This window comes from Centroberyx affinis, unplaced genomic scaffold, assembly GCF_046629955.1.
Source record: "Centroberyx affinis isolate AG114_WGS23_722 - 3 ecotype Tasmania unplaced genomic scaffold, CSIRO-AGI_Caff_v1 ptg006247l_1, whole genome shotgun sequence".
Taxonomy (NCBI): Eukaryota; Metazoa; Chordata; class Actinopteri; order Beryciformes; family Berycidae; genus Centroberyx; species Centroberyx affinis.
In genome coordinates this window covers 21875-148121 of record NW_027283179.1, presented here as the reverse complement: position 1 = coordinate 148121, position 126247 = coordinate 21875, and the positions used below count along the sequence as shown (strand labels likewise).

At 41.1% G+C, this 126247-nt stretch overlaps 4 protein-coding genes and 2 pseudogenes across 4 annotated transcripts; 2 read left to right on the top strand and 4 right to left on the bottom strand.

Moving 5' to 3' along the window:
- Positions 1-17920: 17920 nt before the first annotated feature.
- LOC139638293 (uncharacterized) lies at positions 17921-19111 on the bottom strand (the record flags this gene model as incomplete). The annotated part of the gene is made up of 3 exons (XM_071512394.1): positions 18966-19111; positions 18709-18815; positions 17921-18609 (listed from the first exon to the last, which is right to left on the bottom strand). Coding segments are annotated over exons 1-3 (942 nt in total), but the record flags the coding sequence as incomplete, so codon positions are not given.
- Positions 19112-29311: 10200 nt separating this feature from the next.
- On the bottom strand, positions 29312-31080 carry LOC139638292 (sodium channel and clathrin linker 1 pseudogene; annotated as a pseudogene).
- Positions 31081-42483: 11403 nt separating this feature from the next.
- On the top strand, positions 42484-52354 carry LOC139638291 (golgin subfamily A member 6-like protein 22). Its single transcript, XM_071512393.1, has 10 exons — positions 42484-42713; positions 43556-43933; positions 44774-45170; positions 48434-49178; positions 49263-49483; positions 50051-50104; positions 50693-50851; positions 50987-51421; positions 51677-51764; positions 52194-52354. Exons 1-10 carry the CDS (start codon positions 42484-42486, stop codon positions 52352-52354), a joined length of 2868 nt encoding a protein of 955 aa, XP_071368494.1.
- A 2083-nt stretch (positions 52355-54437) lies between these two features.
- On the top strand, positions 54438-61789 carry LOC139638290 (uncharacterized; annotated as a pseudogene).
- Positions 61790-87964: 26175 nt separating this feature from the next.
- On the bottom strand, positions 87965-89782 carry LOC139638294 (protein LBH-like). The gene is made up of 3 exons (XM_071512396.1): positions 89693-89782; positions 88722-88895; positions 87965-88101 (listed from the first exon to the last, which is right to left on the bottom strand). The coding sequence occupies exons 1-3, from the start codon at positions 89780-89782 to the stop codon at positions 87994-87996; spliced, it is 372 nt and encodes a 123-aa protein (XP_071368497.1). The 3' UTR covers positions 87965-87993.
- A 7106-nt stretch (positions 89783-96888) lies between these two features.
- Positions 96889-120082, bottom strand: LOC139638277 (neuroblast differentiation-associated protein AHNAK). The gene is made up of 12 exons (XM_071512351.1): positions 120028-120082; positions 111708-111754; positions 110714-110824; positions 109592-109705; positions 109322-109475; positions 108912-109072; positions 107140-108825; positions 103995-106116; positions 100354-103631; positions 99244-99957; positions 97840-99060; positions 96889-97704 (listed from the first exon to the last, which is right to left on the bottom strand). Exons 1-12 carry the CDS (start codon positions 120080-120082, stop codon positions 96889-96891), a joined length of 10479 nt encoding a protein of 3492 aa, XP_071368452.1.
- Between the last annotated feature and the right edge of the window lie 6165 nt (positions 120083-126247).

The window sequence follows — 126247 nt, the reverse complement described above, 5'->3', positions numbered from 1 at the left end:
TCACAAGGTTTGTGTTTAGGTGGGGAACACTTCAAAATAGAGTCAGTTTACGGGTAATTTACCTGTTGGCTGGTGGCATTGAAGCCTGGAATGATGCTGCCTTCAAGTGCTGCTCGTAAAATACTACAACTACTACTACTATAAGCAACTTTCCACACTCATTAGCACTAACACAGTCACAGTTCACAAAGCCAATGCCCATGTCTTTGAAGAGCCTAAGGTAGAATGGAAGTGATTTTGTTGGACCATGGGATTTGATCCTTGCCGAAACGAACGAAAATTTACGTCTAACACAGTATAAATTAATGACAAGAATATACTATAGTAGAGACAAAATTCATAAGTTTGACACCAGCTCCTCTGATAGATGTTTAAAATGTGGTACCCAGAGTGACTCCCTTATACATGACTTTTGGTATTGTGAGAAAATTAGAAAGACTTGGGAGAACATTGAAAGATGGATTTCAAGAACTTGTAATTGTAAAGTAGCATTTTCACCAATGATTTGTCTCTTTCAAAATGTTGGGAAAATAAGATACCCAACTGGATGGAAAATTATTTTTTCGTCATTAGTTTATAAGAAGCTAATATTGCAAAACTGGAAAAATTAAGAAGCACCTACACTTCAAAAATGGAAAACATTAATGAAATATTACTTGAGTATTGAAAGGACAATGTCGGAGGACAGCAACAAAGAGAAACAATTTCACAAAATCGCAAAATCACAATCACCCAGCATCCATAAATTATAAGGAACTCTGTTTTCGTTTTTATTTTGTTCTGTTTTGGTGTGTGTGTGTGTGTGTGTGTGTGTGTGATAAGTGTGTATATGTTTGTATGGGTGGGGATGCTATATTACCTGTGAGGACAACCGTAGGTGACTGTATGATACTTGGGAATGAGCAACTCAAACAGGGTCAAATCATGAAATTTGATTTCTTTAAGAAATGACGATTATGTTACATGTTGAAATATTGATATTGTATTCAGACCCTTACTCACTCAATAAAAAAATAAAAAATAAAAAATAAAAAAAGGGATTTGATCCTTGCCTCCAAAAGCAGTTGACTCACTCACTGACATTATCACTTTACGTGTTGAACTTAAGAAATTATGATTAGTTGACCATACTATTAATGGTATTATTGCAAGCTTGCAGAGAATAGTGGCATCATGTGACTAAGTGTCTCGAGACTTGGCAGTAAGGCTGACTTGGACACAGTAACGTTCATTTTATGGGAATATAGGCACCTTTTCATGCTCATTAGCATTACAGTGACATAGAACTCATTTGGATGTAAAATTGCAGATATTGCAAGTTCACAATGTGACACTTCGACTATTGGTCATTTGAGCACCTCAAGTACAATGGAAGTGAATAATATCAGTGTTTTTGTTGCCTCCACCTGGAGTTTAAACTCATGACCCTTGCCTCCGGAGGCAGTTGACATACACACTGAGCCACTGAAGCACTTTAAAGCTGATGAAACTTTGATGGTCTTAATGTCCAAGATTATCTTTTGCCACTGTTATCATGGAATGTGCTTGAACAAAGGAAAAGTGGAAAAACTTTACAATTAAATTGAACTAATTTTGTCAAAATGGTAGCCTGCAATGTAATTTACTACTAACTCATTTACACCTGCAAACATAAGGAAAATATGCAGGTTCTACATAGAAAGAGCTGGGGCAGAGATTCCAAAGATAACGTTGTGATGAAGTCTTTCAGTGACGCCCAGGACTAGGCCAGATCACAGCCGATATGGGGATGATTTAGACGTCATCACCAGGACGTCATCTCGACGACTTTTTAGTGACCTAAAACAGCCTGTTCTACGGCCGGTTAGGGTCCTTAAAAAGTCGTCGAGATGACGTCCTGGTGACAACGTCCTGGAAATGACGTCTAAATCATCCCCAAATCGGCTGTGATCTGGCCTAGTCCTGGACATCACTGAAAGACTTCATCACAACGTCATCATGACGTAATCTGCTTGGTGCCTTGCTCCCTTTTACTAATTTGCCTTGCTAGATTAATTTATACATTACTTTGAATCCAGAGCGAGACTGAGGTGGAAAAAGTGCACTATTAACTTTGGCATTTTGCAAAAACTGGCACTGTCTAAAAATACAAGGGCAATAAATATGTGATCACAAATATAGACAACTTCTCTTCTAAAATGCTCATCTACATACTAATGTTTAACTCAGTCATTTTGCAGTACAACAGTAGATTGTGAAAATATATATTTATTAAAATTTGAACAATTAACATGAATTTAACTTGAACACTTAACACATGGGGTCATGGTGATGGGGTATCTTAAGGTGTATTGTTGGCTGCACTCTTACTATACCCCCCACCACCAGACCTCCCAGGGGCATGTTTCAGATAGTCGCCAACTATGAGGGTGACACTGTGGTCAGTCGCCGACCTGTCCCACTGTTTCACCGCTTCTGTAATTGAAAATAATTAACATAGTCAGAACCTCAAAACCTAACTTTTAGCTCAAAATAAAACACATATCAATAACATTGTTGTAATTACCTAAAATAGCAGAGAATAGGGCTGTAGGCCCAAAGGCCATCTTGATCCCTGTCCCCCTCATGTTCATCCCTGCCATCAGACTGTTTGTGAACAACCTGAAATAGCAGAAAGATAACCAATATGAAACACAGCACAGGAGGAAAGCAACAGGATGACCACCGCGAGATCTGGGAAACTGATGGGAAACTGATAGTTTTCATGTTGCATTGTTTTTATTGAGTTTGCATAATGAACTTCATCGTGTACTCATTTGTACATACCGATCCAATATGTTTGTCAGGGAGTCCCTCAGGGATTTCCCTCCCACTCGCGCCAGATGGGCAATCTGTGGATATCAATGTTGAATGTCAGTTGACTGTATCCATTTCGGAGACACCTCATACATCGTTGACAATATAGACAATTCTTGTGGCTTCGCAAATATATTGAAAGAACAAGAAAGTCAAGACACAAATGGCAATACCAGCTTGTCCTTGTGTCCTGGGTCGTCTTCTAATCTATGCTCCATCTCCAGGAACTCTCGGATGGAGTCCATCCTCTGGAGTGAGAAGGGCACTGCTTTCTGTCCCCTCAGCTCCTTGAGTTGGTCCTCAAGGTCCAGCAGCTTGCTGAGGACTTTACGCTGAAATTCTGACATGAAAATATAAATCGCCATTACAACAATACTCAGTTGCTTCTACATTTGTTCACATCAGTTTGAATTGAGTTGTTAGAGCTGGAGATACAATATAAGCATATAAAGGACAACATAACATATGTGAAGAGATCTTGTTATTGAAGCATAGTTTAAAAATGTTCAATTACAATACAATCATTCACCTCATCGTCTATGCACGGTTATACTTACTTTCTTCGGACATTGGGAAGGCTCGTCCTTCATGTCATTTGAAAGGAGAGGGAAAAAAATGTAGAACAATAAACAAACAAATTTTGCAACTTTTCACAATATAGACAATGTGGTTAAAAATGAAAGTGCACTGCTGCATATATTAAGGCTTACCTGCCGTCTTTGGCGACTTCTTCTTGGCAGGGGTCTCTAGAGGCATATTGGCAGCCGGCTGCTGGCTCGCCTTCTTCCTAGGGGATCTCCTCACTATAGTTGTAGCAGAATGTATAGTGTAATAAAATAGAACATATTTTCAACAAGGAAAAATTGACACTATGGCGCATGAGCCATAGTTCCACAGTGACCCTTACACTCTCACATGGCGGCCATGAACGTCTACAAACAAGTACATTTACTTCCTGTCCACATAGTTTGCTAACATGAGCTAACTCTGTCGAAATGAATGTGGACAGGAAGTAAATGTACTCCAGTAGTATTTTAGCATGTAGACCATCATGGCCACCGTGCGAGAAAGGTCCATTGAAAAAAATGTACCCTTCTATTGAAAGCTGCCAGCCAACACTTTGACCAATGACATTCCTCAAACATTTCCTGTATTTAGGCAAAAGACAAATGAAACTAGCACAACAATGAATACGCTTATTCACAGATTGTACACTATGCAAAGGACACATTCAAATTTAATGAGGCCATAATCTGACACTTACATGGGATCCTCTCGGGCACTGAACCAGCAGGCTCTAACTCCAAGTCACTGCTCTCGGTCGACATGCCATCCCTCACTTCTGTAAAAAGAAGAAAAAAAGTTTCTTCCTTCAATCCTCTATTTGAAATGACTCACTTGCTCACAACCTTTAAATGTAAATAATACTGTTATGACACTGTAATCAGACACTACCAAACTGTCAAAGAGCTTACCTGGGGTCTTGTTTGGCGCTGGCCCCTTGGGCCCCTTCCTCATTGCAGAAGTCCCAGCTTTTGAGGTATCTGGAAGGACAGAAGTTGTGTCTCATCAAACAGGAATTTTTTGGCAGTAACCAGTGCCTTCCGTGACACTCAACTCCCCCTGCAATAGGAATAACTTCAACACTACAGTGCAGGAGCCATTATTCCAAATTGATCTATATACTGGCGAAAGGTTACCTTTCTGTTGAGCCAATGGTGGGTCCTCTCCTGGCTCTTCATCGCTGGACGTCTCCACCACTTCAATATATAGACAAAGTGTCCATTTTCATTGCTGGATTTTAAATAACTCAACTCACAATTTTCACAACCTTTAAATGTAAATAATACTGTTATGACGCTGTAATCAGACACTACCAAACTGTCAAAGAGCTTACCTGGGGTCTTCTTTGGCGCTGGCCCCTTGGGCCCCTTCCTCATTGCAGAAGCCCCAGCTTTTGAGGTATCTGGAAGGACAGAAGTTTTGTCTCATCAAACAGGAATAACTTTTTGGCAGTAACCAACGCCTTCCGTGACACTCAACTCCCCCTGCAATAGGAATAACTTCAACACTACAATGCAGGGGCAATTGTTCCAAGTGATACATAGCCTGAAATAGAAAGGTTACCTTCATCGTCGCGGGATGAGCTCAGATCCTGTAGTTTACTGTTTTGGCCTAAAAAAGAAACTGAAATTGTTTGTGAGTATTCACAGATTTCACTCTGTGTTCAATGCAAGTGCTGTGCAATAACATGCAATGCAATAGGCCCCAGAGATACAGCATTTGTAATCAACTTTGTCTTTGTCCCTTGGCCTGCTCCCGCTGCATTTGACTGCAGATCTGGGATAAACATAATCATAGATCACAGATACTCATGTCATGGCGTGAGGACAACTGTATGCCAAAAACAACTAGATAACATGGCGAGTTAGACTTCTTACTTGCGCAAAATCTTCAGTCCTGGTTATCCTAGAACTAGATTTAAATGCTTACGTTTGGCTTCAGGCTCAACCTGGGGTGCTGCTTGATGCTTTTTTGGGGGGTTTGGGAAAGCTGTCAGTTTTCCTTAAAAAAAAGTACAATAGTGCTCCAGTCATTACAAGTGTTGTGCAATAAAATGAAATGCAGCCCCAGATACAGTATGTATTCAACTTACTTCTTTTTCCCCCTTTTCTGGGGGGTTGTGTCTGGGACAGACACAACCATTGAATTGATCACACTCATCAATAATGCTATCGAATGTGAAAAACTGCCTGCCTAAAGAAACAATAAATAAAATTGACTCACTGTACTCATAGTTGGGGTCCTTTTTCACAATTTTCTTTCTCTTTCCCCCTGTGAAATAATGCATGGTTGTAGTTATACTGCAAGTATACAATTTGAATTGCAGTACCATGTGTATTTCAGAACATAAATACCTGAGGCTTGTTCTTTCTGCATCGTCTGTAGAGAATTACAGTGGAGTGAGATTAAGTACCAGAGTGCACCCAATTGAATCTTTCACATTACAGTAAAAGTACACAAAGTTATGGTTACACATGCACATTAATATTTTGTTAAGTTTGTCTTTAACTCAGATGTCAGAGCATTAGTGACTGCCTCTTGAAAACTCACAAACATTTGTTCCGGACTGTCAATCATCATTGTCATCGCCCTCCAAGAGGTTAGTAGGTTAAAGGGTAGTAGGAAAACCATAAGTTAGTGTAGTTCAGTTAGTTCTTTTCTGTTAGTAATAGTTATGATCATCATTGCATTCCTCTGTTCGAGTTGAGCAGTCGCATATGGCATTACCTTAAAATGTTTGTGTTCGGTTTGACCCTTGAGTGAAGTATCAGGCTGATACGTTCTATAGCTCCATGGTATGGAGAAGGGGGAAGACAGCATAGCCTTCCGAATGAGGCAGACAGACACACTTTCTGTACAGTTCATGTTTCTGTAGCACCCGTCTTGTGGCTCCATTCATGAGGCTGTGTTCAACATAAACAACATTGATAAGCTTGGAGTTGCAGGGTTTCTCAAACAGGTCCACCGCATTGTGCTGTGAGATTATGTCTACAACAACGGTGCCTTCTTGTCTGCTCTCTCGGACAAAGGCAAAGTCGTTGTTCCTCAGCAGAAAGCAGAAATTCGGTGGTTTGGCTGACACAAAGTGACGTTTGTGTTTTGGGGACCGTATGTCACTCAGCACAAGCTGCCTTTCAGCCACTCGCTTGGTGATTTGCGCAATCGGGTTGCAGCTATTCCTGACCATTTTCTTCAGGGACTGGAGGTGGTTCTCAAAGGGGAAGCAGGAGATGTCATTTAATGAACAGCCAAAAAATTCAACATCATCTGCCACATGCCTTAACGAATGTACATTGTACACAGGGAATTCGTCACTGTATAGCTCTGCACTGTTGGTCACAAACAGCTGCATGAGCTCCTTGGCATAGGGAAGATAGGCCTGTCTCTTTGCATCATCTGACTCCAGGAGAATGGAGGTGGCAACTGAGAGAGTCAAAAAATGCTCGTAGTAATCCTCTTCAACTACACCCAAGAGAACAATTGACCCAGTGTACAGAAGGAATTGCCGTAACTCTGTCGCCTTCCACCGGTCCAGCTCTTTAAGAGAGCGTGGCTGTCTGGCAAACTCAGCTGGCATTGCACCCCGCAGCATGACCAGTCTTTCAGAAATCTGCTCTCTTGCTCTCGGTCTAAGTTTGCAGACATCAGGGCCACACAACAAAAAATGCAGCAATCGCTTTGTCACTCCAAGGCATATGAGGTGCATGTAATCCAATGCAAACTGCTGTACACAGAGTATGCCAGCATCAATTAGAGGAGATGGCCCATGTTGGTGCTCTGGATACTGGAGCTGGCTGAACTTGAGATCAGTCCTGGATTCATGACTGGCTATGGACAGGAATGTTTGTTTGTTACTTGATCTTACTGCGTTTTCCACACAGCGCTCACAGCCCTGGATGGCATTGTGGCCCTTGATGTTTTTCAGAAAGGCCCTGGCAGGTGCATCACACAGAAATGCCCTCAACCTGAATGTGTGCATTGTGCCGCCATGCGTAATGCCATTCGTGTGCAGGTGTTTCAGCTCTGCAACCAAGTCCAGAAGATAATCTTCAACAGGCTTTGGCTTTCCTGTACCACAATACAGTGCTACCAGAAACGGTTGAGAGTCATCGAAATTTGCAAGTATTGGCCACAACTCTGTTTTGCTGGACTTGAATAGTGGAGTTCCATCAATATTTATACAGAGTTCTATGTCTCCTGTGAATTCAGGGCATACTGACATATAGCGTTTAACTCCTTGTTCCACACCGTAATATATGTACTGGCCATTGCATTTTTCCTTCACTGCCACTTCCCGTGGGGTAGCAAGAAGTGTGCGCTTGTCTTTGGGAAGGTTGTGCCCATGCCTTCTAAGAATGGCAAGGAGTGCATTTAAAGCATTATCCGTTTGCCTTGTTTCTGTGGCCCACTTTGCCAGCTCTCGGTCTATCATTTGCGTCTCCACTTCTGGAGCAACGCTTGCACCAAGAAGTTCTGGTTCAGAGTCACTTGACTCAACGTGCTCGTTGTAGCCATAGTCAAAGCTGATGTCATCAGACTCCTCAGCTGGATTTGTGGTATTACCCTCATCTGTGGTATCGCCCTCGCGTGCAGCCCCATGTGAGGTGTCACTTATTGGTATATCGCTCTCAGTTGGGGTAACGCCCTCTGGTATTATATCATCCTCTAGTGAGGTGTCACTGTGTAATGTGTCAATTTCATCATCTGCTTCAACAAAGGCACTAAGCCTCCTGTTAGACCGTTTCCAGTCACGGCCATAGTTGCGATCCATTGAGAACTTCTTTGCCACTTACCAGTCAGTTGTTTTTGAAACCTGAGAGAAAAAGAAAGCAGATGTTATAGCAGATCATTTATTGTGTTGAGTAGTAGATACAAACACTTGCTGTAACATCTCCACACTTTGGTTTTATTATATAACGTTAGTTTAACCAAGACAAAATAAGCCAAAGTTTAAACAATTGAGTTTCTGGGCGGTCTCATGCATTAACGCAAAAAACAAGGAATGTGGCACCAGCGAGGCCAATAGCATTGCATTTTATACTAATATGGTAACTACATATTTTATTGATGTATATATCTAACTCTGGCTAAGTCAATCAAGAGACCCGTGTCTGAAATTCACAAACACTTTATTTAAATCGTAATGCGCACACACTACTGTGTCCGCTATTGGGAGCTAATATGTTGCCATGCTACACGTGTTGTACACGTGGCTACTAGCCACGTGTACAACATTAGCTAGCGTCAAAGCAGCATGACTGTAGCTAGCAAAAAGTACACGCTATTCTTCCACCTCGGTCTTAGTGGGCCCAGCTGAAAGTTAACACTATAATTTAGCTCGAGCGAGCTCAGTCCCACACAGCGGGAGGCAAGGTGGATACTTTCAATGATGTGTAGCTGGCAGCAGCAGGGCTATGAGCCAGCTAACGCTAGCTACGTAGCCGACGAGCTAAAGGCAGCTTGCTTGCTAACGTTGTTAGACACGCGATCGATTTCAGTACAACACAGCTAGCTTGCTAGTCACTAGCCTTGCTAACGCGTTAGCTAGCAAGCTACTTTGATTAAGTACATTACATATACACTTCCTTGCCATAGAGTTTTCGCATGATTCAACCGTTAATTTAATTAAAGTAAGGTAACGTTGCTTACTGAAAAGTACTCGCTCGTTTGCTGCAGGCTGGAGAAACTGGTGTTCGTTGTCCAGTGTTGCCAGATAGTTTGGCAAAAACCCGCCCAATGTTTTCCAAAAATCAAAGCAAAAAGCATAAAACCGCCCAAAACGTTACATTTCAATGCTTAAACTACTTCAAGACCTAAACTACCATTTTCCATTTACCATTTTCCAGTGCATTTTTAGCCCAAAAATGCAACCAAAAGCAGTTCAATTGACCCAATCTGGCAACACTCATAGCTTCTTCGCAGAAGGTGTGCAAGACGGAGCTACAACTTCAGGATTCCCCCCAAAAATGACATTGTATGATGCTTGCAACAGTGACTGAACAGTGCTTTGTGAATTGGTCACCTACGCAGATATTCTGCTGCAGTGTTATCCTCGCAATTTAAGAATAGGCTTTATGAATTTTTACGCCTCCGCGAAATCAGCTTGTAAATCAGCGCAAATGATGTTTCTGATGTTACAAAAGGAACATGACAGTGCTGGTCAGATAGTCAGATTTTGGATAAGAACGCATCAGACTGAAAAATACGTGATTTGACCTCGATTACAACCATTTAGTTGAGTTGAGTCGTGGAGATTTCAGTGGCAAAGTCTTTTTTCTCGAGGATTTATGTGAGTTGAAATAGGGTGATATTCTGGGCCAGATCTGACTAGTCATGATATGACTTGATCTGGCCCCTATTGGGCTCTCACTGATTCGTCCGGGTCCGTCCGTGTTTGCTGGGAGTGGTGAGAAACAAGGTTGCATTGGAAATACAAGCCTAAAGAGGGAATTCCCATTTAGTTTGACAGGAAGGAACTGTTTGGATGCTCTTCCTGATATTTAAATTGTGTCACTTCTGCCACTAGTCATACCAGACCATTTGACGACACACAAGTCAAACCAGGAAGTGTAATGAATCACTGATGGGTGGAATTTATCTTGTACAGAACATCAGATGTAGATGGAAAAAACTGATATTTAAATCTAAAATATAATACAGAGTGGAGCTTAAAACAAGGTGGAAAATATGTCAGAAGCACTTACAACTGTTTGCGAAGTCTTCAACAGTGCAAATGTACAATGTTATTCTTTGGTAGGCCTTTCCAATTGCCTCCTTGTATTTCTGCACTGTGAAAGGGGTGTCTGTTCCTGGGATGTTTTTAACTTCCTTAGCATCAGGGTACAGCAAAACATAGGCACCATCTTCCATATCCTGGTTAAAATCTTTCTGCTTCTTTACAGCAGCAGCCAACACTTGTTCAGATGACCATTGAAGTTGAATATCAAGAGGAAGTGACTTCCCTCTCACAGGTTTAAAGGAGTCACCTGTCCTCATAACTCCTCAGTGTATGAGTCTGCATTGGTCACTAGATGTGAGCAACATATTTATTTATAATACAATGTTAAAAAGAACATACCTTCACTATTTTTTGTTTCTGTTCCTTCTTAGAGTTCTGACATGTCTTTGAAAAGAATGTCTTTCTCTCCCTCTCTTTTATTGCCCTGAATTTCATAAAGGACTCTACACCTGAGCTTCCTGCTACAAAAAATACAGGAATGAGACATTAATTACTCTTTTATTATTAAGCTCACTAGGAGTCTCATCATTAATCTTTCCTGCAGGGCATTTTAGAACACATTTTATGCTCGTTATTGAACTAGGCAAGCCACATAGTGCAGAGATGTATTTGAATACAAGAACACAATTTGAACTTTTAAACCAAGTCTTCTAACTACTTATTTTTCTGTAATACAACTACAAATCTATTTACCTGCACTAGTGCTAGGCTGTGCACTGGTGGTGGGCATCTCCTCACGGACTTTGTTAGCCACATCTTTTAGAAATTTGATGTTTCTGCCACACACACAACAAAAGCCAGGGGAAGCTGTCACGGCGGATCCACAGAATGGACAATACATCTGTGAAAAAAAAAGTGGAGAGTTTGCAAGGTCGGCGAGGTTACGTCAGAGAGAGTGGATATTTTGTTTTCCTAAATATTTAAATAAGAAGTGTTCTACTTTTCAGTAACTTATATGGGTGTTTAACTAGTGTTTTATGTGTTCTGCTCTCCTTTTCACCTCTCTCCACCTTCCTCTTATGCAATGTCCCCTCGCTGATCAATAAAGTATCCTATCATATGTGGAGACGATGTAGAGGAGAGAAAACTAAATGCAATCAAAAGACTCAGACACTCGGGTCTCCAGGAAAGTAGTTCGCTAACCACTACGGATAACGTCAGCTAGAGTTAAATGCAAGATCTGGCACACAACGTTGTCGCTAGCAAGCTCTTGTAGACGTCAAAGTCTCTAGCACGCTAACGCTAGCTACGTAAATCTGTTGCTCTTTTATAATACTGTAAAAGACCAAGGCCAAATGTAAAAAAGAATACGTACCTTTTTATGTCACCTCTTTACTCCACTTTTCTTCCCGCTTCAAAAACAAACACTAGGGGTGGGCGGATCGATCCCAAAATATCGATACTACAGATACTACGTCTCGTTTTTGAAGATCGATTCTAGCGTCAATAGGATCGATACCAGTTTCAGTTTCTCTCTTCTACGTTGTACCCATTTCATCAAAGAGTAGAACTGTCTGTGCAAACAACGTTCTGTTGTGGTGAACACATCTTAATGCATGCATGCACTCTTTGCTTCTCCACTGCTGTTGTCGTGTTGTGTGCACTCAAACAGACATATGCGTCGCGCACGCGCTGCATGCATGTGATTAAGTAATTAACAGTGGAAAGCAAAAAAAAAAAAATCTAACCCTACCACTCAACTTACAATGATTGCTAACCTTTGGCAAATCATTTAGTGGTCATGAAAATGTATTCAGATTTAGCCTATTGATGATGCATTCACCTCATAAATCATGACACACTGCTCTCTCCTACATGAAAGTTCTTAAGCCGCTTTTAATAATAAAAAGTATCAGTATCGGTATCGATATCAGCGATTCTGGCCCTGTATTTCTTGGTATCGGATCGAAACCGAATTTTGCGGTATCGCCCACCCCTAACAAACACTCTCTCGTCTGGTCTCTCTCTCTCTCTCTCTGTCGGGTCGAAAATCAAGCTGTTCCACTTAACGCTCCCCCTAGAGGCCTGGAGCACTTCCGTTGTGTTGACTGGATATGCAGCGTTTTTCTGTTGCATTTGTTTTCGTGGTTTGTGTGTTTTTGACTTTGCATCGTTTCTGTAGTTGCAGCGTGTTTCCTGCTCATGTATGTGTTTTGGATTTCTGCAGCACGTTTCCGTTGTTGTATTTGTTTGGGATTTTCGTATGTGTTGTTGAATTTGCATCGTTTCTGAAGCTGCAGCGCGTTTCTCCGACTGGAGATGTTTTGGGCCGTTGTAGCGCGTTTGCCCTTGTTGGCCACCGTACTTTTTACTCCCAAGGCTTTGATGTTTTTCTAGTATGTGTATATATTTGTCTGTTCTGGTGCCGCTGCTCCCCCCCCCCACCCTCTCTCTCTCTTTCTCTCTCTCTCTCTCTCTCTCATCATGTTGGGTCAATGTAGTTTAGATATACAGTATTTGATCCAAACCATTTTGCCTATCAATAGCCTTTATGCAATTTTGAAAGAGGACCGTCCCAAGATTGTACACACCAAGTTTCATGTGAAAGAATCTACGGACTAGGGCCGGGCGATTCATCTTATTGAACCGAATGGTAATGTTAGGTCTGATGTCAAACAAAACAGAAATATTCAAATAATATTCCTACCATACCTCGTTTTATGAGAGTTTTTAAAGAGTAACTAAACCCCACCTAAATCTGTGGTGAAGCCTGACACCTAATGGTGAAAAGTAGGGTACTGAACTGGTCATCTGCTATTGGCTGGTCTCTGTGCCCTGTGATGTCACCCTCTATAGAGTACAACAGGTGGTGACATCACCTGGCACAAAGACCACCCAATAGGAGAAGGCCAGTTCAGTACCCTACTTTTCACCATTAGGTGTCAGGGTTCACCAAAGATTTGGGTTTGGGGTTTAGTTACTCTTTAAGTAAAAATTGCTTGTCATCATCAATTTAGACAGCAGAAATGTGTGTCACGATATTAAAATATCTTCATATCATCACGATATGATTCCACTGAAAGACGATTAACGATAATATCGAATTATCGCCCAGCCATACTACGGACACAAGAATGTTCAGTCTATGACACACACTTTAGAAGGTATTGGTCAAAACATAAAGTTGCTTTTTATAGCGCCACCATCTGGCCAATGTATAATAATAATAATAATAATAATTAATTAAAGCTGCAAGCAGCAATGTGCCGCGGCACCGTCACCGGACACCGACCGGTCGACGTGGCCCACACCATGAAAATTCCATGTAAATCGCATGATGATTGTCACACAAGGCTTACTTCCTGTTGCCAGTAGGTGGCGCAATGACTATGACTCCTAATTGGCACGTAGATGTCCTCAGGCCTGGACTCTTGTCCAGCATGTGAAATCTGGTGCAGATTGGACAATGTACACTCAAGTTAACGCAGCTTCCTGTTGGCGAAACATCGAAATTCGCCGCGCCGCCAGGGCAACGCCGTTCCACGAAAGCTCCCAATCTTCACGACGAAGCGTCATCAAGGTCCACGCCCATGCGCAAGACCCATAAAATATATAATTTTTCGCCACTTCTGACGCGTGTGCAAAGATTGGTGAGTTTTCGAGCACCTTTAGCCCCTCAAAAACGTGATTTTTAATTCCACAAACGAAATACAATAGGGCTTCGCATGAAGTCGTGCTCGGGCCCTAATAACTTCTCCAAGCAAGGTTACAAAGTGTTTCACAGAACAACATACAGGGAAAAAAATAAAACAACCCAAAACCATCAACAGCAACCATCAACACAAACACAAACCACAAAGATATAATAGAGAAATCAGAACAAATCACCAACAGCAGTGATAAAATAGAGATAATAAAATAACAATACAAGAGAAAGACGATAGTGATAAATACAACTGGCGTTGCATTCAAGTGCTTTCACAGCGGCCAAAAAAATGCTTGTGCTGCGCTGGCAACCCCCTCATTCTCTTGTTTATTCGCACTGGATGAACTGTTATATGGACTAACAAACTGGCATGGGGGTGAGTAGATAATGACTGAATTTTCATTTTTGGGTGAATTATATACCTCTAACTAAAGATGAAGCTCACTGGACTGAAGTACAAGTGGAAGCGTACGGTCTCCTGCAGTAGGCCATAGTTGCATGGAGTTTTCTTATTGTTTTACTTAAATGAAATGTTGTTTCTACACAGGGCAAAGTCCTAGAAAAATGTGTGAAAACAAAACAGCCACCACTACGGTGGCCGTTTTAGGACATCCTCAGCCACCTATGTCAGTCCTAGATCTACTTTGTCAAATTCAGGTGGACTTGTTTCAGGTTTAGCTGTCTTTTATCAGATATAGTGGACTTGTTTCAGGTTTAGCTGTCTTTTATCAGATATAGTGGACTTGTTTCAGGTTTAGCTGTCTTTTGTCAGATATACACATTTACAGATGGACGTAGCCTGTATACAGAAATGTTTCCAGATGTGCAAATGTACACTATTAGCTGTTCTCATTAGCAGATCATATTTAAAGATGAAGTGCCATATTCATGTGCAAGAACACAGATAAGAATTGTGCAAACTGTCGGCCTACAGAGTAGGGCAAACGGACAGAAATATGGAAATATTAGACCCACATTCTCCACTTCATGCTTTTATTAATGAATCATAGCAACAGAGTGGCTTATACTGGATATTTGCCAGAGCAAATCCAGTCCTGATGTGGCTGGTGTTGAAGACATCAGGGAAGATGGTTTGTCATCCACAGGTTTCAGATGATATTGTCATCCACAGGTTTCAGATGATATTGTCAGGTGACATCTCAGGAGTGGGTGGAGGTGTACTGTGGCAGAGCAGAATGGTCAAGGGTCGCAAACATCTGAGGGACGGCGCTGTGGCAGGAACCTGCCTTGTGTTTGAAACCTCATACTTAATATACTAAGTGTTTTCAACATACTGCGTAGTATGTTGCTTTTGTGGGCGATGAAGGGCCCAGATGTATTCTACAGTGGCAAGAATGACCAGAACTGTAGAGGTTGCTGTATTTACTGTACAGGGACAGAAGAACAAATGCTTACATTTATCCAACTTAGGGAGGAGTATGAGTCTCTGATCACAGGACACCGACACTCCTCATCCCAGTAGTATATACATCAACAGTATGTCAGATGGATCTGTACTATACTGTTGCTTAACATGTTGAGAAGCATGCGATCTTCCCTCCATGTCAAATGTCACACATTTTCGATGTGAGTGTGACCAGAATCTGAGCGGTCATTCTCAGAGTACACTGAATCGTCACTTCAGTGTCGTATGCAGTATTCGTATCCGGTTCCAAACACAGGGGTTCTGAATAAAGGGATGGGGTTAATTAGTCAGATTCATCCGAATCATCCGATTCATCTTCCTTCAGCGCCTTCTGCCTCAGCTTTTCTCTCCACTCATTCTCCTTTTTACTCCTTTTCTCTTCTTTCAAGAGCAGTTGCCTCCTCTTCTCCTTGGCTTTCTCCTTTTTACGTTTGCACTCTGGGTCTAAAAGAGACAAAAGCAGAACAAGGGTTAAGTCACATGTTTGTCCCCAAGTTAGAATAGAATAGAATAGAACAGAATACATGTTGCAGCACATTCTTAAGGCTTCGTTTGGATCTTAGGAAGACCTCAGCGTCGAAACGTTGCGTTGCTGCATTAAATAAAGCGTTAAGAATGGAGCTCTAATCCAGTGTGCAGATAATCCTTAGTTCAACCCCTTTTCTGACTATTTTCTTTTTTGACTATTTTATCTAGCATCTGGCCCTGGTAGGTTGGAGGAGAACACCTCCACTACCCTTTTTGTAACTAATTAAACATACCTATGAGGCTTTAAATACAAGTTAAAGAAACAAAAACAAACCATGTATCTACAGCAGACACAGTGTCCTTCTATGAAATATATTCTAAAAGTAAGTAAACTGACTTCCTTACCGTCACACTCGTGCATGTAGTCCTCGGCTTCATAGGTCGCTGCAATGGCATCTGCATTAGATCTGCTCTTCCTCTTGAAGTTCCAGCTCTTGAATCTCGCCACGAAACCTTTCTCAAGCTTTTGCAGACGTTGTTCCACCTCCTCCTCTTTCTTCTTTCTCTCCTCTGCCTCTCTCACCTGCCTCTCCCTCTCCTCTCTTTCTCTCCGCTCTCTCTCTCTCGCCTCCCTCACCCTCTCCTCTTTTTCCCTCTCCTTCCTCTCCCTCTCCTCTTTTTCCTTCTGCTGTCTCTCTCTCTCCTTCCTCTCCCTCTCCTCTTTTTCCCTCTGCTCTCTCTCTCTCGCCTCCGTCTCCATCCTCTCCGCCTCCCTCGCCTCCAGCAGGGCCTTTCTCCCCCGCGCCTCTTCCTCGGCGAACATCCTGTTTTGCCGCTCGTGCATCTGCCGCCTCTGCTCCAGGTCTCTCTGCGTCTCCTCCTCCTTCAGCTTCCTCTCGCGCTCCAGCCTCTCCTCTTCTTCCTTCCGCCGCTGCTCCTTCATCCTCTCCTCCACCACCTTCTTTATATGAGGAGGAGGCTCTATCCCCATCTTCCTCTGCCTCTCTAACCTGCCTTTGATGGTTTTTTGCTTTTGCAGCATCAACACCTTCCTCTCTGCCTCGGGGTTCAGGGCCTTCTCCTCTTCCTCAGTCTTCTGCTGTTGACCGGCCTTCTGACTATCTCCCCTGCCCTCTGGCTCTGACTGGCTGCTGCTGATCTTCTTCTCCTCCTCCTCCTCTCTCTTGCAGCTTTCCACCCGTCCGGTGTTGCGTCTCTCCTCTTGTTCTCTCTGCTCCTCCTCCCTCTCTTTTTCTCTCTCCTCCCTTGCCACCCTTTCTCTCTCCTCTCTTTCTCTCTTGTCCGTCTTCCTCTCCTCCCTTTCTCTCTCCTCTCTTTCTCTCTTCTCCGTCTTCCTCTCCTCCCTTTCGCTTTCCTCTCGTTCTCTCTCCTCGCTTTCTCTCTCCTCGCTTTCTCTCTTCTCCATCTTCCTCTCCTCTCTTTCTTGCTCCTCCCCCTTCCGCTCCTCTCTTTCTATCTCCTCTCGTTCTCTCTCCTCCCTTTCTCTCTCCTCTCTTGCTCTCTCCTTTCTTTCTCTCATCTCCCTCTTCCTCTCCTCTTTTTCTCTCTCCTCTCTTTCTTTCTCCTCTCTTTGTCTCTCTGCCATCTTCCTCTCCTCTCTTTCTCTCTCCTTTCTTGCTCTCTCCTTTCTTTCTCTCATCTCCCTCTTCCTCTCCTCTTTTTCTCTCTCCTCTCTTTCATTCTCCTCTCTTTGTCTCTCTGCCATCTTCCTCTCCTCCCTTTCTCTCTCCTCTCTTGCTCTCACCTTCCTTTCTCTCATCTCCCTCTTCCTCTCCTCTTTTTCTCTCTCCTCTCTTTCTTTATCCTCTCTTTGTCTCTCGGCCGTCTTCCTCTCCTCCCTTTCTCTCTCCTCTCTTTCTCTCTTCTCCGTCTTCCTCTCCTCCCTTTCGCTTTCCTCTCGTTCTCTCTCCTCGCTTTCTCTCTCCTCGCTTTCTCTCTTCTCCATCTTCCTCTCCTCTCTTTCTTGCTCCTCCCCCTTCCGCTCCTCTCTTTCTATCTCCTCTCGTTCTCTCTCCTCCCTTTCTCTCTCCTCTCTTGCTCTCTCCTTTCTTTCTCTCATCTCCCTCTTCCTCTCCTCTTTTTCTCTCTCCTCTCTTTCTTTCTCCTCTCTTTGTCTCTCTGCCATCTTCCTCTCCTCTCTTTCTCTCTCCTTTCTTGCTCTCTCCTTTCTTTCTCTCATCTCCCTCTTCCTCTCCTCTTTTTCTCTCTCCTCTCTTTCATTCTCCTCTCTTTGTCTCTCTGCCATCTTCCTCTCCTCCCTTTCTCTCTCCTCTCTTGCTCTCACCTTCCTTTCTCTCATCTCCCTCTTCCTCTCCTCTTTTTCTCTCTCCTCTCTTTCTTTATCCTCTCTTTGTCTCTCGGCCGTCTTCCTCTCCTCTCTTTCTCTCTCCTTTCTTTCTCTCTTCTCCGTCTTCCTCTCCTCTCTTTCTCTCTCCTCTTTTTCTCTCTCCTCCCTTTCTCTCTCCTCTCTTGCTCTCTCCTTTCTTTCTCTCATCTCCCTCTTCCTCTCCTCTTTTTCTCTCTCCTCTCTTTCTTTATCCTCTCTTTGTCTCTCGGCCGTCTTCCTCTCCTCTCTTTCTCTCTCCTTTCTTTCTCTCTTCTCCATCTTCCTCTCCTCTCTTTCTCTCTCCTTTCTTTCTCTCCTCTCCCTCTCCTCCTTTTCTCTCTCCTCTCTTTCTTTCTCCTCCCTCATCCTCTCCCTCTTCCTCTCCTCTCTTCCTCTCTCCTCCTGAATCACGTCCTTCCAACTGTCAGCCATGCTGCTGTCTTCTTCTGTCTGACTGGAGTCATCTGTTGATTCCAGTGTTTCTTCTCTTTCCTTTCTTTCTCTCTCCTTTCTTTCTCTCTCCTCCCTCTTCCTCTCCTCTCGTTCTCTCCCCTCTCTTGCTCTCTCCTCTCTTTCTCTCTCCTCTCTTGCTCTCTCCTCCCTCTTCCTCTCCTCTCTTCCTCTCTCCTCCTGAATCACGTCCTTCCAACTGTCAGCCATGCTGCTGTCTTCTTCTGTCTGACTGGAGTCATCTGTTGATTCCAGTGTTTCTTCTCTTTCCTTTCTTTCTCTCTCCTTTCTTTCTCTCTCCTCCCTCTTCCTCTCCTCTCGTTCTCTCTCCTCTCTTTCTCTCTCCTCTCTTGCTCTCTCCTCCCTCTTCCTCTCCTCTCTTCCTCTCTCCTCCTGAATCACGTCCTTCCAACTGTCAGCCATGCTGCTGTCTTCTTCTGTCTGACTGGAGTCATCTGTTGATTCCAGTGTTTCTTCTCTTTCCTTTCTTTCTCTCTCCTTTCTTTCTCTCTCCTCCCTCTTCCTCTCCTCTCGTTCTCTCTCCTCTCTTTCTCTCTCCTCTCTTGCTCTCTCCTCCCTCTTCCTCTCCTCTCTTCCTCTCTCCTCCTGAATCACGTCCTTCCAACTGTCAGCCATGCTGCTGTCTTCTTCTGTCTGACTGGAGTCATCTGTTGATTCCAGTGTTTCTTCTCTTTCCTCTCTTTCTCTTTCCTCTCGTTCTCTCTTCTCCCTTGCCTCCCTTTCTCTTGCCTCCCTTTCTCTCTCATTCCTTTCTTGCTCCTCTCTCTTCCTCTCCTCCTTTTCTCTCTCCTCTCTTTCTTTCTCCTCCCTCATCCTCTCCTGCCTTTCTCTCTCCTTCCTTTCTCTCTCCTCTCTTTTTCTCTCCTCCCTCATCCTCTCCTTCCTTTCTCTCTCCTCTCTTTCTTTCTCCTCTCTTTCTTTCTCCTCCCTCATCCTCTCCTGCCTTTCTCTCTCCTCTCTTTCTTTCTCCTCCCTCATCCTCTCCTGCCTTTCTCTCTCCTCTCTTTCTTTCTCCTCCCTCATCCTCTCCTGCCTTTCTCTCTCCTCTCTTTCTTTCTCCTCTCTTTTTCTCTCCTCCCTCTTCCTCTCCTCTCTTTCTCTCTCCTGCTGAATCACGTCCTTCCAACTTTTGGCCCTACCGTCTTCTTCAGTGTGACTGTCCTTTGTTGGTTCCAGTCTTTCTTCTCCTGCATCAGTCGCTAACTCTTCCATTTGGTCTTGAAATTTCTTAAGCTGAATTTGAAATGGAGAAACGTTAATATTTGTGTGAAACAGACTATACATACAGGTCTGAGGTGTGGCATCTTAAGCACTGTACGCCACTGTATACTAGTGATGGGAGAAACAAGGCTTTCTGAAGCATTGAACCAATTGCTTCAGAAAATGATTCACTGTGGAAACGCTCGAAACACGGCACACTGGTGACGTCAAATGCATGTAAAGGGAAGACCCAAAAAAAAACCATCTATAATAATTCAACGATTTGGAAGTCGCTTGCATTTCATTTAAGAGTCTAATTTTGCCAATCTGAGTAAGTAAAACATATTGTTTGAAAGTATTTGCAATAAAGTATAAAATCTCACCTTTGTGTGGCTTGTCCTAGTTGTTTTCATATGGATGTCTTAAAAGTGGCTGCCACTCTACTTCTACGCCTCTTGCCTGTGCGCTGTAAATCGTTAGCCCCGTTGGGGGCTTGCCGAACAGGGAAGAGGCGTAGAAGAAGAGTGGCAGCCATTTTTAAGACATCCATATGAAAACAACTAGGACAAGCCACACATTTTTATTTTTATACTTTATTGCAAATTCTTGGCAAATTGGCAAAATTTGGTGCGGAAACATTGCCCACATGAAGTCAAAGTGCAGTAAAGAATATTATCAGAACGGGTTTTAATTCTATAGGAAATTTGTACCTTATGCAGTCACTAATCCTTTTCTTGTGAAAACTGAACTATTTAAGTTCTTGCGTAATATAAAGCTAAAATCCTTCTACAGTTCTAGGATTGAAGCTGAGTCTCCTAGACCTACAGAGTGTTCTATCTTTAGAGCTAAAAGCACATTCACCCCTTATGCAGACTGGCTGAAAATGACATTGATGAAGAATTGATAAAGCAGTCTGAAAATCCATTTGTTCGTAAACACAACATGTCTAGAAGCCAAAAGAGTGCTTTAGAAGATTTGATGAATGATCACTCTATCACCATTCAACGAGCTGACAAAGGTGGCGGTATTGTGGTCCTAAACACCAGTAAATACATTGAAAAAATCAAAGCCATGTTGGGGGATGAAATGTGTTTTAAGAAATTAACTTTTGACCCCACATCCAAATACAAAATTGAAATAAATCGGATTCTCAATGTGGGTTTACAAAAACAGGAATTTAAATATCTCTCTGTAAACCATCCTAGCGTACCTGTACTATATGCATCGCCAAAGATACATAAATCTCTTGAAAATCCCCCCTTGAGACCTATAGTATCGGGCATTGGATCTCTCACTGAGAAAATCTCTCGCTTCATAAAATAAAATGCTAAAGCCATCCTCTGTCAACTAGGCTACGTCATGACCTATGATGACTGCTCTAGAAATATTCAATCTATTGTAAACAAGTACTGGTATATTCTATCTTCTGACACCAAACAGGCTTTTATAAATGGCTGCTTCCCTGCAGGAGTTGCACATCTTGTAGCTTTATGGTAAAAGGAAATAACTTTGCTTGTCCACAAACTTCAAAGACTTACAACATTAAGTCAAAAGCGACACAAAAGGTGTAATTTCCATGCTAAGATGTCCCTGTCCCTGTCCAGGTGTATATAAGCAAAACTATACGCTCTCTAAAAATACGACTTGGGGAACATAAATCTGGGGGCATTACTTCACCTGTTGCAAGACACTTCATAGAAAATAATCATTCTGTTAAAGAGCTTCAGTGTATGGGGATAGAGAAAGTAATGCCAGCCCGCAGAGGAGGTGATTTTGATATGAAACTACTCCAAAGGGAGGCCTTCTGGATATAGACTAGACTTTGTTCCGTGTCACCAGGGGGCCTTAATGTGGACTTAGACCTTACTTCATTCCTATACACCTTTTTATGCCATCGTATTTGGAACCTGTAGACAGCCCTATAGAGTTATGACAGCTCTGCCTGATGTTTTCTATAGTGGCTGCTTGCAGATTTCAAAGTACCGACGTGTCTTATCGTCTCTATGATGTAGATATATACAGTATAAACACATAACCTGAATGTATTTGTGTCTATGAGCGATCTCACAGATTTATGAACGGCCCTACTTGATATCCTCTGTGGTGACCATCCATGTTCATCAATTCTTCATCTGTATTTATTCTGTGTGTTACTGATTTTGACTGCTCTGTGTCTGACAACGTATCTACTCGTGTGATTACCTCTCACAGATTGGCCAGCAGCTCTAATTGAATGCAGCTGGGCCTATCTGTATAAAAGATGATGGGAGGCTACTAAGCTTGAGCCTGCACACTGAAGAAGGCACTAGCCGAAACGTCTGTGCACGATTTCCCTTCTGCATTCATAAAATTTTTTAAAAACGAATAGAAGAGAGAACACAAACGATCTTGGAAAACATATTTCTTCTTTGACTGCGAACCACTTTCTCCACTGAGAACTGGTTTTAGTGGAACAACTCGGGACTGGCACCCACGCAGTGTAGTGCCAGTCCCAACGGGGCTAGTATGAGCTATGAGTTATGACAGCTGATTTGAGATCAGTAGTTGCCATACATTTGACACGGGTTCCCTTTGGGGTCGACCCACGAGCGTTGAACAATCAAGCGTCAAAACAGTACGACGTAACAAAAAATTAATTTGCAGAAATCATGTGACTTAGCCACTTTGATACGAAGCACTGTTTCAACACAGCAGTGTCGCAAAGGTTTCGAAGCGTTTCAACACGGTGTTTCAAGTCTGCCCATCACTACTTCCTACTACTGACACAATACACTACTAAGCTTATAGGTGGGGTGGGCGATATGGTTGAAATCAATATCATGATAATCATAAGGATTTTTCTCAATATCAATATGTATCACGATATGGTTCATGTATGCAAAATCACTTTAAATAATCAAATTAATGGTCATCTCATCGACCCGATGGTGATGTTAGGTGTGATGTCAAACAAAATAGAAATATTCAAATAATATACCGACCATACCTCATTTTATGAGAGTTTTTAAGCAAAATTTGCTTGTCATCATCAATTCAGACAGCAGAAATATGTGTCACGATATCAAAATATCTTTATATCATCACGATATGATTCCACTGAAAGACGATAAACGATAATATTGAATTATTGCCCAGTGTGGTATTTTCTGAATGTTACTGAAAAGTTGTTCGTGCTGGTTGTCTTTGTAGGGCAGTACTTTCTGCAACAACAAAAAAAATCTAAAACAACTTATAGCTCATGCACTCATTGATTTCTGTTGTTTGAATAAAAACTTACCTCCAGCCTCAGGTCCGCCATGGCCTGGTGGTTGTTGTTTTCACTCAAGTATCGCTCAAACAATCCCACCAGCAACTGGTTCAAACACTTGACCAAATTGCTTGTTCGCTCACGGGTCCTCAGCTCCTTCTCCAATTTCTTGGCCTTCTCCTGCCATCTTTCCAGATCCTGGAGGGCTGCCTTCTGATCAACCAGGATCTCCCTGGCCATCTTGCTGTTGACCTTAGCCCTACATTTAAAGCTTCTGAGATGAGCGTTCTCAGTCTGGAGCTCCAAGATCATTTCGCTCTGATCCTCTATGGTGGTCCTGAGCGCCACGATCTGTTGACTGCTGTGCTGTCTCTCAAACATCAGCTTGTCTGTCAGGATCTGAATTTTCCTGTCTCTCTCTGTCAGCCTGGCAAGAGATAAAGTCACAGTATACGGTCATTAGCCACACATTTCAAACCAGAGCAACAGCAGTTTTATCACCTGTGAATACTCTGAGCAGAAAAACAGCCTGTGTTTTCTCTTTAAATGATTGTCATTTTACACTTAACAGTAAGCAAAGTAGACAGCAGAATTTACTGTCAATAAAACGGCCAAAAACCAAAGCTAGCAAGCAATCTATTATATCTTAGTAGACAGCTACACAACACTATACTTCCTTGCATGCAATAAGGGTCTAAGGCTGGTGGTGCTGGGTAGGTTAGGTCAGTGGTTCTCAACCTTTTTCATATGAAGGACCCCTAATTTAGTCCACATTAGGGCCCCAGACCCCCATTTGATGAGGTTTTGTCTCTTGGACCCAAATCAGAGAATATTTGTATTGCTAGATATGATTTTGTCCAGAATCCCATGACTATTTGTATTGTAGGTAGAGAGATAACAGTGAAACTATGATCAAAACAATCATTCTTCTACATTTTCTAATTGTGTTAACTTCCTGTAAATGAAATAATGGTGAAGTTTAACAATTCATCAATTTGCTGGGGACCCCCTGGAACCCTCTCAAGGATCCCTGGTGGTCCTCGGACCCCACATTGAGAACCACTGGGTTACAGTAGGTTATGTAGAATAGCTAGGCTGTTATTTCTTGCTTTTGTGTGTATTGTGCTACTCCTGATCTTTGTCCTATATCATTCTGTTCTCTGGTTGATTGTTGATCAGTTAGATGTAGTTAGGCTCATTCTCTGTCCTATGAGACACGCATGTGATAAAGGGCTAGAGAAATAAACTTGAACTTGAACTTGTACTTACTGATGGTTCGCAACAGGAGCAGGGAACGGTTGGCGTCGAGCTCTGTTGGCCGCTGAAGTGATGGAAGCATTAGCCACCTGACGTCTCAAGCCTTCGTAAAAGTTTGCCAGGAATTCAGGGCTGTAGGTGTCGTGCTGCGGGGCTCCAGACCCCGGGATGAAATTATTTATCGGGATGGTGCCTGGCCCAGCAGGGGGAATCCCAGCAGGAGAAGGAGATGTCCCACTCATCTCGACTGTCTCCTGAGCTGGATTGTACAGGGTCACTGAGGGCGAGGACTTCTCTGAAGAGCCTGTCCTCGCCTCACAATTCACCTTTGTAATGTCTGTTTCTGTTGTTTCTTGTCTGTTGTTAATTTTCCTGTCTCTCTCTGTCAGCCTGGCAAGAGATAAAGTCACAGTATACGGTCATTAGCCACACATTTCAAACCAGAGCAACAGCAGTTTTATCACCTGTGAATACTCTGAGCAGAAAAACAGCCTGTGTTTTCTCTTTAAATGATTGTCATTTTACACTTAACAGTAAGCAAAGTAGACAGCAGAATTTACTGTCAATAAAACGGCCAAAAACCAAAGCTAGCAAGCAATCTATTATATCTTAGTAGACAGCTACACAACACTATACTTCCTTGCATGCAATGAGGGTCTAAGGCTGGTGGTGCTGGGTAGGTTAGGTCAGTGGTTCTCAACCTTTTTCATATCAAGGACCCCTAATTTAGTCCACATTAGGGCCCCAGACCCCCATTTGATGAGGTTTTGTCTCTTGGACCCAAATCAGAGAATATTTGTATTGCTAGATATGATTTTGTCCAGAATCCCATGACTATTTGTATTGTAGGTAGAGAGATAACAGTGAAACTATGATCAAAACAATCATTCTTCTACATTTTCTAATTGTGTTAACTTCCTGTAAATGAAATAATGGTGAAGTTTAACAATTCATCAATTTGCTGGGGACCCCCTGGAACCCTCTCAAGGATCCCTGGTGGTCCCCGGACCCCACATTGAGAACCACTGGGTTACAGTAGGTTATGTAGAATAGCTAGGCTGTTATTTCTTGCTTTTGTGTGTATTGTGCTACTCCTGATCTTTGTCCTATATCATTCTGTTCTCTGGTTGATTGTTGATCAGTTAGATGTAGTTAGGCTCATTCTCTGTCCTATGAGACACGCATGTGATAAAGGGCTATAGAAATAAACTTGAACTTGAACTTACTGATGGTTCGCAACAGGAGCAGGGAACGGTTGGCGTCGAGCTCTGTTGGCCGCCGAAGTGATGGAAGCATTAGCCACCTGACGTCTCAAGCCTTCGTAAAAGTTTGACAGGAATGCAGGGCTGTAGGTGTCGTGCTGCGGGGCTCCAGATCCCGGGATGAAATTATTTGTCGGGATGGTGCCTGGCCCAGCAGGGGGAATCCCAGCTGGAGACGGAGATGTCCCACTCATCTCGACTGTCTCCTGAGCTGGATTGTACGGGGTCACTGAGGGCGAGGACTTCTCTGAAGAGCCTGTCCTCGTCTCACAATTCACCTTTGTAATGTCTGTTTCTGTTGTTTGTTGTCTGTTGTTAATGCCTGTCTCTGCAGTTACAAACACACAGTAAATACATTAATATTTCAACATCATTTATTTATTATTAGCCATTCATAGTACATTGCTATGCTTTGAAATAAGCATAATAGAGCAAATTCTTTCATTTTGGTTAACCAAACTCAACTGAGCTGTATTTCTATAATCAATACACTTGTTAGAACTGTGCATCCTGAACAAGCTACAAATAACACTCTGTTAGTGTATATATCATTTGCATATCGTTTGGCCAAAGGCAGTATGGTGTAGTTATACTTCACACATTACAAGACTCTCAAAAAACAAACAATAATTCCTAACATTCACTATGGGGCTTATAAAATATTTGCAACTGAATTACATAATACTGACTTACGCAGTTACACATCTAATATATTCACTAAAATACTACCACTACTGCTACTGCTACTGCTACTAGCAAATTTAGAGGAGTACTTACCGTTCCAGAGTCCAGAGATACTGTGGCTGTTTTTTGACCTGCGTGTGTATTTATCTGGTCTGGCCCATTATGATGTCATATGATTCCATAAACACCAACTCTGCAGATGGAACTCCATCAGTTGTATTGACTCTTGACCCTTACCAATGCAGTACTGAATTAACCCATTATGATGCCATATGATTCCATAAACACCAACACTGCATGATGAAACTCCATCAGCTGTGTTGACTCTCCTTCCCATATCCTGATTTAAACCAGACAATGTTTGATTATCTTCCCAGCAGAGCTTTAATGGGTTATTCCAAAATCATCTCTCTACTACAGCACAACCAGAGTAATAAAAATATTTGTATTTAGGTTTTTAATAGTATAGTGCGTTTCTTTCATTGGTGTAGATGGAAAATAACTAAATCTCTGTCATCCCACAACCTGTCTTAGATACTAGAGCTGGTTTCTTGACAGACACTGAATATGGATGTGTGCAACTTTGGAGGCACATAGAGCTACAGAGTGAGGAAAGGGTTCAAGTTAATGAGATTAGATCTCAGTGTCAGTGTTTGGGCGCTGCTTATGGGCATTAATTGGTTAGGCATAAAACAATCATGTTTTTTTTGTTTTTTTTTTAAAGATAACATGTTTGTAATCATACATGTGTATAATTTATGAGATAAATGTAAATTTAACAGGTTGGACATGTAATGACAGTCAAAGAAATTGGATTAAAGAGAAAGATTTTAGTTGGCCACCGGCGACCGTCTACTGCGCATGTCAGAAGTCTGGGCGGCGGCTGTTTGAAAGATTACAGGCGCCAAATAGGACGTTGCCTGCTACTCTTTATTTTAAATCATGAAGTAGTTTGATAAAACTTAGTTTCAAATGGCCTCATCACATTATTTTTGCTGCTAGATTGCTTTGGTAGGCCTACACTTGCTGGCAAAAAACGATTCTTAATGAGTATAAACCGAATGAATGAGCTGACAGCTAATGTTACTGTAGCAGTAATTCGGTTGTTTTTAGTTTAAATACTTGAAGGTTAGTTGAAAACTGATTCTCTGAAAACGCCAACGACATTGGTGGCCGGTGGGATTTTCTCCGTCTGTAGTTATTTTCCACATGGCAGACACTGAAGCTAGCTAACGTCAGCTAATTTGAGCAAATGTTAGCTTTAGACAGCCTAGCCCGTTCGGCAGCTAGCTAGTCAAATGTCGGGTTTATGTAACGTTAGTTGCAAGTAACTGAAGGGGGCTACTGCATTGCAGTGACAGAACGAGATGTGAATGAACAAAAATACTTTATTTAACGTCCTTTTAAATAGATAGAATAGATATGTAGGTCTAGTTAATACTTAAATGCTGAGTAGCATTTTGAATGCATTCGAGTTTCAAAGTTTGAGCCTTTTCCTCATCCAGATCACGAGCTAACAAGTTGCTAATGAGCCATCTACACAGACAGCGAGTACAAAATCCTTTAGATATATTTGTAATGTGATTTTTTTCTAAGTTAGAGATTGGTCATTGTGGCAAAGGCTTTATAATTTTGGGCACTGTGCGACACTGTGTCTAACAGTTATTATTTTGGAGGTGGTTCAAGTGGTTTTGATATAATACAGTTCCAAAATCAAGCTGTTTAGGTTGTATTGCAGTTGTCATCAAGGAGTGAGAAATGAAGACTGGTGCTGCAGTGAGCGACCCCACGACAGCCTCAGTGCAGTCTATTTCTGATCCAAAGTGTCATGTGGTCTTGCCTAGTTGTCAGTCACTTGTTGAGGCTACCAAGACTTCTATCAATGCACAGGACGTGATGTCATTGTTCTGATGGTAGCTAGTTATGTCTTTGCAGATAAATGCTGAGTTCATGTGGATTACTACGGTTCCACTGCAGTCGACGTTCTTTGGGGAACTGGACCAGCATTCGGATATGCTGGTGAAGATCTTCTGCAGGCCAGAGGAGTAGTTGGAAGAAAAATCAACAACATCTTTGCTGTCTTATGAGGTATGTTTTGTCTTGAAAATGCATAAATGGTTTTGTCACAATGTATTTTTATCTTTTGCTTGGGGTGGTATTACTTATTGAATGCATTTATCTGATAGTGTAAAGTACTTGATGTGATTGCTAGAGTTGGGCCGGTTTAAGCGGTTTGATACGGTATGTAAGCTTACACCAGTTCAATTTTCTACACATGGGCTGTACCGGCATTTGTCATTATGAAATGGTCTGGGACCTTTAAAAGTAGCCTATGCCTACATCAGCTAACTGCGGGAACCCTAATTATTTTAACTTGTATTGTATTAACAAGATAACATGATAAATACAAATATGTTTGTTATAAACAGAGATAATGATGGCTTGCATCCTTTCACACACAAATCACTAATGCTTTTGTAAGTGACTGCTAAGCAACACAGGACACATACTACATTTGTTTACACGGTTCAGCTGTTAAAGATGGTGGTGACTATAGAAGAAGTTTTGTTTACTTTTTTAACACCTTTGTTTGAGACCGCGCTAAGGCAATGGAAGTTATATTTACCGCTCCATTACAGACCAGTCCTGCAGGCCAGGAAGAGAGATCAAGTAAAAAGGATCTTCTACGTTACAGGCACGGACTAGTCCAAGCCATGGAAGTATAGCGGTAAAGTCAGTAAACATACGTGATAGCGTATCATAGTTTCTATCTTCACGATGTAGCGTAACGTGTCATTAAAATGTAGACTGCGTAATAAGAAAATCTGCTTTTTAAAGTTCTCCTTTCACACAGCACAGAAAGCCGATCTGAACCGGCATCGTGATGGTCAGAATGTGATTTGCTGGTGTCTGGCAAATGCTGCTCTGACCCTTGTAGTGGTTTGACAGTCTTTAGTAGGTGTGCCAGTCTGACAAAATATTATAAATATTATACAGGGTCAACATAGGTCCAAGTTTAGTCGAACCCTACAAAGGGTGCATGAAAAAGAATCTACAACCTCAGCAATTCAATACCCAGACAAATCATTACAATTTGAATACCAATATGGACTGAGATGTGGATAATCTTAATTGATAAACCAACAATTAGTTCAATTCAGTTTTTTAATTCATTCCACCTGTAGCCACCTGGCTACAGGTGGAACTCTGCAGAGTGATGCCCATGTCGTCTTTCATCCTCTCTGCATCTAGACATCTCTGGTGGAGAGCATCTATCTTCCTGAACTCCGGCTCTGCCCTGCCCTCCTTGTATACCTTCTCCAGTTCCTCCTCCACGGATTTCCTCTCTCGCAGGGACCTCTCAATCTGAGACTCTTTATCTGCACGCTCCAGTTGCGAGGCGGACAGCTCCTCGGCCATGCGGAGGATTTGAACGTTGCACTGTTTACGCACATTCTCCGCCTATTTCCCGGTGCGGACAACAGCATCCTGGATCAGCTGCTTGATGGCCTCCTTCGTCTTCTCCAACTCCTCCGTCTTTTGCTTCTCTCTTAACAGGGCCTGGTCTTTCTGCAATGTAGCCTCCTCGGCCAGCTGAACGCTCTCACGGATTGTGGCCAGGGCTTCATACCTCTGCTCCTCGAGGGAGGCGCAGCGCCCCTGGAACTTGCCCACCTGTCTCTCCCGCACCGCCTGCTCCCTGCGCACCGCCTCCGCCTCCTGAGATGCAGCTTTTAGCCTGGCCTCTAGCTGCCTCAAGGCTGACTGAAGCTGCTGGAGCCTCCTGTCTGTGGCTTCCTCTCGGCCCTGAGCCTCTGCCGTGTCTTCCTCCCGTCTCTGTATCTGGTCCTGGACATTCTGTAGCAGTTTGGTCATCTCTTCTACTTTGGCTGTGGCCGTCCTCAGCTCAGTCTTCGCCTGCCTGAGCTGGCTGCGTACCCCGTCCATCTCTGTGCTCTGCTCCGTCACTGTCTTCAGGAACTGTTGGTTAGTTGATTCCATTTTCTGATTGGCCACTTGGAGTTTGTGGGTGTGCTGCTGGAACTGAAGAAGCTGATCGCTGAGCATCATGGATCTGTCCGTCAGACATGGTCCTCTGGTACAGCTGCTGGAGGCGGTCCAGCTCCTGGGCTGTTGTCTGCCACACCTGCCGCACCTGTGGTGCTGTGGCATTACGTATTAAATTCTCAACAGAGCAGTATTAGCTATTATCAGGAACTAGCGGACTTTACTGACAGCAAGTGCAACACGTGTGTTTTACTCTGGACAGAGCACTGCAGGGGGACAGTTTTTAGCTGCAGTTTGGTAGGTGCCAGGGCACAAAATTAGCACCATTTAGGCTACCAGCCAAATGCTGGTAAAATATGCAAGTGGCTGGTAGATTTGCTTCACTCACCAGCCAAAAAAAAAAACAATGGTAATCTATTGAGTGGCTGGTAAAATTTGAACATTCACTAGCTGCAGGTGGACAAAAAAGTAAAATTTGTACCCTGGTCGGTGCAACACGTGTGTTTTACTCTGAACAGAGCACTGCACTGGGTTGACTGCTAAAACTAGCTGGGCTTGACGTTGAATTCGACAGTGGCGTGTAACACAGTCACTCTTACTAGCCACTTTGGCTAGTGAAATATATGCATGCAGCCGCACGCAGAACACACTGTATGTAGATTGATGCACGTAATGCGGAACCAAAGTTCACAAGCGCGAGTTCCGCGTTAGCAGCATGTGCTGAGGTTAGCACAACAAGCTGATTGGCGTGCGAGTCAGTCACACTATGGCGAGCTCAAATGAGCTGGAAGACCCGCCTGCGGGTTCCCGGTCAGCGACAACGTGCCGATCACCGGAACGAGGAACAAACAAACCGGAGCCCAAATCCTGATCCCCGCTGCTTTCAAGCAGCCTTTAGACGCAAAAGCAGAACGGGATAAAACCATTACTGAAGCAATTGGCATTTACATTGGCATATAGCCAAGGTGGAACTAATTGTAACACTCCTCCTAATGCACAAGTTTATTTTTTATTATTCTATTTATTTTGTATTTTCAATTTCATAGCATAACTGATGCTTTTCAGTTTTATAGGCTATTGTGACCTGTTGCCTTTTGGGAAAGTGTTTGTTCAGTGTTCGTACAGTGTGATACAGAAGTGTTTGAAATGTTCCTTATTTTTATAATGAAAATAGTTTACCACAGTGGAGGCATAACATTACTCAGGTATGTGATTTTGATTGTAGTTAGACTTTAAGTCTCATTCATGACACATGATGGGAGAATAATTCTATGTAAACTCTTGTATAAGCAAATGTTTTTTAGTCTTTTACTGTTTTAGTAGCTCTTAGTATTAATTCTGTTTCTGAATCAAATGAATCCTACTTTTCATCTGGTGACATAACTGCATGTATGGCCATCCTTGCAGAGTTTCCAAGCCTTGTTTCTTATATCTTAGGACACAATGTCATATAGTTGTATAGAGCAGACAAACCAGTAATCGGTAAAAGTTCCACCACTGTTACAGGTGGTCCAAAAGCTGATAGAGACCCCTTCAGAGAGGAAAACTGGCTAACCACAGAAAGCCTGTGTTGCGAGGCCATTGCACTGATGAGGCATACAGCTGATGAAGCCAATTGTCAAGGGGAAGATGAAGCAGACCTTCACTTATCGCTAAAAGATGGTTCATGACCCAGTGAAGTCCTCTGAAATATTCACAGCGTTTCCACGATTCCTAGACATAGCAGGAATGGTATGTGGATCTTCGACTGCCTTGCCTTAAAACTATCAGTACATTTTTTTTCTGTTCTACAATAGCCTGGTTAGGGCTGTAATATCTCTCATGACGATAGTGCTACACCATAATCTTTACTGTTCTGTCTTGATTTATTCCATCTTGTCTGCAGATTGAGCAGGATTTTAGTCTGATGTTTGGTGATGCTGCCTCTGCAAAGTTCCTGGAGAAGTGGCCTACTGTCTACAAGCAGAAAGTCCTTGAACAAAGCCGTGGCCTCACACAGACAGGTGACCTTCAAGACCTGGTTCAAAATGCTGAATCCACAACAGAAGTGGAAAATGGTACGCTGGAATAAAAGGGAGAATTGTTTTTGAAAGCAAAACGGAATGACTGTTAGCTTTCAGTGAAAATTTGTTTAGGAATTTTTACTTGTATTTTCAGGATGGGACCGTGACATGTCATCCATTTTGGTCCTTGTCCACCTTCTGCCACCGTCACCTCATGGCCGCAAGAGACCAGGAAAGCTCTCAGCCAGACAAGCCAGTGACCATCTTGTGAAGTTCATCAAGGTGAGGTTACAGTTCAATGAAATTAGAAGAAAGATCACTGTTCTGTCCCCATTCCTAATCCTATTAACCATTTTTAAGATTATGGTCAAATGGTAAGCTCATGTTTATCTGTAATTTAAAGACATTTTCTCAAACTGTTTGCGAACCGTGACTCATTTTAATAGCGGACTAATGAAGTTCTCGTGTCACGGACTGGGACCAGCATCCAGGGGCATCTGGACAGCATCATGGAAAGCCTTCAACCCTATCTGCTTGCTGTGGGGACCCAGAGGAGTGTGATTCACAAGTACTTCATTGTGATTGACAAACAATGCAATACCTTGTAAGTCACCAGACTCTCTCGCCTGTTTTGATGAGCTTTTCAAAGCTCATTTTGTCTTCGGTACCTCGTACAACCAAGATCTGGTAAATGTGTACAACTTCTTGCAAACCACCATTTATGAAATTGATGTCGGTACCACTAAGGTGAATCCTAGGGTTGCAGAGTTGAGGGCTCGGATGTTGCATTGAGTTGATACTGAGATGTTGTGTTTTATTTGCAAAAGCCCCCACGCAAATGCTAATTCCCTGACAAAGCACTTGAAGTTGATCCACGGACTTTGTTTCTTGAAAGACACTTTCAAAAGAATCTGTCTATCTTTTTGATATACAGATGTCATACAGTTGTGATGATTCAAGTTTGTTTATTGTCCCATAACTGTTTCCTGTGATTTAAAAAATTCTTCACAGTAAGCTCTTTAAAACCCAGATGTATTGTATTGCAATATTGGCTTTTTTATTTTTATTTACATGTATTATTAAAGGGTGAACGGAGGCCAAATTTTTATTTTTCATTTTACAGAGGCCACAATTTTATTTTTCTTAAAATGATTTTGTGGAAAAATGGTTAAACATCAGTGTTTTGATGTATTGCACATTTCTTACATTTTAAGAATAAAGTGTGCTTGGTTAAATACTGATTTCTGATTTAGTGACCTTGTTGAGTTTAAAGATAACCTTCCAGAGTAAGTTAGCATGATTTTTAACATGATTTTAACACACATCAGAGATAAATAAAACACTAAACCGAGTAAAACATGAGACAGTTTTATATTTCAACACGGAACTGAGTAAAAATCACTCTGAAAATAAACTCTTAATATGTTGATAAACACTACGCACTGTACAAATGCCACTCTTCACTGATAATATACAATTCTATATTGAGTGAAATGCAACTCTATATTGAGTGAAATACAACTCTATATTTAGTGAAATATAACTATATTGAGTGAAACGCAATTCTATATTGAGTGAAATACAACTGTATTGACTGAAATACAATTCTATATTGAGTGAAATACAACTATATTTAGTGAAATATAACTATATAGAGTGAAATACAATTCTATATTGAGTCAAATGGCAATAGAGTTGTTTTCATTTTATGCTACATAGAGTAAATTATCATCACGTAGAGTTAAATATAAACACTGAATAGAGTAGAAATAACTGAAAAATTAACTCTGCAATAAGAGTAAAATTTACTCTATTTAGACTGGGACCAAATGTTATATTTTTATAGTAAAATTTTATTCAATTTGAGTAAAAATTACTCAGTGAAATTTACTGTGCAGAAGAGCAGCAGAAACTAAACACATACACAAAATGTCCAATTCCTCTGATGTAACCTTTCTCTTTATTTAGTGATGATCACTAATTATATAATTTTTGATTAAATGGATTCACCATATCAATGTCTATCTTTCCAGGCTGCCATGTTTTGTCCTTTCTGTGGCCAAGATCTGGGGACTGATCAAGTCTTCTGTGGCTCATGTGGCAAAAATGTAGTTTTTGGCAGAAGCTGAAGACAACAGTAAGTAGACTTGATTGTATGTATTTGTGTTTGTTTGCAGAGTATAAGGGTTCAACACACCACACTGTTGGGAATACTAATTAGTAGCGAGATACAATAGTTATCAATATGGAGGCCTACTTTTCTGAACTTTTGTTTATGTAAAATAGAGGTCACGATTAGATTGTAGACTAATTTATTACAGACTTTTAACAGCTTCTAATAATTTATATAATAATATATATTATATAATAATTTTATATTAGTTCTCGGTTCATAGAATTAAATAATAAATCAGAATCAGATTTTGAGTCAGTGGGGGGCAGGGAGAGTGTTTGTGAGTCCCACTGCCATGGGGCAGAAACTGCTCTTATGGCGTGAGGTTTTGGTCTTGATAGACCTCAACCTCTTACCAGAGGGAAGGGGTTCAAACAGATGCTGTCCAGGGTGGGAGGGGTCTGCCATAATTTTTCCTGCACGCCTCCTGGTCCTTGAGGCATACAGGTCCTGAAGAGATGGCAGACTGCAGCTGAAGGTCTTCTCTGCAGACCGGATGATGTGCTGCAGCCTGTCCTTGCCGAAAATTTAGTCTCTTTATCTTTTTCTCCCTTTATGTTTGTCAGGGTCAGCATCGGACAGCCCCACAGAAGAGGATCTGATTCGAAAGTACTTCCATGATGGCTACAGCTACGATGAAATTTTGGATTTCCTGGCAACGACTCACAATGTTAAAATGAGCCTTCGCTCTCTAAAGAGTAAATTGAAAAGTTTCTCATTGTCCAGGCAAAAAAATTACTCTCCTCTTGCTACTGTACGTGCTGCCATACAAGAAGGGCTGAAGGGACCAGGCCAGCATTATGGCTACCGTTCGATGTGGCAGACATTGTGCCAGAAGTACTCTCTGACAGTGAGAAGGGATGATGTCATGGCTTTGATGGGAGAGCTTGATCCCTCAGGAGTTCAACTTTGTGCAAGACGAAGATTTGTAAGAAGAGTTTACAGCTCCCATGGACCAAACCATGTCTGGCATGTTGACGGTTATGACAAATTAAAACCATACGGTTTGGCCATTAGTGGCTGTATAGATGGCTACTCCCACAAAGTACTGTGGTTGGTGTGTGGAGCAAGCAGCAATGACCCTGGGGTCATTGCTCAAAACTATCTGCATTGTGTCTCAGAATGTGGAATCATACCAATGCGGCTTCGCACGGACTGTGGCACTGAAAACGGCACAATGGTGGCAATCCAGTGTGCCTTAAGATCATCACACACTGATGGTTTTGCTGGGGCTGCCAATCATATGTATGGCTCCTCAATGGCAAATCAACGAATCGAAAGCTGGTGGTCATACTTCCGAAAACAGAGGTGTGGTCCTCAACATTTTTAATCGTTTTTTACACCCCTAGTAGTGAACACAGTATATCTTAAAACGCTCATGGAATTTGAGTAGTTATGATTACTTCTTAAAAGAATTGCTTGTGACTGGACTCTGCATCAGAGGCACAACAAAAACAAAATGTACAATTCGGTAAATCATTAGAGCATGTTGTTTCCCCAAACACTTCTCACAAGTACATCATAGAAGTACAACTTTCTGATTTTTTTTTTTTTTAGAAATGTATACCTTAGAATGTTAGAATTTTCTGAGAACATCTAGTATCTGTGATATTCATGTAGGCAATATTAATTGCCATATCATTAAAGGATGAAACTTGCTGCCAACTAGATACCGTAAGAATAACCAATTAGAGGAAGCATGAATGAAAAGCATGACGGATGCACTGTATTCTTTAATTTCTTTGAATTTTATAGCCTAAATTCAAGACATCAAGATACGAGTTCTATTAAATGTAGCTTTGATACATTTTACATAACACCTATTACCATATGTGATAATAACATAACATCAAATATTTATTAATTAACCCCAGTTATGAAAAATCACGATGGAAGATGATCTATTAACCTGTTAAGCTCTAGCCCTAGGAAAAAACGCCTAAAATAATAGACCCCAAATGAATCAGGAATAGCTCCACAACCATAAGGCCTATATGCATATTTCTGGTCTCCTTTGATAGGTAAGAAGCTAAGGATCCATTGTAAGTAAACCTATATCTATTACCATTCCAGAGTAAATGGAGACGCAATAAAGGAGATAAATGAGATTTTCATCCTCACCTAGTATATAATTCTACATTTTAAGGCAATATCACCATTATAACCAAGATCCCATGGATAATGATGCAACTGAATGTCTTCTCCTACTCTTTGACTGCAACTGTAACTGTAAATTTGATGAAAATACACTAAAATACAACATTTATGATACAATTTATAAAAATATACTCAGGCGGTCTCCATGTTTTGGCCAGGTTTACTGTGTCCATGTTGACCGTTTACTGGGAGTTTTACTTCAAAACACAATTTATTTCCATATAGCCATGTTACAAATAACATACATCTACCAAAAACATTGAAATAGTAATAAACACAATGATTATTATCAATATTCACATATGACTGAAGAGCTCCATGCTATACAGGCAGATTAATGGAGAATGCAAGGGCCCCCTCAGTGCTGTGTGAGGTATCCCCAGTTTCGTCTGAGTCAGGAAGAGAATGGTATAAGGCTCATTGGTGTCAGTGCTTCGATACAGCCACCAGAGGGCGACAAAGAGCCAGAGCACCCTCCATAGAGCTCCAGTCAGTCTGGACGGAAATGGCCGGGAGTTTCAGCGAACGTCAGAGGGATGGACAATAGAGCATACCAATTATACAGAGGTGGGAATAAATAAACTCCACAGGTGATCTCAATAAATACCATTACAAGTTATCTTATCCTTGGTCACTTGTTCCATTATTGGACGTTGAGATTGTAGCCTTTTCCTCCTCTGAAATGTGCATTTACAGTGGTACATCTAGTGTGGTTGCTGGAGCATTGATTTCCTTTCCACTGAAATGATCAGAATCACCAGTAAAAACACATACTGCAGGTTTACTGTTGTTTGATGATGATCATTATAATGTTAATTTTGAATCCATTACATGGAAATGCATCACCTAAAACAAACTACAGCTCTAATTTGAGTCTGTGTTCAGGTCTCAATTCTGGATGGACCTCATGAATGACCTGAGGGAGAGACATCTCTTCAGTGGCAGTCATGAGCACACATGCCTAGTGCGGTTCGTGTTCATGGGTGTGCTACAGAGGGACCTTGATGAATGCAGGGAAAAGTGGAACACGCATACCATCAGACCTGTTAACCAGTCTCGTTGTCCATCTGGGAAACCAGATGTCATGTACAACCTGCCTCACAGGTTTGTTTCTGTCAATTAAAAATTATTTTTACATTTTTATCAGATTTACTTCTAGTTACTGTCTAAAAATGCAATTAAATTCAGTTGCCTGTTGAGTAGCTTTCAATCAAAATACAGTTTTCCCTAGTAAATGAAGATTCTGTCACCTCATGTCAGCCATTACTCTGTAAGTTTGTACAACCACAAGTAGCTACTGCAGTTCCATTTCAGCCTTCTCCTAACCAATTGGAGAGAATTGGATCAGGGGGTCATTTAATGTAAAGAACTGAACCTCATTACCTTCAATTGTTTGGGAAGAGGCTGAAATAGAACTGCAGTAGCTAACTCACTTGTACAAACTTGGATGGAGTTTCAGCTGACAGCTGAATGACATAACTTTTTTTTTTTTTGATGAACTATTAACTACTGGGAATGGTAACATTGCTTACTAGACAATTAACCAGAAAATTAGTTAATTTACAAACATAAGTTACAAAATTGCAAAACTTATCAACTTCCTGCTTACAGATGAACCACAATATACATTTGCTGCCCAGAATTACAGCGTGCCAGTTGACTGAAAACAAACGTAAATGTAAAAGTTGAACTTTATGAATGATATGCATATTTTACTCCCAGGTTTGGTGGAACTGACTGTGGGTTCCCAGTCTCACAGGAGGAACTGGGCCAGTTTGCGGTCGAGTCAACCCACAGTGTATGTGGAGATGACCATCTCCAGGCATACTTTGAGGACCTACAGAGATGGAGTGGTCTGATGCAGCCATTGACGTGGGAGTCCTGTGTGGAAAACTATATTACACTGAAGAACATGGCTGATATGTAATGACAATCTTTGAAATTAGTGGAGTCCAAAACCAGTCCATGTCGTTTTGAAACTGGTCATAAGTCTTGGACATCGGTATTTCGATTGTGTTTGCACAGGTTCTGCTGACTGGGAAGCGAGACGTCCACTGAAAAACCAGTTTGGGTCGTGGCTGGATTCCAGAGGGAGGCAGTGTGTTCACTCCAGTGGTAAACATCAGGATGTCCTGGAGGAAGAGCCCTGTTCGTTTATCTGAAAAAAAGTAGACGTATTGAGTTTAGTTATAAAATATCACATTTCAATAGAACTGCCATCAATAGAAGATGATATCAAGATGAGAACAACTGTTCTAATTAAAATAAACCTTCTGTCTCAAGAAGATAGTCTCTCCAGAATCCTAGTACTCTGGTTTCTTCCTGTCGTCTTGTGCTGCCTTCTTCACTGAGCTGAACCTCAAAGATTTCCTCCAATGTTGCAGATGTCAGCTGTTCCACACTTGAGCACATAAAGGCCCTGAATACAGATGCATGCTGCTCCAAAGCATGAATGACATCCAGTGTTGAAAGCCCATCCTTGAATCTAGAAAACATTTAGAGCAATCATCGCCTCTAAGATGCTAACAACAATGGCAGCATCTTACTTGGAGCAGTCCCACCAACCACATGAACCTAATTTGTTAATCCACTCAATGTAAAATCTGTCAACATTTACATGCAGTCAAATAACTAAGAATCCAACAATTTAAATGTTTATTATTATTATTATTATCAATCTTATCTTATATCAAATAATCTTGCATATTCACCTCTTTGACAAAGACCAAGATGATACATTAAATGTCAGAGTAACTTGAGTGAAGCAAACTCAACTGAAAATTAAATTCTCTCAAAAGTACAGGATTGTCTAGTGAAGAATCCACCTCTCAGATACAACTGCACTCTTGTAAACCCTCAATCGGCCTGGTATCACAATTGGTCATAGCACGCATGCTTTTAGGCTTTTCAATATTAATTCACATACATACTGCAGGTGGCTTTAAGTTGTAAGCATCTAAGTTTAATGAGGTGGAGGAGAGCTTCAATACACATGTCAAACTGCTTTAAAGGAATACTTTACCCAAAAATGAAAATTCAGTTCCTCAATTCCTTTATTAACCTTTTTTGTAGACCTGCCAAGTATGCTTTCTATGAGGTTGTCCTTATTTTCTGAACCCTTAGAGAAACGCCAGCCCTTCGTTCGTAGTAACATTGCTTTAGCATTTTAATTCTAATGCGTTTGACTTGAAAAGAACTGAATGAACATCTTTAACTTAGGTCAAATTAGGCAGACACATTACCTTTGTATTGAGAAATGGTTGCGGTAAATGATGTACCACTGCATGAAATCCTTTATGATCCTCTTTTTGTCATCCACACCACCAGGGTACTGAAAGCAACCGGCAGTCTGCAACAAGCTGGAATGTCTGTCAACTGACGCATGCAGTTCATCCAGTGTAGCTGCGTTGGATATCTAGGGTAGAGAACAATCACCATAAACATAGAGCAATATGCTGGCAAACTCCCATATGAAGGAGGAAGGAAGTAATTTATCTAAAAAAAAACGAAAACAATATACTTACAGAACAATGACATCACATCCTGTGCATTTATCTGCAAAGACATAACTAGCTACCATCAGAACAATGACATCACGTCCTGTGCATTGATAGAAGTCTTGGTAGCCTCAACAAGTGACTGACAACTAGGCAAGACCACATGATACTTTGGATCAGAAATAGACTGCACTGAGGCTGTCGTGGGGTCGCTCACTGCAGCACCAGTCTTCATTTCTCACTCCTTGATGACAACTGCAATACAACCTAAACAGCTTGATTTTGGAACTGTATTATATCAAAACCACTTGAACCACCTCCAAAATAATAACTGTTAGACACAGTGTCGCACAGTGCCCAAAATGATAAAGCCTTTGCCACAATGACCAATCTCTAACTTAGAAAAAAATCACATTACAAATATATCTAAAGGATTTTGTACTCACTGTCTGTGTAGATGGCTCATTAGCAACTTGTTAGCTCGTGATCTGGATGAGGAAAAGGCTCAAACTTTGAAACTCGAATGCCTTCAAAATGCTACTCAGCATTTAAGTATTAACTAGACCTACATATCTATTCTATCTATTTAGGGATAGGACGTTAAATAAAGTATTTTTGTTCATTCACATCTCGTTCTGTCACTGCAATGCAGTAGCCCCCTTCAGTTACTTGCAACTAACGTTACATAAACCCGACATTTGACTAGCTAGCTGCCGAACGGGCTAGGCTGTCTAAAGCTAACATTTGCTCAAATTAGCTGACGTTAGCTAGCTTCAGTGTCTGCCATGTGGGAAATAACTACAGACGGAGAAAATCCCACCGGCCACCAATGTCGTTGGCGTTTTCAGAGAATCAGTTTTCAACTAACCTTCAAGTATTTAAACTACAAACAACCGAATTACTGCTACAGTAACATTAGCTGTCAGCTCATTCATTCGGTTTATACTCATTAAGAATCGTTTTTTGCCAGCAAGTGTAGGCCTACCAAAGCAATCTAGCAGCAAAAATAATGTGATGAGGCCATTTGAAACTAAGTTTTATCAAACTACTTCATGATTTATAATAAAACATTGAAATCCTCACCGAAATGTAGCAGGCAACGTCCTATTTGGCGCCTGTAATCTTTCAAACAGCCGCCGCCCAGACTTCTGACATGCGCAGTAGACGGTCGCCGGTGGCCAACTAAAATCTTTCTCTTTAATCCAATTTCTTTGACTCTCATTACATGTCCAACCTGTTAAATTTACATTTATCTCATAAATTATACACATGTATGATTACAAACATGTTATATTTAAAAAACAACAACATGATTGTTTTATGCCTAACCAATTAATGCCCATAAGCAGCGCCCAAACACTGACACTGAGATCTAATCTCATTAACTTGAACCCTTTCCTCACTCTTTAGCTCTATGTGCCTCCAAAGTTGCACACATCCATATTCAGTGGCTGTCAAGAAACCAGCTCTAGTATCTAAGACAGGTTGTGGGATGACAGATATTTAGTTATTTTCCATCTACACCAATGAAAGAAACGCACTATACTATTAAAAACCTGAATACAAATATTTTTATTACTCTGGTTGTGCTGTAGTAGAGAGATGATTTTGGAATAACCCATTAAAGCTCTGCTGGGAAGATAATCAAACATTGTCTGGTTTAAATCAGGATATGGGAAGGAGAGTCAACACAGCTGATGGAGTTTCATCATGCAGTGTTGGTGTTTATGGAATCATATGGCATCATAATGGGTTAATTCAGTACTGCATTGGTAAGGGTCAAGAGTCAATACAACTGATGGAGTTCCATCTGCAGAGTTGGTGTTTATGGAATCATATGACATCATAATGGGCCAGACCAGATAAATACACACGCAGGTCAAAAAACAGCCACAGTATCTCTGGACTCTGGAACGGTAAGTACTCCTCTAAATTTGCTAGTAGCAGTAGCAGTAGCAGTAGTGGTAGTATTTTAGTGAATATATTAGATGTGTAACTGCGTAAGTCAGTATTATGTAATTCAGTTCCAAATATTTTATAGGCCCCATAGTGAATGTTAGGAATTATTGTTTGTTTTTTGAGACTCTTGTAATGTGTGAAGTATAACTACACCATACTGCCTTTGGCCAAACAATATGCAAATGATATATACACTAACAGAGTGTTATTTGTAGCTTGTTCAGGATGCACAGTTCTAACAAGTGTATTGATTATAGAAATACAGTTCAGTTGAGTTTGGTTAACCAAAATGAAAGAATTTGCTCTATTATGCTTATTTCAAAGCATAGCAATGTACTAGGAATGGCTAATAATAAATAAATGATGTTGAAATATTAATGTATTTACTGTGTGTTTGTAACTGCAGAGACAGGCATTAACAACAGACAACAAACAACAGAAACAGACATTACAAAGGTGAATTGTGAGACGAGGACAGGCTCTTCAGAGAAGTCCTCGCCCTCAGTGACCCTGTACAATCCAGCTCAGGAGACAGTCGAGATGAGTGGGACATCTCCGTCTCCAGCTGGGATCCCCCCTGCTGGGCCAGGCACCATCCCGACAAATAATTTCATCCCGGGATCTGGAGCCCCGCAGCACGACACCTACAGCCCTGCATTCCTGGAAAACTTTTACGAAGGCTTGAGACGTCAGGTGGCTAACGCTTCCATCACTTCAGCGGCCAACAGAGCTCGACGCCAACCGTTCCCTGCTCCTGTTGCGAACCATCAGTAAGTACAAGTTCAAGTTCAAGTTTATTTCTATAGCCCTTTATCACATGCGTGTCTCATAGGACAGAGAATGAGCCTAACTACATCTAACTGATCAACAATCAACCAGAGAACAGAATGATATAGGACAAAGATCAGGAGTAGCACAATACACACAAAAGCAAGAAATAACAGCCTAGCTATTCTACATAACCTACTGTAACCCAGTGGTTCTCAATGTGGGGTCCGGGGACCACCAGGGATCCTTGAGAGGGTTCCAGGGGGTCCCCAGCAAATTGATGAATTGTTAAACTTCACCATTATTTCATTTACAGGAAGTTAACACAATTAGAAAATGTAGAAGAATGATTGTTTTGATCATAGTTTCACTGTTATCTCTCTACCTACAATACAAATAGTCATGGGATTCTGGACAAAATCATATCTAGCAATACAAATATTCTCTGATTTGGGTCCAAGAGACAAAACCTCATCAAATGGGGGTCTGGGGCCCTAATGTGGACTAAATTAGGGGTCCTTGATATGAAAAAGGTTGAGAACCACTGACCTAACCTACCCAGCACCACCAGCCTTAGACCCTTATTGCATGCAAGGAAGTATAGTGTTGTGTAGCTGTCTACTAAGATATAATAGATTGCTTGCTAGCTTTGGTTTTTGGCCGTTTTATTGACAGTAAATTCTGCTGTCTACTTTGCTTACTGTTAAGTGTAAAATGACAATCATTTGAAGAGAAAACACAGGCTGTTTTTCTGCTCAGAGTATTCACAGGTGATAAAACTGCTGTTGCTCTGGTTTGAAATGTGTGGCTAATGACCGTATACTGTGACTTTATCTCTTGCCAGGCTGACAGAGAGAGACAGGAAAATTAACAACAGACAACAAACAACAGAAACAGACATTACAAAGGTGAACTGTGAGACGAGGACAGGCTCTTCAGAGAAGTCCTCGCCCTCAGTGACCCTGTACAATCCAGCTCAGGAGACAGTCGAGATGAGTGGGACATCTCCTTCTCCAGCTGGGATTCCCCCTGCTGGGCCAGGCACCATCCCGACAAATAATTTCATCCCGGGATCTGGAGCCCCGCAGCACGACACCTACAGCCCTGCATTCCTGGCAAACTTTTACGAAGGCTTGAGACGTCAGGTGGCTAACGCTTCCATCACTTCAGCGGCCAACAGAGCTCGATGCCAACCATTCCCTGCTCCTGTTGCGAACCATCAGTAAGTACAAGTTCAAGTTCAAGTTTATTTCTATAGCCCTTTATCACATGCGTGTCTCATAGGACAGAGAATGAGCCTAACTACATCTAACTGATCAACAATCAACCAGAGAACAGAATGATATAGGACAAAGATCAGGAGTAGCACAATACACACAAAAGCAAGAAATAACAGCCTAGCTATTCTACATAACCTACTGTAACCCAGTGGTTCTCAATGTGGGGTCCGGGGACCACCAGGGATCCTTGAGAGGGTTCCAGGGGGTCCCCAGCAAATTGATGAATTGTTAAACTTCACCATTATTTCATTTACAGGAAGTTAACACAATTAGAAAATGTAGAAGAATGATTGTTTTGATCATAGTTTCACTGTTATCTCTCTACCTACAATACAAATAGTCATGGGATTCTGGACAAAATCATATCTAGCAATACAAATATTCTCTGATTTGGGTCCAAGAGACAAAACCTCATCAAATGGGGGTCTGGGGCCCTAATGTGGACTAAATTAGGGGTCCTTGATATGAAAAAGGTTGAGAACCACTGACCTAACCTCCCCAGCACCACCAGCCTTAGACCCTCAATGCATGCAAGGAAGTATAGTGTTGTGTAGCTGTCTACTAAGATATAATAGATTGCTTGCTAGCTTTGGTTTTTGGCCGTTTTATTGACAGTAAATTCTGCTGTCTACTTTGCTTACTGTTAAGTGTAAAATGACAATCATTTGAAGAAAACACAGGCTGTGTTTCTGCTCAGAGTATTCACAGGTGATAAAACTGCTGTTGCTCTGGTTTGAAATGTGTGGCTAATGACCGTATACTGTGACTTTATCTCTTGCCAGGCTGACAGAGAGAGACAGGAAAATTCAGATCCTGACAGACAAGCTGATGTTTGAGAGACAGCACAGCAGTCAACAGATCGTGGCGCTCAGGACCACCATAGAGGATCAGAGCGAAATGATCTTGGAGCTCCAGACTGAGAACGCTCATCTCAGAAGCTTTAAATGTAGGGCTAAGGTCAACAGCAAGATGGCTAGGGAGATCATGGTTGATCAGAAGGCAGCCCTCCAGGATCTGGAAAGATGGCAGGAGAAGGCCAAGAAATTGGAGAAGGAGCTGAGGACCCGTGAGCGAACAAGCAATTTGGTCAAGTGTTTGAACCAGTTGCTGGTGGGATTGTTTGAGCGATACTTGAGTGAAAACAACAACCACCAGGCCATGGCGGACCTGAGGCTGGAGGTAAGTTTTTATTCAAACAACAGAAATCAATGAGTGCATGAGCTATAAGTTGTTTTAGATTTGTTTTGTTGTTGCAGAAAGTACTGCCCTACAAAGGCAACCAGCACAAACAACTTTTCAGTAACATTCAGAAAATACCACACTGGGCAATAATTCAATATTATCGTTTATCGTCTTTCAGTGGAATCATATCGTGATGATATAAAGATATTTTGATATCGTGACACAAATTTCTGCTGTCTGAATTGATGATGACAAGCAAATTTTGCTTAAAAACTCTCATAAAATGAGGTATGGTCGGTATATTATTTGAATATTTCTATTTTGTTTGACATCACACCTAACATCACCATCGGGTCAATGTGATGAACATTAATTTGATTATTTAAAGTGATTTTGCATACATGAACCATATCGTGATACATATTGATATTGAGAAAAATCCTTATGATTATCATGATATTGATTTCAACCATATCGCCCACCCCACCTATAAGCTTAGTAGTGTATTGTGTCAGTAGTAGGAAGTAGTGATGGGCAGACTTGAAACACCGTGTTGAAACGCTTCGAAACCTTTGCGACACTGCTGTGTTGAAACAGTGCTTCGTATCAAAGTGGCTAAGTCACATGATTTCTGCAAATTAATTTTTTGTTACGTCGTACTGTTTTGACGCTTGATTGTTCAACGCTCGTGGGTCGACCCCAAAGTGAACCCGTGTCAAATGTATGGCAACTACTGATCTCAAATCAGCTGTCATAACTCATAGCTCATACTAGCCCCGTTGGGACTGGCACTACACTGCGTGGGTGCCAGTCCCGAGTCGTTCCACTAAAACCAGTTCTCAGTGGAGAAAGTGGTTGGCAGTCAAAGAAGAAATATGTTTTCCAAGATCGTTTGTGTTCTCATTCTATTCGTTTTAAAAAAAATTTATGAATGCAGAAGGGAAATCGTGCAGACGTTTCGGCTAGTGCCTTCTTCAGTGTGCAGGCTCAAGCTTAGTAGCCTCCCATCATCTTTTATACAGATAGGCCCAGCTGCATTCAATTAGAGCTGCTGGCCAATCTGTGAGAGGTAATCACACGAGTAGATAGGTTGTCAGACACAGAGCAGTCAAAATCAGTAACACACAGAATAAATACAGATGAAGAATTGATGAACATGGATGGTCACCACAGAGGATAACAAGTAGGGCCGTTCATAAATCTGTGAGATCGCTCATAGACACAAATACATTCAGGTTATGTGTTTATACTGTATATATCTACATCATAGAGACGATAAGACACGTCGGTACTTTGGAATCTGCAAGCAGCCACTATAGAAAACATCAGGCAGAGCTGTCATAACTCTATAGGGCTGTCTACAGGTTCCAAATACGATGGCATAGTACATGCAAAAAGGTGTATAGGAATGAAGTAAGGTCTAAGTCCACATTAAGGCCCCCTGGTGACATGGAACAAAGTCTAGTCTATATCCAGAAGGCCTCCCTTTGGAGTAGTTTCATATCAAAATCACCTCCTCTGCGGGCTGGCATTACTTTCTCTATCCCCATACACTGAAGCTCTTTAACAGAATGATTATTTTCTATGAAGTCTTGCAACAGGTGAAGTAATGCCCCCAGATTTATGTTCCCCAAGTCGTATTTTTAGAGAGCGTATAGTTTTGCTTATATACACCTGGACAGGGACAGGGACATCTTAGCATGGAAATTACACCTTTTGTGTCGCTTTTGACTTCATGTTGTAAGTCTTTGAAGTTTGTGGACAAGCAAAGTTATTTCCTTTTGCCATAAAGCTACAAGATGTGCAGCTCCTGCAGGGAAGCAGCCATTTATAAAAGCCTGTTTGGTGTCAGAAGATAGAATATACCAGTACTTGTTTACAATAGATTGAATATTTCTAGAGCACTCATCGTAGCTCATGACGTAGCCTAGTTGACAGAGGATGGCTTCAGCATTTTATTTTATGAAGCGAGAGATTTTCTCAGTGAGAGATCCAATGCCCGATACTATAGGTCTCAAGGGGGGATTTTCAAGAGATTTATGTATCTTTGGCAATGCATATAGTACAGGTACGCTAGGGTGGTTTACAGAGAGATATTTAAATTCCTGGTTTGAAAGCCGTTTGTTTTGTAAACCCACATTGAGAATCCGATTTATTTCAACTTTGTATTTGGATGTGGGGTCAAAAGTTAATTTCTTATAACACATTTCATCCCCCAACATGGCTTTGATTTTTTCAATGTATTTACTGGTGTTTAGGACCACAATACCGCCACCTTTGTCAGCTCGTTGAATGGTGATAGAGTGATCATTCATCAAATCTTCTAAAGCACTCTTTTGGCTTCTAGACATGTTGTGTTTACGAACAAATGGATTTTCAGACTGCTTTATCAATTCTTCATCAATGTCATTTTCAGCCAGTCTGCATAAGGGGTGAATGTGCTTTTAGCTCTAAAGATAGAACACTCTGTAGGTCTAGGAGACTAAGCTTCAATCCTAGAACTGTAGAAGGATTTTAGCTTTATATTACGCAAGAACTTAAATAGTTCAGTTTTCACAAGAAAAGGATTAGTGACTGCATAAGGTACAAATTTCCTCTAGAATTAAAACCCGTTCTGAAAATATTCTTTACTGCACTTTGACTTCATGTGGGCAATGTTTCCGCACCAAATTTTGCCAATTTGCCAAGAATTTGCAATAAAGTATAAAAATAAAAATGTGTGGCTTGTCCTAGTTGTTTTCATATGGATGTCTTAAAAATGGCTGCCACTCTTCTTCTACGCCTCTTCCCTGTTCGGCGAGCCCCCAACGGGGCTAACGATTTACAGCGCACAGGCAAGAGGCGTAGAAGTAGAGTGGCAGCCACTTTTAAGACATCCATATGAAAACAACTAGGACAAGCCACACAAAGGTGAGATTTTATACTTTATTGCAAATACTTTCAAACAATATGTTTTACTTACTCAGATTGGCAAAATTAGACTCTTAAATGAAATGCAAGCGACTTCCAAATCGTTGAATTATTATAGATGGGTTTTTTTTGGGTCTTCCCTTTACACGCATTTGATGTCACCAGTGTGCCGTGTTTCGAGCGTTTCCACAGTGAATCATTTTCTGAAGCAATTGGTTCAATGCTTCAGAAAGCCTTGTTTCTCCCATCACTAGTATACAGTGGCGTACAGTGCTTAAGATGCCACACCTCAGACCTGTATGTATAGTCTGTTTCACACAAATATTAACGTTTCTCCATTTCAAATTCAGCTTAAGAAATTTCAAGACCAAATGGAAGAGTTAGCGACTGATGCAGGAGAAGAAAGACTGGAACCAACAAAGGACAGTCACACTGAAGAAGACGGTAGGGCCAAAAGTTGGAAGGACGTGATTCAGCAGGAGAGAGGAAGAGAGGAGAGAGCAAGAGAGGAGAGAGAAAGAGAGGAGAAAGAAAGAGAGGAGAGAGAAAGGCAGGAGAGGATGAGGGAGGAGAAAGAAAGAGAGGAGAGAGAAAGGCAGGAGAGGATGAGGGAGGAGAAAGAAAGAGAGGAGAGAGAAAGAGAGGAGAGAGAAAGGCAGGAGAGGATGAGGGAGGAGAAAGAAAGAGAGGAGAGAGAAAGGCAGGAGAGGATGAGGGAGGAGAAAGAAAGAGAGGAGAGAGAAAGGAAGGAGAGAGAAAGGCAGGAGAGGATGAGGGAGGAGAAAGAAAGAGAGGAGAGAGAAAGGCAGGAGAGGATGAGGGAGGAGAAAGAAAGAGAGGAGAAAGAAAGAGAGGAGAGAGAAAGGCAGGAGAGGATGAGGGAGGAGAAAGAAAGAGAGGAGAGAGAAAGGCAGGAGAGGATGAGGGAGGAGAAAGAAAGAGAGGAGAGAGAAAATGAGGAGAGGAAGAGAGAGGAGCAAGAAAGGAATGAGAGAGAAAGGGAGGCAAGAGAAAGGGAGGCAAGGGAGAAGAGAGAACGAGAGGAAAGAGAAAGAGAGGAAAGAGAAGAAACACTGGAATCAACAGATGACTCCAGTCAGACAGAAGAAGACAGCAGCATGGCTGACAGTTGGAAGGACGTGATTCAGGAGGAGAGAGGAAGAGAGGAGAGAGCAAGAGAGGAGAGAGAAAGAGAGGAGAGAGCAAGAGAGGGGAGAGAACGAGAGGAGAGGAAGAGGGAGGAGAGAGAAAGAAAGGAGAGAGAAAGAAAGGAAAGAGAAGAAACACTGGAATCAACAGATGACTCCAGTCAGACAGAAGAAGACAGCAGCATGGCTGACAGTTGGAAGGACGTGATTCAGGAGGAGAGAGGAAGAGAGGAGAGGAAGAGGGAGGAGAGAGCAAGAGAGGAGAGAGAAAGAGAGGAGAGAGCAAGAGAGGGGAGAGAACGAGAGGAGAGGAAGAGGGAGGAGAGAGAAAGAAAGGAGAGAGAAAGAAAGGAAAGAGAAGAAACACTGGAATCAACAGATGACTCCAGTCAGACAGAAGAAGACAGCAGCATGGCTGACAGTTGGAAGGACGTGATTCAGGAGGAGAGAGGAAGAGAGGAGAGGAAGAGGGAGGAGAGAGCAAGAGAGGAGAGAGAAAGAGAGGAGAGAGCAAGAGAGGGGAGAGAACGAGAGGAGAGGAAGAGGGAGGAGAGAGAAAGAAAGGAGAGAGAAAGAAAGGAAAGAGAAGAAACACTGGAATCAACAGATGACTCCAGTCAGACAGAAGAAGACAGCAGCATGGCTGACAGTTGGAAGGACGTGATTCAGGAGGAGAGAGGAAGAGAGGAGAGGAAGAGGGAGGAGAGAGCAAGAGAGGAGAGAGAAAGAGAGGAGAGAGAAAGGCAGGAGAGGATGAGGGAGGAGAAAGAAAGAGAGGAGAGAGAAAAGGAGGAGAGGGAGAGGAGAGAAAGAAAGGAGAGAGAAAGAGAGGAGAGGAAGATGGAGAAGAGAGAAAGAAAGGAGAGAGAAAGAGAGGAGAGGAAGACGGCAGAGAGACAAAGAGAGGAGAAAGAAAGAGAGAGAGAAAAAGAGGAGAGGAAGAGGGAGATGAGAGAAAGAAAGGAGAGAGCAAGAGAGGAGAGAGAAAGGGAGGAGAGAGAAAAAGAGGAGAGAGAAAGAGAGGAGAGGAAGACGGAGAAGAGAGAAAGAAAGGAGAGAGAAAGAGAGGAGAGGAAGACGGCCGAGAGACAAAGAGAGGAGAGAGAAAAAGAGGAGAGGAAGAGGGAGATGAGAGAAAGGAAGGTGAGAGCAAGAGAGGAGAGAGAAAGGGAGGAGAGGAAGATGGCAGAGAGACAAAGAGAGGAGAATGAAAGAGAGGAGAGAGAAAAAGAGGAGAGGAAGAGGGAGATGAGAGAAAGAAAGGAGAGAGCAAGAAAGGAGAGAGAAAGAGAGGAGAGGAAGATGGCAGAGAGACAAAGAGAGGAGAAAGAAAGAGAGGAGAGAGAAGAAGAGGAGAGGAAGAGGGAGATGAGAGAAAGAAAGGAGAGAGCAAGAGAGGAGAGAGAAAGGGAGGAGAGAGAACGAGAGGAGATAGAAAGAGAGGAGCGGAAGGGGGAGGAGCAAGAAAGAGAGGAGAGGAAGATGGAGAAGAGAGAAAGCGAGGAGAGAGAACGAGAGGAAAGCGAAAGGGAGGAGAGGAAGACGGAGAAGAGAGAAAGCGAGGAGAGAGAAAGCGAGGAGAGGAAGACGGAGAAGAGAGAAAGAGAGGAGAGAGAAAGGGAGGAGAGGAAGACGGAGAAGAGAGAAAGAGAGGAGAGAGAAAGGGTGGCAAGGGAGGAGAGAGAAAAGGAGAGGGAGGAGGAGCAGAGAGAACAAGAGGAGAGACGCAACACCGGACGGGTGGAAAGCTGCAAGAGAGAGGAGGAGGAGGAGAAGAAGATCAGCAGCAGCCAGTCAGAGCCAGAGGGCAGGGGAGATGGTCAGAAGGCCGGTCAACAGCAGAAGACTGAGGAAGAGGAGAAGGCCCTGAACCCCGAGGCAGAGAGGAAGGTGTTGATGCTGCAAAAGCAAAAAACCATCAAAGGCAGGTTAGAGAGGCAGAGGAAGATGGGGATAGAGCCTCCTCCTCATATAAAGAAGGTGGTGGAGGAGAGGATGAAGGAGCAGCGGCGGAAGGAAGAAGAGGAGAGGCTGGAGCGCGAGAGGAAGCTGAAGGAGGAGGAGACGCAGAGAGACCTGGAGCAGAGGCGGCAGATGCACGAGCGGCAAAACAGGATGTTCGCCGAGGAAGAGGCGCGGGGGAGAAAGGCCCTGCTGGAGGCGAGGGAGGCGGAGAGGATGGAGACGGAGGCGAGAGAGAGAGAGCAGAGGGAAAAAGAGGAGAGGGAGAGGAAGGAGAGAGAGAGACAGCAGAAGGAAAAAGAGGAGAGGGAGAGGAAGGAGAGGGAAAAAGAGGAGAGGGTGAGGGAGGCGAGAGAGAGACAGCGGAGGGAAAGAGAGGAGAGGGAGAGGCAGGTGAGAGAGGCAGAGGAGAGAAAGAAGAAAGAGGAGGAGGTGGAACAACGTCTGCAAAAGCTTGAGAAAGGTTTCGTGGCGAGATTCAAGAGCTGGAACTTCAAGAGGAAGAGCAGATCTAATGCAGACGCCATTGCAGCAACCTATGAAGCCGAGGACTACATGCACGAGTGTGACGGTAAGGAAGTCAGTTTACTTACTTTTAGAATATATTTCATAGAAGGACACTGTGTCTGCTGTAGATACATGGTTTGTTTTTGTTTCTTTAACTTGTATTTAAAGCCTCATAGGTATGTTTTATTAGTTACAAAAAGGGTAGTGGAGGTGTTCTCCTCCAACCTACCAGGGCCAGATGCTAGATAAAATAGTCAAAAAAGAAAATAGTCAGAAAAGGGGTTGAACTAAGGATTATCTGCACACTGGATTAGAGCTCCATTCTTAACGCTTTATTTAATGCAGCAACGCAACGTTTCGACGCTGAGGTCTTCCTAAGATCCAAACGAAGCCTTAAGAATGTGCTGCAACATGTATTCTGTTCTATTCTATTCTATTCTAACTTGGGGACAAACATGTGACTTAACCCTTGTTCTGCTTTTGTCTCTTTTAGACCCAGAGTGCAAACGTAAAAAGGAGAAAGCCAAGGAGAAGAGGAGGCAACTGCTCTTGAAAGAAGAGAAAAGGAGTAAAAAGGAGAATGAGTGGAGAGCAAAGCTGAGGCAGAAGGCGCTGAAGGAAGATGAATCGGATGATTCGGATGAATCTGACTAATTAACCCCATCCCTTTATTCAGAACCCCTGTGTTTGGAACCGGATACGAATACTGCATACGACACTGAAGTGACGATTCAGTGTACTCTGAGAATGACCGCTCAGATTCTGGTCACACTCACATCGAAAATGTGTGACATTTGACATGGAGGGAAGATCGCATGCTTCTCAACATGTTAAGCAACAGTATAGTACAGATCCATCTGACATACTGTTGATGTATATACTACTGGGATGAGGAGTGTCGGTGTCCTGTGATCAGAGACTCATACTCCTCCCTAAGTTGGATAAATGTAAGCATTTGTTCTTCTGTCCCTGTACAGTAAATACAGCAACCTCTACAGTTCTGGTCATTCTTGCCACTGTAGAATACATCTGGGCCCTTCATCGCCCACAAAAGCAACATACTACGCAGTATGTTGAAAACACTTAGTATATTAAGTATGAGGTTTCAAACACAAGGCAGGTTCCTGTCACAGCGCCGTCCCTCAGATGTTTGCGACCCTTGACCATTCTGCTCTGCCACAGTACACCTCCACCCACTCCTGAGATGTCACCTGACAATATCATCTGAAACCTGTGGATGTCAATATCATCTGAAACCTGTGGATGACAAACCATCTTCCCTGATGTCTTCAACACCAGCCACATCAGGACTGGATTTGCTCTGGCAAATATCCAGTATAAGCCACTCTGTTGCTATGATTCATTAATAAAAGCATGAAGTGGAGAATTTGGGTCTAATATTTCCATATTTCTGTCCGTTTGCCCTACTCTGTAGGCCGACAGTTTGCACAATTCTTATCTGTGTTCTTGCACATGAATATGGCACTTCATCTTTAAATATGATCTGGTAATGAGAACAGCTAATAGTGTACATTTGCACATCTGGAAACATTTCTGTATACAGGCTATGTCCATCTGTAAATGTGTATATCTGACAAAAGACAGCTAAACCTGAAACAAGTCCACTATATCTGATAAAAGACAGCTAAACCTGAAACAAGTCCACTATATCTGATAAAAGACAGCTAAACCTGAAACAAGTCGACCTGAATTTGACAAAGTAGATCTAGGACTGACATAGGTGGCTGAGGATGTCCTAAAACGGCCACCGTAGTGGTGGCTGTTTTGTTTTCACACATTTTTCTTGGACTTTGCCCTGTGTAGAAACAACATTTCATTTAAGTAAAACAATAAGAAAACTCCATGCAACTATGGCCTACTGCAGGAGACCGTACGCTTTCACTTGTACTTCAGTCCAGTGAGCTTCATCTTTAGTTAGAGGTATATAGTTCACCCAAAAATGAAAATTCAGTCATTATCTACTCACCCCCATGCCAGTTTGTTAGTCCATATAACAGTTCATCCAGTGCGAATAAACAAGAGAATGAGGGGGTTGCCAGCGCAGCACAAGCATTTTTTTGGCCGCTGTGAAAGCACTTGAACGCAACGCCAGTTGTATTTATCACTATCGTCTTTCTCTTGTATTGTTATTTTATTATCTCTATTTTATCACTGCTGTTGGTGATTTGTTCTGATTTCTCTATTATATCTTTGTGGTTTGTGTTTGTGTTGATGGTTGCTGTTGATGGTTTTGGGTTGTTTTATTTTTTTCCCTGTATGTTGTTCTGTGAAACACTTTGTAACCTTGCTTGGAGAAGTTATTAGGGCCCGAGCACGACTTCGTGCGAAGCCCTATTGTATTTCGTTTGTGGAATTAAAAATCGCGTTTTTGAGGGGCTAAAGGTGCTCGAAAACTCACCAATCTTTGCACACGCGTCAGAAGTGGCGAAAAATTATATATTTTATGGGTCTTGCGCATGGGCGTGGACCTTGATGACGCTTCGTTGTGAAGATTGGGAGCTTTCGTGGAACGGCGTTGCCCTGGCGGCGCGGCGAATTTCGATGTTTCGCCATGCAACAGGAAGCTGCGTTAACTTGAGTGTACATTGTCCAATCTGCACCAGATTTCACATGCTGGACAAGAGTCCAGGCCTGAGGACATCTACGTGCCAATTAGGAGTCATAGTCATTGCGCCACCTACTGGCAACAGGAAGTAAGCCTTGTGTGACAATCATCATGCGATTTACATGGAATTTTCAGGGTGTGGGCCACGTCGACCGGTCGGTGTCCGGTGACGGTGCCGCGGCACATTGCTGCTTGCAGCTTTAATTAATTATTATTATTATTCTAAGGGGTCCAACCACATAGTGCTGAAACCTATCGTTTTTGCTGGAATTATTCTTCTTTCTTTCTTTCTTTTCCTCCGCTAAGAAACCGTAAGCAGCTCAGAAACCGTAAGTCCTACAGCAACCATATTTGGCAGGTGGGCTCCTATGGTGCACCACTACTCAGGCAAGGCAGCCCACGCACATTGGCCAGATGCGTCCCCACTGGCTAATGAGTTTTTGAGTGACAGCTCGGTGCCCGGACATTGTTCAGCGCAGCAAGCGGGAGTTTCTGTTACGGACACAGCAGCACTGGGCATTCGCTACCCATTAGCTTTACTGGAATCCTACAAGATTAATAAAGTGTAAGTAGATCATGTTGTCTGCGCTGTACTAGAGGTTTTGTTGTTTTGTTTTGTTGTGTTAAGTTAGAAATAAAGCTAAGCGTTGCTATGTAAGTTAGCTTTTTACCTAGCCTAATTAACGTTAGCTAATTTGCTATCTATAACGATTGCTAGCTAAGCAGCCTAACGGGCACACACGCAAACGGACGCGTGTGCCTGACTGTACCGGCCTGTTTTCATTTCTGGTTAGATATGTAAGTGCATGCGATGATAGCTTTTGTTAAAAAGCACGCTAGTTTGCCATGGGAATCAGTGGAGGCTGAGTGAGGCGTTACCCAATGGAGCTGTCCATTGGTATCTTAACTCATCTTCTTCTCTCTGTAGAACAATGCAACATTGTGGGACCTGAGCAGGACCCCAACAGACCTACGGTGCAGTCCCAGGTAGGCCGGTATATGGTCTATTATAACAGGTTATGATCCGGCTATCACAATCACAATCTCACTAACGCCATAAGTTTGCGTCTATGATCCGAGTTAAGAACTGAACAAAAGCAAGCAAAATAAATGTATGACTTGCTCTCTGGTGTAGTTTGTGTGGTTGGTTTGTCCAAGCTACCAAACTTTAGTGTTATTTAAAATAGTTTATCTGTGTCAATACCAGTCAGGTACTGGTGCCAATAAATAACAGTTTCTTGATACCTATCCCTAGACTCATTCAGGAATATATTACAGTAAATAATATTAAACAACAAATTGTTGTGGTTGCTATTGATCTGATAATACACAATGCTGTGTAAAGGTATTGGTGAATTTGTACTATTTAGAAGCTGTGAATATAATGTCTACTATCTACAGAGGTTGACACATAAGATGCAATGGTAGCACTGCTAAAGTGGTTCATCTTCACTCTCCAGCAAGGTTCTACTCCTGGTGCTGGGGCTGCCACAGCAGCTGTACAGAACATACTTTCAATTTTGAACCAGTCATTGAGCAAGGCCAGCACAGATAAGAGTCAGGGACAGAGTTCGGGACAGAGTTCGGGGCAGCGCCCGACCATGGATCAAGATATGGCCAGGTCTAACATTTGAAATCATGATTAATAAACACTATGTATTTAACACCAATGACTCCAGAGTATAACATTATTGTAATAGTTCTCAGAAAAATCCCATCTTATTTTTTATAACTGATTTTCATTATTGGAACATACTGTACTGTACTGTTTATTTACTGTAAAACATTTTTTGCAGGTCTTTCCCTGGATTTTTTAGGCGGGGGTCAGAGCGAAGTTCAATAAACTTTAATAAGCCAGCAAAGGTTACCAAACACTGGAACCCATTTAATTTTACAGTTTTTCTTCTTCACAAAAATTGTGACACAACCCCCTCACCAGTTCAGGACCTACAGCACATGCAGGCTGGTTTGGGGAAGAGAACTCTTTCCATGCCCGAAGACATGACTCATTCAGAGGTGATCTATCTATCTTTCTCTGACACACCCTCTCATCAAGCAGCTATCTTTGTCTATCACACAAAATTAAAGAAACTGTTGAAAATTCATAATACAGACTTACATTTTAGGTCTCCAGCTTGTTTGAAAGTGCATATCCAAAGATGAAAACATCCACTGGAGGATGGCTTCTGTACAAAGCAGCTGGTATAAAAAAACAAACAAACAAACTCATATGCATGTTGTACTGGAATTATAGTTTGAACCTGCTGTGAAATATTTCCGATAACTTTTGTAATTTTTCAACAGGTGGAAATGGAAGGCGCCATTTATCTGTAGTACCCCCAGAATCAGAGGGATACACGGGAAGTACGATCAGAACTGCCTCTGGAGGGGGGAAAACTACGCTGTACATTGTTCCTTTACAGGAAGAATTTGATCTGGCACCTCTTCCCTACGATGCCCAGGAGTTTTCACTCATGCCAAAGGCTGAATGCAAGAATTGCTTTAAAGTTATGCCTTTGCAGCTTCTTGCCCTCCATGTAAAACAATGTAATGCCCCGGAATGTGACACACTTTCAGATTCTGAACCAGAGGTAAAAATAAGTCTACTTATTGCTTGTGAATAACTGCTTTCTAGAAACATGGATGACAAGTAACTTATTCAAAATGTAACTTCCTTGTCTATGTTTAGATAACTGAGGTACTCTCTTCTGAGAAGAAAGTAAGTTGCCTCTCACATCTGGGCTCAAAAAACGAACTTATGCTCATTTAGACTGTTTTTAATATTCTGTAATTAATTGTATGTCTTTTTGTTTTAGCCAACAGAAGGAAAGTGCCCTGTATGCCAGAAGGAATATCCAACAGTGGAATTGGAACTACATGCAAGTGTCTGTGGAGACTGGGAGAGTAACTTGGAAAGGTATTGTTATCAGTTTAGCCCTTTAGGTGTGGATGAGGAGACAAATCCTGTTGCCTACATGTTCTCATCAACCAGTTGTGTGATGTATGTATTATGGTGTGTTGGACTGCAGGTGGATTAAGACACAAATGTTGCTTAATACACATCTTAATAGAGCATCTATCTATCTATCTATCTATCTATGATATAGATTTAGATTGATATATAGATATCACTTCTGTTGGTTACTTGATTTCAAATACAGAGGTACATGTGGAAATCTAATCTGTCTGAACTGTCCCCCATGGCTGGAGATCATAGAAGGGACTATGGGATTCCTCTGTCCATCCATCCTGAAAATTCAGTACTAACTCTGCTCCAGAGCAGGGTAAGAAAGCCTTGGCCTAAAGTCGGGGCTAGTCCGCTTCAAATATGGTCGTGTTAAAATTCCCTCAGCCCTGGGCTAAAACGTCTCTCAAGTGCAGTGTGAAAGCACTTATGTAGTGTGTGCGAGGGTTCTTTTGACCCAAAAACCTGGTGTCAAATTATTTATATATGCATTAATTCTCACTTAAAATAATGGGAATTATAATTTAACAGTGAGGAGGATGTCCTACGATGGCTGGCAGCTCAGGTCGACACCAGCAAAGAGTTCTGCATCTGCGTGTCTAGAATGAATCTCCTGGAACGTGGACTGAGTCAAACCCTTGAAGGTGACATTCTTGGGAGAGGCTGGGGTTGACACTGGTGCTTTGCGGAAAGAATTTCTGACAGGTCAGGATCATTACATTTTTCATAACTCTCAGATAAACATGAAAGTAATTCATAAAGTTGCTTCAGTGTCTTCTCTTTTTTGAGTGGTGAAAGTGTTTCTTGTCTTTGAAGATGGTGCAGCAAGGTTGCCTAAAAATGTCTTATTCCATAATTTCCCTTGAGATGATTGCTGGCATAGAGAGTTGGCTGTTTGAGGGAGAGGATGGCAAGGGAAAAATGCCAAAATACTCTTTAAATGACCTTGACAATGGCCTGTTCCGGTGCGTTTGACATTAACAGTATTTTTCAGTTGCATGATTCTGCATACACTCACATACTCGTACTGTAGTCATACTGTAAGTAATAAAGATGCATTGTCTGTTTTTGCTCATTCCTTTATTCACTGTCATTCCAGAGTTGCTGGGGAAATATTTGCTGTAAGCCTTGCGTAGGGTGGCCCAACGCCAAAGTTTGTACAAGAATGGTGCTACAATTTCCTTTTGACTGGAAACCTGGAAAACATTACCAGAGATGATGTACATGACCTGGAGTGTTCATCATTCATCAAGATGGTATGTTGCACAACAAATTATTATATCCTCGAAATGATGGTCTCAGGGATGTTATGGATTCACTGCATTCGGCGCTGCAGATCCTGGCTGTGAAATGCGATCACTTGAATACCATTTATTTGAATATTTTCAAAGTTACGGTGCACATTAATGCTACAAAGAGGAAGAATCCTATTGACTTTGGTGAACTCATGACCTTCCCTCTAGCACCACCAAGGATTCCACGGCATTCTACAGTCATGAAGTGCCTTGAAAGTCTGAAATTTGAAAAGGCTTTCCAGACCTGAAAGTTTTGGAATGCAAAAATATTTGGTACCTCATCGACATCAAAAATTATATAATATTAAATGGCTATATAATGTATTAGAAAATCAGAATTTAATGAATGGAATGCCAAGGAGGAATTGTATAATTACTTTTCTTGTATCTCTCTGTCTCTTATTTATGCCTCACCTCACCTCTGTCCTGCATCCTTTACCCTCCCTCTACTCCCTAAAAATTACAGTCATTGAAAATAATTAAGTTAAAATAATTACATAAAAGTTTTAGAATTGACTTAATAAATGTGGGAACCCTGTACATGACATCTGTTTTTCTGTTGTATCCATATGAAGAGCAATTCTGCTGCACTCGGCTGCAAGACGAACTGTCATGCTAAGGCAACTTCGTGAGGGACTACAACTTTACGGCCTAATGGGTGTCATGGAAAGGAACAGAGCGCTTTGCCGTGGCCTCTTTGCGGCTGGTGATGATGATAAAGTAAGCTCCCATGATCTCCTGAACCAGAGGCATGTTAGCTCCTCTGTGGCTCTAAATATAATAGGCTTGAGCTCTTAATACCGCTGAAATCATTTCATGTTTTTGGAAGAATAAAATGAGGGTGATACATGTGAAATTCTCGATCAAAGTCATATAATCTTGGACTACTATTTTTCCTTTTCCTTGATGTGTTTTTCAGGTGGACTCATACTACATTGTGTCGCACTTGGCCCCAACGATGAGTGAGAGCGGTACACAGAAGCATGCAAGAGAGGCACAAATCCTAAATAACTTCCAGGATTTCCTGCAAGAGCTTGAGGGTAAGTGTTGTTTTAGCAAAGCACTCATACTCTTATTTACTTAATTTATTTATTTATTACTGTGCTTGGTTCACAGTTCATGCTTATACACTCTTATTCTTTGTTCTTCCACCTAAATTTTGCACTGCTATGCTTTTGAACAGTTTCACCTATCAATGCCTACTACTTGTTACAACTACTGCTGCCATTACAGTGTTCGTTCTGCTGCTGCTGCTACTACTATTACTGTTACTAGTACAGCACTACTACTACTACTACTACTACTACTCTGTCAACCACTTCAACAAATTGCTGAAGCTTAAAACAAAGAAATACTGAAAACATTTGAAGCCTTTCTAATAAATTCATCTTTTAACTTTTAATGCTGAAGCATTCACACAAATTACTTAAGAAAATACAACCTTTTCCAGTTGATAATAGTAACTGTGAGCAGGATCTTGTAATTTTGCAGACCCAAAATAGATGCTGCAAAGTAATATCACGTCTTTGTCTGGTTTTGTCCAATTGTATTCAGCTATTTTGACATTGTCTCATTTTGAATTTCCCCAGATGGAACTGCTGAGGATGAGGATGCACTTTCTGTCCCAGAAGTGATGCGATGGTTGACTGGACAGTCACACAGGCACCTACTTCTTTCAGAGAGAGAAAATTTTAAGATCGCTGTCCACTTCGACCACACGTGTGTGGAACGGATGCCAAACCACACGATTTGTTATCCACTTGTTAGCGCATGCACACAGACCATCACATTTCCCACCGCACATTGTGTGAATTTAAGGAAATTTAAGGAAAATATGGCAACAGCAATCAAATATGGTGCAGGCTTTTAAAGGATCTAAACATTTCAGCAGGGGTCCTTGACAGAGTTCCAGGGGGTCCCCAGCAAATTGATGTATTGTTAAACTTCACCATTATTTCATTTACAAGAAGTTAACACAATTAGGGAATGTAGAAGAATGACTGTTTTGATCATAGTTTCTCTGTTATCGCTCTACCTACAATACAGATAGTCATGGAATTCTGGAAAAAATCATATCTAACAATAAAAATATTCTCAGATTTGGATTTGAGAGACAAAATCTCATCAAATGGGGGTCTGCGGCTCCAATGTGGACTAAATTAGGGTCCTTGATATGAAAAAGATTGAGAATCCCTGACCTAAAATGTTTCCCTTGTGGTGTTTGCTAGTGTAATGTTAAACATCTAATATCTTCACTAAAATACTACCACTACTGCTACTAGCAAATTTGTCCCAGGAACATTTAGAGGAGTACTTACCGTTCCAGAGTCCAGAGATACTGTGGCTGTTTTTTGACCTGCTCACACCACACACTCTCACACACACACACACACACACACTTCAAATGCACAAAAACAAAATACAGACACCCAAACAGTGGTGCACTGTAGATCCATTTTAAAACTGACTAGTCTCGTCAAAAACTAGTCACATAACTCCCCACTGTCGGCTCTTCTCCACTTCTCATTAAAAAAAATCGCCTTTTAACTTTTTGTTTGAGTTGTTGTCTCCTCTTGTGTAGGTGTACTTACATCAGCCGCTCTCTTTACATCTACAATGTAACGCCACATTGTTGTTTAAATATCATTAGTCCGTCAGATTTCTTTCTTCTTCTTCTGATGCAATTTGCGGCAGACTAGACGCAGCTTTGAATTTGAATTTCACGTCCTATCAAATTGGTGGTCAGTGGCCCGAACCTAACCGGCCACCGTGGCTGGTAGGTTGATCAAAGTCTCATTTCCAACCCTGGTGTAGATGGAAAATAACTAAATCTCTGTCATCCCGCAACCTGTCTTAGATACTAGAGCTGGTTTCTTGACAGCCACTGAATATGGATGTGTGCAACTTTGGAGGCACATAGAGCTACAGAGTGAGGAAAGGGTTCAAGTTAATGAGGTTAGATCTCAGTGTCAGTGTTTGGGCGCTGCTTATGGGCATTAATTGGTTAGGCATGTGATGAAGTTCCCTCACTTCCCTCACATCATGTTGTGTGTTGTATTAATGTCTGTGCTTGTGTAACTCAGGAGGATTCACTGGTCTGCAGTTCTTGGCAGCCATGGAAGTCAGTCCGACACAAGGCAGGAGACATGGAGAAGCAGTTGGGGCAATACCACAAACAGGCATGCCGGCTGTCTACTGTTTGATGGTAGTCTGAATACTGCTAACATAACTGTTTCTCTGGATGTACTTACCAGTGTGTTGTAGGTCCTGTGTTCGGGCAAAACAGTCCTACAGCAGCTGAAGCTTAATTTATAGTTCTGGGTGCTCCCATTAGTAATTGGGGGGGGGGACATCCTAAAGGTTGGAAGCTATAGTAAGGTTGTATTGGTAGTAGTAGTAGTACTTCCTACATTATTGTTATATGTATATATATAGGAGACTACAAATTGTATAACTACTAAATATAACTCTATATGTGTTAATTATGTGTAAGAATGTCTTTGTGGGAGCTCCCCTGTTGTTGGTTTGATCCACTAATTAAGCACCTGGGTAGGATGGTATATAAGGAGTGACTGTGTGGGGATACAAGGCTTTTTGGGTAATGCTGCTTGGGCTGGTGGTAGCACCTGTAAAGAAGTTTTGTTTGAATAAATGTGCCTCACCATGGGCTTAAAAAGAAGTTGATCTGCCTCCTGCCTCCTCACTGAATCTCCAGTATCGGCCAACTTCACAAGGCATAAAACAATCATGTTGGTTTTATTTAAATATAACATGTTTTGTAATCATACATGTGTATAATTTATGAGATAAATGTAAATTTAACAGGTTGGACATGTAATGAGAGTCAAAGAAATTGGATTAAAGAGAAAGATTTTAGTTGGCCACCGGCGACCATCTACTGCGCATGTCAGAAGTCTGAGCGGCGGCTGTTTGAAAGATTACAGGCGCCAAATAGGACGTTGCCTGCTACATTTCGGTGAGGATTTCAATGTTTTATTTTAAATCATGAAGTAGTTTGATAAAACTTAGTTTTAAATGGCCTCATCGCATTATTTTTGCTGCTAGATTGCCTTGGTAGGCCTACACTTTAATAACTTCTCAAAGCAAGGTTACAAAGTGTTTCACAGAACAACATACAGGGAAAACAATAAAACAACCAAAAACCATCAACAGCAACCATCAACACAAACACAAACCACAATGATAAACTAGAGAAATTAGAACAAATCACCAACAGCAGTGATAAAATAGAGATAATAAAATAACAATACAAGAGAAAGATGATAGTGATAAAGTGTTTGGTTGAAAATAATAAAACGGATCCTGTGACAAAAGTAGTTTTTAATTTAGTTTTACTTAATTATGAAGTAAAATACAACAATACTAATCATTGGTGTAGAATGCAAAAACAACAGCATATTACCCTAAAATGCAACACTCTAACCATCAGTTTTTGTCACTCTCTTTGCTCTCCACGAGGTTGAAATTCCAATGTTTACCACAGCACTTGAAGGCATCATAAGGCCTGCCATGTTATCTATTTTCCACTGGAGGGTGATGTGAGTATGAGATTATTACTGTGTAGTGACGGAGGCTTAAACCCAGTTCACCCTCCTTTTGATTTACAGAAGAGAGTTTGTGTTGAAGAGAATCTGTGTGACATAAATATGCATTACAGGCAGTAGTATCAAACTGATGGAAGTTATATGAAGACAGGGCATTTTAAGCACAAAAAAAGCATAAAGTATTGAAAATATAATTGATTTTTTTGTTATTTTGGTAGTTATTTGCTTTATGAATATACTGACTAGAGCTCACCTTGTTATTTACCTCTACATGGGAGGAGATGGACACACTGCTGAGGAGGAGGATCTCCTACTGAGACCCCAGCATCCTAATCAGGATATATATATATATATATATATATATATAGTGTGTGTGTGTGTCAGGGTAATTAGGCTCATGGGTGAGTCAGTGAACTAAAGCGTTTGCCCTTCCGCTGAATAGAAAATCTGCCATCCTGCCCAAAATAATTTAATTTGCAATGGTTTCAATGGAGAGTTCTAGTGTCACATGGTGTAAAAGCTTTTTGAGGCTTTTCTGCCCTGCTACAACAGGTGTGTGTGTGTGTGTGTGTGTGTGTGTGTGTGTGTGTGATTTTACTCAATTACCAGCAGTAATATTTTCCATTGCATGTCTTTGCAGTCTTTACATTGTGAAATGGGACACGTAAATGTTTTTTAATTCTGTAGACCCTCCAAAATTTAATATTGTGATACTGTCTCACCAAAATATCGCGATATACTATAAACGATATTAGATATCGTGGAAAATATTGCAATATTCACAGAATATCGGCCCATGCCTTGTAGACAGTTGATGAAAGATGATGATGAAGATTGTGAAAGCTGGTGTCATTTTTAGTGAGCATGCAGTTTGAGTTTTGAATCATGTCGCACCAAAAAGGTTTCCCCTATGATTATGAGCTGAAGAACAAAGACAGAAAGAAAGTAAGTTTTGGGTACCTTTTGTTTTTAGTGTGTATTTCGGTTCCAAATGTTAGGGGTTTAAATGATCAATACAATAGAGCCAGAAAGTTTAGACAATCTCAAGAAAGTATCTGAAAGTAATTTGAATCTACTGTCACTGACAACCTGACTCAATCTGAAACTCCACCCATCTGGTCCTCCAAGCAGGTTAAAACAAACGCTAAGATATATTTGCAGCTGCTATTTGACCCTAAGTCTGCTGCATCTAAACTGCTAACAGACAGAAGATCATCCTCCAACGTGTCCGGTCCAGATGAGCAGCATCAGGACCAGCTGCTTTTCTACAGGCAGAAGATCCTTCCTCTGTGTGTGTGTGTGTGTGTGTGTGTGTGTGTGAGAGAGAGAGAGAGAGAGAGAGAGAGACAGCTTAGCAACAGCTTAACAGAACTCATCACATCCTATCTTCTCTATCCAATCTTCTTCTTCTCCTCCTTCTTCTTCTTCTTCTTCTTCCCCGAATGCCAAACCATTGCGTTTATATGAAAGCTGTGTAGGTGGACCTTTCATTGTTTTGATGAAAATATCAAAATCACAATCTGAATCTCTTCATTCACCAAGTAAAATAAACCAACAGGAGTTTAGTCTCAGTGGCAGATGGTGCAGAGACATTCTGTATCAACATTTTTTCAGAAACACACTGACAACATCGTTAGTACACAATTAATGTTTTGTTGTTTTATTGTTGTCCCGTTAAGTTATTCTTCATATGTGTTTGCTCTAATGTTGAAGGGGAGAGAGCCGGGACAGAAGCTTTTGACAATGAATTGAACTTGAACAATGATTCATAGCATACAGTATAATGACACACATCCTACTAGGACACCTGTGTTTCTGTCATTTTGATGTTATGGGCAGTTGCATTTAATCAGTTTTCACAACAGTTTCAATTTTGTTTTTTGTTTTTTTACTCATTTTGAGTATTGCTTTAAATGCACTGCTTTTATTTTGACTGTCAAAAGCACTTTGTAAACTCTGTTTTTAAAGGTGCTATATAAAACAATATTATTATTATTGTTATAACTATAAACACAAAATTCCTTCCTCCTAATTTTGGGCTCAAAATCCCATACAGGATGCAAAATCTAAACAACATTGTCAAATGAGGTATTACATCATGCAAAGTGTCTATTCTTGCATCAAAGCATTGTTCCTTGTTGAAATTTAGCCATTGTTGTCATTGTCAAATCATCATGTCAGTATCAAATTAAAACAACAATAATACTTTTAAAATTACAGTATGCAGTCATCATATCTTAATATTTAGATTATCCAAATAGCGATGAGCAAAAGGTTTTCTTTATCAACAAATGACAAAGTGTCTCAAGTTGTGAGTGAGACAGATGCAACAGCTACTAAGTGCTGCATTATTTTATTTGTTATGAAGTTTATTACCATGTCGTGAAAGTATAAAAATATGACTTTTAGTGTCTTGACATTTCCAGGCAGCAGCACGATGACTGAGAGCTTCAGACACTGAACATTGTCCCCGCTGGCTGAAATTCATCAAATTCACAGCACATTATAAGCAGAGGTGGAAAGTTTACACCAGATAATAGTTTTCCATTAATCTATTATTCCTTTCACTTCTATTGTTCTATTATTCCTTTCAACATCTATTTCCACACACACACACACACACACACAGTGGAGGTGGATGGTGAAAGCGGCTGGTTGAGCCAACAGTCTGGAGATTTCCACCATCCTGCTATCAGTTAACGCTGTAGCAGCTCTGCCACACAATGGCTGCATTTAAGGACAGGCCTCCGATTAGTGTTACATAATGAAAGGAAAGCTGTGTGTGTGTGTGTGTGTGTGTGTGTGGTATATTCATGCATTAACCCGCTGTGTGTGTGTGAGCCCAGATGTCCATGAGATTAGTCCATGTTGCATTACAGGAGAGCAGGTTCAAAGGCTAAGCTTGGGTTTGATATGAGCCGCACTGCAGTGATATAAAACCCTTATTGTCATGCTGGGAAATGTAATTGAGATTATTTGTTAATGCTCATTGTGCGGTCGCACTGTATGGAGCAGAGGAGGCAAATTATCAAAAGTGTTCCTCTACTAATCCTCTACTTCACCCTGATATTTACTCTTCTATCTTCTCATTCTGGTGCTACAGTATGGTTTATAGAGCATCCGTTCACACCAGGGTTGGGGTGAACTCAATTTCTGTCCACTCAATTCAAAGTGTAAATTTAAACCACTGTTCAATAGTAAAACACATGATCTTAGATTTGATATGACAACCTTTGTCATGTATTTTATCATGTGCCTTATGTGCTTTTGTCATGTGTTTATATTATGCTGGTGGTCCCTGTTGTTAATGTTCTGTTATGAGCACACAGACAAATTCCTTACAACTACAGTTATATGACAATATAGTATTGAATCTTGAATCTTTTACTGTAATGGCAAAAGATTTCCAGTTTCTTTTTTAATTTTGAGGAAAGTCCAGGATTGATTTGAGATTCGAGATTCAATACTTTATTGCCATATCAACAGAGTTGATTGGAATTTGTCTTAGTGAGCTCACTTAAACACAGACAAACACCTAGAACCACTCACTTATAAAACACATAATACATTCAAAAAAGAAAGTATAAAACAGATAGATAATGTCCAAGCCATAAAATAATCATAAAAGCATAAAACAAATGGGTAGAATAAAATAAACTCAAACACATAAGAACACCATGGGTAAAACACTAGCACCTGTAGGGGAATTAGCAGCGACATCAAACGACCCGCTAGATAAAGTGCTTCAAGTGTGTAAGTGCATAATAAATAAAAAAAACATCTGCCTTATTACACAGTTATTTAAACCTACCTAAAAGTGAATTGATTCCCTCCCTGGTTGGCATGTTATCACCATATAGAGCCGACTTGGTAGGTAAATAACAATGACTGTAATCAAACGCCAGATATGATGTCAAGTTTTTATTGTACATTGTGTTGTGTTGTATTGTGTTGTGTTGTGTTTTCTCTGCTATGTTAGGTTAGGTTAGATTACGCTATGCTATGCTAAACTGTGTTATGCAATGGTATGCAATGTTAGGTACGGTTAGGTTAGGTTATGCTATCCTATGTTATGTTATGCTATGTTGTGTTTTGTTAGCTTAGGTTAGGTTATGCTTTGCTCTGCTGTTATGTGATATTATGTTATGTTAGGGTAGGCTAGGTTTTAATTTCTAAACTGTAATTCTCTCTGTCAGAGTTGCTTTTGCATAGCCTGTTTTTATCTTTTACCTGTCAAAATGACTGAGTCCCAGTTGCATGTACACTCACACACACACACACACACACACACACACACACACACACAGCGTTGTGTCAACTTGTACCCATGGGCAGCCCCGGAGAGAAGAGGAATCTTGATGCTGGCGTTTCTCATTTAAACACACTGACACTGACGGCCCGATGTTGATACAGCCTGCAGACATCTACCACTGAAATGACATAGATGCATGTAATTTGGACAGAATATTATATTCAACACTCTTAAAATGACACAGTCGACATATGGAAATCAGCCGCTCGCGTGCCGGTGGGTCGTCTGGCTGTCAGGTGACCCGGGCAGCCCAGAGCTTTCCTCCCTGTCACTCACACAGTCACACCAGCCAGGAAAACAGCAGACAGACTGCACACCTACTGCTGGACAGACGCTCGGCTCCTCGCTGCTTCCCTGCAGACTGAGCTCCGGCTGCAGCAGATACGCCATGTCAGGTCTGAACTCTGAGAGACAGCTGAGCCAAGAGAATCAACTGAATAACGCTGCACACCGCTTCCACTGTGCCCATAAAGTAATAATCCATGACATTTCCATATAAATATATTACAAAAATAAATGAATAACACAGTAGTGTATTCAACTTGTAGTGAGTTCATGAAAGCTTTTCCATTTGCTGGTGTCAGCTGGTGGCTGGAAAAACCTGTGAAGAACTGGAAGTGATGCATGAAGGAAGTGATGCATTTTACATTTCTAGCAGCAGCAGCAACGGTTTGGAATAAATAGAAGAAGAACTGGGTAGTTAGCATGAGCAGCGATAGCCACCATGGCTGAACAGGCAGAGAAAAGAGCGCCACCTACAGACACTCAAACTGCAGTGCAAATACATCACAGCAATGAGCACTTTGCACCAAAGATGAGGCCCAAATTTTTAAAAAAGGATCTTGCAGATTACCACTTTAACTTAGTATTGTTTTTCTCAAGGTTTAAATATCCCGCTTCAACCGATCTGTTCCCCTTCATCTACATCTTGCCTTCACGACTGCAGTGAATTTAACATCAGTAAAGGATTTTTTCACTTGGATTCATATTGATCGGCCTACTTCAGTGGTCCCACATTATGCATTTTGTACATTCAGGGTGGTTTGTTTGCCATTTCAGTCGTATAATTTTCCCCGGTTGTCTCTCTGTGACATTTGCCAGGTTTATTTTCTTTTGCCAGATAGCTGTGATAAAAACCGTCAACCTTCCTGTCAACTTGCCCTGGGTGCATTTCAGTTCTGTTCAGGCTGTCATCCTGTCTATCAGCGCTGCTGGTGCAGAGCCTGTTTATCCCCACATTGTCTGTCACAGTGCCTGACTCTATTGTTGTTACCACCATCATGTCAGCCAGGGGTGAGGGTCACTGTCACCAAGGCTGCAAAAGTTTACATTAATTAACTCTAATTTAATTAACTAATTAACCACTTCTACCCTAAGGTCCTTCATGCAGGACCATTGTTACAAACACGTTTCATGGCCAAGCTTTGTTCAAACCCACAGAGGTTTATTTTAAATTCTAGACAAGTTTTCCAAAGATGCCAAATATGTCAGCCTGAATTACAAGGTCATGTTTGTAAAATGATGCACAAACATCTAGATTTTTTTCCATTTGCTGTAAAAAAAAAAAGGCATCTTGGGTTTGAATATTTCACTCAGTGTAAGCAGCTGTAGCTTCAATGAAGTGTTGGAACAAGCAGATGCAGAAAATGGATGTTGTTTTGTAACTTTGAAGCTACTTAAGAGGAAATTTAAGGGGAAACTCAGGGTGCAAGGGGTTAAAGGGACATTAATGCCTACCACACACTAGAAGACTTTGAAAATACTTTTAAAAGACTAAAGTCTGACACCCTCTCACATCCAGCTCACATCTGAAGACAATGTGTCATAAGTCACTGAAGATTTTGCAAAGACTGCCTACCATACACTAGAAGACTTTGAAAAGACTTTGAAACTATGTATGAGAGAAAGGGAGAGAGGGAGCACTGCAGCCAGATTTATATGATTGAAGCTAGCAATCTTCGTGGGTAGGCTAATAGCAAACATTACAGTAGCTAACGTTAGCTTGCAAGTAGCCCCGTTCGGGACAGTGGATTTTATTCCGACATTGGAAATTTGTCTGCAACAGTGAAATCACATGAAAAGTCGTTTGGTGTAAGGTCGCCAGAAGTAATCTATGACCATTATTGACCTCTATTGGTAATCAGTAGGAATTGCAGCAACTTAATAGAACTGATCTCTTTTTTAGCATTTGCAGCTGAAATCTTTCACTTGTAGCTCTGTCCTCCATTGTTGAGAAGTTGAAAATGTGAGTAGGTGAGGATTGGGAGTGTTTTTAAGCTCCAGTGGGCGGGGAGTTTTTGCTCCAAAACAGAGTGAGGAATCCAGAAATCTCAGCACCTGGTGAAGTTATTGCAGAGTCAGTGGTATCGATCAACAATCCTATCAATCCACAACAGATATATTATGCTCATTTTGTGCTGTGGGGCAGTAAAAATCTTCCTTATTGCCCCTTTAACTAAGTTTAATCATAAAAGGACATGGCGTGGAACAGCTGGGGTCCTTGAGGGATTTCCAGGATGTCCAACCAAAATGAAGTACAGTTTAATTTTGTTTTTATTTCACTCTCCTGAAGCCAGTCTAATGACAGAACGTACAAAGATGACTATTTTGTTCATAAGTTTCACTGTCCCCACTGTTACTACCTAACCTGTAGTGTTACGTAATTCTGTATGAAGTCACATCTCAGATCATGTTGCATAGGACAAAATCTTATTAGAGGGACCCTGGTTTAATGTGCATCTGTTTGGGAGGAATTTCTTGGCATGAATCCCATTTGGGAACCACTGTGTCAAGACGGCAGAAAAAAAAAAGAAGAAAAAGAAAGGAAAAGTCAACAGGCAGATGGCAGGAGAGTGTCAGCGAACCCGGCAGACAAGCAGAGTTGAAGCACAGTGATTTTTTTCTTTTGGTCTTTTTTATCCTTCTGCTTGGTTTCTGCTCCGTGACTCATTCTGTTTTCAGTTGTCTCTGCTCAGGGGAGAGGAGAGGAAAAAAAAAAAACAGGTGAGGTGAGGTTTTTATGCTTCTGCTGTCAGAGATGGTTTTATGAAAATGGGTTTTGGGTGAGAGAAAGAGACAGAGAGCTACAGACAGATAGACAGATACATGAAAAAATGGGCTTCAGAGAGAGGGGGACTGACAGAGAGAGAGGGGGGAAAGTGAAAAAGTGAGAGGACGAGATGAAAGGAGAGTGAGAGAGTGAGGGAAAATAGACAAGAAGGAACATGAAGAGAGGATAGACTGAAAAAGAGAGATAGGATTTATGAAAATGGGTCAGAGGGCCAGAGAGAGAGAGAGAGAGAGAGAGAGAGGCAGAGCTGCTTTGGAGGCAGAAATAATCTCATTGGTTGAGTTAAACCTCAATGGGCGGAGCCAAAGAACCCACAGTTTTTCTCATTCACAATTGATAGATATTTCATAGAAGATATTTCATTGTATAAAAAGACAAAATCGAAAATAGCTTGTGAAGCGAGTCAAGAATACAACGTCTGGAGTCAGGATGGACTGGAGACAACGCAAAAGTTGGATTTTTCCAACGTATCCGCCAACGCAACCATTGTCCACAAGGGGAGTGTTGCATCAAAACTGTGTCCCATAGGAATGAATGGACTTCCAAGGTGTAATGTAACATAGAGTAAAAGCAAAAGTCAGGTGTGAAAGAGGCATAAGTAATGTTAGGGAACAGCTACACTGATCCATCAGAATGGTCAAAATTTTTGACAAATAGATTTCTGTCCATTGGGTTATTTTGGAACACTGACAACTAGGGCTGCAACTAACGATTATTTTCATTGTCGATTAATCTGTCGATTATTTTCTCGATTAATCGATTAGTTGTTTGGTCTATAAAATGTCAGAAAATGGTGAAAAATGACGATCAGTGTTTCCCAAAGCCCAAGATGACGTCCTCAAATGTCTTGTTTTGTCCACAACCCAAAGATATTCAGTTTACTGTCATAGAGGAGTAAAGAAACCAGAAAATATTCACATTTAAGAAGCTGGAATCAGAGAATTTTGACTCATTTTTCTTAAAAATTAGTCTAATCGATTATCAAAATAGTTGGCGATTAATTTAATAGTTGACAACTAATCGATTAATCGTTGCAGCTCTAATGACAACCAGAATGACACATAAACACACACTATTAACAACTTCTGACCACTCAGTAGTTGACAACCAATCAGTAAAATAATGAGGCTACATAGCTACTGTAATATTAGCCGGATCCCTGGTTAGCTAATCTGTTAAAAGCCCTGCAGTACAAATTCAACAAAAAGTGAACTGGGAAACCTGCAATCATCCCAAGGCTTTCTCTGTTTTTTTGCTTTTTGTAATCCTTTGATGACGAGTCGTACAACAACAGCACGGTGTACCCCGCATTTATTAGAGCCTCCTCCAAGGGCTCAGTGTTTGCCAGAGCCGGTCCTGACCTCCCTGGGGCCCAAAGCAAAATTCTGCTAAGGGGCCCTCCTACCTGACCCGTGAGCCATGTAAACCATTTGCCACACAGTCACACCTGACACCCCAGTGCTCCCACTTACAATCCTCCCTCCTTTAAAACAGTTTACTCCATCTGTCGGTCTAAGAATAAGTGATGATGGATTGATGGTTGTTATTAACTGGGAAATCTGCATCCATATTGCCAGTATGCCCAGCTAATCAACATTTTAAATTCAATATTTAATCAATAGTCAATGTCAAGTCAATCCATTTCTTTCCATCTTGCATCAGTCCAGAGTTGTAACTAAACCTTGACTGAGAGACTAGATAATCATTATCTTGTTTTAAAATTATGTGTGCCTATGAGGAGTGCCATCACGCCCATATACTGTCTGGACGGGCATATGAACACGTGTTCACGCACGACGCGGTTATCTTTTCCGAGCTGCAGTCTATAATCACCGTCGCCCGTTGGCGTTTATCAAACGTAATAAATAGTTGTATTTCACTCTCACTTTTGTCAGGCACAAAGTCACAGAACAAGCAAGCAAGACACAGACAGACCAAGAGACGCACTGCCCAGCTAGGTTAGCGAGACAGACTAGAGAGAGATGCACTGCAAGCAGCACATCAACTTAACGTTACTGTTATTTGCTGACATCAAACTTGGAGAGGAGAGAACACAAGTTTACCTGATTGCTGTTCCCACAATTCACTCTTATGGTGTTTTTTTTCCTCTTTTCATCACCAGAAGGATAGTTGCGCTTCATTCTCTCATCTAAATTGTAAATATTGACACACGCTTTGACACGAGGGGGAGGCGGGGCCCATGCGTAATTTGCCATTTTTCCCAAAACAAACCCAGGACCAAACCAAACTTTATGTCCATCAAAACAGATGGAAATCTGCGCGTCATCAGGTCTGTCTGGACAACAGCTCTCATAGAAAACGATTTGAAAATGACATAAACAGACGCAACACATCAGTGTGGCTGCCGCCTTAGACTGAAGCCTAGTGAAAAGTTAGTTAGTTAGCCTAGCTGACCTTCCAAGTTCAAACTAGCTATACTAGCCTATAGCTATCTAGGTAAGGTTTTAACTCAACCAATCAGATTATTTCTGCCTCCAGAGCAGCTCTGAAATGTTTGTAGAACTAAAACTCCAGTCCGCAGGGAGCAGAAATGAGATGAGAGAGGAAGGGAAACGGAGAGAAAGTATAGGGTGATAAACACTTCTCGTGCTGTTTCCATGTTGTCAGAGGAGTTTTGGTGGAATTTGTTGAAGGCAGCCGACCCCCCCCCCCCCACACACACACACACACACACACACAAACACACACACACCCCTCTCCATACCCCCCATAGAAATCCAGAGCTGTGGGCTTTTACACCAAGCAAGGTCACAGATGGCGACTGATGCCCCGAACACACAAACATCAACCTCTATCTTCATCTTTGCCTCTAGTCTCCCCTTCCCCTCCTCTCTTCTGCACCACTCCCCCACCCCACCCCACCCCCCACCCCCCCACCACCCGCTGTACTCCAACACCATAATCCACAGAGAGCTCTGCCTTCTTTCAGAGAATAAATTAACCTTAATAGGAGCCTTTTCCCCTGTAATGCGTTGCTCTGTGTTGCGGCATAAAGCTCTGTCAGTACAAACAGATTTATATAGAGGCACAAAGCATAGGGATAGATTATGTAATACATTAGTGAGCTGTCAGTCATGTGTTTAATGTTTGATTTGCAAAACGGTAGTTGAATACGTTGTGAACATGTGACACGGAAAAAAACACGAGGAGCGCTTGAGTTGTTCCACCTCACCTCGTTTCAACTTACCTTGAGCGGGACGTACCCGAGTTTGACGGCGTTTAATCGTACGTCAAGCTGAATCAAGCACATATGGGATATCCGACGCCATATTAATTCACACCAAAATATGAGGGACCACCTTCTTAATAAGGAGTTTCACCCCAATTTGCACCTTCTGTGTCACAGTTTGAGATAAAAGGCTTGAAAATCCATCTTTAACCTGTCTTCCCTCCCCCCTCCCCTTCCTGTTCATCTCCCCTTGATGACTGAGGTGGATTTAATAGGTGAAATCAACAAGGGACAGCAGCTTTTTCACCTGCATTCACCTGGCGAGTCTGTCTTATTGAAAAAAAGCAGGTGGTTTTGTGCGTATACTTTAACCCAGATCTTGCACATCCCTGTCTGTTTGGCAGCAAACAAACACGACATTCTGGTGCAAACATCCTGTCATACATTTGATTTATTCCATGAAAGTAGCGTTTGACTTCACAGGTCTGGTTTCAAAGATCTGCTTCCTGTTTAGAGGTTGAACGCCTCCTTGCTGCGTGCAAACATCAAACGTACATTCAGTCTCAGATGTATTTTTATCCCCCCCCCCCCACACACACACACACCCCCACCCCCACCCCTCCTCCCTTGTGTATGGTGAATAGACCCTTTTAAAGGATTTGTCTGACCACCTCCTTTATTCTCCCCACCGAAGGCTAATTGAGGTTGTGCAAATTAACAGAGGGAACTGTCAGACGGTGGGTGGGGGTGAGAGGGTGGGGGGCAGGGGGGCGGGGGGCTGGGGGGGGGGGGGCGGTGGGGGAAAATAAGCGCTTCCTCCTCAGTGGTTCCCAAAATAACCTGCGCCCCATGGCTTGATCGCCCCACTCCCAAGGACCGGGTATCCCAGCTGTGAGACGGGTTGTCAGACTCTCGCTCACTCACACTCGCACACACACACACACACACACACACACACACACACACACACACTACTCCCTCCTCCTCTATTGTGTGGAGGAGCCAATATCACCCGCCCCCACCCACCTCCACACACTCACACACACACACACCAAACAGATACATACTCCTCTCATTGCTTATTTATTGGTTCCATTTTTGTATTATTACATTTTTAACTTGAGCATGCTGTATCTTATTATGCTGCTGACAACAACCCAGTTTCCCTGTTTCTTTGCACTATCTATCTATCTATTTATCTATCTATCTATCTATCTATCTATCTATCTATCTATCTATCTATCTATTTATCTATCTATCTATCTATCTATCTATCTATCTGCAGATTGGAGTTTTAGTTGTACAACATTTATCGGGGGTAGAAATAATGTCATTGGTTGAGTTAAACCTCAATAGGTGGAGCCAAAAAGTTAGCAAAGACAGAGCTGATTAAAATATAAATAACAATATAAGTAGCATTCATTATTTTTTCATTCATTCACGATGTTGAAGGTCAGCAGCTAGCTAACAAACTTAGCTAGATAGCTATAGGCTAGTATGGCTAGTTTGAACTTGGAAAGTCAGCTAGCTAACTAGCTAACCTAGATAACTAGATTTTTTTTTTTTTCAACTTATTTATTTATTAAAAAACAAATAGAAAAAACCTAAACAGATAAGGCCAGGGGATCAGAACACTGACAGAAATCAGTTAACAAAAATGTTATACAGGGTACATCAATTTATGGTTTCAATAGCTTTCCTATTTTTAGAATATAGGATTGTTGTAATGTATTGTTTGATTTCATTTTCAAAAATTAAAAGAGATGGTTTATGATTGGAAAACTTAGATTTATGAATATGTGATTTTGCAAGTAGAATAGTACAATAGAATCAAATTGATGATATAGTATTGATTTGCTTTGGTAGAAGTGTAAGTAACAATACATTTTCATAGGAAAGGGAAAATTCAGAATCAATATATTTGGAAATGAAAGTACTGTAAAGTTTTTTAGTAGTGATGCATGGAGGAACCAACCCCACCCCTAAAGCCCCCCCACTCCCCCCACTCCCCCTGTCTACCATTGCTGAGATGAAAATGGCAGGCACCATGATTGCATGTGGCATGCAGAATGAGCAGCTAACGGCCCGGAGAAGCTTCATCGCCGCTAAATCCAGTCACAACAAAATGTGTTTGTGCGAGTCGGAGAAGCCAAAGTGACAGAGAGGAGAAACAGGGGGCAGAAAATGAAAGATATAAATGGCCGCAGCGTATATATATCTGGATGGGACTGCGTCTATCTTCAAGTCCACATACAGAGCCTGATATTATGAGGCATCCATGACAAAGTTAAGGGTAAAATTGTCCTGATATATTTACCACTACACAGGATCTGATGCAATTATCCCTTGTGCTATTTATGGTGAGAGCCGATTTTCTAAGCTGGCTTGGATGTTAGAGGAGAGCGGGGCATGTCGCTGGGGTTATCAAGGGGGTAACTCCCATCAGACATGTTTGGACGAATTAGCCTCACGGCACCACAAAATATGAAATATAATCAAAATGGAGTGGAATGAAATATAATCAAAATGGAGTGGAATTGAGTGCAGCGGGAAAAACAACTGTCGCATAAAAGGAAAGAGAAGCAAGATTGTGACAGGAAGGTTGCTGGTTTGAATTCCTGGAGGAGAGAGGGGGGGGGGGGGGGGATCTGAGTGGATAATGCTTTCAGCTACAGCCGAGATGCCCTTGAGCAAAGCGTTTAACCAGCACCCGCCCCTGTGAAGCCAATAACAGGAGGCTATAATTAACACCGAGCAGCTCCCAGGTATGACTGTGTAATTGAATTAGTGTGAAGCAGGGTGATAAAACAGAACATCCTACATGTTCAGTAAAATCTCCCCTGGATAAATAAAGGTTAAAGACATCAGTCAAAAAAAAAAAAAAAAAAAAAAAAACCTCCAATATAAATAGAACAATACTGGAGGTGTTTTCCATTCTAGTGCCAACCGGTGACCTAGAGATGTATGAATGAAGGCGGAGTGAGCGTGGGGTCGTGAGCCGCCTGCTGTGCCTGTCAGCGGTGTGAACTGTGTCGGGCCGGATGCCGAGCGAGCGAACACACCTGGCTCACTCCGCCGGCATATGGCCGCCGCCGGGGCAGGAAATATAAGCCACCCCCGGGGGGGGGGGTTATTAAAGGTTACAATGGAGCGAACGCATGACCCCCAGATCCACAGCTATTCTCTCCATGCTCAACTCTAATCGAATTAATTGACATTCACATTTAAAAGGGGCAATAAGTAAGATTTGCATTAAAGGACAGCAGGTAGGACAGGTAGACAGCTTAGTCGCATTTCCTGAACCGTGCATCGGTGGTTCTCAACGTGGGGCCCGGGGACCACCAGGGGTCCTTGAGGGGGTTCCAGGGGGTGCCCAGAAAATTCATGAGGTGTTAAACTTCACTATTATTTCATTTACAATAAGTTAACACAATTAGAGAATGTAGAAGAAAAGACTATCCTGATCATACTTTCTCTGTTATCTCTCTACCTACAATACAGATAGTCTTGGGATTCTGGACAAAATCATATCTGACAATAAAAATATTCTCAGATTTGGGTCTGAGAAACAAAATCTCATCAAATGAGGGTCTGTGCGCTCTAATGTGGACTAAATTAGGGGTCCTTGATATGAAAAAGGTTGAGAATCACTGTGTTACATGGAGGTCAAAGTGAAGTGTAGTCTGTACTGGGCTAGATTAAGGAGCAATATCTGTCACCCACAACTGCTTGTAGCATGTATAAAGGCTTTCACTTTCAGTTGATTAAGTCCCTATAGCCACCCGAAGGTGGCAGAACAGGTATGTGCGTTCCATCTGCAGCCTATAATTTGAGGGATGTGATTATGTGTGTATTCAACGTAGGTACCTTGATTAAAGGAAAAATCCGCCCTTAAACACTTCAACACAGATTCAAAACAGCTCAAAACAGCTATTGGTGGTGTACCTTGCATTCCTGGGTCCATTTTGTTGTTTGATTGTGTGTTTTTCTTCTTTGTGGATAACTGGCCAATCGTAGATGATGTGATGTCATGTCCAGATGTTTCCAGAAGCTACAATGGAGTTTGATATCAGAAAAATGTTTCAGTGATCTAAAACATCAACAGTAAACGTCAGGTTTTCGGTGTCAGTCCCACCATTTCACCGACATTCATCACTCATACAGGGAGAAATCCATCGCAGAAGAGGCAGAGAGAACAATTTCTCCACCGACAGAATACATTTTTGGGGTTGCCGAACTGGGAAACGCAGGAAACCACTGACTGAGGTAGAAGCAGACGAGGCAGGTTGAGGGAAAGTGGGTACATCAAAAAAAGTAAATTGCAACACTTCATCACAAAACAACTCCTGGAATGCATTGAACATCACAGATTGATGGTATATAATATATATATTGTAGTGTAACTTTTCTTGCACACTATGCTTTTGCAGAATTTGTACACAAACTCCTTTACTGTACTTTTGCGCGCACCAAACTGGTTGGCTATAACTCACTTGCCACTCATCAGGCACACAGGAGGTAGGGCTGGGCGATACGGTTGAAATCAATATCACCATAATCATTTTTTTTTTTTTCCAATATCGATATATATCACGAAATGTCTCAGGATGCAAAATCACATTAAATAATCAACTTAATGTCCATCCCATTTAACCGAATGGTAATGTTAGGTGTCAAACAAAGTTGAAATTTTAAAATATTCCTTTAAAAACGTTTCATACCTCATTCTGTCAGAGTTTTTAAATCAAATTTGCTTGTTATCATCGGTTTAGACAGCCGAACTGTGTGTCATGATATCCCAAAAATCATCAAATCATCAAGATATGATTCCACTGAAAGACGATAATATTGAATTATCGCCCGGCCCTAACAGGAGGCGGACGGTGACATCATGGTGACACGTACATATGGGACACAGCAGGTCACTCTAAAGTTCTCTCTCCACTCTACATCACTGATCTTCCTCAGGACCGCCTGTTCCCACCGATCCACTACATCCTCATCCGAAAACACCAGGTTGCCGGGTTGCCAGGTTGCCGAATGCCGGGTGGTGCAAAAACCGCACGCGTCGTCTCCTCCTTTCTCATCGGGTTTCCCAAAAGTTGCGTGTGAAGCTCTGCATTTTGTAATTGCATTAGAGATAAGCCCAAGGAGATATACACAGCTTCACTGCCCATTCATCAGGAAGACACAAAGTCACACTGTACTTGTTTTGGTCAAATTGGACAGTGGCAGGACAGGAAACAAGTTATTTTTTAGTAAAAGATTTCCGCAATTCTGTAAATAAGTACTTTTTTTTTTTTTTTTTGTAGCCAAATTTTATTCAACAATCTGCACATATGATGAAACAGTATTACAGATTCATACTTTTCTTTTTAGACAGTAATAACCCCCCATTATCTCCCCTTAGCCCCCCCAGCATTCCCCTCCCTGCTGTAAATAAGTACTTAAGTCATGTAAATGAGATTATGGGAAGTTGTCAGTTTATGTATTCATCTTAAACAGACTATTGCCTTGGAAATAGTTGCATTATTGCGTGCATGTACTGTACATATAGCCCATTACTGAATAATGAGGATGGGCGTTTATCAGTTTTGTTATTTTTTACAGATCAAATAATGACAAGAATTTCAGAATTTTAGTTTTAAAACGCTTAACATAGTGTATGAAACATGTACATCATCACATATTCTCTCCATTCTCATCCTTATTGCAAAAATGTTATAATATCTGTTATTTTTAAACAAACTCTGTAGCTTTTTTCTCTTCAGATTTTCAATGAGCAACTTTTTACTTTTACTCCACTAATTCTACTTCTACTTAAGTGAAAGCGAAGTGACAGTGCTTCTATCTGAGTGGGATATTTTGTCTGTGAGCAGCAGCAGGGAGTGTAATGTAAGCCACACCGGGGGGTTATGAGAGGTCGGCGATTAAAATGCTATGACATGGGAGTTGGAGAGACTTTAAATAATGCATGCAGTGTCATCAGCTCTGTGTCGCACACATGGGCCAAAGATGAAGAGATGGAAAGATGGAAAGATGGAAATTGGGTTTGCTGGGGGACACCTGAGAGTGTTGGTACTGTCTGTGACTCCGCTCGGCCCGACGCCCCGAGGCGCTCGCCGACCCGCCGCCCCGGCTCCCCGGGGGCCGGCGGGGGGCTCCGGAGGGATCAGCGGGCAAAATGAGGAGCGGTTCCATTTCAATAAGATTTGATTTACTAGATGGAAGAATGACATATCGCATCAAGAGAATAGCTGTTTGTGTCTCTATCCCCTTCGTTAGGGATGTGCCCAAACAGTCGAGTAGTCGTTCGTGAGGATGTGTCGACGTTTTCATTATTATTACTACTTATATATTACGTATCTTAATTTTTTGCACATTTGCGTTTCAGCCTTATTGTCTCTTAGGTCTATTTGTAGACCTAAGAGATGGATGTATAAATGTTGAAAAATATTTTGGATAGTCTTGCACTAAGCTTTATCCTTCTTTTAAAAATGATATAATGAATATCTTTTCTTAATTATCACCTTCAGGTTTCTGCCGTGTGATGTGACGCGTTCTTTTAAATTGATGTTTCCTATTCCTATGATAAAATACATTTTGATGAGTCAAAACACACACATCATACTTGGTTTTATGGTTAATATTAGTTATTTTGCCCTCATCCCAATAAGCTTATGTTGAATTTTGGCATTTTGTACACTAACTAGTTGATATATCGTTCAGCCCATCCACTGACCAGTGAACCATGAAGAAACAGACTGCTGCTCATCCTTACCCTTCGTCTGCATCTCCTCTTCATGGTTGAAGTCAATTTAAAAGGTGAAATTAGTAAGGGATCACAGCTTTCACCTGGATTCCTCAAGTCAGATTTTCATAGAAAATAAGGTGATCCCACCTTATAATATTTTGTACACTGGGTGAGTTTAGGTACCAGTGCTGTAGCCACAGCCTTAACCAGTATGTTGGCATTTGGAAAGATGTGTAGATGGTTTATTACATATTTTGGTCTTGAATCGGACTCGATTTGCTCTGTTCTTGGTCTTTACTTGGTCTTGACTCCATTTGGACCTGGTCTTGGATTAACTTGGATTCAACTCAGGTTTTTAGGAGTCTTAGAGCTGCAGCACCATCAAACAGAAGAAGAAGAAGAGAGGCTCTGTCTATACGAGTCTGTTTTGTTTTGGTTGGCCGGCTGTGGCTCCCAAAAGGGAAAATAATAAAAGTCTGAACATTGATTGCATCTTGCCCGCTGCCTGTTCTTGTGTTTACTGTACTGCTGAAATTGCTACATAAGGTATTGCTGCTTTATTAGACAGCATGAGAGGAGAGAGGAGGGAGCGAAGAGAGCGGAGGGCGACAAGCGACATCATGAGTCATGAGTCATGAGCCGGGTTCGACTCTACAGCATCACATGGTGAATGTCTTCACCTGCTGAACCGTCAGCCCAAGGCACAACTGATTTTTAGTTTATTGATTCACAGAGTTAAGTATCATGTTCACAGGATAAAATTATTATATTAAAGCAATAATCTACAACTTTTTCATATAAATAAATGTCCCTTTTGCTTCTCTTTATCACCGACTGATAAAACACAACAGTGACGCAACCTATATCGAGTTCATGAAAGAATTTCTGTTGTCTGTTTGTTTGAAATAAACAGAAGAAGAAGAACTGGGTATTTCTTTTCTGGGCTTTCATGAACTTTCATGAACTGGCTCCGGGCTGCATCACTATACTGTTCAGTTCAGGTCTTTATTGTCCCACAGGGGAAATTCATTTTGCAGCAAGGCTGTGTTATATCAATCGGTGATACTGGCAAAACAGACATTTATTTATAGAAAACTGTTGTGGATTTTATCTTTAATTCCATTCAGTCAAAAGGTTTGCAGTCTAACCTCTGGACTCTGACATGTACGGGAATCCGTCCCTCCTCCCAGAGATGGGACCAAGTCATTGTTTTGCAAGTCACAAGTAAGTCTCAAGTCTTTGCACTCAAGTCAAGTCCCAAGTCAAGACAGGCAAGTCCCGAGTCAAGTCCCAAGTCAAGTCCCAAGTCAAGACAGGCAAGTCCCAAGTCAAGACAGGCAAGTCCAAGTCAAGCGGCTCTGCGGTGGAGGCAACAGATAGCTGTAACGTTAGCTAAGCATTGGTTCGCTAATTATGTTAATATATTAGCCTCGACTTACCCTTCTTTGTGCAGCTTCAAATGTCGAATGAAGTTGGAAGTTGTTGCGTCTCCGTCTGTAATTTTCGAGCCGCACGTTTTACATACTGCAATTCATTTTTGGTTGACCACCGCATAGTTTTTGTACGCGAACGAAATTATCTTTGGTATCATTTTTTCCAACTGGCGCTCAGTAACATAACGTTACTTCTTCATGGTTCTCTCCTGCAACTTGACTGGATGCTGTCAGTTGGTTCAAACAAAGTGGATCTGGGAAATGAAGTGTCGACTTGCTGGGAATGAATAGTGTTAACGTTGATTCAGGAAATGAAGGGAAATGAATTGATTCGTGGCACACTTTTTAAATAACATACTTTGGGTTTGGGGGAAGGTATCAAGTCTTTTCAAGTCCAAAGGCTCAAGTCCAAGTGAAGTCACAAGTCATTGGTGTTAAAGTTCAAGTCGAGTTGCAAGTCTTTTTTGATTTTGTCAAGTCGAGTCATCAAATTTGTGACTCGAGTCCAAGTCATTTGACTCGAGTCCACACCTCTGCCTCCTCTCAACCCACACCGACCACCTCACAGAAGATCTTTGGGCTTTTTAGGTCTCAGAGCAGGCTGTTTACCACATGAAGCCTTCACAAAACGCTGCGGTGTGGTGGGCGGCTCGGTCCTGCAGCAGCACCATGCAGCGCTGGTAACAGCAACCTCTTTTTCTAATACCTACCCACTCCAGGCTCCACCTGCAGAGCCGCCCTATCTAAAATTGATTATGGTGACATTTACTATTCATAGAAAAGGTTACTAGAGTAACCCTGTGCTGCGCTGCATGTTTGAGTGGAATATTATTCCCTAACAAATGAAGAGGAGCTCTTCACTGGACAACTGTGTACCAGAGCTGAATGATAAGCTGGTTACGTAATTATGAATAATATTAATTCATATTTGCAATTTTTAGTCGGAATAAAGACGTTTATTTTTCATTCTGTTTATAAATTGCAGCTTGGTTATGTAGACTGTATTTTTAATTGTTTTTAATGCTTTTGAACAACAAACAAAAAACAAAGAAAAAAGGATCACATTACCCCACTGCTTAAGACACTGCACTGGCTACCTGTATCTTTTAGAATTGATCTTAAAGTTCTTTTACTTGTTTATAAAGCTTTAAATGACCTTGCTCCTCCCTACATCAGAGATGTTTTATGTTCCAGCCAGATCACTAAGGTCCTCTGTTTTTATGCCCATACACTGTGGAACTCACTGCCTCTGGATATTAGAATGGCAAGCTCTCTCTGTGTTTTTAAAAGGAAATTAAAGACCTATCTTTTTAATCTGGCTTTTAAATGTTGTAGCCTTAGTTTTTAAGTTCTAATCATTGGTTATTACTTTTATCCCTGGTGTTTATTTTATTGTATTTTCATTTTATTTTATTGACTCTTATTTATTCATTTTTTACTTTGGGCTGCATGCTTGTATGAAAGGTGCTATATAAATAAAGCTGAGTTGAGTTGAGTTTTGACAGTGTAGTCATAGTGCACACAGCACAGTAAAAGCCTTGTTATCCAGCTCAGTCAGCTGTGGTGAGTGAGAGGCTTCAGGCCGGCTGCAGGCTGCAGGCTGCAGGCTGAGGGCGAGCCGGTTACCTTGCCCTATCACGGACACATTTGAAAGACCCGTTTGAAGCCAGCAGGAGTGGGAGATGAAAGTCCTGGCGCAGCACACTTTGACATCATCAAAACAAAACTCCCTCACAACACTCACCGGCTCTAATGGCTGTGTTAAAAGGTACTTTTAAATACACTGATTTACAAGTGGCCGCTGGCAGGGTCTGTTTTGTCTTTGCTCTAAATGGAATATGAATGAATACGACATAATGGCAAAATAAAAAGGAGAATGGCCTGAGGAAAATGGCAGCCCAAACTAATGATTATCTACTGATTAAGTTGATTAAGGCCATCTCAAAATAGTTGAATTTAGAAATAGATGGATAGATGCGAAACATGCAGGCAGACGGACAGATACTGTGGAAGGATAGATAGAGAGAGAGTTATGATTTAGAGCAATGTTGAAAGCACAGATTCCTCTTGGTATGCAGGTGCTGCACGAATGAGACTTGTAGTCGTCTAAATCCGTGAAAATGTTTTGCTGATGGCTACGCCACAGCAATAAAAGTTAAAAGCTTCCACCTTTGTGAGAATCGTTTGTTGACCGTAAAATATGACCAAGATACTGTGCGTGCGAGCCATCCTGAAGAGGAGAGGAATGCAAGTCTTTCCTCTCTCTGAAAAACAGCTTGTGACATTTGAGAGATAATTGACACTGCATTTTCCCCGCGCTCAGCCCAGCTCCCCGGAGCCCTCCATTTTCCCAGGAGTGACCGCGTTTGCACCGATGAAGTGCTCTTCACAGGGTTGTCATCCAAAAGGTCACGTCCAGAGGAGAACGAGGGACGGGGAAAAAAAAATAAGATGGAGACCTCGCCATCCATCTCGCTGTCTGGATCAAGACACCAATCTGACCTTTAACGGTATATCAAGCTCAACAAGCTATCAAATTGTATGTGGGAGCGCTGAGCTTGTTGCTTGTTCGGCTAAGTGTGTGTCTGTGTGAGAGAGAGAAAGAATCAAATATAGATAGAAAGAGAGAGATAAAGTACAATGACTGTTCAAAATACTAACACCAACTTCCTAATGTTAAGATAATAATAAACTTGCTGCTTCCATTGCTGCCCTTTTGTTCCTTTGTTCCATTTTGCACAATCCATGTCTTATTTGCCTTAAAGGAGCCCTATTATAGGAATTCACATTTCTTCTATTTATATGCATATATGGCAAACGATGTTTAATGAAGACATTGTTAAAATTTTGTTTTGTTTCGGTGGTTAAATGTATGAGTTGTTGCATTTTCAAACATTCATCCTTTTTGACAAGCAGTTTCAGTCTAACTCCAGTCAACGCATCACAACTGAACTCGGTCCTGATTGGTTCTCCTCACTAAAGAATTACTGAAATCCGTCCAATCAGGCCAGTTTACAGCATTTAATCTGGTTTACCTCATTTGAATTAGAGGAGCTGTTGCTGTCAGCCAATCAGGGTCCAGTATTGTGACGACTTAGTCTTCACATTAATTCAATTTAACTAATTTAATTCAACTTTTAACTAAACTACATGTATTTGCAAAACATCATGAAGAACATTATTCTTATTCTGAGCCATAGTATATCTGAAACAAATTCATGAAAACTGAGTAATATGGGACCTTTAAAAATCCCTCTATAGCTCAATATAACTAAATAGTTAAAATCAATAAGGGATCATAGCTTCCACCTGCATTCACCTGGTCAGGAGAAAGTAGGTGGTGCTGCTGCTGTAGATTGGTAAAAACCTACAGCAGATGTTGGATTTACTTCCCTTGAATAACTATGAGACAAGACACATAAATCAGAGACTAAAATAAGGACAGCGAGGTTGGAAACACGCCAGAGCCTCCAGCTCCGAGGAGAAGGAACACCTGAGCTTTCTTCTGAGGAAAGGTACAGGAGGGGAAATATCGCAAAGGGGGATGTTTCATTTATTTCCATGAAATAATATGATTGCTATGAATCCGTGTGACTAGTTTGTGTTACTTTTCAGTGCTGCAGTAGGTCATGGATGCCTGATGTTGAATGTGCCTTACAGTGTCACTACTGCATTCACTTTGAGTATGGCTGACAAAACAGCAAAACAATCTGCTAATCCTGACAGTGTTGCTGCCATTGTCAGCGTGTGATGGAAATCGAAATTCAATATATCACAATACAAAAATGTGACAATATGTATTGTAGGGTAGAGAAATGTACCGGAGACTTGTGTAGGAGGAGAAAAGTTCTATCAATGTGATTGCAATTCCTACTGGTCGCCAATAGAGATCGATAAAGGTTAGAGATTACTTCATGGCCCTTTAAGAGCGTAGTATAGTTTTTTACTTGCTATGTATTTGTACACTGTTTTTATTCACGTTCATACTAGTTCATGTAAAGTGTCTATGCGTATCTTGAAAAGCACTATACAAATAATTATTATTAATGTATTATTATTATTAGAAAAAGGCTGAACCAGTCAGTTGTGGAGGCTTGAATTCCCTCTGCCTCCATGTTAAAATGTTGCAACCAAACCAGTACATGAACCACATGAACACTTTCATCAAAACAAATGAAAGAATGATTTAAGAATTTTGAAAAGGTTTATTATTTGTGCAATAATTTAGGCTTCCAGTATTTTAAAAAATATGTCCATGACAGGCTACACACATCTAAAATATACTGATTTTTTTATTTTTTTATTTCTGTAGTCTGTAACAAAAAGGACTGCCTTTAAATTTCTTTGAACATATTGCTCCAATATCTGAAGAAGAAAAACAACACGATTACATTCCCTTTTACAGCAGAGCTACGTGAACAATGTATACATATTGTAAGATATTGAAGAACGTATCGTAATACATCGAATAAAGTGATGAACGCTTTGATAATTAAATACTATTCTTCAAAACATTTCAGCTATTATCACAAAGTGAACAGTGATTCATCAGCAACAAGAGACAATAATCGAGAGAAACGTCACCCAACTACAGCAGTCAGCACTTTCCATGGAGTGATGCAATTCACATCTAGAGTTAATGTAAAAACTGTGCACAAAATACAGTAGCTACCATTAGTAGTATGGCACACATGAGCTAAATACTTAAGACAGCATTTAGGAACATCTGTCCAGATGTGATGTGCAGATGATACCGCGGGCATCTGGACAGCGAGGGCTCGGAGCCAGAGAGTGAAGATGAGTTTTACACGTCGAATTAAAGCGCCTGATGAGATTTACAGTATCACATATCAAAATCACATCGCTGGAATTATGACCACAATCGAATTAGGCAAGAAAACATCAAATATTTAAACTGGAGCTCATTGAGGGGAGCTGAAAGTGATGCTGAACTTGGGTTGTGTATTCTTCCTCCATGATAAAACCCCAAAATCGGCGATTCTGTGATCTGTTGCTCTGGTAGAGGAGACTGGAGAATTTTTTTTTTTTTTCTCTCTCTCATTCACTGTCATTATATGGTGAAATGGGTCTGAAAATCACACTTCTAGCACATAAACTAACGTGAACAAAGCAACAAGCAGAAAGTGTAACACCGAAATCCGTTCAAAGGAAACTTATGCCGATGGAACGAAGAAAATAGTACGTTTATCAATAATTAGAAATAGGCGGGAGACAGGACTTTGATTCTGTCAATAGATAAAAAAAATGTCTCTCACTTTTTTCGCCTATTTACAATTATTGGTAAACATATTTTCTTTGTTCTATCTGCATTATTTTCTTCCGACCGGATTTCGGTGTTATACTTGTTCAAATTGAAAGGTTTAATAAAGAACATAAAGAAAGAGATTCACTTAACCACAAGTCAGCAGCATGACTATTTTTTTTAATATATTGTCAGAATCTGCTTTGTTGGCGTTTGTTTATGTGCTAGAAGTGTGATTCTCAGACTGTTCCTCCATACAATGGCAGTGAATGGAGGGAGAAAATAACCCAATTCTGCAATCTCCTCCACTGGAGCAACAGATAACAGAGAATCACTGATTTGGGGGTTTTATCACGGAGGAAGCTACACAACCCAAGGTACTACCAAAGTTCAACATCACTTTGAGTATTATGGCTCTCCTGTGAATTTATATGACATCAAAACGTCGCCAAATGGTGGAAAATGAGTTCTACTTTTTTGTTCATTTCCAAGCAGCTAGCTTCTCAACCATGCGCTTGTTTTGGATGGACGTATGAAAATAGAAGAACAAATGTAAATTAAGTTTCAGGATGGCTACTTGATCCCTTCAATCATCTTTATTGTCCTACGTGTATCGGAGAAAGCCCCTTCACCAGAGCGCAATATGTATTTAAAAAGAAAAGAAAAGTCTTCTGTAAATTTAGAGAAAGCTGCTCACACCACTCTGGCTCCAAGCCCTCGAGCTGGGGTTTGGGAATCTTTATTTTCTACCCTTCCTCCTCTCTTCCTCTCCTCTATCCAAGTGCTTTTCTTTTGGATCCAGGTCTGGACACACTCACAGTTACAGCGGACTTTGCAGGCGTTGTGTTTGTTCAGTTGGAGTCCTGCCCCTCCGCCCCTGAAGCCTCTTGGCTACAGTCTTCCACCCCGAGGTCCGATTCCTCCTCATCTGGAAGAACATGCAGACGCCGAGTATCACACATACAGAACATGCTCCTTCAGTCTGGTTCAGTTTGGCCAGGTGAGAACGATGCCACTCAAACTCAGGTGGCACCAAAACGGCTCTGAGACGCCTAGAAATGTGAGTCTCAGCCTCTAACAAGAGACCTGCAGTGCGGTTCGTTAGGAGTGAGAACGTAATCCAAACCAACTACAGGAAACAACCCCAAAGGGATTATGGGTATAAGGAGACGGATGTTGACATCTGATAGCCAGCAGTTCCTCATTCTTGGAGAGCCTAGCAGTCTGGACTGATGCTCATATTCAGCTATTTCTTCATGTGTTCTTAACTGGTATGAACACCAGAGAAGAAGAGACAGACAAGTCCATCATGTTTAAAGTTACAGGAACTGGAATCAGATTTGTTTTGTCTCTAACCTGCAGGATGACAGGTCACCAAAACTCTGCCCGATAGACAAGCTACTTGTGAGTCACGTGATTTGTTTACAAGCCCTGGTTCACTTGTAATCGGTCAGTGTGTGAATCTAAACGAACCAAATGCAAAAATGCAACAAAAGTGCTCAGACCCAAGAAAACAAACTCGTCTGTCCCCTTAACACGCCCCCGTACCTGCAGTTTGTTCCTGCGCGCTCTGTTCTCGGCCGGGGCGTCGGGGCAGCTCGGCTCGTCGGGCGGCCAGCGAAGCTCTCCGCTCTCCACCTCGGCTCCGTCCGTCGGCTCCACCACGATGGAGGGGAGCCTCTTGGACAACTTTGGAAACCTTTCATGGGAATCTGGGAAAATCTGTTGGAGGCTTATGTAAGGTTAATTGAAGGGTTTTCTGTTAGGCTTGAGGTTGCTGTCATTCACACCTCATGTAAAAGAAACAGTGCCGTGAAAATAGGGATTAGGGAAATTGCTAATTGTGTGCGTCAGATGAAAGAACCCAGACTTATGAAGATAAATTCACTCATTCCTTTGTTCCATTGTTGCTCTTTGCTTTTTAGCTGTAATTAACTCTTCACTCTCTCATTCATATATTGCTGTAAAATTACCCTGACACATTCTTGGAGGAGCAAATCCATTACAAAAAGTAGTCGGTCCAGTTTGTGAGCTCATTTCCTCACAAAAAGTCCCTTCCATTAGATATCAGATTGAGAAGTTCATAAGTTCAAAAATCACAAGCAGCATGGAGGGGAAATAATGAAATTAAATGAAAGCGTTTTTGCCTATAATAAATAAGAAGACTATTGTTCTGTGAGTGCCGGTGTGTCCCTCGGTGTGTGAAATAATGAAATATACCAACAACAATGGAAAATAGCTCACTGGGGCTACAGAATACAGCATCATTGATTTTTTTTTTTACCATCCACTTGACGATGATACATGTGGAAAAAAACAATCTTGTCCTGTTGGCTCAGCTGGATAAGACACATATCGTTTACATGTAACATCAAGAGACTGAGTCAAACTAATGACCTGAGTTGCGTCACCCCACATTCTGCTCTCGCTCATCTCTCCCGTGACTCACCGCTTCACGCCGTCTACTCCAATAGAGCCGAAGTGCCTGAAACTAACCTGAACAATCAAGGACAACACACCTGGAAGGATACGGCAGCCTGGCTCCCCCCGGCTCCTCCCCCGCTGAAGTCCTCCTTCCCCGGCTCCAGAGAGTTCATCACCTCGGTCATCCTGGAGGGAGGAGCGGGCCGATCAGAGCCGATCAATAAACTATCAATACTGTGGATCTCGGATTGCCGTGCTACATCTTATGGGAGCCAACTGTTCATGTTTCTCTAATTTAAATAGCCTACCTTTAACAGACTGTTTTATAGCTGTTTCTGGTCAGTTTACTTTACCTATGAAATGTGCTTTTTGCCTTGCTTTGCCTTTACGTCACCCAGGCACTCATATATTGTCAGAAGTGTACTATAAATATTTGCCCACAGTATTATAAATACAGTTTATTCATAGTATTTGATAGTTGCCACTATGTTAAGCTAACGTTAGCATGCTAGTTAGCTCCAGTGACAACTGTCTTTATGCTCTTATTTCTAATATTTGAGACCAACAGAGTCAAATATAGCCTACATTTCTTGGCTCTGTACATGTACATGTAAGATGTTTTTATTAGTGTTTTAAATTGTTTATAGCTAGAGCTGCAACAATTAATCGATTAGTTGTTAATCGCCAACTATTTTGATAATCGATTAATCGGTTTGAGTCATTTTTTAAGAAAAATAACTCAAAATTCTCTGATTCCAGCTTCTTAAATGTGAATATTTTCTGGTTTCTTTCCTCCTCTATGACAGTAAACTGAATATCTTTGGGTTGTGGACAAAACAAGACATTTGAGGACGTCATCTTGGGCTTTGGGAAACACTGATCCACATTTTTCACCATTTTCTGACATTTTACAGACCAAACAACTAATCGATTAATCGAGAAAATAATCGTCAGATTAATCGACAATGAAAATAATCGTTAGTTGCAGCCCTATTTATAGCCTATGATAAATTCTGCACTCTGTGAGAATTGAAAGCTAGAAATCTCAGCAACCAACCAATTTTGCCTAATCTTTGAGAGTGGTATTGATCAACAACCCTATCAACTCTCAGCCGATATATTTAGGGCAGGGCAATATGGTTGAAATCAATCACAGATTTATTTTCGATATCGATATATATCACGATATTTGCTCACGTATGCCAAATCACATGTTAAATGATCAAACGTTGGTTTATCCCATTGAACCGAATTAGGGTGTGATATCAAACAAACCTGAATTTCTCAAATAATATTCCTTAAAAGGTTTCATACCTCATTTTTTCAGAGTTTTTAAATTAAATTCGCCCAATTATCATCAATTTAGACAGCAGAATTGTGCATCACGATATCCCAAAATCAGTTATCGCCCGGCCCTATGTCAAACAAAACTCTGAAATTTTCAAATAAAATTCCTTAAAATATTTCATACCTCATTTTACCAACAGAATTGTACATCACGATATCACAATATCATTACTATACGATATTATTCCACTGAAAAACGATAAAAGATAATACTGAATTATTGATCAGCCCCACATAGGCCTACATTATGATTATTTTGTGCTATAAGGGAGTAAAAGAAAACTTACTCACTGCCATTTTAAAACCAGTCAACAGCAGCGTGCCTATCTCCTGGATAAAGGCAGACTTACTTACGCCAAAGTATCAGAAATACCACTTTCCATACAATCAGACTGGCAGCCGCTGTTGCCATGGGGACGGGGCGATTGAGATTTGATGCCTCTTGATTGTCTGAGTGGTGCACTTCCCCCGAGCGCGCGAGGTTAGAGCTGATTCGGGGGTATTCATGTGTAGCATTACGTCGCAATTACCGATGATAGGAGCCGGGGCCGTGTTGTGAGACTCCTCTGTAGACCTGGGATTGTTTCTACCCTTCATCACGGGGACAATAGCGCCTTTATTCCCCCCCCCCCCCCCCCCATCCCCCCACCCCATCAGAGGCGCGTATTGTTCCTCCGGGAGGGAATTTCTGCGGTCACTTTGGTGTTGCAGGCCTATCCCATGTCCGGGGAGAGGGGCTCCATGCTGTAGGTAGCACTGCAGCAGCCGGGGGGAAATCTGCACATGATTTTTATCTGATCTTGTCTGAAAGAAACGCATTCACTCCGGGCCGGTGTTAAATGTAAGAGACGCAGGAATTTAAATTTTGATGCGAGGCGTGACACTTCAGTCGTGCTTTTTATTTTTTTTCTCTCTCCCCACCCCTAGCTGAATAACAATTCCCTATTTAAGCCATTAGGTCTGGAAAAGGTTATCCATGTGTTAGTGTCTGCTTGTTTACTCTGCTGGAAGTCCCTTTATTTCTGCCTCAGTGGGAAGTGTGTCTTGCACTTTCTAGCTGGTACAAAATGACCCCGCAAGTCTTTTAACTGGTGGTTGAATTTCAGCTTCTTGCAGTCAATTTTTTTTTTTAACTGATCTTTTTGATTATTTTTTTTTAGTCATGACTGAGGATCTGAGGCCTTTGAAGCCTTCTGAGTTGGAGCTTAAAAATCCTCGGCCTGTCCAAAGTGTGGCTGACTGAAGGTGTTTCAGATCAGAGCCCTTTTTTTATTTTTATTTTGGACTGTCCTGCCCAAGGAACTGAAGCTAACAACATTATCATCTTGTAGATTGATTCTCAAATAAATGAATAATTCCCATTCCTTGACTGGGCTTGGCTATTCCTGGACTGAGTCAGTAAATCTATATTTGTGAAAATGAAAAATTATTGCTCCCAAAGCTAGAAATACAGAACCAAGACACTAAACTCAGCTGTAATATCAAGTTATTATTACTACTACTACTACTACTACTATTATTATAACTACTACTACTACTACTACTACTACTATTATAACTACTACTACTACTACTACTATGATTATAACTACTACTACTACTACTACTACTATTGTTATAACTACTACTACTACTATTATTATTACTACTACTACTACTACTATTATTATTATAACTACTACTACTACTACTACTACTATTACTACTACTATTATTATAACTACTACTACTACTACTACTACTATTATTATAACTACTACTACTACTACTACTACTACTATTATTATTACTACTACTACTACTACTACCACCACTACTACTACTAGGCCTACTAATAATAATAATAATAATATTGATCATCATCATCATCTTTATTTGTGCAACATCTTTCAAAACTGCAGCTACAAAAGCACTTTAAAAGAATAAATAACACTAAAAAGTCTAAATAAATAAAGTAAATGCAAAAGCAGTGTAAGCAGTCTAACATGTTCACTGCAGCATTACTCTGCTGATAATAAATGCTGCTTGCATTTACACTAAAATAATCTGATTTCCACATGAAAATAAACATAAACCCCCAGAAAATTATCCTCCTTTTCCGTCCTTTCCGTGTGATTTCTAGTGAATATGAACCGAACCTGCTCTCTTCTCTATCCACATGAGATTTGTGGTGACTGTTCACTTTAAGGGCAGCGGGTTCCCAAAGTGGGGTCCGGGGTCCTGCACGGGGTCCTTGAAGAGATGCCGGGGGGGGGTCCCAAAGCAAACTGAGGACTAGTTTAATTCCACTATTTCATTTTGGAGACAGGAGAGTGAGAGGATGTTCTCTCCCCACCTACAGTACAGACCGTTTTCCACTTCTGCACTAAATCATATCCAGCAGCAGCAAAAAAAAAAAAAAAATCTTCTCAGCCCCTCAGATAAATCAAACTGGGCAGCTTGACATGAACATATTTTGGAAGTGCTGTCCTGGAGCGTGTAATTATTTGAATGATGAAATTTTGTGAAAATTCATGACGAAATTTAGTGATATTCCCCCTTTTTACAGCAAAGCTTTGTATAATATTTCACTGGACATTGATTCTTTTTATTTGATTTTTCCTATATTCCTTGTTCTAATTGATTCCTGTTTGTGCTTTGTATTAATTTTGACCTAGTTTATGTAATTTTTTTTATGGCACAGAATCAGTTATTATTACACCTGTTATAGGTTATGTATTTGGATCACATGCTTTACCTGGGTCACACACACAACAGGTAGCCTGTTTACTGCAGGTGACAGCAGCTGTAATATATAAGCAGTATAAAACACAGCTCCCACTACACTACACACTGCTCACTCCAGGCTAAATCAGTGCTTTCTGCCCTCAATCCCACACACTGAGCATCATCAGCCCAGAAACAGCCCACGGCAAAGAGGTTTTACACGTTTCATAAAACCTCCTAATCATCTGAGAGATGAGTTTTAATTGGTAAACCGATTAGTCATTCAGTTAATTTCAAGTGTAAGATGAATAACAGCAGTTTTTTATAGCTTCACTAATCAGAAAAAACATGTATTTTTTATTTACAGTAGCTTCAAATGGCGGATAAATCCCCTCTACCTGTTTGCAGTTCAAACCTCGGAGGCAGATCCAGTATCTCAGTGCTGGCTGGTCGCCGCGCGCTCCTGCTTCATGTCACAGACGCGGAGTGTTGTGGGCGACAGGCGGCTCGCTCGGCTGGCTGGGCGCGAGAGGCTCCCGTGAAGTTGCCGCTCGCATCCAAGTGTTCGAGTCTGCGCAGTGAGTGGGGACCGGCGCTGCCTTCAGGCATTTGTCGGAAACACTGGCATCGCGAGGGGGCGTGCGCATGAACGACCCAAACGACCCAAGAAAAGTGGGGGAAGTCGAGATTTTCTATGATATCCGAATTGATACGATTTGATATTTAGGTGGCAGATAACATAGGCTATAAGCCGTGCCAACAACGGTTAAAAACGTTTTTTTTTTTATTTTATTTTTTTTATTATATGGTATTTTTTGGAATTCTATGTAAATAATCAGTACTGCCATGCGTGTAAAAAATTAGCACTATGCCAGTGTTTATATAAGCCCCCCCTCCCCTCATCAGAGTTACATTTCTGTAGTTTTGACGTGTTTTGAAGACACGCCCCGAGCCATATCAGCTCTATGAGTGAACAAAAAACACTCCAATCAACACTTCTAATCTCCAAATCATTGTCACGACTCAATCAACACTTATTAACACCGGAAAGTTTGGTGTGTGTGTTTCTATTTGCTCTCTATACATTTTATTTGTCACGCATTTTAAATGAATTAAAGCATTTAAAGTTATTGTACCTGATGCGCATGTTCTCCCCTTTATTCTGCTGCTAAAGCACGAAGTAGCTCTGTGCTGTGTGTGATTTCTAAAACAAAACACCAGCCACCATAAAAACACTTGTTGCAGCGTCCATTTTGGTTTTTATCTCCAACCAAAAGCACTTGCAACGTCCTCCTGCTTACGACTTGGGGTGTCGGAAATTGGAGCTTACGATGAGCACTTGAAGGCAGCACATTAACTGAAACACAAACGTTCCCTGACGGAGCAGCTGAAGATTGTATTGTATTGCTAGCTAAACAGCTAAAATATCCAGATTTTGTAGTAACATTTCGGTAGAGTTAGTGAAGGGATCCTCGATATTATTGATTAGTCTGTCAAAACTGGATTATAATGTCCATTATAAGATACTGTATTTCATCCTGGTTATCCTAAAACAGGAGGACTGCTGGCGGTGGTTCAGGTACAGCTGAGCTCTGTCTCCCCTTAGTGGTGAACTGCACGTACTACCACTGTAATGTTGCACAGTGGTTCTCAACCTGGGGGCCGGGACCCTCCAAAGGTCCGTGACATCATTTATAGAACAGGAAAGAAAATACATATTTCTACTATACAAATCATTATTATCATACCTATTTTTTCTGATTTTTCTCTATTTTTTTCTTTTTTTTTCTTGTGAAATACTGAATAGTTTAAAAGCCTCTAGGTCTCCTCTGATACTAAATCAAATGAGACCACCTGAAAATCATTCCTTGTTCACCACTCTGCATAAGAGTAAGGGTTTCTGGCACAACTTCACCTACTTCCAAGGTGCATGGAGAAGGGAAAAAGGTCTAAAAAGGTCAAAACTCCAGCAGCACTTGTAGTATATAGAACAACTTTCTTGTTAGACCAACGCGTTTCGGCTTGTGGCCTTCATCGGGGTCAGGCCACAAGGTGAAAGGCGTTGGTCTAACAAGAAAGTTGTTCTATATACTACAAGTGTTGCTGGAGTTTTCACCACTCTGCATACAGCCTGTGAGAGGGGGTCATGAGTGGTCATCTCTCTTTTAAGGGGTCACCACGAGCCAAAAAGGTTGAGAACCACTGGCCTTGCAGAGGTGAGGTTATCTAAAACACAGCGCATCACTGTCATCATCAGCTTAACAAACAGTATTGCATTTAATAAGATTTATTTATTGTGTATAACTTTGCAAACACGTTGACTTAAGCTTACATCAGAATACAAATAGGAGCAATAATCAAAGAAACTCCAGAGGTCATTAAAAGCTATTTACACAGCCAGTTCAATGTTCCCACTTTGTACACTGAAAGAGAATATTATACTGTTGATAGGTTTTCATTGTAGCAAATAAAATTGTAAGCAAAGTATTAATAAAAATATAGTTGCAGCAACACACTTTGCTGTATTTGATAAGCATTTCATTAGAGTATTGCACTGCTATTATTTCTCTGCATTTTAGCAACAGCAACAAGAATCTTGGTGATACATGTACATATGCATTTTTGGTCATATACTGCACAGTATAGGTGTCCTCTGCTCTCGTCTTTACAGTGAAATTATTGTAAACATTTTTCGGAATGTCAGTAACAGTGATAGAAGATTTTACATCAATCTTTGTGATCAGAATGTGTAGCTGATTAAAATGATCTCATGAAATTAAGAACACAGTTAACTCTGATCGATGTTCCGCTTTAAAGACCGTAAAGTAACCAAGGTTTTGTTGTTATTGAGAGACATGGCTTACTTTAGCTCTGTACCATAAGCAAGGATATTTCGTGAAGCCCTGTCATGAATGCTATAAGGGCACTCGATTACACTGTATATTTACAACTTGATCACATTTTCAGTGTGAATTATATAGATCTTTCCTCTCTTTACAGGTCTACAACATGCAACCAAAGCTTGAAGTTAGCACTATCCAACATCCACACCAAGAAATGTTATCCTGTGGTTGGTAAGTCTGCTAATTCTGCTAGCCACTTTGTCAGGTTGCCAAACTGTTTTCAGTCTCATTTTTCTATCCCGCCACTTAATTGGCCAGTGAAATTCTGAACCCACTAGCCACTGAGGCTGGTCGATGAGAAATTTAACTTCACCCCCTGTTCACAAGAAGTTTTCTTACTTCTTAGCTCCATCAAAAAACTTCATTTTCTCAGTGTGCACAGAATCTCTCAGCCGTTGAATAGATGATGCTGTTTCACCTGAAATGGGTTCAGCGGAGTCTACGCCAAATACGTGTGTCGTTTTTTTAGTTATGACAACTGTTTCACTATTTTCACTCGACATTTGCCTGACTACATGCCTCTCAACCACCATTTTCTTGCCACTCTGTGTTTTGTATGTAGCTTCACTGGTCTCTAAATTTAGGGGCAGGCCTCCAGCGGATTGGACTTGGAAATCGGTTAGTAGCTTGGCATGCTGCGCTTCTGGGGTTGCTTGTATATTTGATGTAATGACATGAATTTTTCTAGATTCCAGTTTGAGAGTGTCTGCTGATGAAGATGAACCTTCAGAGGACAGAATGGTGACTTTCTCAGGCAAGTTGGGCTCAACTGAGATCCGCTCAGTTCTTGTGGTGGAAGTAATGACATTACTATGCACCTCTCCGAGCCCCATAGCGGCATTAGGATCAGAGTATTTCACAGTTACCTTGGTTGGTGAGGATAGGGACAGGCCAAGTTGTTCACTTGTCACTGTAGAGCTAACATCGGCAAAGGCGTCCGATGACTGGACTGAGCAAGTTGTGCTAACGTCCTCCGGGCTCTTTTCGCTCTCGTGCTCCTTTTGTTCGGAAATCTTGGCAGGTTCTGATGGAGAAGACAATCCAAATTTGGGGAATCTCAACCAGCCTACCCTCTCAGGACTTTTGACAGGCTCTTGCTTGATATTTGTATCCTTTTCCTTTGTCTCCAACTTCTTTCCACTTCCCGTTGTCTCTGCCACATTTGTGCTATCTGCTATCTCAGTTTCCTCCGGTGACCGACTAAAACTCAGCCTGGGAAATTTGAATTTCGGTTTGCTTTTTATTTCTGTCATGTCATCCTGTTGAGTTTCAGTAATGAGCTGAACATTTAGTTCATCTGGTCTTTGGACCTCCTTTGAGGGTGTAAGCTGTTCTTCCACTTCCTTTGTTGGAACATCAAATTCAACATCAATGCTCTTGAGGATCTCCCCAAATGATGTTAATGTCTGTTTGGGTGATTTCCCCAGTCCTTGTGGCTCAACTTCAATTTCCAACTGATTGTGTTCCCATTCAGTGTCAACAGGGACATATTCATCTTCAGGTCTGGGTTTTGAAAAACTGAGCCGTGGCATTTTAAATGTTGGTAGTTTGAATTTACTTGGAGAGCCAAGGTCAGCCTCAGTCTTTGGTGCGTCAGATTCTAATGTTGCTGTTTCTTGTTTAGCATAATCAGTGTTGGAGACATCTGCTTTAATATCAACAGATGGAACTTTAATCTCGACTGCAACATCCTCTTTAGGAATTTTCAGCTCAGATCCATCCATGTTGAAATCCTTGTGCACTTCAGGTACTTCTACAGTGGCATCTGGAGAAGCTACTCCGAATTTAGGCAGTTTGAATGTTGGTGTTTTAAATTTTGATGGTGATCCTTCAACATCTTTCAGTTGAACTTCGATCTCAGGAGCTTTAATTTCTGCTTCAGGTTGTTTAACTACCACCATTCCTTCTGGTAGACTATCATTTACTTTTGGAAGACTGACATCAACTTCAGGTTCTTTAACACTTGGCTTTGAAAATGAAAACCTTGGTAATGAAAACCTTGGCTTTTTCAACTTGGCATCAACCTCTGTTGTAGGTGTCTCTGGTACTGAAATGCTAGCAGAAGGCTCTCTTACTTCAACATCAGGGACTTTGACCATGGCTTTAGCTTCTGGTAGTGTAACATTTGCATCTTTATTTGATAAGCTTAAATCAATTTCAGGTCCTTTTACTGTTGGCATGGAGATCCCAAGATTTGGCATTTTAAACTTGTCTCCTTTTCCCTCAAGTTCAATTCCTGTAGCTTTCACATCTATAGTTGGGCCTTCAGTGCCAATGCCGGATGTTGTAATGTCAGCTGCAGCTCCCCCTTTAGGTATTTTCAGCTCGGCTCCATCAATGTTAACATCTTTGACCAGTTCAGGTACTTCAGCAGTAACATCTGGAGTAGCAGCTCCAAATTTAGGTAGTTTAAATGTTGGCATTTTAAACTTTGATGGTGATCCTTCAACATCTTTTAAGTGGACTTCAGTCTCTGGTGGTTTAAATTCTACTTCAGGTTCTTTAACCTCCACTTTTCCTTCTGGAAGAGAAACATCCACCCCTGGCAGGTTGATATCAATTTCAGGCTCTTTAACGCTTTGCTTTGAAAATGAAAATCTGGGCAATGAAAATCTTGGCTTTTTCAGTTTAGCGTCAAACTCTACAACAGGTGGCTCCTCTATTGAAATGGCGCCCGTTTGCTCTTTGACTTCAACATCTGGGAGTTTGACTTCTGCTTTAGCTTCTGGTAATGTGATATCTACATCTTTCTTTGATAAGCTTAAATCAATTTCAGGCCCTTTAACCTTTGGCATAGTGATGCCTAGATTTGGCATTTTAAACGTACTTCCTTTTCCCTTTCCCTCAAATTCAATTTCTGTAGTTTTCACGTCTACAGATGGACCTTCAATGTCAAACCTTGGTGTTGTGATATCAATCGTAGCTCCATCTTTAGGAATTTTCATGTCAACTCCTTGAGTTTTTATATCTTTGTCCATATCGGGTACTTCTGCAGTCACATTTTGAGAACCAATTCCAAATTTGGGAAATTTGATTGTTGGCATTTTAAATTTTGATGGTGATCCTTCAACGTCCTTCAGTTGAACTTCACTCTCTGGGGCTTTGATTTCAAATTTAGCAGAAGGTTCTTGTAGTTCAAAATCAGGAAATTGAACTTCTGCTTTAGCTTCTGGTAGTGTGATGTCTGCATCTTTCTTTGACAAGCTCAAATCAATTTCAGGCCCTTTTACCTTTGGTAATGAAATGCCAAACTTTGGCATTTTAAACTTGCTTCCTTGTCCATCAAGTTCAGCCTCAATCTCAGGAGCTTTAATTTCCACTTCAGGCTGTTTGACCTCCACCTTTCCTTCTGGAAGAGATACATCCACCACTGGCAGATTAACTTCAGGTTCTTTAACACTTGGCTTTGAAAATGAAAATCTGGGTAATGAAAACTTTGGCTTTTTCAATTTGGTATCAATGTCTACCGGAGATGGCTCCTCTATTGAAATGGCAGCTGAAGGTTCTTTGACTTCTGGAAGATCTGGAAGATGAACTTCAGTTTTGGCCTCTGGTAATGTAACATCAACTTCTGGAACTGCAATGTTGACGTCAACATCAGGGGCTTTAACACTTGGCTTTGAAAATGAAAATCTTGGCAATGACCAGCTTGGCGATTTCAATTTGGCATCAACCTCTATTGTAGGCGTGTCTGGTGCTGAAATGGTTGCAGAGGTCCCTTTGACTTCAACATCGGGGAGTTTGACTTCAGCTTTAGTTTCTGGTATTGTGACACCTATGTCTTTCTTTGATAAGCTTACATCAATTTCTGGTCCTTTTACTTTTGGCATAGAGATGCCAAAATTTGGCATTTTAAACTTGATTCCTTTTCCCTCAAGTTCATCTCCTGCAGTTTTCACATCAATGGATGGGCCTTCAATCTCAGTGCTGGGTGTTGTAATGCCCACGGCAGCTCCCTCTTTAGGAATTTTAAACTCAGCTGCATCAATTTCAATTTCTTTGTCCACATCAGGTACTTCAACAGTAGTAGCTAAGGTAGCAGCTCCAAATTTAGGCATTTTGAATGTTGGCATTTTAAATTTTGATGGTGATCCTTCAACATCTTTTAACTGAGCTTCAATCTCAGGGGCTTTAATTTCCACTTTAGAAGAAGATTTTTTGACTTCAACATTAGGGAGTTGGACCTCTGCTTTAAGTTCTGGTAGTGTGATGTCTATGTCTTTCTTTGATGAGCTTAAATCATATTCAGGCCCCTTTACTTTTGGTAAAGAGATGCCAAACTTTGGCATTTTAAACTTGCTTCCTTGGCCATCATGTTCAGCTTCAAATTCAGGAGCTTTAATTTCCATTTCAGGTTGTTTGACCTCCACTCTTCCCTCTGGAAGAGAAACATCAACGTCTGGAAGGTCGACATTGATTTCAGGCTCTTTAACACTTGGCTTTGAAAACGAAAATCTGGGTAATGAAAACCTTGGCTTTTTCAATTTGGCCTCAAGTTCTGCAGCAGGTGGCTCTTCCATTGAAATGACACCTGAAGGTTCTTTGACTTCAACATTTGGAATACAGACTTCTGTTTTGGCCTCTGCCAATGTAACATCAAATTCAGGGGCTTCAAGGTTGACATCAACATCAGGGGCTTTACCACCTGTCTTTGCAAATGAAAGTCTTGGCAATGACCAGCTTGGCTTTTTCAACTTGGCATCAACCTCTATTGTAGGTGCGTCTGGTATTGAAATGGCACCTGAAGGTTCTTTGATGTCAACATCAGGGAGTTTGACTTCAGCTTTGGCTTCTGGTAATGTGACATCTACATCTTTCTTTGATAAGCTTAAATCAATTTCAGGTCCTTTAACTTTTGGCATAGAGATGCCAAAAGTTGGCATTTTAAACTTGCCTCCTTTTCCCTCAAGTTCAGTTCCTGTAGTTTTCACATCTAGAGATGGTGCTGTAATGTCAGCTGCAACTCCCTCTTTAGGTATTTTCAGTTCAGGTCCAGTGATGTTAACTTCTCTCTCCAATTCAGGCACTTCTGCAGTGACACTTGGAGTAGCAGCTCCAAATTTAGGTAATTTGAATGTTGGCATTTTAAATTTTGATGGTGATCCTTCAACATCTTTTCCTTGAACCTCAATCTCTGGGGCTTTAATTTCCACTTTTGCTGAAGGTTCTTTTAGTTTAACATCAGTGAGTTGGACTCCTGTTTTAGCGTCTGGTAGTTTGACGTCTACATCTTTCTTTGATAAGCTTAAATCAATTTCAGGTCCTGTTACTTTTGGCAGTGAGATTCCAAACTTTGGCATTTTAAACTTGCCTCCTTTTCCCTCAAGTTCAGTTCCTGTAGTTTTCACATCTAGAGATGGTGCTGTAATGTCAACTGCAACTCCCTCTTTAGGTATTTTCAGTTCAGGTCCAGCGATGTTAACTTCTTTCTCCAGTTCAGGCACTTCTACAGTGACATTTGGAGTAGCAGCTCCAAATTTGGGTAATTTGAATGTTGGCATTTTATATTTTGATGGTGATCCTCCAACATCTTTTCCTTGAACCTCAATCTCTGGGGCTTTAATTTCCACTTTTGCTGAAGGTTCTTTTAGTTTAACATCAGCGAGTTGGACTCCTGTTTTAGCTTCTGGTAGTTTGACGTCTACATCTTTCTTTGATAAGCTTAAATCAATTTCAGGTCCTGCTACTTTTGGCAGTGAGATTCCAAACTTTGGCATTTTAAACTTGCTTCCTTTTCCCTCCAGTTCAGTTCCTGTAGTTTTCACATCTAGAGATGGGCCTTCAATGCCAATGCTGGGTGCTGTAATATCAACTGCAACTCCGCCTTTATGTTTTTTCAGCTCTGCTCCATCAATTTTCATTTCTTTGTCGATTTCAGGTACTTCCACACTGACATTTGGAGTAGCACCTCCAAATTTAGGGAATTTGAATGTTGGCATTTTAAATTTTGATGGTGATCCTTCAACATCTTTTACTTGAACCTCAATCTCTGGGGCTTTAATTTCCACTTTTGCAGAAGGTTCTTTTAGTTTAACATCAGCAAGTTGGACTCCTGTTTTAGCCTCTGGTACTGTAACATCTACATCTTTCTTTGATAAGCTTAAATCAATTTCAGGTCCTGCTACTTTTGGCATGGAGATGCCAAAAGTTGGCATTTTAAACTTGCCTCCTTTTCCCTCAAGTTCAGTTCCTGTAGTTTTCACATCTAGAGATGGTGCTGTAATGTCAACTGCAACTCCCTCTTTAGGTATCTTCAGTTCAGGTCCAGCGATGTTAACTTCTTTCTCCAGTTCAGGCACTTCTACAGTGACATTTGGAGTAGCAGCTCCAAATTTAGGTAATTTGAATGTTGGCATTTTAAATTTTGATGGTGAGCCTTCAACATCTTTTCCTTGAACCTCAATCTCTGGGGCTTTAATTTCCACTTTTGCTGAAGGTTCTTTTAGTTTAACATCAGCGAGTTGGACTTCTGTTTTAGCTTCTGGTAGTTTGATGTCTACATCTTTCTTTGATAAGCTTAAATCAATTTCAGGTCCTGTTACTTTTGGCAGTGAGATTCCAAACTTTGGCATTTTAAACTTGCCTCCTTTTCCTTCAAGTTCAGTTCCTGTAGTTTTCACATCTAGAGATGGTGCTGTAATGTCAACTGCAACTCCCTCTTTAGGTATTTTCAGTTCAGGTCCAGCGATGTTAACTTCTTTCTCCAGTTCAGGCACTTCTGCAGTGACACTTGGAGTAGCAGCTCCAAATTTAGGTAATTTGAATGTTGGCATTTTATATTTTGATGGTGATCCTTCAACATCTTTTCCTTGAACCTCAATCTCTGGGGCTTTAATTTCCACTTTTGCTGAATGTTCTTTTAGTTTAACATCAGCGAGTTGGACTCCTGTTTTAGCTTCTGGTAGTTTGACATCTACATCTTTCTTTGATAAGCTTAAATCAATTTCAGGTCCTGTTACTTTTGGCAGTGAGATTCCAAACTTTGGCATTTTGAACTTGCTTCCCTGCCCATCAAATTCTACTTGACTTTCTGATGGCTTCAGTTCCACTTCAGGTTGTTTGACCTCCAACGTTCCTTCTGGAATAGAAACATCTACATCTGGGAGATTGACATCAGTTTCAGGTTCTTTAATGCTTGGCTTTGAAAATGAAAATCTGGGTAAAGAAAACCTTGGCTTCTTAAATTTGGCATCAAACTCTGTGGCAGGTGGCCCCTCTATTGAAATAGCACCTGAGGATTCTTTGACTTCCACATCTGGAAGACAGACTTCTGTTTTAGCCTCTGGCAATGTAACATCAACTTCTGGGACTTCAAGATTGACATCAATATCAGGGGCTTTACTGCCTGTCTTTGAAAATGAAAAACTTGGCAATGACCAGCTTGGCTTTTTCAACTTGGCATCAACCTCTATTGTAGGTGTGTCTGGTATTGAAATGGCACCTGAAGGTTCTTTGATGTCAACATCAGGGAGTTTGACTTCAGCTTTGGCTTCTGGTAATGTGACATCTACATCTTTCTTTGATAAGCTTAAATCAATTTCAGGTCCTTTAACTTTTGGCATAGAGATGCCAAAAGTTGGCATTTTAAACTTGCCTCCTTTTCCCTCAAGTTCAGTTCCTGTAGTTTTCACATCTAGAGATGGTGCTGTAATGTCAGCTGCAACTCCCTCTTTAGGTATTTTCAGTTCAGGTCCAGTGATGTTAACTTCTCTCTCCAATTCAGGCACTTCTGCAGTGACACTTGGAGTAGCAGCTCCAAATTTAGGTAATTTGAATGTTGGCATTTTAAATTTTGATGGTGATCCTTCAACATCTTTTCCTTGAACCTCAATCTCTGGGGCTTTAATTTCCACTTTAGCAGAAGGTTCTTTTAGTTCAACATCAGGGAGTCGAACTTCAGCTTTAGCTTCTGGTAGTGTGACATCTACATCTTTCTTTGGTAAGCTTAAGTCAATTTCAGGTCCTTTTACTTTTGGCAATGAGATTCCAAATTTTGGCATTTTAAACTTGCTTCCTTGCCCATCAGTTTCTATTTCGCTTTCTAGTGGCTTAATTTCCACTTCAGGTTCTTTCACCTCCACCTTTGCCTCTGGAAGAGAAACATCCACATCTGGAAGGTTGACATCAACTTCAGGAGCTTTAACATTTGTTTTTGAAAATGAAAATCTGGGCAATGAAAACCTTGGCTTTTTCAGTTTTGCATCAAACTCAACACCAGGCTGCTCCCCCATCAAAGGCTCTTTGACTTCAACCTCTGGTAGTTGGACCTCTGCTTTAGCTTCTGGTAGTGTGACATCTACATTTGTCTTTGGTAAGCTGAAATCTGTTTCAGGTCCTTTAACCTTTGGCATAGAAATGTCAAGATTTGGCATTTTAAACTTCCGTCCTTTACCCTTAAGGTCTGTTTCTGTTGTTGTCACATCTATAGCTGGACTCTCAATGCCAATTCTGGGTGCTGCAGGCCCCTCCTGAGAAATGTTTATCTCGGCTCCATCAATTTTGATATCCTTGTCCATATCAGGTACTTCTGCAGTCACATGTGGAGTAGCAGCACCAAATTTAGGTAGTTTGAATGTTGGCATTTTAAATTTTAATGGTGATGCTTCAATATTCTTTCCTGGAACTTTGATCTCAGGACCTTCAATTTCAATTTTAGCGGAAGGGTCTTTGACTTCAACATTAGCGAGTTGGATTTCTGCTTTTGGTTCTGGTAGTGTGACATCTGCTTCTTTGCCTAATGAGCTTACATCAATTTTAGGCCCTTTTGCCTTTGATAATGAGATGCCTAAGTTGGGCATTTTAAACTTGCTTCCCTGTCCATCAAGTTCAGGAGCTTTCATTTCCATATCAGGTTTTTTCACCTCCAGCTTTCCTTCTGGAACAGAAACATCTGCTTTTGGAAGACTGACATCAATTTCAGGGGCTTCTGGGAGTTTGACCTCAACTTTAGCCTCTGGTAGTGTGACATCTACATCTTTCTTTGATAATGTTAAATCAATTTGAGGCCCTTTAACCTTTGGCATAGATAAACCTAGATTTGGCATTTTAAACTTGCTTTCTCTTCCCTCAAGTTCAGTTCCTGTAGTTTTCAGATCTATAGCCCCGCCTTCAATGTCAATGCTGGGAGCCTTAATATCAACTGTGGCTCCCTCTTTTGGAATTTTCATATCAGCTTCATTGATATCCTTGTCCATGTCAGATACTTCTACAGTGATATGCGGAGAGCCAACTCCAAATTTCGGCAGTTTGAATGTTGGTACCTTAAATTTGGATGGTGATCCGTCAACATCTTTTAAATGAGCTTCAATCTCAGGGGCTTTCATTTCCACTTTAGAAGAATGTTCTTTGACTTCAACATCAGGGAGTTGGACTTCAGCTTCAGCTTCTGGTAATGTGTTATCTACATTTTTCTTAGTCAAGCTTAAATCAAATTCAGGCCCTTTTACTTTTGGTAACAAGATGCCAAACTTTGGTATATTAAACTTGCTTCCTTGCCCATCAAATTCAACTTCAGCCTCAGGAGCTTTCATTTCCACTTCAGGTCTTTTCACCTCCACCTTAACCTGTGGAAGAGAAACATCCACTTTTGATAGACTGGCCTCAACTTCAGGCTCTTTAACTCTTGGTTTTGCAAAGGAAAATTTGGGCATTGCAAACCATGGCTTTTTCAACTTAGCATCAGCTTCTAAAGTGGGTGTCTCTGGCACTGTAATGGCAGCTGAAGTTTCTTTTACTTCAAAATCAGGGACTTTGATCTCTGCTTTAGCTTCTGTTAATGTGACATCTACATCTTTATTTGAAATGCTTAAGTCGATTCCAGGTCCTTTTACTTTTGGCACAGAGATGCCGAGATTTGGCATTTTAAACTTGCTCCCTTTTCCCTCACCTTCAGGTCCTTTACTTTTCACATCTATAGATGGAACCTCAATGTCAATGCTGGGTTCTGTAATGTCCATTGTCGCCCCCTTTTTGGAAATTTTGATCTCAGCTCTATCAATGTTTATATCCTTCTCTACATCAGGTACATCTGCAGTGATGTTTGGAGTAGTTGCTCCAAATTTGGGCAGTTTGAATGTTGGCAATTTAAATCTTGATGGTGAGCCATCAGCATCTTTCAGTTCAACATCTTTCGTTTGATCTTCATTCCCTGGGACTTCCATCTCTATGTCCTTTTGCAGTAATATATCCTGATTTTCAGAGCCGGCGGGTTTCATCTTTTCAAATGGCAGTGATACATCAACACTTAGTGAAGCATCTGCTGTTAAGGACTGCGGCACTGACTTTAAGGATAAAGAGTCTTCAGTGAGTCCTGGTTCAGTTTTTGACTTTTTCATTTCTTGTTGTAATTGATCATCTTTTTGTTCAGAGAGATTTCGTTTAGGCAAGTTAATACCAATGTCAGGGAATCTTATATCTGGCTTTGCAATCCCAAAGCTAGGCATTGTTATCTTTGCCTTCTTTGATTTTTTGTCTGATTCCTTAGGGCTGAGTGTAACCATTTTACCGGTTATTACTTTGTTTTGTTCTGTGATATCTGCAGATTCATATGCAGATTGGATGCCCTCTATTTCTGTTTTCCCAATTACCTGTGCCTGAAGATTGGTTGCTTCTTGTCTACTTTCCTTTCCAGGTATTTTAATATTCTCTTGTTTATTGAGCTCAGTTTTGACTTCATGGTCACTTTGCTTTGCCTCGAATTTGTAATCCTTTTTAACTTTAACATCTACTTTGGTCTCACTTATAGGTTCTTGGCAACTTAAATCAACAGGTTTGATCTTTGGCAGTTTGACTGAGGTCCTGGAGATTTCTGGAGAGGCATTTATGTCAAACGTAGTGAAATGTGCCTCTTGTTTTGTTTTGATATCGAGGACTTTTGTAGGGGTCACTTGTGTTTTCATTGATATTCTCTGTGCATTTGCGTCTATAACAGTAATTTCTTCAGGAATCAGTACTCCTGACATGTCAACTTTAGGCAGCTTATATCCAGGCAATTTTGAAACTGCCTCTTTGACACTGTCAACATCAATTGACATTTGTACAGTTTCAGCTTGAATTTCTTCAACATGTCCGGTTAAAACAGCTTTAGGTTCTTTAATTCTTTTGGTTGTGGTCCTCATAGATGGTAAATCCTCCATACCTGGTATCTCAATATCCTCACGTTTGGGAAGTTGTGTTTTGGAAAGACTGCTTTCTGACAGTCTTTCATAAGGATCTTCCTTCACTCCTGTACCCTCAGTCGTAAGATGCTTTATTTTTGTTGTGCATTCTTCAACATTTACATCAATTTTTTGTATAGTGTCTTCCATGGCAATGTCAGTGAAGCCTATTTTAGGCAATTTGAATGTCGGGCTTGTCTTTGTGTCTGTTTTTTGCTTAATGTCCATTGATAATTTCTGCGTTTTTTCTTTGCCTTTCTGTGGAGATTTTCTTATAAGTCCTACGTCAGACATGTCAAGGGAAAGATCGACCTTAGGAACACTTATTTCCATCTCTGTTGGCACAGGTTTGGCAGAGATTACACTGGCACTCTCATTGTTAGTTACTTGGGTGTTGGCATCCATGTGCGACACAATACTTGGGATGACAGCTGATTTTTCATTTTCCGTTGTATCTGTTATTTCAATACTTGCCCCCAGTGTTTGCAGTCTTTTTGGTGAGGATTTTGGTTTTACATCTTGCTTGTGTGATTTATCTTTCCCCATAATTCTCATTTTTAATTCAGACTTTTCTTTCTTCTTCTTTTTCTTCCCACCAGAGGGACTTCCTTGATCTGCCAGAGCCACTGTTAGATCTGCTGTTTTCAGAGTGCTATCTAGACTGATAAGTTCTACCTTGTGTTGAATGCTTCCAGGTTCAGTCACATAGACTTGGGGTCTTTCTCCTGAGGGGCTTTCAAGGCACTCAGGTGAATGTATGTCTGATGCTCCCTGTGTTTGTCCAACTCCATTGATAGGTCCAGTTGTTGGTGAGTCTGTTTCCTGGTCTTCAGATGAGCTTATGCGGCCCCTCTTCCTCAGAACAGAAAGCTTTACCTTATGCCTTTTCTTGCCCTTGAGAGCGTCTTGAGATTTTATTGGCGACTCTGTGTCACTTGTGGTGGGACTCAGCTCCAGCTTCCTCTGCTCATCAGCCTCTGAGGAACTGTGAGACCTTGTAAAGTGGGACTTCCGTCCTTTGCCAAATGAGGGAAACTTTGGCCATGAAATGCGAGCATCACCATGCCTTTTTGTTTTTCCTTGCTCCCTCATCTGCGAAGAGAAGTCCTCTTCCTCCTGTTCAGCAACAAAAAAGTGGAATGTCAGTTTTAGCCCTAAGACTACTTATCACAAAGAGTCAGAGAGAACTTAAGAATAGTTACCGGGATGACTTCAGGTTGGAAGACTGGTTCACTCTCAGTGATGTCTGGCTGGCGCTTCAGGCAGAGCTTCACTTTGTAAGCCTGAGCATGTTCCAGAATCTGAATGGCATCGTCGTATGTCACATTGTCAAAATACACAGTGGCACTCAGAATCTGATCACCTATGTAAACAAGAGAAAATGTTATACACATATGACATTCATCAGAGGACATACAAGCTTGTCTCATGAGATTTTCCAATGGCCCAAAGGGGGCAGTGCATCATTTGTAAGGGCAGCATGTGTACCGTAGGCTTGTTTGATTTATCAGTTGCCCCATATTTCTCACTTAGAATGGTTACAGTAGGTTTAGTTTACACTCTGTCATTGAAAACATTTGCCACTATCACCGTTTTTCAAGCATTAGCTTACCTTCTTTCACGCTGAGATTTTTTGAGGCAGGTGACTCTGGCACCACTTCCTTAATGAAGAGTCCGTCTTTTCCCCCTCCACTGAAAACAAGACCCTCTGAACATCCATCTTTTGCTGTGTTCACGATCACCCCTGACTCCGGGCTGTGAACCTCCTGCCAATACGTCAAAAGAGAAAGCACAGTCTTTACCTTGAGCCATGTTATTCCCTGCTGCAACAGAACTTGAAGGGATTCACAACTATGGAGAAGATAATGTGGGAATGTCGCACCTTCAGTTTACTCATCTTTGGAGTTGAGCGCTTGTCAAACAATGACCCAAGCCCAGACTTTTTACCTTTCTTTCTACTCCCACCTTTGTGGAGTGGGTCATGCTCCACTTCACCCTAAAAGAAACACCATAAAACTTTTAATTCTGGCCAAACGTAATACTCGTCAAAAATTGCAGTCAGAGATGATCCCTTATTTAAATAGGCAAGTTGACAAAGACATTTTAATTTCTAGCAACAGGCTCAGGGATTAGTTGCATGAAGAGGGGAGGGTTATATGCATACACATATTCATACATGGGGGCTGCCCAGTAAAACACCAGTCTTATACTGTTTGGTCTACTGGAGCAATTGGGGATAGAGGGCGTGTCAACACCAAGCATGTTTGAAGCGGTTTATTCAAACTCAAACTTTTACTTCTTTGTGGTTTATTAGGAGTGAGAACGTAATCCAAGCCAACTACAGGAAATGATCCCAAAACGCAAGGATTTATGGGTCTAAAGCAGTGGTTCTCAAACTTTTTCACGTCAAGGACCCCTAAACTGACACAAATTAGACCACGGACCCCCATTTGATAAGATTTTGTCCCAGAGTCCCCCATCTGGTAAGATTTTTGCTTTTAGATGTTTTATTACAGAAAGTATATGAAACCCATGACCAAAATAGTCATGCATTCTGTCATTGTGCTACTTATGGATGGAATTCTATTGAAAATAAAGTATTCCCCTTTTTGCTGGGGACCCCCTGGAACCCCCTCAAGGACCCCTGGGGGTCCCCGGACCCCACTTTGAGAACCACTGGTCTAAAGAGACGGATTTTGACAGCAGTTCCTCATGCTTGGAAAGCCTAGCATAACAAAATGAAGCGACTCTGCACTGATGCTCATATTCAGCTATTTCTTCTTGTTTTCTTAAGTTATGTGAACACCAGCGAAGGTAAATAACAGCAAAGAGCGTAAACAAGTACAGGGTCTGGAATCAGATTTGTTTTGACTCCCCTCTTGTGCCAAAATTCCATGAGTTAAATTCAGTAACCTTTTGGTCACAAGCTTACTTCTCTAACTTTATTATTCTTCTGCCTCTCCAAAAGAGACAGATGAATCATTGATGAGGTGGTGCTCTGTACCTCCTTATCACTGTCTGTGTATTTTTCAGTTTCGGGATACTCCTCAACAGGGGACGATCCTTGAGGACGCGGTCTCTCTCCCTCTATGAACTGAGATGGTTCGTCACATGTCTGGAGTGTAGATACATGGTTACTAAACAGTTACACTGCCTGTTGTTTATTTCCATAACATATGTTGTTGATGTTTTCTCAAAGAATGATGTTTGCTCATTACACCAGATCAACTCAATGAAGCCTTTACAGCTTGAAAACCTGCCTTAAATTGATCAGTCAATACAGGTGCAAATACAGGTACCAACAACTGCTTGTTAAGATAAGACAAAATGATAAAAGGTAAGATAAGATGAAATAAGATAAGATAAGATGAAACTTAATGGATCCCTATGGGGAAATTAGGTCGTTGTAGCAGCAAAATAAGAGAATTCAGCGGGGGGAAAGGAAATAGAACATAAGCGCAAAAATATAATCTAAAAATAAGCACTAAAACAGTAGAAAAAATAAAATAATGAAACAGTAAAAGCAATAAATCAGAATAAACAAATGTATGGCTATGTAAACATATGCTGCAATTTCAACACATTAGACTGTAAAAGTCGGAAGTATGGGAATTACTAACATTTATGGATTTACTTACAATTGTTATTGACAGATGTTATGAACAGTCTCATTTTCTTGCTTAAATATGGATTAATAAATATGAAACATTTGTTACATATGTAAGTATAGACAAATATAAGCAAATATATATATATTTAAGGATGTTGTAACATTTGCTTTATGCATACGTATAAACAGAAGTAGGCCTATAAACACTTAAGGAGCTAACTTATGATTAGCAGTATTGATTGGTTAAAATGATTAGTGTTAACATTATTAACATACCATTTTTCAGTTAACTGAATTGCCAATACAGAAACATTTTCCAAACATTAGTGGCTGGTGAATAAAACCAACTAAAAGACGTCAATTAAAAATTTCAAGTCATGTCACTCACTGAATCGGCCTCTGCACCAGGCTCTGCTCCCCTCAGCCTCCGGCCAGCTCCTGTTCGGCAATAACAGAGAAAACAGACATTCTTAACATTAATGCATTTAATGACATTTTAGTAAATAACTCTATTTTACCAATATGTTGCATGCTGATGCTTAGCTAAATGGAAAATTGCATTAGTTTATTTTAGCAGCGCCCGTCACAGATCAGCAAATTCCACTTAACTGCAAAGCAACAAATAATGCTACATGCAGCTTTTCACTGAAGCATTTAACAAAAAATCATACAAAAATGAAACAAAGCAAATGTATTCAGCTTGATGTATTTGTATTTTTTTTTGTATTTTAATAAATTACAGTAGCATCTAAAGTACCTTCTGTAAAGTTAGACAGATGTTTTAGTGCTATTGCCACGCGTAAATGAATGGAATATAGAAAACCCAAATTTAAATGCACACAGACAGGAATGAAACACCGGTGTTTATCTACAGTACTTCTATATTCTGCACAGTAAGCTGAAACATCCTCCCTGTCTCCTCCCTGACTCCTGGCAGTTGTTTTGAGGCTCTGAGAGACACTGGAGCCGATGATGAGACTATTTAGAGTTCTTCCTGGCAATAATTCCCCAAGGGAGCCGCTTCCTCCGTCGTCTGTTAAGTGATCCAGCGTATCGATCCTGATATTTGACTCCACAGCTACTGAGCTCGACCTCGAAGGCAGTAGAAAAGGGAAAGTCTGGCTCTGAATGCGATTATTATTATTATTACCAGCTCTGATACCTAATCTCACTTCAGTATGTTTCCATTTTAAACTATCCCTGCTATCAAGCCATTTTGATGTGAAGCCCAATGTCAAGGTTTCCTACACAGGCTTAGAAAGTCTGGAAAAAGGGATGGAAAATTAATTTGGTAATTTCTGGGTCCTAATAAGGTGTGAAATTTATACGACCAGTGTTGGGGGTAACGCGTTACAAAGTAACGCATTACTGTAATCACATTACATTTGTCTGTAACGCAGTAATTTAATGCTAAATTCAGTAGTCACATTACAGTTACTAATCAAACAATTATGTCGTTACTTGCGTTACATAAATTCTTCAATTATCTGCTGGATCTGGAATCTGCAGGATTATCTGGGCAGATAGAAAAAAATCATCAAACGTGCCTTTTCATGCACGCTTGCGCAACAACTTCTGACCTCTGACCTCTCGTGTGACTTTGGCTGGAGACAGTTTGTGCGGGAGACAGGACAAAAATGGCAGAGCGGTCTACAACTTTCGAGGGGTGGAGATATGCACATTACTTCAAATTTGTTGCTCGAAAGGACAAGAATGTGACGGTAAAGTTCTGCTAGGCATGCAACTGAGTCTTGTTCTCGCCACAACATTTTTCTGTGAAGTGCTCTTTGGGCTGGTTTTCACCAACTTTGCTGTCGGCTTTGTGGTATTAAAGAGCATAAAAGAAAGATCTTGTGTATGTCCTCCTTATTAGGATAGGGATTTGTGCTGATATGTGGGCATATGTAAGGTTTAACGTTATATTGTTAACTGGCAATTACGTGACAGTGCATCTCAGGCGATGTTGCGGAGTAACAAAAAAGTAATGTAACGAGTAGTGTAACGAATTACTTTCTACAGGGAGTGAATAAGTAAAGTAATGCATTACTTTTTTTAATAGTAACGAGTAATGTGTACATTACTTTTTTTTGAGTAAAGACCCCAACACTGCATACGACTATGCATTTTCTGTGGTGTAAGACCCCCCCATCAGCTAATAAAGATCATCAAGAGACCACTGAGCTCAGACCTGTTGGTGCGTCATCCTGTCAGTTGAAAAAAATGGGGTACCATTCACCAAAAATAGCCTTTTAAAGAGGATAATTTTATTTCTATTGCATACAAAACGTTTTTCTGGCCCCTGTCATCTCGCACATTCTGATATTTGTCGCTGTGAAGAATAATCTTCAGCTATAGAGTGATATGGAATAGTTTGTTAGGTCAAGATGGCTATCTGCATAAATCACGCTGAACACCAAACTCTTCACATCAAATTAAGAAATTCAGGTCTGGAAAAAGTATGGAATTTTGAAATTGAAGCTACATAGGAATCCTACAATATGCTCATATTCATGTATTGAATATGCAATAGTGCCACAGCTGCTAAACTAATTCTCCCCCACCTTGCAGTGTATAAAATGTGTTGGGAAATGCTTTGTGTGCCTGTGTAAGTCCATTAAAGCAGGAGATTTCTAGTGTAAAAACATCCCACTGTATCAGGGTGTGGTGTTGCCTCAGCAAGTCGATGGGTTCAGGAGAGTTCAAGAAATCTTCAAATCACATTAACTTTGCGTTCTCCTTACTGACACTGACAAATTCCCAAAACACAAACTGCACTCTCGTAAGTACAGAACACATTCAGCTGACATGGGAGAATTAGAAATAAAATTAGAGAACACAGAATACAGAATTCACACTGTGAAGTCTGATGATTACTCTCTGGCAAGCCACAGTCTAGACACGTTGTGAAACAGAATAATCAGAAGTCTTTACATTTCAGCTGCCTACGCCGTCAAGTCAAGTGTTGTACAAATCCTCACCATACAATCATAGCCTTGGTTCTCTTTCAGAGCAGGTATGACTAACAGCAACACTTTTTTTTTAGAGGTTAGAGACAATTTTAGAGGCCATTCTTTGAAAATTACACAAACAGCTCACCTACCTGCTGTTGTTTTCTATCCCTTGGAAATAAAGCTAGGTGTTGGTGTCACGTCGTCCAAACTCCATTTATATTCTACAGGTTTGAGTGCTGCTGCCAAAGTGGCTAAAGTGATTTGTTCAGCCTCTAATGGACAAAGAAGGCGGGACACTTTCAGCCTACTTTTAAGTCGCTGTGTTACCTTGCTTGAAGTTGCGTCATTCACTAACTGAATTAAGTGTTCCTGATTTGAATGCAATTGAATACAGAGCAATTTATTATCTTATTTCCCTGGTTTCTTATTTCTTTTTGCTATTTCTGTTGTGTCTCGTGGACTATAATATGCACTCTTAAAAATGATGGGACATTTCCAACTCATGGATGTATTAGGGTTATATATTTTTTTTTTAAACATATTACGGATTGTGGTCAGAATTCAGGATCATATCATTTTCACATCAGCCTGGTCTTAAAATGCAAAAAGATTAACATTCTCTGTGCACGAAAAGAGAGAATTGCATTTCCCCACCATGAAAGCATTAGGTGGAGGAGACACGACTAATACCAGGAAGTAGTTTGATGGTGGAAAGTAAGGGTGTGGGGGGGCGGATGGGCGGAGACATTTACCTTCAACTCAGACGACCCGGGTTCGATTACTAACTCATGATAAGACGTTTTGTACTGGGAGGGAAGTTAACATTTTCTGTGGAAGGTTTTATTTCACATTGGCCAAAACCTCACTTTACCCCAACCTTAACCAAATTGTTTTAGATGCCGAAACATAACCCTATCCTTAACAAGAGTTGTTTCTGTTGCCTAAACTTAACTATTAGCTAACTTTTTCACATGACGAACAATTGAAAATGGAGTGTCCAGTTTGTGCTATTGTCAAATAATCCTTTCATGGTGGAGAAATGTAATCTTCACATAATATCAACGTAACGTATTACAACGTAATCCGCGTTTCAGAGGTTGTGCTCGTTTCACAAAATTTTGTGAGGCTGCGTATGTACATATATACATTCAGGATTCTGTAACTATGTGTGTTCAAACTGCATGGTTTCAGCTGTTCTGTGAACTGGAGTGAGTGACGGTCCAGTGTGCCATTGGGAAGTTATTTTTAACAGAATGAGATATATTAATTAAATTAGGGCGACTGGAGTGCCTGCGTCCCTCTGGCTGAAAAGTGTCATGTGCCATGTCTGCAGCACACAGACACTGTAGTAGTGACAGATGTAGTCAGTGTGTACAGTTAGCTTTATGGAGTATAAGGATTCAGTCCCTGCTTGACAGGACTGGATGATGTATTTCATGTTATACACCACTTTGTTCACGTGGGTGTCCAGTATTCCTGCCCCAACAACTGGCACTGTGCATGCAGAAACTCCTTTCTCAAATATTTGTCATGTGGGCGCTGCAGAGGCTCGATAACAACTCTCACTGGTCACCAATACTGTCAAAATAAAATCACATACACAGTAAAACCATGTCCTTGTTTAATTTGTTATCATAGATTAGATATCATAGCCTAAATATTCATAGTCGCCTCCTAGCCTTCTAATACATTCTTAAATGCAATATTGTGCAGGCATTTAAACACAATATTACCCAAAATGTATGAATGCTAAAAGCAAAACCTTTAATATAAATATATATATATTTATTACTTATTTATTTAATTTTATTTGTGCTTGTTTTGTTTTAAGATAGTCTATTATTTAACCTGTAAATTATTTTAAGTGAGTTTTGGGATTTTTTTTCTTTTTTGTGCAAATAGGCCTATCTTGTCATTGTCAAGGTACCTATATCCCTCACATGAAAAAAAACCAAACTTGATACAAAAAAAAAAGGAGAAGCAAAAAACCTCATTTTAAGTGTTTAAGCTTATTAAGATGACGGCCTATTTTGATCTCTGGTGTGAAGAAGAAGCAAAAAACATAATTTTAAGTGTTTAAGCTTATTAAGATGTCAGCCTATTTCGATCTCTGCTGTGAGAGCTCAAAACACAGTAGCAGTAGATCCTGAAGTCTTTTGCGGTGCAAATCCTGCATGAATCATATTTGGGTGGCACTGCAGCATTGTATCTGGGTGTGGCTCATCCCTCACTGCTGGGCCTCTTGTGCTAACTTGACGAGGAATGAGGCCAACAAACCGCTCGGTCTGTGACTTACTGCTTTCAAACAACACAGCTGGACAGTCAAACTCATCTGTGCTTACATGATGCTGTGAGACTGAACCTCATGTGATTGGTTTTGTTGACATTCATTAAAATCATCAGATCTGTTAGAAGCTAAAAGATCTTTCTAATCGCAGAAACCTAGATCAGTTTGTAGATTTGACCGAAAATCCTTACTGTGTATTTGATACCAAAGTTACTTTTCCTCAACTCTCTTCTTACGTAACGAGCTCTGCCCCAGTTGGTGTGTTTCCCTGTTTAGCAGCACCTGGAAGGCTCCCTGCAGCTCGCCTGTTCGCTAAACTAATATAATACAGTTGATTACTTCTGCTCCGTTTACAGGGAGCCAGGATTTGGATTCTTCCCATTTTTTTTGTGTGACAGACACAGGCTCCTTTCACTGGAGGCCAGTTTGTTTGTATCCAAATTATAATAAGATTTGAGCGAAGGGAAAAACCAGAATTAGATTTTCTGCATGGATTATGTGAACATGGGACTGCGAAGGCGCATGCTTTCAATCTATTAATCTGGAACGAATGTACAGGGAGTTTCATCATAGTTGTGGAATTCGGATCTTAATCTGCCCTTATTCCCACGACACATACCCTTACACCAAAATTTCATCGAAACATTATTATGTGAGGTCAACAAGCCACACCTAGGTCAAATTGTATTTGCAAATACTTGTTCGTGTTTGTTTTACGCTGCTTGGAGCACCAGATGGCTGAGATAACACCGCAGGGTAATTCAGATTGTATTGGGTTAGTTGTCAGTAGGGTTAAACCGATATATCAGGCTGATATTGGCCTGTTATCAAATATTGGATATCAGCCGATCAGTATCGTCCTCTACTGGTATGATACCTACAGAGCAACAGTCTGGAAAACCTGAAGTCAAATTGTATTTTCTTATTTATTCATGTAATTAATCATGTAATGTTCAATTATGTTTTTTGTATATTAATTCTTAATTTAAAGGCAGTAATGTATCCCAGAGTTTCTCTACCATTGAATAGTTGGTGTGGGTCACTCTGCCTTAAAGAGCTGCTGACACTAAAAGAATTTAATCAGTCTGGGTTTTCAGTGGAGAGTTTTAGTGTCCCATGATGGTCTGAATGCTGTTTCAGAGGCTTTTCCACCCTGACAAGAATACAATTCCAGGCAAACACTGAAAACTAGATTTTTTGGCATGAAAATTATACAAATATTGAACATCGGCACTAAATGTCAGCTATGGACGACTTCAATCTAAACATTCTGGTATCATTATCGGCCTTCAAAAACCATATCGGTCAAACCCTACTTTCAATTACACAAAAGTATTCTAAATTGACACATACTTTGATTGTGTTGTTTTATCCTATATGGCAAAAACCACCCATCTGGTACTCCAAGTGGGTTAAAACAAATGTTCAGATTTACTAGCATGCTTTTTGATCCAGGTCTGCACTGAGCGATAGCAGCTACACAAATATGTTTAAGTGGCATGATATTGATTTAAGAGCAGGATTCTTCAGACTGATACTGATGGTTTATAATGGATCACTTCCCAGCAGTAAGCTCTCTGTCTCCCTCTCTCTGTCTCTCTGTCTCTCTGTCTGTCTCTCTTGCTCTCTCTCTCTCTCTTTCTCTTTCTCTCTCTCTCTCTCTCTCTCTCTCTCTCTCTCCCTCTCTCCATCTGACCTTGAGCTTTGCCTCCAGCCTCTCAGAGAAACACAAACTTCTCTAAATCTTGAGGCAGATTTAATTAAAGACAGACACTAGTGAACGTGCAGAATTATGGAAAACTGCAAAAACATCATCTTGGGACAACATCAAATACAGTGCAATACCAAATATGCGGCTTCTGCTCGTAACAGAGGATGTTACAGTACTGGACGCTGATATTCACCTCCTTCACACAGTAAACATGCTGCCCTGATACTGTGATGTATACTAATAATATAGGCCTACAATATACAAAATATTTCAAGATGCTTTTCTCACCAGTACCAGGTAGTAATTCAGTTTACCGGGGTTGTTTCATGAAACAAATTTGGAATTTATGTAAGCATCTCTGTCGCTTTCTCCTTGTACTGTATATTGTCTACATGCCATGTGGGTGACACAGCAATTTAGTAAGCCAAAAATGTTATGATTTCCAACAGAAAAACACTGAAAATGTTGTTCAGGTGCCGGGAAATATCCATTGAATTCAATTGAAGCAGTGCATACAATGTCCACAAGCAGCAACAGTGAATGTGAATGAAATGAAAGCGACAACACAAACACGGAAGCAAAATGTAAGCCTTGTTGAAGCCACAATAACTATTTCTTATAGTTCAAACTAAAAGGGTTGACTTTACATTCATTTCCAGGAAATAAAACTCGTGATTTACTTAAAGTGTAACCTTTTTATCCACTTTCCAAATCTCACAAAGAGTACTAACACTTATATTCATCCTGGAGTCTGTGGAATTTGAGGAATTTAGCACTGATATGGCTTGAAGCTAATGAATTTTACACAAACCGCAGAACTACGTTCCCCTGACCGCATACATGATAACTAACTTGTGTATTTGAGTGTAGATAATACTGAAGTATACAGACACAATTTCAACCTCCATTTTTTGTAACTATGAAGAAAATGGTATAAAATGAATAACTGGTAATGAACCCTCCTTATCTTCATTTGTCCTAGCTAATTCCCAACCAGGTGGCTGCATCTGATTCCCCTAAAAACCTGCATTCATAAATATGAAAATTAATAAAAAGTTATGTATCATGAAGAGGAAGACCGCACATCACAGTGTTTCTCAGCTCTGTGTGCAGGAAATCAGACAATAAGATTTGAATTTCAGGGAAGTTTTACAGTTTTTAGAAATTTTAGTTTTCCATGGGCTAGCAGACTAGTAGTGCCTCCCTCCTTCACACAAGGCTTTTCAATGGGGATAGTTCCAACTGTGAGCAAATTAGAGCTGAGGTTTTGTGCATTTTCATCCTAGAAAGTTATTTCCTACACTTTTGCTATTATCTTTAGAAGTCTGTACACATGATTTTGGCTTTGCTGAACCGCTACTCTAACCGTGTCTGTGTGTCTTTTAGCATCGACATCCATCTGCTTCAGATTCGCACAAGGAGGAAAACAAACGAGTGCAGAGGCGCCTGGGAGGATGACATCTCCTCACACTCCCTCCACACTGCAGACACACCCAGTGCTCACTGCAGGTCAGTAGCACAGCATCAGCACCAGCACCAGCCTCCTTACACTCTCACTCTCTCTCTCTCTCTCTCTCTCTCTCTCTCTCTCTCACACACACACACACACACACACTTAATCTCTCCCACTGCACTACTGAACCCTGCTGCTGAATCAGTGAATTGTTCAGGGGAAAAACAGCAGAGGCAGAGAGAGTGTCAGAGAGGAGGAAAGGGTAGATATACAGAGATAGTGAAGGAGAGCGAGAGCAATGCCCACCCGTCCCTGGAGAGGCGTGCCAGTTGGGGAAGGCCAGGTGGAAACAGTCACACATGATGGCGGTGGCGGTGGCGGCGGCGGCGGCTTAGCAGAAACCGGTGATGAGGTCCTGGGCCGGGCAGGCAGCCTCCTAAAGGGGGTGTAGGAGGGGGTGGATGGGTGGGAATCTCTGCCTGCTGCTTCCCCCTGTCCTGGATCAGCCTCTGTGTCCGGTCGCGGCGCGGGCAGGGATGAGTTGCAGAAATAAGCCGAGGCAGGAAGAGAGCGAGACAGCGGCGGGGCAGGCGAGAGGAGAAATGATCGCTGCTGCTTCCTCGGCGCTCAGAGCAGTCCACCGAGTGAAGGAAACTCCCTCATCTGTCCTGTAAACACCGACCTCCAGTGCAGCACGCTATCCTAATTATGGGAGGGGCTGCCCCCCCCTGCCCCACACACACACACACACACCACCCACCCTCCTCCTCCTCCTCTTCCTCCTCTCTCCTCTCTCATTGATCTGGCTCATCGGACAAGGACAATCACGATGTCAGGTTCTGGCTCCAGCTGCAATTGCTACGGGACAGGAAGAGTGAAACAGCCTATTGACACGGGGGCGTAATTCAGTTTGACGCGGCGCGGCACACTTAGTTTAAATCTCTTCATAGTAGACAGGAAAGGAAGATGCTCCCTGTGCCAATTTCAGATGGGAAAGCATGGGGAGAAGAGGAAAAACAGACTTGGGAAAGTTAGGAGAGAGAGTGGAGAGGGGGGGCGTTGTCCTGCTGAAGGATTTCACAAGTAAGATAAGATAAGATATCACTTTATTAATCCCCTTGGGGAAACTGGGGAAATAGAGTGTTACCTCATGGTCAGGGTGACAAGGGAAGACCTAAGGGCAGACCTAAGGGACCCATACACACTGATCAATTACAGGACAGTTTACCAATACATGATAAATACAGCCTGTTACAGTACATCATGTTTCACCCTGGGCTCTGGGAATACTCACACCAGTCATGCTTGTAATACAAGAGAGGAATGTGTGGCAGTCTCTTTCACACAGGCCAGTAACATAGCGTATACATTACAAGGTATACAATAACATAACTTAACGTGTGTTAAAATGTATATACTGTATTGGAAAAGAAGTGAGGTAGCTGGTGAAAACAGCACACCATGAATTATAAATGCTGATGGGAACAGCCTCAACCTGGAAGCAATGCAACATGTGAAATGCCTCTTAAAGTTAAAGGAAAAATCCACACTCATATACAGCCGGTTATTTTGTGATGAAATGTTGGAATTCACTTTTTTGGTGAACACACTTTCCCTCAACCTGCTACCGTCTACTTCTACTTCAGTTAGTGATTTCCTACATTTCCCAGAATGCCTTTCAACAACCACCAGAGAAGAGGCGTGAACTTGTTGCATTCAATCAAAGGTCATATAAATATAGCTAACTAGCTAGTTTGTGAACACTGGTTTCTATGATCGCGGCCACGCCCCCCTTACTCAAAACTAAACATGTCTTGTAGCTGCACTGCATTCTGGTCTCTCCTGCTCCTGTGGGTGGAGAAATTGGTCTCTCTCCTCTTCTACGATGGATTTCTCCCTGTATGATTGTTGAACGTCTCTTGGTGCAAAATGGCGGCTCTAGAAAGAAGCCCTCGCTCTTTGATTCTGAGGGACTGACACCAAAACCTGATGTTTACCGCTGATGTTTTAGATCAAACAGATGAAACATTTTCTGATATCAAACTCCATTGTAGCTGAGCTGGAATTATCTAGATTCTAGACGTAACACCACCTATTTAGCCAATTATCAACTAGAATAAGAAAACTACACCACCTTCTAACGGTGTTACAGCGTTTTGGGGTGGGTACATGGACTACTTCTCTTGAAATCATGACACAGATTCCCACAAAACGACAGACACTTTAGGAACGCCGGCTCTTTCCCTGAAATAGACTGAGCAGGTGATCTCAGGTGAAAGCTGTGATTCCTTATTGATCTCACCATGAAGGGCAGATGGAGACGAAAGAGAGGAGACAGGTCAAAAGAGCATTTTAAAAATAATTAAATCAATTAAGACATGGCCGTTGTCCAAAAGGGGCAGTAACTCGGCGTTAGGAGGAGGTTCCTAATGTTGACCTGACCTTAAGTTTATCCAGGAGGGGGTTTGAGAGAGGATAAAGTGTGATGGCAGCGCTCAAATTCTTGCATGCCTCCTCTCTGTCAGCTGCAGGTTTTAGTAGAAAATCCATGAGGATATTTTCCTGCTTGCAATTTTACCTCCTTGCCATTACCCTTCTGTTAAATTTGAACAAATCGCCCTGCATCCGTCCCGTCTCTGGGTGCTATTGCGTCTGATCGGCAGAGCTAAGTGATGTTTCGACCCCAGAGTGAAACTAGCAGTGCATTAGCCATGTTGGACCGAGCGCTCGGATCAATACCGCAGAAATGCAAGGCAGCATTATTGTGTGAAAGGCAGCGCTGCTCATCAGGTATCAGGTAGCTTCTCTTATCCTGGGTTTTTCTGCAGTCAAATATTTGTTTGCTGTGTTTCTTCCTATGCGCTTTTTAGGAAGATATTTTTACATTTGTGTGGAAAATAACTATAACTTGATGTCAGAATAGAGCAATCAATAAGATAGAAGGAAAACTTGGGTCAAACAATATTTGCCAATAATACTTTGTTTGGTTTACCAGATGGGTGTGTCCTGCCGCACCAGGACACTTACATTATCAGATATCAGGACAGATATTATTAGATACAGGCTCAAAGTCTGCTAAATTGACATTTAAATAATTTCCACTGATTTATTTTCAGTGATCTATGTGGCAAAATCTTCCCAGTAATCCAATCTGCTAAAACAACACTGACAATTATTCAGATGTAAGTGCTATTTGATCCATGTCTGTTTGCTGGTTATAACAACTCTACATTTGTGATTCCAGAACTGCTGTTTTTCTGAATTTACAGTCAAGTCAGGGCAAATACAGACAGATGAGATCATGTCTTTATGCCTTTTATTTATTTATTTTTTTGGTTCGGCCATGAGCAGCGAAATGACACAGCATTTAGTTTTGGCACAAGTTCAAAAGACATCTCGGACACCCGAATCGGTTTTCTGGCTGGAGAAAAAAGAGATTCTCTGCTCCTTCACACGACAAACAGCCGCACTCTTCTTTGTCATCCTGGTGGAAAACACAACAGGAGGACGTGCTCGCCATATTCAGGTTTGTGGTGCATATTCTGATCAAATATATATATATAATAAATAGGATTTTTGTAGCGTCCGTCAAGGGCTCTAAGGCACGTTACATGAGAAGGCTAAACACAAGGACATCAGTAACAGAGAATCAGGAAAGGCGGTTTGTGCTGTCCTGCCTTTAGTCTTTTTGTTTAGTCTTCTCATGTAATGTGCCTTAGAGTCCTTGAAAAATCCTATTTATTACCTATATATATGATCAAGTATCAATATGTACCATGAACCATATGGCAAAAGAAATCAGAAGCAAAATACAAGTAAAATCACATCATAACAAAGTTCAAAGTCAAAATTCACGACATGAGCAATCAGAAGGCAGCAGTCTAAAAGTAGCCCAGGGACTACAAATGGAAATTAGCTAGCAGCTAAATCTGGTACAAAGCATCTTCTCTCTTTGTTTGAGATTAATGTATTTTGTACATGGTCCCTGATATAAATAAACCCAATAAACTAAAACTAAAACTAGATACTGATACATTTTTAAAGGCAGGACTTTATCTGGGTCTCCCACAGATAATCCAAATCACAGTATTATATGTCCATGCTGACCATGCTGTATGTCTATCATACAAATCTTGCTTAGTATTTATCTAGCATGCTCAAAACAGCCTGCATTGAATTATAACACAAGGATGGACAAACACACTTGGCAGCACAAGCCATGTTGCTATGGCATGTTTTTGAAGTGGGACAAAACGAAAAAGTACTTTCAACGTGTAACTTTTAATAAAGAGTACTAGGGATGGGAAGATATTCTATACGCGATATGGGGTTCACGATTGAATACAACCACGATACGATGTAATAAATAAAAGATCTGTGCAGAATTATGTTTATTTCTGAGCCACAAATCTTTCTAGCTATGGCACTGGCTCGCTAGAATGTAAACAACAATTTAAAAATGTCATTACAAAGTGCAAATAATATAATTTCGATGGAGAACTTGTGAAATTGTGATGGGCAAGCCGTCTCATTTGTGATTACTACGGCAGAATAACATGGAGCTAATGTCACGATTCATTTTTCTTTCATTTCGATATATTGTCTGCATCAGGTAAACTCCTACATCAAGCTGCCTCACGCTGCCTCAAGCCTTTATTTCAAGCCGACTTGATTACTGTAACGCACTTTTTACTGGTCTCCCGAAAAAAACCACTGAGAGACTTCAGCTTATTCAAAACTCTGCAGCTCGGCTATTAACCAGAACCAAGAGGAGAGAGCACATTAGTCCAGTTTTAGCTGCTCTACACTGGCTTCCTGTAACATTTAGAATTGATTTCAAGGTCCTCCTCCTTATATACAAAGCCCTTAATGGGCTAGGACCAAGCTACATTTCTAACTCCCTTGTTCACTACTTGCCTTCAAGAACACTGCGATCATCTGCTGCCGGTTTATTGGAGGTTCCCAGCAACAGCCGAAAGAAAATCGGGGATGCAGCCTTTGTCAATTACGCCCCAAAGCTCTGGAACACACTGCCTATAGATATCAGGGAAGCCAGCTCACTAAATATTTTTAAAAGAAAGCTAAAAACTTCTCTCTTCACTTTAGCCTTTAACTAGCTCTGACTTTCCTGATACAGGCCTTAAACTCTTTTTTTTTTTTTTTTTTTTTGCACTTTGCTTCACACTTATGCACTGCTGCACTTCTTTTAAAATGTTGTATTTTACTTGATTTTATGCATTCTATGTACTCTATTTCTTAACTTTATTTTTATTATTATTCAGTGGGTTTTATTTTCCATCTTATGTTATGCTCATTCTATGTCTATTTCCATGCATGTAATTTCTTTGTTGTAAAGCACTTTGAGCTGCATTTCTTGTATGAAAGGTGCTATACAAATAAAGTTTATTATTATTATTATTATTATTATTAGACACCAGATCGGCTCCTGCCATTTGGACTGTAACAGCTTAAAAGTATCGGCTTGCCTATGAGCGATGCTGACAGATCGGTTGCGGTTGACTGGCTGTAAGAATGACAGGAATGATCTGTGATACGCTCAGAGGTTTGGATTCATTTGGGTTCCCAGAGGAGTCAGAACAGATGAGCGTCTGGTAACACGGCATCCGTTCCACTAAACACAGTGTGAAAACCCAACCTGATGTTCCCAGAGACAAGGCAGCATCACATGACACATGACACGGAGGCCTGGAGAGCACACACACACACACACACACACACACACACACATCACAGACTCCGTACTAGACAGGTGTTTATCCTCGACTGCACTGTTGGAATCTGCATGGCTGACAACATGAGACCGTAACACATCCATACGCTCTGCTGGAAACACACTGAGCTGAATTCAGACTCCAGGCCAGAGTCATACAAGCACTTCGTCCTTATCAGCAGCAGCAGTAGAGCCGGGCAACACAGATTCAGATGTGTTGAGAGGGCAAGCTGAGCCTTTTCTTGTGCCTTAGTTGCTTAGTTGCTTAAAGAAATTTATGTAGATCAATCATTATGGTCCAAACAAGGCCTCGAAAAGAGCAGTGTGCAAGCAAGTAGCCCCTTCATCACCAATTACAAACGCAATTTACCTCAGCTGACTAATCCACCAACGCTGGCCCTGAAGCCCCTTTATAATTGGAGTGTTCTCTGATCTTTTGTGTTGTTTTCAAGGATATATTCATTGGTGTTTAATTTTAATTGACACAGCTAAGCAACATACAATTAACCAGAGAAGAAATGCAAATGCAAATGAAGAAAACCCTCTGCCTTGTTTGCCTGACTTACTGGTGACGACACCTGCAGGGAAGCATCACCAATGATAACCCTAACCCAATATGATAACCCCAACCCAATGATAGCAGCCATTTTGAACGGCCAAAGTCTTTACGCAAAGTGTTTATTGGAAATGTGGTCTCATTGTGCGTTCATGTGCTATGGGATCAGAAAAACAAATTTCTAATTTTGGTAAATTTCACATGAAAGTCGGATTATTAAGTCAGAATGTCTGAAAAAA

Excerpts from the sequence above, each read along its gene's own strand:
- LOC139638291 (XM_071512393.1), top strand. The coding sequence starts at position 42,484 with ATGAGTGGGACATCTCCGTCTCCAGCTGGGATCCCCCCTGCTGGGCCA. Across the intron at positions 45,171-48,433 it reads TGGCGGACCTGAGGCTGGAG|CTTAAGAAATTTCAAGACCA; the intron begins GTAAGTTTTTAT and ends TTTCAAATTCAG. Across the intron at positions 51,765-52,193 it reads CTACATGCACGAGTGTGACG|ACCCAGAGTGCAAACGTAAA; the intron begins GTAAGGAAGTCA and ends TGTCTCTTTTAG.
- LOC139638294 (XM_071512396.1), bottom strand. The coding sequence starts at position 89,782 with ATGACCGAGGTGATGAACTCTCTGGAGCCGGGGAAGGAGGACTTCAGC. Across the intron at positions 88,896-89,692 it reads AGGCTGCCGTATCCTTCCAG|ATTTTCCCAGATTCCCATGA; the intron begins GTGTGTTGTCCT and ends AGCCTCCAACAG. Across the intron at positions 88,102-88,721 it reads CGCGCAGGAACAAACTGCAG|ATGAGGAGGAATCGGACCTC; the intron begins GTACGGGGGCGT and ends ATGTTCTTCCAG.
- LOC139638277 (XM_071512351.1), bottom strand. The coding sequence starts at position 120,082 with ATGTGTGACTGTTTCCACCTGGCCTTCCCCAACTGGCACGCCTCTCCA. Across the intron at positions 110,825-111,707 it reads CTGGTGCAGAGGCCGATTCA|ACATGTGACGAACCATCTCA; the intron begins GTGAGTGACATG and ends TCTACACTCCAG. Across the intron at positions 106,117-107,139 it reads CAACCAATCTTCAGGCACAG|GTTAAGGTGGAGGTGAAAAG; the intron begins GTAATTGGGAAA and ends TCTCTTCCACAG.